Here is a 130229-nt window from a genome sequence, read left to right as displayed (position 1 = left end):
GTGCGTTGTATAAATATCCTATAATGCATCGTATCGCAGATTGTATGTCATTACGAGCACTAGTCACCATGTCTTGAGGTCAGCAATAACGGCATAGACCAAAGCTTGGTGAGCTCGTAATGAGTGAGTTTAGGTTTACGCCGATTTGGCAATAGTCCATCAATAATACGGCGGGTGACACCAGAAATGAGCTTCACACATTGCATTCATGTGGGGAATCGAACCCGGTCTGCACCGTGACGAGCGAACGCTTTAACCACTAGGCTACCCCACCGCCCCTTCATCGGTATTCGTTTATGACTGCCGCATCGTCTCGCAGTGGACAGCTACATTAGCCATGATAAGCATGCGTACGCACGCGCACACATGCGCACACACGCATGTACACTGTACACTGCATCTGTAGTGTATTGCCAAGACCCGTTCACACAAATCGATACTGCCATGCAGTATATACGTAACATGCCTCATCGAACAGCACTAGCTATTACTACAGCAGTCTGTATATCCACTTGATCATAGAATTATGCCTTAATTAAATAGGTGTCCGACTCAAGTCTAGACGGTCTGAGTTCTAGAAAAGAAGGGTTGTTGTGGGCTCCATTTAGATTTGCTTGACAAAATACAATTCTCATAAGATATTGTTTTTTGGGACAAGAGCATATTCATGCCCCCCTACGTAATTGACGGAATTGCGGCAAATTTGAAGGAATTGCATCTCAAATGTAAACAAACGCAGCCCACTCGCGAAACAATTGCAGCGATATCGGTAGTTAAGCGGTAATAACAAAAACACAACGCCCCTATCGGAAGCGTATGCTGGTAATACTTGAAACACGCTCGGCCACCTTCGGAGATTTCTCGGCTCCGTTCCGCGATTTGTCGGTCGTGTCCTGAAACTCACATATCAAAACATGGCGTCACAGGAAGGAGCACACGTCCCGGTGAGTTTTGTTTTTGGTTTCTACTGTTTTCATTTTTATACTTATCCACCTTTCACCACTCCTGTTGAATGCATTTAGGTATGAGGTGTTGTCGGAGCTATAGATTATTTTTTAGGGAAAGATCATCACTGCAAAAGAGCGTCATAAGTCATGTCCCTGGAGGCTTCCTATGTGTGTAGGTAAACACCCTTCAGGGACATGACTTATGCCGTGACTTATGCTTTTGCAGTGATGATCATTTCCTACAAACACTTCATACCTAAACGCATTCAACACGAGTGGTCAAAGGTGGATAATAATAAAAAATGAAACCAAAACCAAAACTCACAGACAATCAAAAACAAAACTCGCTGCAATTATTTCGCGAGTACATATGAGATGCAATTCCTTCGCATTTGCCGTAATTCCGTCAATTACTTGGGGGTTGGGGTTGGGGGCTAATGTTGTTTGCAATAAGACACTATTTACATGGTACAAAAACACATGACATGATTGAATCTTTTTATGGTAAAACATAATCATAACAATGCGAGAAACCATTTAGCAGAATAAACTACATGACCAACCTTTTCCTGTTTGAGGCCCATCATCATGGCAATCTGTCATAGCCAATACACGGAAACACGGTATCCAACAGCCCGAGTGGCGTGTTATCTGTCTGTTGTCACATGACGGGGGTCATAAAAGGCCGTAAATATACGTGGTCACAAAATGGTGAACATTCCGTGTGAGTTAACGTGTTTTATCTCGAGTCTTATCAAACAACACTGGGCTACCGATACAAAGACTTTAACATTAGAATAACGTCACTGACCTTAACCTATCCCTGCTTGTGGGGATTGTTGGCGAGTAAGCACAAAAGCTCATGAACGAATTATTTGTAATTAATATTTTCTCAAACCGACATATGGGTCTGTTCAGTCAGTGTATGTTACGGATTTTTAATACTGATAAAATTGTCTTTTTTGAAAGCTCAGTAACACACGGTACGAACAGACAAATAATATCTCTCTAATTTCACCCGCTTATTGAAAATATAAGTCTTTTCGTGGACTTTGCATACCGCATTCGTAACTCACTCACGTCATTTCAGAACACAAGCCGTGGAAACAGTTCTTTCCCTGGGGGTTACGGGAAGAGGCGAGTGTGCGAATGCCGTTTCTAGTGCTTGAAGAGTTATCTCCCATATATGTACAGGCCATCAAATTCTGAAATGAGCTTAATGGAAGTTAGGTTTGAGAATATTGGTACGGGTACCAAGAAAAAAATCGAGATGTTTGTCGACACAATTTGGCCTAGACACATTTAGATGTCCCTTAGTCTACAAAAGTAAATGTATTAGTATTTTGTAATGATTCACGACTATTTATATATTTTCATTTCCATTTCTCCACGCCCATGTGTTGTGTTAGACTTCAACATAATTTGATGCAACGCAAACATGTTCTATTTGGTATAAATTAAATGGAAAAAGAATTAAAGAACAACTAAACTCTATATTTTTACACTTTTTATCACTGAAAGACTTCTGGTTAGTCATAAACGGAACGCCATGTTTATATATATATACAAAAAAAATTGTGGTTAATTAATACCAAGCGCTAAAAAGCTGCTTCTCTCTCGTCCGCAAACGAAACCACAGACACGGTTACGTAACACTGTGGCCAGAGAACGGGACGTGACGTAACAGAAGGAACGATTTCCAGTTAGTTGTGAATAAAATGTGTAGCAAGCTCGTCATTTTGCTGATTTCTCGACGTCACCAAAGACATGCCGAATTGTTTTGTCGCCGTCAGTTGCTCCTTGGGGTCGGGTGATGGTGTCACTATGCACAGATTACCACCGGACCCCGTAGTTTGTGCTTAAATTGGTTGTTTGTGTGTGCGAAGCGAGCGTTGTAATAGCCTCTGGTATATTCTTAATCGGATGGTTCGCCCCCTACCACGCTTCCAGGATGGAAAATGGAGTTCAAGTTTCATCGAGTTTATAAAATAAAGACTGCTTACTACACATTGCTGATCAAAAGGATTGTGCATGAATATGGTGCTTTCTTCCTTGGACGCGATGCCAATATTATCGTAAATAATATTATATCGACCCCCGCCTCGATTCCAAGAGTGAAATTGTTATGTTATAAGCAATGTCATGTAAAATCCTAATGTCCATCAAGAAAATACATATTTTACTACCAGTGAAAAGTAATTTTGATTTTGTAAGTCGGTGAAAAGAACTTAAATAGCACTTATCTTCAGACAGGGGGCCGCCATTTTTTGAAAATTGTGAAGTCAAGGACTAAAGTCCATTTGAATTAATGTGATTATGGCTTGTTTTCATCAAGTTAGAAAATCGAAACTTTCTACTAGCAGTTAAATATGTATTTGAATCATGACCAAAAGGAGTTTGCATGACACAACCTGTAACATAACATAAGCGAGGTCAGGGTCCAAGTGAAAATACTGCGCGGTAAATTTCTACACTTGCTAAATTTACTGAGATTATGATTTGTTCTCATCAAGTTAGAAAATCAAAACTACTTTTTACTGGTAGTTAAATATGCATTTGAATCATGGTTCGGTTTGTAACGTTCATTCACCAGTATGTAGACACTTGTCAATATACGTCGTTATACTTGGTCTCATAATCCTAATTACTTTATAATCATACTTGTATTGATTATGAAACGTAACAGAAAGAAGCGATCTGCGAATGTATAACAGGAATGTAATATCTAGACAGTTTATAGTTTTCCTATATGAATCATAATTCGCACCCACGCCCTAGTGTATGTCGTCTGCACCATTACACTTAACGACGAAAACAATGATTCTGTTGAAACACTACCTTTTGACAAATCCCCCATTTAAATCCCCATAAAACTAATTAATCAATCAGCCTGTTATCGGTTAATCCTTTGATCGACCCAGACAGAAGAAATGCCAAATGGGAGCCTTTGTCGGGTAATCTAAGTGGCGTTACCACTAATTATACCTGTTATAAATTAATTAACTGAGCATCAAGTGAATAATGGCAAATAACGTGTAGGTTTATATACCATCTAACACGGATTACGACCTAGCGACACCAAGTGATTTTGACAGAATCGTCTGTGAAAACAAGGGTTGTAACTCGAAAACTAGGCAAAGCAGGAGACAAAACTAAGTTATAGTAGATTGTGAGAACATATAGCTTTCATTTTTCTCAACAGCTTTCGCGATTTCAGGTTTGTACAAACCTGTAAACGAAATAGTTCAACCCCTGAAATGTTACAATTGTTACAATTACGTCGCGGAGACGGGCCGCTCTGATTGGTTGAAATTGCGGCTGAGAATTTTGCACTGTTGACAAAAAGGTCGATTTAAGGTAATTAAAGATCAAAATGAGCATTTTTAATGACGGGGTTTCATTTATAACGATGTCAGCTAGTGATTTTGCGTTTGTACCCAATTAGAGTATATGTGACCTTTAAACAAACAAATACAAACCAAGCAAAAATGCAAAGTTCCTTTCTGGTAATGATGTGCAACTAAGATAACTTCATCATCATCCTTTTTATTTCCGTGAGTTTACAAATACATGTAAAGCATCATCTGGCATCATCTGGGTATTTTACAGATATATATCACAATGGAGACTATGGCTTAGAAAGGTACAACTCCAGCAATTATGTATAGATGAGCTAATCATTTCATATTGACAGACATTATGTTGGAAAGGAATTTACACAGATTTCGTAATTGATTTACATTGTGAGTTTCAAAAAGGGCCGACATTTTATAATAGTTAGGATAGTTTATAAAATATTTCTTTAAGTACATATTTCTGGCGGTGGTAAGTTTATTACATTGAAATAAGTACTGGAACTCGTCTCCGATTTGAGAAGGGCATAGTGGACAAAATCGGGGTTTTTTTAGGGAATATTTTCCCAGCGGCATGTTTCAATAGGTAATTTATGGTTGGCAGTTTTAAATTTGATAAAGGTATTACAGTGCTTTGTTTCTAGTTTACGTTCCAGTAAAGAAATATCATAGTGGGATTTCATACATTTATAGATAACAGCTTTGGAGGAAGATCTCATCGGGTTGTTAAACAGTTGTAGCGATTGGTCTGAAATTCTAAGTTGGATGGCATTTTTGAACCAGGAAAATGAGACTATATCTTGAGACTGCCATATATTGGACATGCCAATATTATCTAATGTGGCTTTAATGTACTTAAGCCATTTATAGCCGTGGTTGTATTTTACTGAATTTGTTCATAATATTTGATATAGTGCTGTTAATGTTGAATTACATTTGCCTGACACTATTCTAGACCAGAAACACAACATGCGCAGTTTGATTTTATCAACAAGAGGTGCTCTCCCAGTTTCCCGATACAACATATATGTTGGAGTACTGCGTCTTAGATATATCTAATAAAGTCAGTTGGACCTATTCCTGTCCCTTAGGTTGTTTGTGTTTGAACGAGTGTATTGTTTGAGTGTTAAACATTGATCGCATAGGAATATGAATGAGCTGGTGATCCATATCACATTATGACTAAAGTTCTCTAAACCCTCTAGCACAAATTACAGAAGCAACATCTTTGACGCAGCTCATTACACTGTAAGAGTTATCTCCCTTCAACAATCAGCTTGTCTGTCGATACAAGAAATTCTTGTTTTCTATTCAGAAGGGAATTAATGTTAATTTTGGGGGGTTTCACAATTATTAAAGTTAAACCTGAAAAATGCCATTAATGTTTGCACGATACTCTGGTGGTATTATAAAAGTTAGCTGCAAAGACCAAATAAATTCCAACGGTTTAGTTTGTCTTTTAATCATGATACACTATGCACGTAACGTTACAAACTGGTCATAAACTCCATGTACGTGTTATCAATGGCATCTCTATGAATGTCACATTCTCCAAGGATTGGAAACTCAGGATGTCCACGGTCTGATGGTAATGGCTAGTGTAGGTCTAGACAATGTGTTAATGTAATCAAGGGCCTGGCATTTTAATTAGGAGTGTAGGGGTATATAGGGTTACATTCTATAAACAGAACAACTACATTTCAGCGGTGACTGTTGTGAACAAGCTTATACGTTCAACTCGCAGGCTCCATCAGATCCAAGGAATGGGTTCACAGGATGAATACATTAGACGCTTGTCTGGTGAATGGACAAAAAGTACATTGTATGTTTGATTTTGGGTTTGTTTTTATGTACCTTTGTTTAGTTGTCTTTTCTTGTTTGTTTATTTATTTAGGGGGTGGGGGATTGTTTTTGGTTGTTGTTTTTTTTTGGGGGGGTGTGTTGTTGTTGTTTTTGTTTTTTTTCTTAGCTTTTTGTTTTGTTTTTCTTTGGGGCGGTAATAGGTAGCATTATTTTTTAAATTTGTTGTAGATATTGTTTTGCTTGGGGGTGGTTGATGTTTTCTGTTTCGGCAGTCAACAATACTTCGTATTTGTCGTGGCGTATTGTAAGTATCTCAACTGTGAGTCAATTAAACCATCGGTTGATAGCCTCAACAACGATTCACGCCTTACGCTACGATATGACACAGTTTGGGCCTTGGGGGTGTCGCTGCACAAAGCCATCTCAGTGCTGAGAAAAACGAAACTACTGTAATTCAGACCAACAAGTGTACCGTGCACAAAATAGTAGCCCTATAACCAGAGAATAGCTCTTTGTACCTTGACTCAGCACTTTGCAGGTATTTTAAAACACCGCGCTTCGCATCTGCATCAGTACAGAGTATTTGCAGCGAAACCAGATTTTGAATTCATTTCATTTTATACAGATTCGATCATACCGGGCAGTACACTGATACAGGACAATGCATGTTTCCTACCAAACTCCCCATTCAATACATATGTGAGGAGCCAAGTCCTTGTATCACTCACAGTGATATATAAAAGTGGCATGAAACTCGGTCACTCACTCACTCACTCCTACATATAGACTCTCCCCACAGTTTTAAGACTACTGAAATTCAAGTTGACATCCCCCTTTCTGATAACATATCCCATACACATGGATATATAAATATGAAACTGGCTTGTAGAGATATTCACAATGCGGTACATTACAAGCTCGAAGGGGTCCAAGCTTCGAGCCCTATGCCATGCTGTTCCCCTGATCAGGGCAACACGTGTCTCATCAGGGCAACATAGAATAACACAATAAAAGATCCTAAAATATTATTGATGGTCAGTCATAACCAAAAGAAAACACGTACTATTCTAGAACAGTTAAATGCCTGTCAAATGCCTTTGAAAGATATGTCAAAATAACTTTCCAAGCGCTACTCTATTACTTCGGGATTTTGTCCCCCATAAACAAGGGAGGGTGCTTGGCCTCAATTACCGACAGCTGTCCTCACGCGCGGAGGTCCGTGCAGCACAATAGATCTCCGCTTGAGTGACTCCCAATACGACAATCACATTTGGCACGTGGTTGCCTCTATGTAACAATTGTCTGATTACACAATTCCCCGCGACACGGTATTCCTGACAAAATCCAATTTTCTCTCGTTTACAGTATTGGGAAATAGTTTTTCTGTGTAGAAATCCAGAATGAGTTAATTCTTATTTGCAAATTTCAAAACGTTTCATTTGAAATTATTTTTCAAAATTAAGACGTCATTCCCCTTGACCTTTCTGGCGTTAAGAACGACATATGTACAATAAATGGCGTCCCTCAATTTTCATAACAATCAAGTGGGATATTTAGCGCCATCTGCCGCTCTGAAGCAGGCGAACATTCAAAGTATACGCAACGTACTCGAAATATATTAAATTTAAACCTGCTCCCAAATTAAACAGTAACTTTTCTGTTTTTGGTTGACTTTTAAGCTAACATTTACTTAATGTGTCGGGCATATAATTAGCCCTAGTCGCGTTTTGGGTTTGTTTTCTATGGATATATCTCGATTGGATTAAAATTTACGTAGTTGTTTAAAGTATGCCCAGATCAAATTAACTGCATATTATTAGCAATGTACAAAGAATCTGTGAATCGCAGAGACCTCTTTCCATCTGGCTTTAGATGCGGTGAGATTATTGATTTCACGATTGCAGCCTATGACAGAAAAGGGAAATCCACGCTGTTAAACTTGTGACGTCACATGATATTGCGAGTCACGTGATACACCAATATAGCTCGCCATTTTGGTTTTCTATTATGGCTCATTTGGACGGAATATGAGTCACTTAGAAAGAGTATATCTATTTTATTTCATTGGTTTTAGTCAGTTTTTACTCCACAGATGTTAGTAGAATGTGTAATAAGTCTGTCCAACCGATAAGGGAGCATTCTAGACAAGGTGAGTAATGTATGTTGGTAAGTTTGCGAGGACGACCCTTGTTTCGTTGGCCGCGACCATAGTATCGCTACATATGGCGACGATGTTGGGTCTGTCAAGTTTCCTTCATAAATTTGTGCACCCACCCCGAGGGGGCAAACTTCGTGTTGTAGTGTATAAAATTTTAACCGATAAATTGTTCGCCCTCCATTTCCAAGATGATTCTTTCAACGTAGCACCATTGATTTTTTTCATGAGCTTTGGGTATGTTTTCGCTTGACAACAAAGGCCAGAGAAATAGTGTCATTGTACAATGGGGTTATTTTATGTTGGAAGTACTCTTTGTGTTTTATATTTTCTGTAAGTGATACTGCAGGTAGATTACTGAATAGGTATGATACACAAATACTCTTAGAATCACCTTATGATCCTATTTTGTCCAGATCGTCAGCTGGTGAGACACGACTTGACCTGAACAAAAGAACGTGACATTGTTTGGGGCATGTGTTGAGCGAACGCTGGAAAAGGCCATGTTAGTAACAGCTGATCGAAGTGTCCTCCTCTTTATTAACATTTCAGTGTGCATTAGTAACTTTCATTCCAATCAGATAATTTTATTTGATAAAATCGACACAAAAGTCTTTGTTTACAAACACTGATTGAACAATGTTATGAGTTAGGCATAACAAAGGCATAGGCAACCCCCTTTGTCATAATCAGCTGTTTGGTTGGGTTTTTTTTTTCGCTAGGCCTTATGGTTCATTTCCCTTTCTATGTTATAAAATATTATTTCAGTTATCCAGCTATGCTTACCAAGGTGTAGTGTATATTGAAGTTACAACATGATAAGGCATATATAGTATTATTTTTACAGGTCAATCAGCATACAAAGTATTTTACCTGACACTCCTTACAAACATGAGTTAGTGGCAACCAACCTGAATTGCGAGAGACATGATCAGCTTGTAACCATATTTGTGCAATACTCAGGAAATACTTTAGGCGTTATCAATGAACCATTTTAAAATCTGTTGACCAACTTTACCAAATGTTTTGTGTGCAAAATGTGTTTCGATTAAGTCAACTAATCGTTTCACAAAACGGCCCCTTTTCTAACAAAGTCAATTATATTCCTACACTAATTCAATATGTCTTCACTAAATATGAATGTATGTTATTAATTACTCTAACATATAGCACTTCATATTTTATTGGGGGGAGGTTGGGTAGCCTAGTGGTTGAAGCGTTTGCTTGGCACGTCAAAGACTTGAAGTCGATTTCCAACATTGGTACAATGTTTGAAACTAAAAAGCGGTGTAAAATTGAACTCAATAACTCACTCATATTCATGATTTACATCAGAGAACAAGGAAGATTTATGATTAGCAAAGGGAACTAGAATGATTCACATATCTTTATATGATGTCTTTACAGTTGATTCAAATAATATATTTCCTTGGGTGTCTGTGTTAAAATTTGTAGTTAAGCATTTATTAACACCAATACAGGTTATGAACAACTGAATGGTCAGGATTAACTTTGAGTAAGTCAGTTGTTTTTTTTGGAAACAATTAAGGATCACACGTACTCTAGTGGGGAACAAATATATAAATCATACTTTTACATTGTTGTGATTTAAACCCTGTCATTACAAATACCAGTTTCGACATTTAGTTGTCTTAAAGCAACCTTTTTGACAACAGTGAACAATTCTCTCCTTCAAGCAAAATTTCAGTCAATCAGAACCACGCCTCCATGACATAATATGAGGTATGCCAATCAGGACTGCAGCAGAATTTATGTACATTTATGGGGATAAATTGTCTTGAAATTACACGAAACCGTGACAGTGTGAAAAATGAAAACCTTATGTTTTCACATTGTACTGTTTTTATTATCTTGTAACCTGCTTTGCTTAGCTTCGAAGTTACAACTTTTCATAGACGATTCTGTCAAAATCGCTTGTTATTTCAGTTATTATAAGTCTTTATGCTACAAACTGTCATGCAAAATGGCTTTTGGTCATGCTTCAGATACATTTTTAACTTTGAGTAGGAAGTAGTTTTGATTTTCTAACTGGATGGAAACAAAACATAAATTGATCTAATTGATTCTTGAACTGTCTTTATCCTTCGACCATTCAATGTTTTAAAATCGCGCCACCCGTTTACAAAGCCAGTGTGAGAATAAATGCTATTTATGTTTGTTTTTTATGCGAGTTACAAAATCCAAACTTCTTTCTACTGCTAATACAATATTTATTTGATCAATGGACAATAGGGTTTTGCATGACATAGCTTATGTCAATTTCACTCTTGGAAGTGAGATCGGTGTCAGTACAACACTACTTACAGTATTATTGTCACTTCGACAGCAATCTGTCTTGCTCAGTCCTTTTGCTCATCTATCATTTACTACAACTACTGTGTAGTTTTGATTTTTGAACTCGATGAAAACAAATCTAAATAGCTTTTTGTATCTTGCAAGCGAGGTAGGAGTTGAGCCATCCGATTTAGTATATACTGCAGGCTTCCACAATGCGTGCTATGCACTCACAAACATAACTCATTTATCATGAACTGCGTGGTCTGGTGGAAATCTGTGCATGGTGACACCATCACCCGACCCCTGAGAGCGATTGACACCACCACCATTAACAGCCAACATTCTGGCTCCATATTGTGAAAGTACAATATTGTATTCATGAATAATTATTCATATTCACGACCCAATATTCTTGATACATGTTATATTCGCCATATAGTGCATTCATTGGAACCTTGTTACACACTTTTTCTACAACATAGTGAAAGCCGTCTCTCACATTATGTCGCTTCCGGTTCGCTGCAGTGCTCTGACGACAGAATAACCTGTCTGTGGTTCCATTGGCAGGTGAGAGTGAAGCAGACGTCTTTTTGGCAACTTTTCTTCTCCCAGTATTAATCAAGAAGTTATTTCGAAGAATGATTTTGTTGTTCCACTGAAGACTAACCAGCAGTCATTCATATGTAATATCATACTAAAGACCTGGGTTAGATTCCCGGCATGGGTAAAATGTCTGAAGCCTAGTTCTCGTTTCCGCTGCCATGATGTTGCTGGAATATTGCTAAAGGTGACATAAGACGAAACTCGCATCCTGTAGGGTGTAATAATGATTGTGTTCAGAACATTTTCAAGCATTTGGTTCAGTGAATATTATGTGTCCCTCAGGATATATATATATTTTTTCTACATCCATTCTGAACATTTGTAGCTACTGAATGCCCGTTTCTTACATCACTTAAAGCCCTGATTCATCGTTTGTCTGATTTTAATCCCTCCTGATGACCGACAATCAAAGTTGTTGACTTAGTATGAAAATTACTTGAATGTGCACCCATGCATTCTACATCATAGATGTGGTCTATTAGCGATGCATTAGCTGAAGGATCCCTTGGCTATTGAACTCGTTATGACCCAATGCTGCCCCCTTGTGGGCCTCTAGCTGATGAGCGACATGTGCTAATCAGTGAATTATGTAACGTTACTGCTAGAATTGTTGCATAAAGCTTTTGGGTCAATTCTCAGTCAGTGATACTCTGGGAGATATTTTTCTTTTTGTTAATTTGGCATGCTAGCCACTTTCGGATGGTAGTTGGAAGAGATGGAAGTAAGACTTTCAACATGTATATTGTTATGACGCTTATTTTTTAATGATACCCATGCTGAAAAATATTCTTTTAAATTGAATTTTGTGGGATTGATGACTAAGTTTTACAAACAGCGGCTTATTCAACTAGGTAATGCATATACCTGTTGCACTGTTGCAAGTGCTGATGGGTCTGTGAGATAACAATTGTGAGCAAAAGAATTGAAGAAAGAGTAACCTGTAAGTATGCCGGCCAACCCCATTCTACATACTGCTTTTTTAGGTCCTCAAAATTCAAGTTATCTACCTTGATATATGATAGATGCCTTTCTATTATATTCATGGGCCCTCACAGTGTTCACAAATGGTGTTTCAAAGTAACAGGACATTGGGTCCTGTAAGTTTCAGATGTCTGTCTGACCCACTGAAAATTCACAGGACCTACAGAATAAAATTAAACACACATTTCAGATTTATCATTTCTCATTATTGGCATTGAAATTATTAACATTATATAATGACAAGCATTATAAACATAAATATATAAACACTCTCACATGCCACGAATAAATTCAGACAAAGTCATTGTGATATACTCAGTCAGACACTGGGGCCAGCAGGTTGGGGACTTCTGTCTGACCATTGGCAAATCTGCCAGATTTGTCAGAGGGTCCGACGCTATTCGTGAACACTGCCCTCAGATTTGAACCAGTTACTTTAAAGGTTATCAGAAGGGCCCTTTTATTTCATTGTTAATTTGAAACACAACTTAAAACAAGATGTGTGTGCATATATGATTTTATGCATCCAAAAAGCATATTGTCAATTGCGATGTGTGACAGGCTATGCACATGTCCAAATATTAAACAGTATCTATTTTGGGGTATATTTACCAGTACAGATTCTTCAGGTATACCATGATTGTGTACTTTTGTATTTTACAGTAATCTAAAACAAATATGTTTCTAAAGAATCAGAAAAGAGATTTTTCTGGACAGTGCTTTTGTTTAAAATATAGTAATGTCCTTGTGCTTGTCTGCAGAATGAACTTTAGGGCCTCTAAATTTCAACTGTTTGTTATGGCAAGGGCTTAGTATTGCTTTCAGGTTTAATGTAAAGCAATGTCACCATAAAAATTGAGATTACTTGAGAGAATGTTTAGCAGTAGCAGACTTCTTGCCAGTGGCTAACCTTACCTTCAGAAAAATTAAATGTATTTCAATGAACAATTATTATACATTTCCCATGGACTTAACCTAGATTAATGATCTAAGGATATTGAATATTTGTTTGTGCGTAGTATCAATTGTTTGTGTCATTAGTACTAGTAGAAGATGAAGGTAAGCGTATGATCATGAGCCACAGATGCATGTTTTGTGGCATAGTGATATGGCAATACAGTATTGTATCGCAATACAAGGCCAGCAATACATTGGTTTACAGCACCTCTATAGTGATTAATACACTATAGATTACTTAATTTGTTTGGCTTTTATAAGTCAAAAATGCAGTTGAGCTAAAAATTCAGCTGTTTCAAATTGTGAAACTCAGTTTGAGATTTGAGTAAAAACTTAAGTTTGTTTCAAGAAATCGGGGCCTGATCCTTAAAGCAGTCATAGCATTATGTTTGCAAATGACTATGTGCTATGGATGCTTTGTGGATTAGACCACTGGTCACTTAGTTAATACTTATTAAAGATGCCTCACATCAGTGTGCTAATTGTGTGCCCTGTATGTCATGTTACGGTTTGTCACTATCATGCCTTTGCTTGTGAGTTCCACCGGTGTGGTTAACTGCTTGTGAGTTCCACCGGTGTGGTCAACCATTTTTCCTTTCACAAAGATACACCTGTGAAGGTCCCGGGGTAGAAAAGGCCTTCAGCAACCCATGCTTGCCATAAAAGGCGACTATGCTTGTCGTAAGAGGTGACTAACGGGATCGGGTGGTCAAGCTCGCTGACTTGGCTGGAATATTGCAGCGTAAAAGTACACTCGCTCACTCACTCACTCTCACAAAGATATGCCATTTGTCAGCGGTCATGTATCTAATCACAGAAAATGTATATGAAAATGTTTTCTGTTGGTCTTTGTCTGCAGCAGACATGTTGCCAAAAGTACTGACTTTGCCTTGGCATAATCAATTATTTGCCTTTTTAACCAGTTCCATTTTGTGATCATTTATTTTTTAAAAAAAATATGTGACTTGTGTTTTCTGTTGTCAGGAAAGGTGTTGTTGCCGGAACCAGGAATTGTGTAAGGCAGGCAGTGTTGTCAAGCTACCCACCCTGTCAAATGAGCAGTGCTAGTGTACACTCAGTCTGCTGTTTAGGATCACTGTGATCACGATACAGTTTCCGTGTACTGGTTGTGTAGTTCAAGAAATGAACATGGGCCAGAAAGTATCGGGTGGTATTAAAACTATTTCTAATTCACGAGAACCAACATACAAGGCTATCAACAGAGAGCCAGCATACAATCCAGATTTCCAAAAACCTAGTCGTCTTGACGCGCTTTTGGACATGCCTCCAGCGCCAAGGGACGTGCAACTGTCTCATGCCTGGAATCCAGATGACCGATCTCTAAATATATTCGTAAAGGATGATGATGCCATGACGTTTCATCGGCATCCTGTTGCTCAAAGTACAGACTGTATTCGTGGCCGAGTGGGCTACACTAGAGGACTCCATGTTTGGGAAATTGTGTGGAGTACACGACAAAGAGGGACCCATGCAGTGGTGGGCGTGTCCACGACTGATGGACCATTACACTGTGTGGGATACCAGAGCCTAGTTGGCAGTAGTAAAGAATCATGGGGCTGGGATCTCGGCAGAAATAAACTCTACCATGATATGAAGAACAATCCTGGACTAACATATCCCACACTGTTGAACCCAGATGAGAATTTTGTGGTGCCGGATAGTTTCCTAGTTGTGTTAGATATGGATGAAGGAACTCTTAGTTTTGTTGTAGATGGACAATATCTGGGTGTGGCTTTCAGGGGACTGAAGGGGAAGAAGCTGTACCCCATAGTCAGTGCTGTGTGGGGCCATTGTGAAATTACAATGAGGTACATCGGTGGCCTTGATCGTAAGTATTTCAACATCAGTTTTCTGTATGTGGAAATTACCAGTTTCTGTTTCTATATGGTGCTCTGGTACTAGTTTAGGGGTGGTGGGGTTGACTAGTGGTTTAGACTTTCGCTAATGACACAGAAGAAACATTGGCCTATGAAGATCCAGCTTGGTATAGGTCTTCAGCAACCCATGCTTGCCAGAAGAGGCGACTGTTCTTGTCATAAGATGTGAATATCAGGATCGTGTGGTCAGGCTCACTGTCTTGACACGTCAATGAATACCATTTGCACAGATGGATGCTCATGCTGTTGATCACTGGATTGTCAGTTCCAGACTTGATTATTTACAGATTGCAGCCATAGAGCTGGAATATTGCTGAGGGTGGCGTAAAACTAAACTCTATCTCTCTCTCTCTCATTTAAGGATATATCAAGGTCTGCATAGTTGCAGATAGTCAGTCCCATGTCTTCAAGTTCGACAAGTAACTTCAGTGTTCACGAATGGTGTGCCAAAGCAACAGGACTTTGGGTCCTGTAAGTTTCAGATGTCTGTCTGACCCCCCTGAAAATTCACAGGACCCATTGAACAAAATTAGGCTCATATTTCAGATTTAACATTTCTTGTAAGTGGCATTGACATTATATAATAACAAACATAAGATTTATAAACAGCAAACAAGTGTCACATGCCACAAATAGTAACTTCAGATGAAGTCATGGTGAAATATTCAGTGAGACTGGGACCGTCTGGTTGGTGCCTTTTATCTGACATTTGGCAAAAATGCCGGATTTGTCAGAGGGTCAGACACTTTTCGTGAACACTGAAATTATTTGCCTGTTCACTCTGTTTTAGTGTTAACTAATGTAATGGCTTTGTAGTGGTGACTTGTGTTTCATTGATAAAAGGACACCTTAATAGAAGAAGAGGCTTTAATGCATCAATAATGCATTGTTGTTGCACTGATGTGATTCAGTAATATGTCCATGAATTGGGGAAAATAATACATATCATGTATAATAAAGCATAGTTTTCAGCAGGAGAAGTTTTCTCTGTCATAGTTCGAGACATCCTCGATATCTCCAGGGTATACATTCCGATAAGTCTCCACTATACCCTGGAGGCATTTACGGGTCAGCCCGATAATTTTATTACCTCCCTTTGCTGGTTCCGCATTCTCAAGTAGCCAATCAGCTAGGCCGCTGTTATAACCGAGCTTGCCAGTGTCAACAAAGGCAGCAGTCAGAACTAAGAAGGTTTGGTCGCCGTGCGACTCACAATTTGGGGGAAATCATACAAGACAATTTATAGGTCCGAAACTTTTTGTAAGAACCCCATCTACCTCTTTCGAGAACCTCTGCATGGTTTGTTTGCATGGTTTGTGATTGGTTCGCTCAACTTCCCAGCGTAGACACCTGATTGGATAAAAAGCCAGTCAAGGGAGGTAATAAATTTATCGAGCAGAACCGTAGATGCATCCAGGGTATAGTGGAGACTTTTCGGAACGTATACCCTGGAGATATCGAGGATTAGTTCCAGATAGCTGTTTGAGTAACCAAATAAATTGTTCCCATCTGACTCAAACTCAGGTATTTTGTCACTTTCCATTATTTCTGAAACGATGATAAAGTTTAAATGTGATTTATATTGGATCTGTAATGGAAAGGGATCAGAAAGACTTTAAGTTGCCAAGTTCATGTGTTGAAATAGAACCTCTGAATATACTGGAGTGATTTTTTAGTTAAGATTCAACATTATTTTTTAAGTGCACATAAGATCAAATTTTTTGAGTATTTACAAATATTCAACTGTATTTGTACACAATTGACTTAAAGTTAAGAACTGATTTTGTACATAAAATATTTGCATAGTTTGTGCAGATGCACAGCTTATCTGTACCTCTACCAGGTTTGACTGTCACCTTCAAAGCAGTCCTAGATAATTATATCCAATGTCCTGGTGATGTGTTGTCAGAATGACATGATCTAGGTGGTAAAGGACATATTTATGCTGACTGCAGTTTGAAGCAGGGCTGTTGTTAGGCTGTAAATTTTGTACAGTTGTCACCTCTGTCAGTCCAGATACATGTTTAAAAATTATCCTAACAAATAATCTGTTATCCGACTTAAACCGTTTTTTGTCTTTTTATGTTATGTTTGATTGTTTCAGTCCAAACAAATAATTTCTGTCAATAATTTTTAAAACTGGAGAAATGAAACATCAGGTGACAATACCTATTCGTGTATAGGGGGAATGAAAGACTTCTGCTAGTCATGCTGAGGATCTGGATTTGATTCCCAACATGGATACAATGTGTGAAGCCCATTTCTGATATTGATAGCAGGGCTCCAGATAATGACCGTCTCGACGTATGTACAGATAAAAAATATGCATGATATGGTAGGAAAAAATGAGAAAACACGGCAGATGATGTTCGTCTTAGAATCATTTATGGAGGTGTTTATCTGAAAAAGTATTGCTTTATTGTTTATTGACCTGTTTACACAAGAGTAGCAATGTTGTGGTACATATATGAAATGAAACACAAGATTACTTACACACCATTAAATTCCATTCACTACTGTAACTTTTCCAGTACTCTTATATTGAAAGAATAAGGCATACATACTCCTCATGCTGAAAAATTATCAGGAGCCCTGGATAGAATATTCCTAAAACTGACATAAAACCATACTCGCTCCATTGTCCATTCTGTTTGTGCTGTTGTTGTTTTTTGCAGTATGTGCATGTGCATTTTTACTAAAATTCATGACTAGTTGCTTTAAGAAGCATTATGTTGTAAGGGTGTTTTTGATAAACATTAGTTCACTGATATTTTTCATCAATTCCATCTTAAAATTTCTTATGTTAAGCATAATACAACACAATTATGTTCACACAATATTTATGGAGTGTTATTTTCTATTTCAGCTGAGCCATTGCCTCTTATGGACATATGTCGACGCACCGTTCGACAACAGTTGGGCAAGAACAGATTACATGAAATACACCGACTTCCTCTACCCAATTCCCTTAAGAGTTACTTGCTGTACCAATCATAGCATGGACCGACGCCAGATGCATACACAAGAATAGTTGTGATCCAGGAACCCCTTACTGTTGTCTGCCTTGAAGCAGACCAGTTCTTTTCTCTGTGACAGGGGTGTTGGAGATGGCTTGTTCCACTCTTCCATTGGGGGAGCTTCTGGAATGCAATTTTCACAACACTCCATATCACCACCTTTGACACGCTGGACAATTGAGCCAAATTAGGAACATTATATATTTTTTAAACAATGATGCCGCATGTTCTATGAAATGTGTGATTTTTTTTTTAATGAGTCGTGTGAATGCAGCACTGATAATATGTGATTTTTGAGATTTTTTGTGGGTATGAACTTTGTTTTACAATGATTCCCAATGCTGATAAGTGTTCTGGGACAGACAATTTCACTGAAATATGTCCGTGACAGTTCTAAAAGTTGTTTGTCTCATGCTTTTAGGTAGCAACTGATTTTAATGGCCATACCTCGTATAGCTTTGGCTGCCCAATACTTCATGGAATTATCTTAAAATGGAAAGCTTTTTCTGCTTTTTCTTTTATGGTAACTTGTTGAAGTTTTACAATTTTATTGTAACAGTGGTATTTATAAGCCCACTTTTTGAGATTGAAATGTTTAAGCAGTGTGTAGCTGAGCTCACATCACACTGTCCTTGTTATCAACACCCTTACCATTAGGAAATCAGTGCATATTTGACAATATTTGCTACAACTATTGCACAGATTTTACCAAATTTCATCAAGTTCTAATTACCACATGTTTATTCCCTTTTGTCAGTAAGAGGATGAGAGTGGTGCTCAAGATAGAATTTCCCGAAGAAACCAAATTACACAGTGGTTATGTGACAGTATGGTTCATGACAAGTTTTCTACACATATCAGTATGCAAACTCCAAAGAATGTTGAGATATCCATAGAACATGAATGTAATAGTTATCATGGTAACTGAACATCTGCTATGGTCATGTGAGATTGTAGTAGTAGTTATGGCATCTTCCTAATATTCACCATGGATGCCTCTTTGTCAAGTTTGATAGCTTCCTAAAGATTGCTGCTAAAGCTGTAGAAATGTTTGTGTTCTTTGTGCAAATATCCAGTTTATATCAGTAAATATTTTGTGCTAATGACATAATTCTGATAGTTTCATGTACTCTGAATAGCAGTATTTATGTAAGCGTATGATTAAAGTAAGAGTAAGACTTGGTGCTGCTATTTATAATAACTTGCTGATCATCTGTACTCGTGCAAGTCCATCTTGAGTTACTTCAGCGTAAAATTACATGAAACTGAAATACTATAGGACCAAAGTAATCAAATCTTCTAAATTAAACTATAAATGACAGGCAACTGGAAACAACAGATCAGTCTTTGTTCCCAGTCTCATGTGAAACCAATTATGTAAAACCATTTCCATGGATATGTTAGGAAATGAATATTTCCTGTTCTTCCTTTCTTAATTGTCTACCTGACTTACTTTTTTCTGATCTAATATTTCATAGTAAGATTCCACACCTAACCATAATTGCAATAATTGCCACAAAACTTATTTAATATTTCAGAGTAAAATGTATGTCATTTACTGGCAGAAAAAGAAAATCGTTGGATTTTCAGATGTCCTTGTTGCATTTCATGTGTGGATTAAAGCAGATTTGGAATTGTAATCATGGGTTGTATTCGTGAATCATTACACCTTGTGGTGAAGGACAAATTCCCAGAGGGATGTGTGTTAGTAGGCTAATATGTCATACATAAGCTGGTCGCCTGTTGGCCTGTTATCTAGGGTTAAAAAAAAGTATAGTTCCAAGGAAGTGGGTTTAAGAAGGAATATGAAAAGTCACTCTTTACTGGGTCTTGGTAATTCAGTTCTTGGCCATCAAATTAGGATCATTTGTTAGGAAGGGTAATTAGGATAGATCATTGATCATGAATTGATAATCAAATTGTCAGTTGTGATATATTGACTTATACATGGCACTGAAAGAATATCAGCTTGAATATTGTGACTCATAACCAACACGTGATAAAGATCATGGCCATGTTTCTTCAGCTATCAGTTTATGAATTTTCTTTTCAATCTTGACAAAGAGGCAGTTTAAGTATGCTTGGCCCAGTTTGGGTTTTCCTCCAGTGAATGCTAGTCAAATAAGTGAGGTTTTAGTCAACCAGTGTACGCCAATGGATAAATTAATTTAATTTTTTTACAAATGTGTCGTGTGTGTACATATGATGTTTACATGATGTTCTCACAATGCAGTGATGTTCTGTTGCCTTGTGGGATACTGTGCAATACTATTCATAGTCTAAAATGCCAGCTCCAGGAACAGGCTGCAGGTCATATTTGCTTTCTTCTGGCCAGAGCACAGGATTCTGGGAAGTTTTTTTCTGAGGCAATGGATTTAGGGGAAGGTTTTTCTAAGACAGGGCTTTGAGGGAAATATTGACCATAAGCATTTTCATTTCTACACGTAAGTAAAGTAGTTAGAGGTAGATGGCCTTATAATTCTCTTTCTGATATATGGATGCTTTCAAAAATGGTCAGCTGCATTTACAATCTTTTGAATGATGATTATTTTGACTTTCTTCCCAGAATGTCTTCACAGCTATTTGAAGCAATTGCTACTGCTGGCTTGTAATGCTCAGTACACCTTTGCAAATATATTTGGTTGACTGAGTGCACTGCTGTGCACGTACTCAGGGTCAGAGTGGGCAGGCATGTCTCACCCTGTAACTGGAGCTGACAATTTGGGCTGTGCAGTCTTATCTGTATAGCAACTCTGGTCACTAATCAGTGACAACCTGTAGATATGCGTTATATTTAAAAATTGCTTACTTATTAATATATATCTTTGTTGGTCATTTGATAAGTGTGCTTCTGTAGCAAGTGCTTCAGTTAGATGATGAGAATAGCTGTAGCAAATCTGAAGGTGTATGCCTCATGAGGTGTCATGATGGTCTTGGTTAACGGGTTAACATTACAGTTTCCATAGTAACATTTCAGGGTTTGTTTCTTTTTTCTTTCTTACTTTTTTGGGGGGCACTTTTTTCTTTCTTACCTTTTTTTTTTGGCAAAATCAGGAAATGTGTTTATGACATTTATATAAGAATGGTTACATAAGTCTGTTCGAACATGATTTGTTTTTTATCCTCTTTAATTCACTTCTTTTTGTTAATGTTTGATAATTTAGCTTACTAATTTTGCCCCACTGACAGATTTCACTTGGTCAACAATTCTGTTAAAACTCATTTTCCTGCATTTAGCACAATTTTGTGTCTTGGCAATTTTGTATGAGGAATCTCAAACTAGTTACCCATTGTCCAGTGTTTTTGATTTGTTTTAAAATCAAATACATTTGGTAGGTCAAATTTGAATTCATTTAATGTTTCAAATGTCATTGTTTCTGTTTTGGGTGGGTTATCTTCCACAGTGGTCAGATTGTCACTTGTCATATCAACATGGTCATCCAACAGATTCGCTTTGTATGTTCTGTCCAATACACCCAACCATTTCATTTGTACAACATACACCTTCAGATTTGATAGTTTGTATGTATACTTTCACCATTGGTATATGAAGGCGCTACAATGGGGAGGGAGCCACCTTTACAGTGCTGTTTACTTGATTCATTACTAGGTTCCTTATGAAACCCCTCAATCAGCTATGTAATACTGTAGTGACAACTGCTCATATGTCATGTGATAGAATCAGTCTCAGATGACAGTAATGGCATTTAAATGACATTTTTCAGGCTTTAAATTGTTGAATGTGTCAGTTTTATTTTAAGACCAAACATGGTATTTCATTTTTTAACATTTTGATGAAAATGTTTTTAATTAATCAAAATTCAAGCCTGTCAAGAAACAAAATGCAAAAAATGTTATTAATATTTCTTTTTCAACCAAAATGTTTAGTTTAGGTCTGTGATCTATTTGTGAAAATTTAAAAACTCTTCCAAAGTGACAAATTACACCTGGAACAAATGATTGGAATTATGGGTTCACATAACAGAACATTTTTAAAATTTAGCACCAGAGAAACAGACACCACTTTTGTTGAAGGTATTGACTGAAAAAACATCTAAATTATATTCAGACATTCTAAAAGTCATTTTTGGAAGCATTTTGTGAAGTAAAATAGATAATTAGATATAGTCATTGATTGAATATCTTCCAGGTGCTAAGAACAGTTTCGTGTAATACAGGCATGGCTTGGATTTGATTTTGAAATATCACAGGCTCTCTTAATTTCAGTTCACCATTTTATACTTTTATGTCGGTTATTTTAACCAGCTTTTTTCTATAATAAAATGTTGATACTCAGTGTGAATTTTAGAATCACCATAAGATGGTCTTGTGAACAGTTGGAAGATGATAGCACAAAATGTTTCACACTTCTAAATAATCGATTTCTTCTTGTCAAATCTACTTGAATATTCATTCTAAAAAGTGTTCAAACCAACTCTTGAAAGTTCATAGAATGAACAAAAAAATGGCCATGCCAAAGTGATTAATTAACCATTTGATGACAATTATCCTAGGCTGGACTAGAGTTGTGGTACTGTGTTGTTGAAAGGGTTAAGCTGTGTATAGTGTTGTATTTATTTGCAGCTTGCTGCTATGTAAACTGATTGGGAGAGCGAGCGAACGAACGAGTGAGAGAGTGTTGACGAGTGAGTGTGTCAGTTGGAGAAGGTGTGTTTGAGATGGAAGATGACTCATTTTGTCCCAGCACAGCACAATGTCCAGAGAGGTTTTTACAACCAAGTGTTTGGTACGTCTATAACAGATAACTCAAACTCCTCATAATGTTTACTTAGAAAAGTGATTCTTCCCAGCTCACTATAATCTGTATTATTTAGGTGTATAATATTGAATGAGAACACATCTCCTTATCCTTGTGTATATGTTAATCTGTGGTGGTTACCATATTTGACAGACTACAGGTAGCATTTTTGGTGTGGGAGTGGAGGCAGTCTATCACTTAAAATACTTACGAATTTAGATGTCAGAGTAGATTTAGAACACTTTCTGTTAAAACCATTGCGGAAGAAAAACTATTGTCACCATCCTAAACTATTACATTTTCATCTTGCTACTTTTTTAAATCTTAGGCTTGACTGTAACACAAACAAAATTGGTCTGACAGTGAAAGATTTTACGACTGGAACAAAGTGAGTGTTGTGGCAGGTGCTGTGCTGTGGATACTGTGAATGTGATGCTGAGCAAATTGTACATACATCCCAGCGTCTGTATGTTCGCGTGCATGTACTGCGTCCAGCGTCCCTGTCTATCTGTTGTGGGTCCACAGTTTAGATGTCTACGGTTGTCTCTGTGGCTCGAAGGTATTAATTTTATGTAATAAAACAGTCACGCAAAGCCTTACAAGTTGACTTGGTCTTGTTTTTACATGGTTTGTGATGGAGCTGACTCACTCACTCACTCACTCAGATGAAATGGGAGGGTTGATAAATTTTTTAGTAGATAGTTCTGCTTCTGAAAGAAACTGGGTTTGATGCCCATGGTCACTGTTCAACAAAGCAATCATTACCGTGAGAACTCCACAGACTTACAGGATGATATTGCTACGGTGTGCCATTCTGAAAAGGTGATGTAAATGCTGAGTTGACCATAACTAGTGATCTGTCCTATGATTATCAGAACTCCCATACTCTCACGTTGGCTTTAGATAGCCATACAGCTCACATCAAGACCTGTTGGATATACATGGTATTCACAATATTCTTAGTAGTTGAGGATGGTGAGTAGCCTAGTGGCCAACATACTGAAGGCCCAGGTTTGTTTTCTCTTAGGTATACAGTGTGCGAGGCCCGTTCTGGTGTCCACAGCCACGATATTGGAGGAATATTGCTAAAGGCAACGTAAAACTATACTCCCTCACTGTTATTAGAGACCATTGTCTATCCTGGAATGCCTTTGTGTTCTGCCCCATAGAAGTTGTTCGGGGACAAGATGGTGATAGCATGATTTCAAACTTCATTCTTATTTTGTCCCCAACGTAGCGCCTCCCTGTTGTCAGATAGCTCACAGCTGTATGAATGTCAACATCACAAAATGTGGATCGATTATATTCACATCCAGCCATAAATAATATCCTGTGAATGTTTCACCCAACACTAACATGACTGAACCTTCTTCCTATGGTTCAGCAGTGACTTTGAAAATATGAAGTGGTTCACCGTGATCACCAGGGGCAATGTGGTAGCCTAGAGGTTAAAGCATTTGCTTGTCATGCCGAAGACCCAGTTTCAAATCCCCACATTGGTACATTGTGTGAAGCCCATTTCTGGTGTCCCCTGCCATGATTCTGCAGGAATAGCAGTCGTGTAAAAACATACTCTATCCACAGAAATGGAGCTCAGTATGGTCATTAAAGTTCACTCATGTTCTTGTAGCAAAAGTTCTTGAATGTTCAAAAGTATTTACCCATGGTCTTTAGAGTGTTCAAATTAAAATTGTTTTGAAGATTATTTTCAAAGCATTTCACTTTTGTCACGGTATGTTGGAAAAATATGGAGGTTCAAAATCTGAGGTCAAGATTTAATAGCGAGTTTAGTTTAACGCTGCACTCAGCAATATTCCAGCTATATGGTGGGGGTTTGTAAATAATAGAGTCTGGACCAGACAATCCAGTGACCAACAACATGAGCATCGATCTGCACAATTGGGAACCAACGACCTGTGAAACAAGTCAGTGAGTCTGAACCTCACATCCTGTTAGTCGCCTCTTACGACAAGCATCGGCTGCTGAGGGCCAATGCTACCCCAGGTTCAAATTGTTAACAAAACAGACAGGAACATGTGATTGTTGTACTGGTGTTATTTCAAACAATATAGAGACGTAAAAGCACCTCGGACACAAAGGCTGTCAGATCCATACAGTCAGACGCATTAAAGATAAAATTCATTTCCTGAGCAAACAAATCTGGCAATCTGATGAGAAAGCAAGTAACTAAAGTGTAACACAGATAAGGAATAGGAATGTATAAAATAAAATAAGATAAAATATATTCATTTAAATATGCTATTTACAAATAAGAAATATTTACAATGTGTAAAATCTGATATATAGGACATGAGAAAACTCAATCAAGACAGAGAACAACAATACGTCAAACCTTTGCCTTCTCCAGGACTGCTGAATATTCATCACTCCCCCACCAGGGGAATAGAACCTTTCGTGTATTTATTAAGGAACAGGAAATGTGGACAAATCATTGTTGAGATTTTACTGTTTAATGTTTTGTTTGCTAGTTGTTTAAAAATTTTACTCAGCAAGTATTTCAGCTATGACTACACTCTCAGTTGGCTGAAAATATAAAGGCTATAATTTCAATATATCCTGTATTTGCATATATTTATTCAAAAACTGTGAAGTAAATATTAAAATGAACCAAAATATTAGCACTGGTGTATTAAGTGGTAATGAGTGTGTTTGAGTGGTATTGTAACGTGAGCCCCTGTTATGACAATTAAATCAATATATTATCATCAATATTTTACAATCCATCTGTACAATCATGTGGTGTAATGACAATCAGGGGAATGTTGTTCAGCAACATGACCAGAACTGTTCTAGCAACAAAATCAGACTTACAGCGACACAACCAGAACAGTTCCAGTGACACAACATGCAAGTAAAATTCCTACAACATGATCTGGTCACACACTATAAAATACCCACACTAACAAACTCAACACTGATATATCAATATTAAATATATTCCATCATTAAAACATTATGACATCTACGAATGGCACAAAATGAGTACCATATTCACCATAGTAAGTGACCTTTGTCCCTATCCACAAAGCATTCGTAAAGACCTATCATAACCTCATGTTTTATGATAGGATTAGGAATAGTTTACACATTTTGTGGAGTCCCTGGGTACACAGAAACTTTTCCAAACAAAAGTAAACTTCTTTGAAAGTATCAAATGAAAGTGAACAAACTTAGTTATTCCCTGGAAGTGGCAGATGCAAAATAAATTAGAGTTCCTAATCAGTTCTATACCCTTTTCCTGGGAGTTTCCAAAATAAGAACTGTCAGGTGAAGTTGGTTCAGAGGTGACATAGGAGGCACGTTTTGAAGTAACACACTTACTACAGTGAAGGTGGTAGTTGATTAGAATGGACATGTTTATCACATTAAACATCCTCATAGTCTAATTAACATTAAAATCTTGTATTAAAATATTCAGATTTTTAAAAACCTAGGTTTGTTAAGTGAAACATTACAGTAGACAAAATTGACACATCAGATTCTTGGACAAATACAAAAAAAACCAATAAAACTTGTACACATGTATCATGATTCAGCTGTTTGCTAAAAATAAGTATAGAAACAGAACCTGGAATGCTGACATTTTTCACATGGAAATACGAGGACTGGTCAGAATAGATTCATAATAATGCGTCCGAGTGGTCTCCATATTAAACTGTGACATGGCATCAAATTCAACTTGCACTATAAAAATGTGACTAGTAGAAGCACTCAAACCCATGTGCATGCCTGACTATACAAAGCCACATAAAAATATTCTTGTTTCCCATCACATTTCAAAACATATGGGTCAGGTAGGTGTCCAAAAATCCAAAAATCCTTGACTTCTGTGGAAACTTACAACTGTTTCTTCGATAGAATATCAACACTTAGAAGTGTAAAAATTTCAAAGACATTTTGAAGTCAAAGTTGCATTTTCTTTACTGTAAAAAATCAAACAAACTCTTTGGGCTAGGTCAAATTGCTTGGTTGGGGAGCAATGAGAAAAAAATATAATTTTTACATATGGCCTCAGAGCAATACGCCACTCCTAGACATATATACATATTATTAATTAAATTCACTCCAACAGAAGATGTACACAAAAGAAAAACACCAAGTACTAACTAAATATCACTGTTGTACAAAAGCAGTAAGGTTTTACCAATGTTCTTCAAGCATGTACAAGGCGGAGAAAAACTACATAAACACATGACATTGAATCATAATTCATCAAAATTCATTGTTTTTGAAGCCAGAGAAAAATGAATACCAAAGAGATTTATCTGCTTGTAACCATAGAAACACAACATAGGTTGGCTGCATCTTAATGAAATGTGATATACATGAGAGCTTTAGACATACAAAATGGTATGTCACACAGAATTCTGTTATTTAGCATTGATAATAATGAACAGTATTTAATATTATCACTTACTGTTCATGATTATGCCAGTGTGTGTGTTTAAGAGGACAGAACAACAAATACCATCAGTATTTAACTGGTGTACATTCGTACATCACCTGTGAATACATATAGACACTTTGTGGTGAAGAAATGATGAGTATACTCTTATCCCTTAAGGAATGCAAATTTATAACTCACAGATGTAAATAAAGTCTGTGCATGATTAAAAAACCTTACTGTTGCCTCATACTGAAAGATTGATGGTAAAAGCTATGGAAATATGGCACCTATGTACTTGGCAGGGAGAGACACAAGCTAGATAATCCACAACCAGTGAATGTCACATGCTGAATGAGAAATATGGTGGATATAGAAAGTTCCTCTGGATGATACTGACACCAACCAGAAGATCAGGCCCTATTTCACAAAGCTATAGCAGAGATACAATTGTTGTATTGTGAAGCATGCCCTGCAACCAGCCTTGGCACAGGTTGCATGAGAAATATGGCAGATGTTTTACTCGGACCACAGCACCTATTGACATCTATGGCACATTATATACAAGTAATACTACTGATTCATCTCGGTGGTCAATGCACTTGCTTGAATTCAGTTTGATTCAGTGTTTAATATATTGTATTCACATGTGATGTCTGTAAACAAATGTGAGAAATATTGATGGAGAATAGTACAATAACGTTGGAATACTTATCTCTTAATTCTCACATAGCGGGGGCAAGGACATTTGAGATGTGCTTTTCATTATGTGATGTCATCAATAAACATAATAGTTATGTTTTCAACAACAAATAAAAATTAATTGAAATGTATTTCCGTAGTAAACTCTACCTACACTTGATATTTTCATAAATAAACACAACATTAATCTTCTATTTTCAGCCACAAACACTTATTTGTATTGATACCTTCATCAATAAACTCTTATTAATGTTGATGTTTTCATAAATAACCACCACTTGAAGTTGATGATTTCATAAATAAACAAAACTGTACATTCATGTTTAAAGGCCAGACCAACTTATGTATTTGTTTTACAGATCATCTGCTGTCATTTAGCCATTTTCATAGCAACAGAAACATTTTTCAGGGCACAATAGCGTCCAGTAAGGATTCCTGCAGTATTTATGATTGAAGCAAACAACTTTGTTACACAAATACAAAGAACCTGCATATTATGCACCAAAACAACACAGAAAAAGACACAGTACAGTGAAACATAGGTCAATTCTTATCCTCATATGAGCTGTTTAATATAGTTCCCCCCCAACCCCTCTGCATTTCAATTTCTGGATATACATCTGTACAACAATAATAAAAATTGATCTGGCAGAAAATTGATTTGAAGGATAAATAAATATTAGTGAACCGTATCACATCAAAACATAATAATGGAAGTGGTTCAATCACAAAGATACAAGATGGAAAGCACTGTCCAAAAAATGCCTTCCATGAAAGACACAAAGGCATTCAAATAAGTCACACAACCTGTTGCTAGGCAACCATCTACAGAAACTTTTGTTACCGTGGAAATAAAGGATTCCCACCAGGTCCAGGTATATCAACAACTGTTCTTGAAAGGACAAAAAGAATCAGTGTCAAAATGCCTATGACAACAGTCATTATTCCAAGGGCGATACCAGAAGCTTTGATAGAACTCTTAAACTTGGCTGGTCCAATGGTGGTTAGCAAAGCTCCACATAGCAGTAGGGTGAAGGTGATGGATACTGTGGTGTTGATGAGGACGATGTCTCCAAATTTTGAAAATGGCTGGATTGTGGTTTGTGTGAGAGGTATGGCTGCAATGATGGTGGTGATCGCAGAGCTGATGATGGCGACACCAATATGCCGAAGTGCGAAACTCGTTCTCCATGCCCGCTTCTCAGCATTTTTCTGTCAAAGATAAAAAGGACTTCATCACAAAATGTACGACAAACCCAAATGTGAATGATGTGTAACAATGTATTTTCTATGGAAGGATGACAACATATGGATCAGTAATAATTTCTTTATTACAGTGAGACCGATATGCCAGGGTGGGACCATCTCTTGCTTGATACCGATGAGAACCCACAGCAAAACTCTGGTCTCACTTTAATAAAGAAGTTATTCATCCACATATTGTCATCCTTTCTTACTGCTCCAAATGCTTCTCAAAGACGTTTAACTATTCTCTGTTCAAGGCTTATCAGCTGTGTGAGAAAGAAAACAATACATCCAATGAAGCTTTTCTTCACACAGTACCACAGCAATAAAGCATTCACAGCAATATATCATACTAATATGTTGGCTCTACAACATTCAGGCATTGGCATAACAAAAGAAATTGAAATTCTTCATGACCATATGCACCCACAAGTAGACTGAAACACACACATAATGTCCCTGTATCTGAAGACGCATTCATAAAATTTGATGTATAAAACCTGCTTAAGTCGTGCTCTGGCACATGCTGTTTCACCATCATCCAATCAAATGAAGAACCATCTTGTAGATAACGCATCACATTTACTATAGAGCAGCAAACATACAGAATGTCAGCATAATGTCAGTCAAAGGCAGATAACTCTTTTCATCAAACAAAGGTATTCCCTTTGATAATTATGTTGCGCTTCCTTCCTACTCCTTTGATCTGCTACTATTATCCTTGGGGCAATGGTGTAGCCTAGTGGTTAAAGTGTCTGTTTGTCATGTGAAGACCTGGGTTTGATTCCACACAACGTGTGAAGCTTATTTCTTGTGTCCCCCACCATGATATTGTTGAAACAGTGCTAACAGCGGAATAAAACTTTACTCACTCACTACTAGTAAACTGGCTACTACCAGTGGACTAGTAAAGTGTCTAATACAAGAATCTTCAAATTCTCGACTGCAGGTGTTACAACATTTTGTGTATGTTTTCTGGAGGCCATCTTTATGAATTTTGAAAAAGTTTCAAAATAACCAATTTCCCAAAATCTATGTTTGTTTAATCAAGTTTAAACTTGACTCAGCCTAAATGATAATTTTATCAGAACCTATTTTGTGACTCTTTGTACACTTGTTAGTTCACAAGCTAATAGGATACACCCAATTTTTAACTTTAAGATAAATGATAAATTAAGTTTTACAAAAAATTTAATAGTCAGTTGCCGGAAAGAGTAATCACCATGATGACTTGTTTGACACACAGCAGACATTTCGTAGCAAGTTTAACTCCACACATGGCTGTGGTGTGTGGTCCTGTGCATGGAGCTCAGGCCACAAATCAGTTGAAGTTAAGCAGCATTGAGCTTGGGTGGGTAACTGTGTTTAGCAGCTGGACTCCTGAGAGTTTGCAAGACCTCAGTCCTGCCCCACAAAGAAGCATGTGATACATGTGGTCTCACCTTTGGCAAGTGAGTTTGTTCAAAATTGCTTCTGTTCACCCAGTAGAAAATAAGTACTCGGTGGGATAAGTCATGTGATTATAACCTTCTAGCACCTAACAGGCAGCTTGGGTTATCCAGGGTAATAATACGCCTTACTTTGACTGTCAGCACTATGAGCATTCACCCTGTGAATGGAGTTTGGCTCAATATAAATGCACATATTATTATTATTATTATTGGCTGTGTATTGTTCTAAGGAGCTGTTTCTGGTACCAGACATCTTACGGAGAGCTCTACATCAGGGCTGTGTGGAGTTTCTAACATACGTTCCTATGACCGCATTAACGCTAATTTCATGATCTCCTTCTTACCATTTGTGCTGCCTCTGGTATATGTTTGATAGCAATGATGTACCCTTCTACCAGATGAATGCAGTAGTCGACTGATGAGCCCACTAGTATGGACAGCGAGATCGCTTCCACCGCACCCATCTCCCACCCTGCTAGATAGAAGATAGCTACCACCAGGCAGATCATGGCTGCAACAGAAATCAGATTTACATTATACACTTGTTCAACGTGAGCATTCATACCTACTGCTGTTACTATTTGCTTGCGTATTCAGTGAATTGAACCGTATCCCTTCACAAATTCAGTTGGTTATTCACTAGAATATCACTACAATCAAACAGTTATGATCAAGTGACCTTATTTGGACTTGAATGTTACTTATCTAAGCAAGATATGCTTAATGGAATAAATCTATGACAGTCAACATAATTGTCAACACCTTTATATGTTTAATTTACAGGCATTTTTGGTTTCCTGAGGAAAGCATTATTCCACTCTCTGACCCACCTGTTATTGTGATTACCACGATAAACAGCAGACCAAGGTGTCCAGTAAATATCGCTATGGCAATGATGCATACAAGCATCGACAGTGCTAGGCCATAGATGGCACTACTCACAGCCACGACCTCCATCATCACCTGCAAGAAGTAGCAGACATGGTAGATTTATGCAACACAACACAAACATTATCACATGTATACATTCATGCTTCCTTAGGTCTGAAATACAGTTTCCATACTTACTAATTGCATTGGTCAATGTCTTATACCATGTGAAAAAAGAAGGGAATACTTGATTTACAAGATTCATAAAAAGCAAATGATAAAGCCAAAGAGGAAAGAGATGACAGGATAAATTAAGGAAAAAAGTGACAATTTATTCCATTCCTTTCTCATATGCACTGGCATTGGCTAGAAAGGCTCACAAAAAGGAAAATCCCCAATATTTTTTTAAAGATTATATAAGTTTTTCAGCGACACATGCTTGTCATAAGAGGTGACTGAGTGGTCAGACTTGCTGACTTGGTTGACACATGTCATCGTATCCCAGATGTGTTGATCAATGATTGTTTTAGTGAATATATAATAAGAATGAAGGTACATGTTAAGTTGAAAATTACAAATAAAACGATTGTAAATAAACATTTCCCATCAAAATCATTTCCAAATTTTGGTTCTTTCTCTTTGGAATACCTTCAAACATTGATGAATCATTTGAATTACATGGGTCAAATAATAACAATTTGTCCCTCACTGTGTAAGAGAGGAGTAAGATGAGACACAGCTGTCTGACTGTGCTATCCAAACCAGAGATTTTGGTAACTTGTGGATCTGTGCACAGAGTTCAGGTCACAAATCACCTGAACTTAAGCAATGTCAAGCACGAACAGTCCTTGAATGGGCGACAGTGTTTGACAGCTTCACTCCTGAAAGCTTGACTCCCTACCCCACAACAAAACACATGTGATACAATCAAGTCTCACCTTAGGCAAGTGAGTTTGATAACTGCCAGTGAAGATAATGGATACTCAGATGGATAAAGTCATGTAAACATAACCTTCTAGCACCTAACAGGCAGCTCGGGTTATCCAGGGTAATAATAATCAGTGTGTTAACGTTTTGAGGATGCTTTGTTGCTTGGAGATTAGTGCATTATAAGACTTCTCAATATTATTCATTATTATTCACAAAGCATGCACCAACCTTCTTCCAGAACTCTGATGCCTGGAACATGTCCTTGAGAGGTGAGTCAGGGCTCAACTTTGTCTGCTTGATGTGATCAATGAATGCCTCCCACTTCTGGTACTGCTTGTAGGCCTTGAAGTACGACATGCCCTTGGAAGTTGTCTGTTAGGTGAAGAGAATGGAGTTTAGGACAGAGACATATTACAGTGACATTACCCATAACACTGTAAGGGCAGTATGAAATAACTGTATTTCCATGCATGTTTTAACAATTCTCAAAGCTGATTGGTTCATGAACCAATATGTGCTCATGGTATAAATCAATAATATCACACTTGTGTGGTATTGAAATGAAATTTCTTTTTATCAGGGTCTTGCTACAAGTGGTGATAAGTATCCAATTGTCATGATCACAATCAGTAATCAAAGTGATGTGATATTAACAGTGGTACATTCCTTTAATTATCATGATCCAAATACATTTGAATTGTATGGTACTGAACTTTCATAAATACCCAATGAAGGATATGCAACTAACAATAGTATGTAATCCTCCAGTTGTCAGAATCAATACTTCAAGACTACAAGATCAGGGACGTTCTGTGAATGTTGACATGACCCTTCCATCCTGGAATACTTACAGATTCGAATGCGAAGGCCAGCCAGAGCAGGGTGTTGTTGGGCGTCATTCCTCCAACGGCTTGGATGGGGGCTTGAAACTTGCTGATTGAGGTGGACTTGGGCAGGTCCTTACACTCTGGTACCATTTGTAGCATCATGATGTAGGACTGTGGTATTACTGTCCAGCACAACATTAGTATTAGAGCGCATCGTCATCATCATCATCATCATCATCATCATCATCATCACCATCATCATCATCATCATCATCATCACAGTTTATTATTAATATTGTTGTTGTGAACAGATTAAAATTATTAATACTAATGCAGCTATCATTTATGATAACACTTCATAACATATAAGACTATTACCATATAAGATCATAACATATAGTTACCTGGGGGAAGGCAGTGGGCACTGCCTTTCTTCACAAGCTCTGTGTTGGCTGCTATCAGTTTGCACACTGAACACAGCTCCTTCAAGACAGGGAGGGTCATTGATCTTTGGCTGAACCCTTGGTCAAATGTTGCACGACCCTGCAAGGAAAGATATACTGACTGTAAATTCGGAACTCACATTTCTACTATAATGAATTAGTTGTGTTAAGGTAACAGCTAACATGATTTGGGCTTCACTCATAGTACCAATATGGGGAATTGAACCAGAGTCTTCAGCGTGACTAGCAAACACCTTAACCTCAAGGCTACTCCCACCTCCAGGTCTTCCTTCAAGTCTTCTGTTATACAGTACTAAACATTTCCACACCTAAGTTGGCATGTGTGACACTGTATACTGAACATGTAGATGCTCTGGCTACTGTTTCTTGCCAGTTCTGTCTTGAGTATTAATAAATTTAATTTGTGCAATACAGCATTGACTCACTCACTCTCACACTCTCTCGCCAACCTACACATACATGCCCTATTTACTTATTCACCTGGCAAATCAGTGACAAGACCAAAGCTACTCACTGAACCTCCTATCCATTATTTCACTCTCCCATCTACTAACTCACCCACTCAGTGACAAGACCAAAGCTACTCACTGAACTTCCAATCCACAATCCATCCACTAACACACCCACATTTCAACTCCCCCACCTGTCCACTAACTCACCCATATATCACGAACTCATTCATACATTCTCTCACTCAATTCCCCATCAAGTGACTCAGTGACTGGAACAAAGCTACTCACTCAAACAGCCATTCACTAACTCATCCACTCCCTCAGTGACACGACCAAATGTACTCACTGTGTATTCACTGAGAACATGGCCCTTCTGTACATTGCTTCTGTCCAGCCCTTTAATTCCGAACACCACATACACCTTGGTCCCTGTCCGGATGTTTGGCCTCTCCTTCAGATCATTGCACTTGTTGCCACCGCAAGCATTGAAATTCTCCGACACAGATCCAGGCTTGATCGTCGTTGTTGGGTGGTCTGCAGATACAGTAGCATGAAATAATGACACAGTTACCTACAGTGTCAGTTATGTTGGTACATTGTAACACTGTGTGTTAGTATAAAATGCACCCTGGATGAATGCCCCATTATAGCCTGGTTTTGTGTGTTGATATGACTAGCTATCTACTGACATTATAGTGTCCTTTCATGGTCATCATATCACCAGTACTTCGTCTTCCTTGTTGTGAACTCCTAAACTGGGAATAACTTTCAAAGTTAAATTAAATTAAATTGTCTGTATTGACATTTTAACAGAGGACATATGCCACAGTTACAAAGTGGATCTATACCATAACTTTGAACGTGATTTTTTTATACGATGTTGAATGAAGATCTATGACACGATTTCGAATGTGGATCTGTGCCACAATTTGGAATGTGGATTTTTGCCACAAATTTTAAAGTGAGATAACAATTGCTTTCAACAAGTACTTTTTAACATGGCTCTTCATACCTGTCCCTGAATGGACATGTAGTCTCACTTCAGACAAGTGACTTTATTAACTCGGGGTCTCTTTACCTTTTATTAACTTCACTGGCAGCTATGTCTGCAGAGCACATTCATTGACAAGGGTGATAACCTTAGCGCTTTGTGCAAAGAGCAAATGAGTGTGTGAGATTAGTCTTATGCCATATATGTTGGTCTGTAAATAATTGACACCACCAGTGATCAACAGCATGAGCATTCCACTAGGATACGATGACATGACATGTAAGTCCGACCAACAAATCATAACAGTAGCTGCTTGAGACAAGCACCGACTGCTGAAGATGTAGTTTTATCTACATCTTCATTAGTCAACATGTGAATGATGTTAGTGGAATATAAGTATGCACATTAGGGCAGCATTTGTATTTTGTGTGTTTCTCACCAACACTAATCATTCAAATACTGCTGACTTGAACCTAAAATGTACCGCCTCATCATGTAACAAATTTATCTGTCTATAATCCTTTAATCAGTCGCTACCACAAGTTCAAGGTATGCAAGTAAATGTAATAAGAATTACAATGAGACTGAAGAACATTGTTTAGAAAATACTGTTCTTATTAAGTCTATGTTTTTTCGACCGACTGATCTATGTTCAGAATCTGGTGGCTACGTAAAATACATAAAACATAAATGATGCCCTTATTCATATTGCTAAAACAGCCCACTACACCGCTGATGAAGACACTCACCACTACGAGGATAGTGAGGCTGAAAGTGTGGATGGAAAGCTGGCCTATGTGTAGTAGTTGTCGTTGTTGTAGTTGTAGTTGTTGCAGTTGTAGTTGTTGTAGTAGTTGGTTTAGGTGATGCTGTTGAAGGTTTTATACCTTTAGTTGATGGGGGAAAGATTGGAGCACTTGGTCTAAGTGTTGCATGCCCAGTGGGCATGTCAGCTGTTGGAAGTTTGGGGGGTAGGGCAGGGACTTGGGCTGGGGACCGGGCTGTTGGGTTTACTGCTTTGGATGGCTTTACCTGAAAGATTAAAAGTATATTTTGTTATACCTAACACTCCACAAAGAAACATGAAGAAACAGGAAAATCTGAGACACTGTCCATCATAGAAAAGAGTTTTGCCCTGTGCTGATCCATATTCAACATATAGTCAACTAAAAAACAAATATTCCTAACAAACAATGAGCAGTATATGTCCATACCTGTCAACCCTCACAGATCCTTCATGAGACTCAAAAACTTTATCTCAGTGTCACCCTCATGCATAATTTTTCTAACCTCACACATTATTGAACATGAAACTAGCACCAAATGGCATAAAAATCATCTTTAAATAAACTTAAAACCATTTTTTTCCCTATGACCCCCCAACCAGTGCCAACACTAAGGACCTAACCAGGGCCTGCACCCCTTGAACCACTTCTCACTCACTGGAACTGTCAATGGTTGACAGCTATGTATGTCTCAAATCACTGATCCTGCCTCACCATCTGATTAATTATCATTCTTTCTTAACACAAGCACACATTACTGAGAATCAATTCTACCCTAGATTCCCAGCCTGGTAGTGATTGTTATAATGATAATATGGATGCTAATTAAGATACAATAAATACACTGAACCAAGTTTGGGACCATGAAATATCTTTTGGCAAAATATATTTTCACAGTGAAGACAAAACAATCAGTTGAGTAAAAATATCCCCTCATGATCCCCTATTTTCATGATGATAATGATAAGGGCAAAACCAATGATGGTGAATAAGATCATAAGAAAAGTGATCACAATCAATCATACATTGTAAAGAGCAGAACACTTGTAGCAGCTGAGAGACTCCAGCATACTGAAGTTGGCCTTGAGGTCAAGCAGCTGCTGCAGGTTGGTGTTGGGCCTGAACAGCTGTGGTGGGTGCGTAGCTGGACGCAGCTGGACCATCAGACAAACAGAGCCAATGAGTATCACTGTGAACACTCCTGAAAAGGAACAATAATAGGTGACACAAAGCATTATACCACAAGCATGTGTTGTGTTGGTACTTCAGTCTTGTTTCCCTTGATAGCATGCAAATATGAGACAATTTGATTCAGACAACACCCCAAAGATAAAGAATTGTACATGAGAGATATACAAACAATTATACAAGTGTGTGTCAAGTTGTTTCCACAGGCTTTTTTTATCTTAAAAACCCAACATGCATACATGCTCAGTTTTGAAGATTCAATATAAACATAAATATAAACCTTAGTTTGCACTATTGCCCTCCATTTTATTTTATTTTTTTATGAAAACAAGTTTACACAGCGTAATATTTTTTTTTCTTTCACAAGAAGATGTTTGGGGTGATGTATTTAAGAAAAAATATATACTAATAAAGGTAGGATGTTAGAGATTTTTTACATATACACATATAGAGTCCAGGATATTCTCTGCTATACAGTCCCTGAAGGTTAATACTTTCTCACTGTCCAGTCAATCTGTCCAACTCACCGATGATGACATATCTTCCCTTCAGTATCAGCTTGGCCAGGTACTTTCCAATGAGAAGCTGCAGCGCCTTCCCAATGTATAAGCTGTCACTGGAGTCTGCCGCTGATGCTGCCGACTGGTTGCCGATATTGTAAGGGTCGGGGATCAACATGGGAACATCCCCATCATCGTCAGCTATTGTGTTCACCGGTGCTGTAACACAAACTGGTGTCTTCATATTGTGATCTTGCAGGGTAGAATTGACAGATATCTTTAAAATACTCTTAAAACGATACATTTTCAATATATTGTTGCTTCTATTTTTATTTTCAGTAACAATTATGAAACAAGTTTCATTCTTATTGGTATTGTAAAAGTACAGATTCCAGTAATTTGGGGGTTCAAATTCACCCTTTCACGTAACCAGCAGCTATCTAACACACCCTTCCACCACAAATTCCATTGAAGCAGCATTTTTACAAGTAGACATTACCAGGAGATAATTATATTACCAGTATGTGATGTTCAAATTCACATTGCTTTCCATATACTTGAATATAACTGAATTCTGCTATGGGTAATATGTAATATAATGAACACAACTTAAAACAACTTCTTGTTTATTGCACAGAGTGACTTTTCGGTGTAGATTCTAAACCACTATCAAGCTAAAAGTCAGTGAATAAACTGTCTGTCTTTCAGTCTGTCTGGCTGTATCTGTATGTGTGTGTCTGTCTGTGTGTGTCTGCTTTTCCATCGGTCTATCTGTTTCCCCTTCCATTTGTGTGTCTGCCCATCCATCTGTCTGTTTGTGTCAGCATATATTATAAAGGGAATATGCAAGAAAAATCAACCCTTACTTATTGTGCAAAGAAATTCAGGAACTGTTTTCAAATGGATGTGCATAACATATTCTGGAAATGTTAATCATTTCTTTGAAGCTGATATATGACAATGTATGGTTCCTACCAATAAATATGATAAGCCATTAAACTTCTTTAAAAATTCTTCTAAACTTTCCTTTTGTTATCGTTTGGCTATCTGTTAACAAACAGAAAGCAAGCACACATGCAAAAGAGAGATAACATCTGAATGAAAGACAAACAGTTATCTCACCAATCATAAAACTTACTCTCCACTTTTAATGTATGTAACAAAATGTAAACAATCCGTGTCTAGGAAAGTATAATGTGTCCATGCCTAATCCAATCTGTCTGTGGTTCCATGTGTTCATGGGGACTTCACTGAATGTTGTTGAAACGATGCTGTAACTAAACACACACCTTGAAATATCAGTACCACCCTCTATCTTGTTCTTAAGCAGACCAATAGGTCAACATTTGAAGGCACCTACTTTGGGGTCTACACTGAAATGAATTGTTTGGCCACATGGTTTGGAATAACAAATGGCACTGGGGGATAATTGATAAATAATGATTGTATCATTATGTGACTCATCCATCAAAGTCAACCTATCCATATCCATCAGTGGATACACAAAATGTACACACCTGGGGCAACAGCATTGTCGATATGGAGCATGGGAACATCATCATCCAGACCGGGGTTGAGGACGGTGGTGTTGGGAGCCTGTTGCAGTTGCTGGGCATCAAGGGGGTTGACCACACGTCTTCGTAGTCTACAACTGCATCTGCAATAATAATGACTGGATTTCAATCATTTCTTATGGATCTGATGACTTCTGTACCAAAAACATGGCCACTTGAAGGCTGAGTGTGCTGGTGGTGGTGGAATAGTCTTGTGGATTAAGTGTTCAGTCATCATGCTGAAGACTCAGGTTTGAATCACTATATCAATACAATATGTGAAGTCCATTTCTGGTGTCCACAACATGGTATTGCCATAATATTGCCAAAAGCAACTCTGAACATAACTTGGCTCTGGAGTAGCCTAGTGCTTACAGCATTCACTCATCATGCAGAACACTCAGGTTTGATTCTCCACATGGGTACAATGTGTGCAGCCCATTTCTGGTGTTCCCTGCTGTGATGTTGCTGAAATATTGCTAAAAGCTGAGTAAAACCAAAACTCATTCACTGAGTCAAACATAACTCATTGACTACTTACAGCGTGAAGAAGAGCCTCTCACACTTAGAGAAGCAGATGACCCAGAGATACAGCGCCGGCGGCATGATGAGGATGACAGTGGCCCAGCAGGAACTGACGATCAGAGACATGAACAACCCAAACTCGTACACTGCCGGGATCTGAAACAACACATGAGGAACTGATGATCAGGTACATGAACAGTCCGAACTCGTACACTGCCAGAATCTGAAATAATGCTGATAAATACTGATATTAGATATTAGACAGCTGAGGCAACAAAGACAAAATCTGCCTAGTGTTGAGCTATGTGACCACATCACAAGGGACTCACAGATGATGCAATGTTTGCTGCAAATGCTGCTGCAGTTGTTGCTGATGTGAAGAATGTTGCCTTTCCAGCGGTCTTGACAGTGTACCACATCTGATCAGAGATCACCTTGAAATGACTGGCTTGCCTAAATATGTTGACAAACACAAACACATCGTCGACTCCTGTAACAGAAATGGTGACATACTTACTCACCCACCCAAACATAACCTGCCTGGGGTATTGTGGGGTTAATTCTTTCCTGGAATCTCCACGAGGAGACAATTAAGTGGTACTGGAAACATAGTCTATCCCAAACTCCTTACACGTAAAGGAACAGTGGATATGCCTCAATCCCCAAAGGGAGACAGGCTTCAGTACAAGGGTCGTTTGGGGTCCTGTGGACATATTTTGTTGTGGGAATTCCATTAGGAAGACAAGCATGGGTAAAAAGGGATACTTTCTGGCTGGAATTCTTTGATAAGCCTTAATGGAACTTCAGTGGGGAGACAAGAGTGGCTTACATGAGTCTAGTGTTCTGAAATGCTTCTGTGAACTCTTTAGGGCTGGGACAGGTCACCTGGATATCCAGGACTGTGGGTAATGAGTTGAACCCAGGTGCCTGTCTTGCTACCTGGACAAGTGATGCTCATGTGACTGATCGATTGTTTCATATGGCTTTATTGTCTTTGAACATATAGAAACAATTCAAAGTCACTTTTTTGACATATAACATGGTTAATTATTGAAATTTTAGTCTCCAAGTTGAAGAATATATAGCAATTTATTACAAATTAATATAACTGGTATCCAGGTAGGGTAGAGTAATAGTGGGTGGAATACCCGCGTAGGAAAATTGGACTCGGCTTGGACTCTTACCAATCCCAATGATAACAAATGCTGCAGCTCCGTTGAGGATGCCGAGTGCATCAATGTGGAAGATGCGCCTATAGAAGAAGAGGGCGAGGGGAAAGCTGAGGATGATGCTGAGCATTCCGCAGAACGTGAGCCAGACAGAGAAGGAGGTGAGGATGAACATCAGCAGGATGATGAAACCCAGAGTGAAGTAGGCCATCTTGATGTCGTTCCAGAAAGTCATGTCCACCTCATAGTCGAACAGTTCGTTTCCACCATACAACACCTGGACCTTACTGCAGGTAAAAAATTGTGGATATTAGGACATAAGTAGCATGTGTGTTGGAGGAAATGGATAAAAATGGTTTAGAACTGAGTTTCTATAATGTCTGTGTGGGTTCAAGTTGAAGGAGTGAGGCAGTGTATGAAGAGATGTGAAGGGAGGAAGGGTAGGAGGGGTTTAGTGAGGTAGTGTGGGTTAGGGTTTCATAATCTGTGTATAGAACCAACAATGTGAGGTTAAGGGAGGCAACTCCAGCAATATGTGTTGCTTCAAACCACTGAAAACAATATACTGATAAACAATAAAGCATGTCTTGTTTCACCTTCTACATGTTTACTCTCATTCTTGGCACCTTGATGTATTTGGACATTTTACCTTTGTGAACTAACTGTCCATGACATGAAACAACTGCATGGATGACAAAGCTAAATGTCTTGAACCCCAAAACAGCAACATTCATCTTCCATACAAGCAGTAAATAAACATCATATCTTTGTTGATTTTTTGATAACACGATCCCTAACAACAAAACGAAATAATCACACAATCAAACCATAGGGAACTATTTACATGCATAAAACATCCAGCATATGTTAATTTCATTTGTCATCAGCTCCACAAAATAACATGACCAAGATAGTTTGTAAGGACGGTGGAACGTACAATAAAAAAGTATGGTCTGATATTGATTATCCACACAGACCATACACATTACGACAGCCGCACTGACAGCGTTCCCAAGGGAACACCACACAAACAGCAGTTCAAATATATGGCCGCTCAAGGAAAATTATATTCCCTGTCAAAGACACTTGAGATCAAACGCTAGTCCATATCTGATCTTAGTAATCGCCTCTCATTCAGCTATTTGTATGTCTACCTTGTCAACAGCTTGAGTGATACCTTGCTACTTGTATATTCACACCCCATTGGTTCCCAGCTGACTGTTGAAGCTAGGTCATGAATTACTAAGATGAAACATACCACTTAATACACGAGAGCATCTTGTTTCTTGCATAGAGCGATGTTTCAGTGTAAATTCTTATACCTTTATCAAGATATTTTAAGCTTGATCAAGAATTTAATACTAAATGTTGCTCTATGCAATAAGCAGTAATTTCTCCTCCATAAAGTGGCATGTTTCATTTTTGACTCAGCAACTACTAAAATGCCAATCAAATAGTTAGGGCACTAAGATATGTAGACCAGACTTCAAGATAATTTCCCCTGAAAAGTTTGAAAGATAGTTACAAAATATTGGTCTTTTAAATAAATGACAGGTGCCTGTAAATAATTATATCTGGGTCTGACATTACAGTGATTGACAACATGAGATTGATCTATGATATTGCTACATGCGAACATGTGTCAACAAGGTCAGTGAGCCTCACAACCCGATCCCATCAGTTGCCTCCGTCAACAAGCATGGATTGCAGTGCAAAATGGCATTAAACTGAATGTGGATACATTTTTTATTCCAGCATCTTTTGTCAATATATACTGAAGCACAAGGCCTTGAAACAGGCTTCCCACTAACCAACATCAAACAATACGATTCAAATGCCACTGTTATCTGGTACCATTTGTGCTCAGTGGAACTGTGACGGATATTTCTTCACCACAACAACCCGTTCTTATGAACAAACAGTGTTCTTTAGTCTGTCACACAGTCTCTGAACCACATTATTTTCCAAACTGCCTAGCCCACCCTGCAATGATAAAAGCCCTAAATGAAGCAAGTTTAGATTTCCTCTGGTTCTGAATCTCCCAACTCACTGGGGCTCCTTTTCAAATGAAATTGATTTACTTGCTACAATCAATATTATATATATTCAGAGACCAAGTGTTAGTCCAGGCATTCATGTTTGTGTACACTATTATACAATCCTGAGCACTTATTAGAAAACTATTTGAGTCATAAATGATAAGTCAGAAATATAACAAAATAATTTCCATACATTTGTGATATACAGTCTACTGATGTATAATACGAAAGAAAAATGGATTTTCATGTTTCAAAATAAGAAGTCATTTGCTCAAGTTTTTGTAGTGGTGCAACTTTAAGTACATACTTCCTCGTGGGGACTTCAAAGCCCTAACACTAAGGTCTATATGGGAAGGCATGACATGCCTCAAGAAGGAAAACTGTGAACAACCAAGGAGGTTGACAAGGGAGTGACTGTTTCAGCCAGCCTGACCTCAAAAACACTGATGTCAAAGGTCAAAGTTCAGCAGGTGATCAGCATCCAGCCCCATGACCCTATCGATCAAATGTCAGACATTCTGGACACAACAGGAAGCGCGGTGACACAACATTCAGTCAGGTCATGGCGTGTGTGCTAATATTTTTGGGACCTGCCCTTGTGGCAGCAGATCAATGGGTGTTTTGTAACTAACTGATGCTGGTTCTCTCTCCAGGGAATAGCTCGGTTGAAATTATTGTTGACGTAAACAAATAGTTTCCAGACAAGTACTCATTGTGACACACCTGGATGCAATAGAAAAAGTTTGAGAGACTTCACAATAACCTCAGGCTAATATTTTGGGTAAAAAAGGAAAATACATCTACAAAATGTGAGTTTTAATCCAAATGAATCCAGAACAATGCTTCACTTAGGAGCTGTGGCAATCTAGATTTGTCAACTTATACCAAGATTTCATTTGGGTTTCATAGTTTCTCACATATTTTCTAAGGTCTGGTAGGAGCTGCCTAGTGGTTAGAGAGTCCACTTATCTCGCCAGTGACTAAGGTTCAATTCCCCACATGGGTACAATGTGTGAAGCCCATTTCTGGTGTTCCTCACTGGGATATTAAAGGAATATTGCTAAAGCTGCGTAACCATTCTCACTCACTCACTCATTCACTCACTCACTCACTCACACAGGTAAAGATACACCTAAATGATCTGTCTCTCATGGTATTGTTATGGAGGCTAATTCGGGACAGCCATCGTCAAATATTTCTACCAGCCAAAACCTATGTAGCCAAGCCATGTGAGACTTAATTGTAATTATACTGGACAAAAATTGTTACAGATATTTGTAAATTTTGAAATTATGAATAATTATGTATTTATTCACTGACATATTGATAAAATCTCAGTCATAAAAATGCCAATATCCCTGAATTATTTTGTCCAGTATATTTAACATACACTCTTAATCCTTATCACTACCACTGTGTACACTGCCTTATCAGCTATGCTGTACCACTCTGTCACAATCAATGATTGCTGCTTATGACATTATAATGGCATAATAATTCATACAAAAGTTCATTATTATTGCATGATAGTATTACTAGTATTATAATACATAAACAGATAGAACAGAATATCTAAGCAGATATAAACAGAAGAGCCTCAATACAGCCATAGGAACAGCACACAATGAGTGAGTTTGTAAGGCTTCTCTCTGTTCTTTCCTTCAGTCAGTGAGTGGTTTGGGTTTCTGCAATATTGCAGCAATACCCTGACAGGGGACAACAGAAATGGATGTCACATTGTTGTCATTTGGGAAATTGAACTCAGGTCTTCATCATGATAAACAAACAGTTTAACCACTAGGCTACCCAACAGCTCTTGAGACTTATAGCATTACAGTTAGCTATGGTATTACAGTAATGGCTGGGTGAAAGGGAATACATTGGGGCCGGGGAGTGTAACACAACCCGAAACAATCAGACCACAACGACCAATGGCACCTTTATCATTGTACACAAGCTCATTGAAAGACAACTTAGTCTGTCTCACAGTCCCTGAACTTAACTTTTTCCCTTCCAAATGTCCTTACCATCATGAAGCAAGTTCAAATTTTCTTCAGGATCTCAATGTGACTGAGGCTCTTTTTAAAAAAAGGTGCTAATTGTTTCTATGTAAATTATGAGAGACCTAACGTTAATACAGCATTCATACCTACATTAGCAACAGTCTGACTGTGATATCCTACTTGGAATCAATGGGTAACCAGGATTTTCACTTGGGTGGAAATCTGTAAGGCCAGTGAGTGAGTGAGTGAGTGAGTGGGTGGGTGGGTGGATGAGAGAGAGTGAGTGGGTGGGAGGGAGGGGAGGGAGGGGAAGGGTGGATGGGTGGGTGAGTGAGTGTGTGGGTTGGTGGGTGCATGAATGAGGGAGGGAGGGAGGGAGCAGCCTGGGTGCTTAGAGAACAGACAGTCCAGCAACTGACATTATCATCAATGATCTGCGATACTGAGATACATTAACCATAATTCCATGCTAGTCACCTCTTATGGATCTTCAGAGGGGAAAGTGTTCAGTTGTTTGACATATTTCAGAAAGTGTAATAGGTCTGCCGCCTATCAAATTTCTACTGACATGCCAGCCATTGAGCCATTCATGAGATCTGCTATCTGACCATTGTCACAATCCAGCTGTATGAGGACGATAGTACTGAAAGTTCATTTACATCACAGTGTCCCTGACATAGAAAATTGTCCCTGCCACAGCATGGCTATCTTGTACCACAACCACTCTCTGCTCACCGACAGCCAGCCCACTCCTGATACATCTACATCTACTTAATTGCAGTAACTGATAGTGACGAAAACCTTCTTGGGCATTGTTGAAAAATATTTAAGCCAAGTCAGCTTGACATTATCCAGGTATAAATCACTTTTTCACCATACTCCTTGTATGGACAGAATGAAAAGGTCAAATTATTCCAAACAATATCAATTTTGTTTCAGTACAATTCACTGTATACTTGTTTGTATTGACATAATTCAAAAACACTTGCATTCACCATTTTGTATCAATAATATATGTTTTGTTTTGTCTCAGTACAATTAATGAATGCAATTTCCAATTTGAAAATATTGTATCAATACAATTCAAAGTCTCTTTCATTTTGTAACAGTACAATTCCCAGCAAGCTTCATTAAAGGTCACATGCAACGTAAAACACAACTTTGCAGATTCTGGTACCTTTCGGTATGCACTTACCGAAACAAATCATAAAAAATGCCAATTCAACCTATAAAGTTGAAAAAATCGTGATGAAAAAAAAGCCAGCGAAATCGGAGTTCAAACGTTTCACTAAATTCCCCCCAGCGCTGGGGGGAAAAGTGGTTTCAATAGCTCTGCTGCGCTGCGTCCATAACGCATGCACAGTGAATAGGTTCGCGGAGCTTGAAACAGTATGCATGCCCAGCGTCTGAGGTCGTGAGCAGTAGTCTAATCTCGGTTGTGTACACAAACAAGTACATAATCTACTCGTTACGTAAAACAACTTGTTGATTGTGGTAAGCAGTCTCTGTCACAGAGATAGCTCAGTGTCTGGATTATTCACGCCTATATGTCTGCCTGCACGTCTGCTAAGACAACATGCAATACACAGCTTCAAACAGTGACCATGTGCAATTTGAACTTAACACCTATCAGACTATACGACATAAAGAAAATAAGATGATTTATGACTCGTGCACCCGAGTCTCGTGTCAGCCACATTATGTAACTAGGCACGTGTGATACACATGACATGTATTTATGTCTGTGGGTTGCAAACAAACTACATTCATTTTTTTCGGATGACTGGATCTGACGGAAACTGGTGCAGTCTTGTCAGCTTCAAGTCCTGCTTTGTACTTGGACGAACGACAGTTTCCAGATCACCATCTCTGCTGAGATAATTTTTGATTGGATCGAACGAAAATTCAGAGAACATGTATTTTCCAAACCCAACATCTCTATATACATTCTTCATGGATAACGACTTCTTTTAGTGTATATGATTTTGTTTGACAACAGTATATGAATCCATACTGAAACGACGCATCAAGTACACAAAAAGAAGTTGTTATCCATAAAGAATCTTACTTTCTGGTGACTGGCTATACTTCTAACATGCCCATCAAACAGATCATCTTTCTGTACACACAATGAACCCTCAGCATATCAACAAATGAAACAGCCAATCGGAAGCTGTCGTTACACTTGAGTGCATATCCACCCGCTATGACTGGGTTCGGTCTCCCGAGAGCTTCGTTTCGGGGCAAGTAAGCCCAAGTACAAAATATTGCACTTTTGAATCGCGATTGTATGCTTATAATTTTGTTTATTTGTTTTTTTAAAAGCAGCAATGTATATTATATGTCATGAATAAGTGAAAAATGTGTTTTAATTATGCTTGATTTTTTGGTTGCATGTGACCTTTAAGTATGTTTCATATTGTATCAATACAATATAAAACATGTTAAATGTACAAAATGTGATTTGGGGATATTGCCTCCATTGTAAAAGTATTTAATATAATTGACATACAGAAATGAGTAAATGAGAAACGTGTCATCTCGCAAAACGACAGGTTCAAAATAGGATCTAATAGTTTTCATATCAGGTCACACAAAGACACCTTGTAACCACCGACTTCTTTCTATAACAGCTCCTATATAGCTAGGGGTGTAATAACAGTCTTTTCAACATATTCATATGTATCATAGTGTCACCTGACAAGAAAGGTCACCCTGACCCAGCCTCAGGGCCGTGTATTGACATCAGCTATGGTATATTGTTGTTATAACAACTCAATAAAAATTTGGAGGCATGCAACTTTGTTTACCTGCATAACTCTATTTACCCATACATATTTCATAATCAGCTTATCATTGCTATAACTCTCTGTCTGTAGTCATATGTCAAAAGATAACAACATTTAGGTGATATATGACTTTGATATGTTTCAATTTTTGCATGCAGAAGTATTCTGGTATCCTCAGAGGTTTGAAATTGAGAGAAAAATTAGCATTATTTACCATTACATTTACGTGCAATCCTGAAAACTATGTTTAGTGATGTTCTAAATAAGAAAGGTTATAGGACATCTTATTGTCGTGAGGCATGACATCATTCTGGAATACCATGAGGTGGTGATTCTATCACAGCTGAATTTGTTTTATAAGAAAGAAACTCATTCTCAGTACTCCTATGCTCACTTTTCAGAGTTTTAATAATAAAAAGCAAGCAACTGTATATTGGATGTTCACTTAAGATGATGGCAGTAAAGGAATATTATTGTGTACACTACAGTGTCCATTTCTAAATTGCTTAAATATCAAACATGTTGAGCAAACACCTTAAAGGACCACTAAACTCAATTTTTTGGTACTCTTTTTATCACTGCATATGAAAAGCCATCTGCTTCTCTCTCGCCCGCAAACGAAACCGCAGACAGGTTACGTAACTCTGTCGCCAGAGCCCTACAGTGACGTCATAGAAGGAATGGTTTCCAGATAAATGTATAGAAAATGTGCAGGAAGTTCGTCATTTCGCTGATTTCTCGACGTCACCAAAGACATGCCGAATTGTCGTGTTGCTGTCAGTTGTTCCTTGGGGTCGTGTGATGGTGTCACTATGCACAGATTTCCACCAGACTCCGTAGTTTGTGCATAAATTGGCTGCTAGTGTGTGCGAAGTGAGCTTTGTGGAAGCCTGTGGTATATACTAAATCGGATGGTTCGCCCCCTTCCACGCTTCCAGGATAGAAAATGGTGTTCAAGTTTCATCAAGTTTATAAAATAAAGACTGCTTACTACACATTGCTGACCAAAAGGATTTTGCATGGATATAACGCTTTCTTCCTCGGAAAGAAAGTTGTGGTCGAAGTTACAATATTATTGTAAGTAATATTATATTGACTCCTTATATTGACCGATTCCAAGAGTGAAATTGTTATGTTATAAGCAATGTCATGTAAAATCCTAATGTCCATCAAGAAAATACATATTTTACTACCAGTAGAATACCTGTAAATGAAATAGTTCAACCCCTGAAATGTAGATGAATACTGCACAGACCCTCATTTCTATACCCACTATTACGTCACGGAGACAGGCCGCTCTGATTGGTTGAAATTTTGTTTGCAGCTGAGAATTTTGCACTGTTGACAAAAAGGTTGATTTAAGGTAATTAAAGATCGAAATGAGCATTTTTAATGACGGAGTTTCATTCATAACGATGTCAGCAAGTGATTTTGAGTTTGTACCCTATTAGAGTATATGTGACCTTTAACCACTAATCACACCGGGCTACCACCCCTCACGGTTTCAGATTATTTAGAAGGTCACATTGTGACCAATGCCTTGGATTAGGTGAGCTACAACAGTTCCAGCACAGTGACCTTCTCTCCCTAACTACCAGTGTTATTACTATTGATGTTGAGATATCATTGAACCAAGCCAGATCACTGCCAGCTACTCCCTTGTCAGATGAACAAAGAAAATCACATAATGCCTGCGTCAGTATTCCAGGGCTGTAAAACAACAGGTGCTTGATTGTCCAGAATGAGGTTGTTTCAAATGCTCTGAGCATATGATGGCATTTTTCTGAGCTCAACTGGCAAGTTTCCAACAGGTCTGTGTTTAGCAACATCATATGATATTTGAGGAAAAGAACACACAAGTCATAATGTCAGACTGCTGGGTCACGGTTCAGTTCAGAGACAGTGTATAAATCCACATATCTAATCTATGCCATGTTTAATTTTTAATCGGCATGAATTAAAGAATGAAACAAAAATGGAAACTGAATAGCAGCAACCATGAGTCTGTTTTGACAAATGCAAGTTTTGACAACCACGATCTCCTCACCCTCATTTAGCTGAGCTGTTATACCACATACAGACTGCATTTGATATGATTCTAGGACACATTCAGAAATGGCTGAAACTGGCGGATCGTTAGGGAGGGGGTTAATGATATTTTCAATATGTAGGAGGTTGGACTGAAATTCTGTGGTCATGAAACATTTGATCATTCATGCAAAGTTATTAGGCTTTGTTGTTTTAGAGATGCTGAAACTGTTGTTAGATCGAGGAGCTTCTATACTACAGTCAGAAGAATATTTTGACATAGGTTATACCCCAGTTATCAAGAGAGAGAGTTTACGCCGCATTCAGTATTCCAGCTACATGGCAGCAGTCTGTAAATAATTTGCTTGATAGAGTGATCAACAGCATGAACATCAATTTATGAAAATGGGATCCAACGACATGTGTCAACCAATTCAGCAAGCCTGACCGCCTGATCCCATTAGTCACCTCTTATGACAAGCTTTGGTTGCTGAAGGCCAATTCTAACCCAGATCTTCATGGGTAGTTATCAAGAAAATGATGAAAAAAATGTTGAAAAGCTAATGAAAACAGGACAACCACACAGACAGACAGCACCAGCTCTCTTGACTGAAGGTCTTTTGAGCTCAACATGATGACAGTAAAGGAATATTAACAGGACAAAAGCAATAAATATCAGACAAACAATGACAACTGACGAAGATTTTTAATAAGTTGACTTACTCTGTGGATGCCTTGGACAGTATGTCGATATACGTGATGACGAACTCCTTAAATTTCCTTTCTTGTTCTCCTCGAGTTGATCCAATACAGTAACCTGCAGGAATAATTCATATACACAGAAAAATAATGATGAAAATAATTTATTGCCATAAAAGCCTTCAAAGGTCAGATGCTTTAATTATTTCAATTAGTGATTTGATAAGATTGTTGTTTAACTTTGAAGTGATGCAGGCTTAAGTTCTGATGAGGCAATTCCATGATATACTGCCTTCTTCTGGCCATAGTTATATCGATATTCATTGAACGCCCTGTGATCAGTTTCTGCTGCGTCATGTTGTATTGATCCCAGAATGAGAAATGAGGTTGGTGCAGGATACCACATGTGGAACAGTGGGACAGCAGGCAGGAGAAATGATTATATTCTCTTCACAACTGTAACCTGCTTTGCTAAAAACTAATCTCATGATGGACAACATGTGAATGAGTGTCACCATGACTTTACAACTCACTTTAAAGAAGTATGTTTTGTCTATTTCGTAGAAATAACAAGGGGCTTGATTTATGGGTAAAAGTATATATGTTGAATTCACTTTATTTTCATGAATGGCACTTGAAAATGGTTTGATACGTTATGTCAGTCACTGTCCTGCCATACTTTTTTTAAAGAGATTTCTTATGATTTTGGAAATAATTTCTCCCCTTATTTTGCATTTAAGTGACAATGACTATTAGATAAAAAATATATGCTTTGTTTTCACAAACCAGCACTCAACAATATTCCAACTATATGACATAAGTCTGGAGCAGAAACTCCAGTGATCAACAGCATGAGCATCTGACCACCCAATCACGTCAGCTGCCTCTTATGACAAGAGTCATCAGAAGATGACATATCCCCCCGGCCCCCACATGTCTGAAAGGACAAATAATCTGAGAGTTACTCATTGTGTTTTAGACTAAGTTTGAATTGTTTTCATGGAATTCATGAAAATTTTAAATGCCATATATCTGTAACCAGCAAAGTCACAAGATCTGTCTCATATATTTGCCAAGATCTGTTGAAAGATATGAAATGGTTTTCGAGTTGTGCTCTGGGAACGAAGCCCATCCCTCCATTTTGAGACTAAGTCCGAAACATTTCCATGGAAACCAATAAAATAATACATCACAAAAACCTTTAAAAGCCAAAAGGCACCACTTTGGGGTCTGCCACACATATCTACCAACTTTTACTGACAGATATTAAGAAGTTTTTGAGTTCTGCTCTGGAAATGAAACACACCTCTCACTTTCAGACTAGGTCCAAAACGTTTCCATGGAAACGGAGAAAATAATAAATCACAAGATCCTGTACATAGCAAAAGGCACCACCATAGGTTCCGATTGATATATCTACGAAGTTTTGCAGAAAAATATTGAATGGTTTTTGAGTTCTGCTCCGGAAACGAAGTCCATCCCTCCATTTTGAGATTAAGTCTAAACATTTCCATGGAAACCGAGAAAATAATAAATCACAAATACCTGTAGAGGGCAAAAGGCAACACTCTGGGGTCTGCCACACATATCTGCCAAATTTTACAGACAGATATTAAGAAGTTTTTGAGTTTTGCTCTGGAAACGAAACACACCTCTCACTTTTCAGGACTTGGTCCGAAACTTTCCATTGAAACGAAGAAAATAATACATCACAAGATCCTGTACATAGCAAAAGGCACCACTTCAGCTTCTGACTGATATATCTACCAAGTTTTGCAGAAAAATATTGAACGGCTTTTGAGTTCTGCTCCGGAAACAAAACACACCTCTCACTTTTCGGACTATGTCCGAAATATTTTCCATGGAAATCGAGAACATAATAAATTACACAAACCTGTACATAGCAAAAGGCACCACTTTAGGTGCTGATTCATATATCTACAAAGTTTTGCAGAAAAATATTGAACGTTTTTTGAGTTCTGCTCCGGAAACGAAGTCCACCCCACCATAACACTAACACCAAAATGTTCCACAGAAAAACAAAAAAATATAAATGCCAAAAATCTGTAAATAGCAAAAGGCACAACCATAGGTTGCAATTACTATATCTATCAAGTTTAGTCTAAAAATATTGAACGGTTTTTGAGTTATGCTCCAGACACAAAATGATTATGGACGGCGGGATAACAAGCATGGGCTACTGAAGATCAATTGTAACATGGATCTTCACAGGTCAATTTCCATTGAATAAATGAACAATAATTACCATCAAGTGGAGCTCCAAACACAACCTCTGTCCGTAACAGCTTGCTGTGATGATACGTTCTGTTGATCTTCTCATCCACATAATAATAAAATGTTTCCTGGTTCATAGCTAATTTCAGCGCACTGTCAACTTGATCCAGGTTGTTACCAAGACCATCGTAATGAATACTGCCATGTGTGTCCTTCGTGGGGTAGAAGTACGTCAGCAAAGAATTGAGAGGGGCACAGTTGCTCTGAGCTCTCACAGCAGGATCTATCTGACCAAGTTTGTAATCCTTAAAACAGAAATCTCTGAACTGAGGATGCGCTAAAACCATTTTTTCAACTTTGTGTACAGTCTCTATCCTCTCCTTGGTGAATATATTATGATTGTCATCCCCCTGAGCTAAGAATATCACCTGCATCTTCCAACGAGGATACACCTGGGTTCCAAATATACATCCAGAATGAGCACTCCTTTTGACTCTTGACTTCTCGGCAACTTCATTTACCATTCTGGAGGCAATGGTATCGACTTCGTTTCTTAGTTCTTTAATTGGTTTGTACTGTAACCTTTCCTCAGGTTCAAAACTCTTGAAGTTCATGTTTATATCTCTTGTATCAATATTATGTCTCTCAAGAGCACCAGATAAAATACTGGATGTATCTCTACGGGAACGTCTTGGCATTGACACATTATGCTTCAAGGCAAGAGCAAAAGAATTGTATCTCATATATGCAATATGATTGGGAATGTTGAAAGCCTCTATAGATATGTCAATGACTGGCAATGGAATCATACTGGTAATGCCAATTCCAAGACAAATTCCAGCTGTGGCCACTAGCAAAATCACTGACACAATAACCCCACAAATCCTAGTGTTGAACTTCTGTTTAAATCCAGCTGCGCACCGACACATCATACTGAAATGGCAGCAGAGTTTTGATCGCCAGCCTTGAGAGTCAGAGGTAGCATCTGTGTCATTTTCGGCAATGAATCGTGCCAGTTCGTCAAGACCCATTTCATTGTCCTCGTCATCTGATGTCAAAGCTGCCCATCCTTCACTACGGTCATGACTCCACATGCTAGGCATTGTGGGAATCTGAAAAAATAAACAAAATACTTGAACGATCCTGACTTGTCATAACAATAACATCAGTTGGACAGGCCAGTGCTCACTGTTATATAGCTAGGTACAGTGTGTGGTTACTATTTCTGGTGTCCTTGCTCTGATATTGACGCAGTAGTTGTATAAGGCATAAAACAGTATCCACTCACTCATAATACTGTACCTGTCATGATTCCTTGTAGGAAAGCACACCTGAGTGAGTGTGAGCTTAGTTTTACACCACACCCAGCAATGCTCCAGCTATATGTCAGTGGTCTATAAATAATTAAGTCTGAACCAGACAATGTGATCAACAACATGAGCATCGATCTGCATAAGTAAGATACAATGATGTGTGAAACCCAGTCAGCAAGCCTGACTACCCTATCCCAGCTGGACAAACAAAGCATAGCCGCTGAACAAAACAGATATGAAGAAAAACAGTTCACAATTTCAAGATTATTCAGCATATACTTCCATTTTAAATTTTGGGTAAATATTGCACAATATTTTTGAAAAACGTCCACCAAATTCTAACCGAAGTAAGTCCTCCCAAAGAAAGTCCTTAACTTTTCAGAAGTGTGAGATGTGTTAACACCTTAATCACATGTGATAATAAACAGTACTCCACAGCTAACCACTGTATGTCCTAATGATTCCCACGCAAATGTCAGCAGTAATACATCCTGAGGAAGGAATGACTGAATGCTACATTTCACTACAAAGGACGTCTCATGTTCCTCAACAAGCGCATTCTGCACTCACAAAGCCTGTTTCATCATAGACAACAGTGACACTTTACAGCGGATGTCATTTCCTAACGGTCACTGACCCAGTGAAACACAATGACAGATGACTTCAGACAGGAGGCGGGCGCAACCAGTACATTGTTCCTTCATCTTCCTCATCAGCTCTTTCAAGACAATGAAACATTGATGCTGTCTCACTCATCAATAATTAAATTTAATTCCTTTACAGTCTGCGTGATGATGTGATTTTGACAGACTCAATGAACACTAATGATAGCAGACTTTATTCAAGGTCAGATGTTGATGGAAGTTGCTGTAACTTATTCATATTGTTTGACTGCAATGTGTACCTGCCTGTCGGTGTGATGCTTAATATAGTCTAGAGCAGAGAGCAGACAGTGCTATTGGGTGTTGGGTACTTAGCCTGATCATCTAATCTGTCAAGCTGAGTTGTCTAACTTAGCTGTGTCAGGATATGCTCACATGGTTTGGATATCACAGAAAATAATCAAATGCTGAATAATGATGCAGTTACATGTTGAAAAAGTGAAAAAATAGACCATAAGTGGATTGTTTGTTTTAGGCCATTGTATAGTCATGTTTATGATTTCTCGCACAAGCAGTTTGACAACACAAAGACTTTGTAAATACCACCATGTTGGTATTTAATGAAAACCTCTCTCATTGTAGCCCTGTGGTTAAAGTGTTCCCTCCTCATGCCAAGGGTCCAAGTTCAACTCTCAACAATGCGTACATAATGGATGCTGGAATATTGCAAAAAGATGCCAAAACCATATCATACTTTCACTAAAAGATAGAGTAGAATGCAAGTTCTAATCTTACATTCATCCTTATAATTATTCTTGGTGTGTTTGTCAAATAAAGCAAATAATTAAACTATTCAAACCTGCTCAGTCTAAAAAAACAGCAGGTGAGTCCAACCTACACCCCAATATGACACTTGGTATACCTCTGGTAACATTCCAAACTGACACATTTTTCACCGTGACCTGAAATACTTATTCCAACATGGAAATCCTTTATTTTGAATCAGGAAATCAAACTAATTAAACCAACTCCCCTAGAAATATCATGACTCACAGGAGCTCTGTACAATAGAAGCCATGTAAACACCACACCAGTTACCTATATCAGTTTAATTATCACTGTGTGTCGTATTACATGTGATGTTCCTTCTTTAGTAGTTTTACATGCTAATTGACCAAACTTAGGAAATAGATACACATGGCAGGAGACAATGTGGCTCAGTCCATCATCAGCTAGTTGATTGTTGCGTAATCCCACTTTCAACAGTTCATGTTTTTTTCTAAAGCTCCAGTTAAGCAGTGAGCGAGTGAGCAAGTGAGTGAGTGAGTGAATTTATATAAAAGTTATACTTCTAGACGTTACATACCTGCACAAGGAGAAATTTGAATGAGTTTCTTGTCAGATTCAGCCAATTGTAACAAAACCTTACCTTTATATGACTGAGAGTTGTCACAAACATGATTTCTCATGTTACTAGATCCTTTTCCCAATTCAACACCCTACAAACACTGCAGTCATATCCCTAAGTGTCAAATACACAGTAAGTTGGAAAGCACACAATATATTTCCAAATCATCATCATCATCATCATCATCATCATCATCATCATCATCATCATCATCATCACTACTATTGATGCTGAAACCACTGTAGGCATTTAAAGTAGCCATAATACAACCACTCATTTTGTAATGACCAGTACTTTATCAAGAATGATTTTAATGATAAACCAACACTACAAATGCTTGAAACACTTTGACACTTACCAGCTTACAGACTAAACATCATTGTGTTCATGACAGTTCTGGCATAACTCCTACTTGAAGGTTTAAATAACCCTGGTCCATCTTCACCAGGATTAAACATAATCATTTCATTTCATCACTACAGATGCATTACCCACTGTAGGCATTTCAAGTAGCCAATACAACCACTCATTTTTCAGTTACATTATCATGAATGATTTCAACATTAAGCCAGTATGACCAGTGATCGATACAACATGACACTTACTGACTAAAACTCAGGGTGTTGTAACTAAGTCATAACTCCTTGAAGGTTTAAATAGCACAGGTTGACCAATGCCAGAATTAATCATTATCGTTTCATTTCATCACTAAAGATGCTTTACCCACTGTAGGCATGTCAAATAGCAACAATGAAACCACACTTTTGAACTACTTCATCATGAACAAATGTGTGGAAACCAGGACAACCAATGATTGACACTAAACAAAAATTGACAGTGTGACACTAAACTAAAAATCAGTGTGTTATCGCTAAGGCATAACTCCCCTTTCAGTGTGTAAACAAAACAGATTTAACTACATGGGGATCAATCGTTCATTACCAACCAGTCACATTAATCTTCATACATTCAATGTAACCTGCTATGACTGTGTCCTACTATCAGGACAGAGGAGGTGGTGTGCGGGTATGAACAGGGTGGCTGTACAGTCGTGCAGAAAGTAGGTCATTCTTGGGAGACAAGAAATAGAATCAACAAGCAACAGATTTGACTGTTTTTTTCTCATTACAATCATATGATACTTGTTATATATCTATTTCTCTACACATTTGGATGATGTATGGTTGTGTTGGTTTCATGTGTTAATATGAAACTTAAGGAATTTCTGTTCCAAATCATCATCATCAACATCATACTAATATTGTATAGCGTCAATATCCAGGTCAGCTGCTCAAAGGCACTTTGTTTTTCCCCTCAATCATAATCAACTATAGAGTGATGTCATCATAATGTTTAAACCCTGTTTTAGCTCCAGTAACATTGAAAATGTACATGTATACATCTTAACATGGACATTTTAATAAAACTGATAACTTTCAATCTTTATTATAATGCTTATTCATCTTAATTACACCCCAAAATGTTGAAATGTCAATCAACACACTCTGGATAACGCATACTAGAAAGTGAAATATTTGTGAATTCCATTTGTGATTGTTTACCCAATCCTTATACAAAAATATATCACTTAAAACGTTGCAGGTAATTGATACAATACAGATGAAGTTTTAAAATGATTTACCTGAGAACCTACTCCCCAGTGTAACGATTTACAAAATGGCAGGTGTGATGTTCAGTGACCGCTTAACAGGATATGGCTAACACAACCTGTTTGAGCCCAGACATGCACACAACTTCCTCTTCACTCGGTTATGATGAATACTGTGGTTTACCACCGTCATGAAGTGGTCTCACGTCAACTGCCTGATCTAATTATACACCATGGACTCATACACAGTGGGACATGTCACAGTCACGCTTTAGTCCACATCAATCACAATCATCATATTCTGTTTGGGTTTGCTTGCATACCTCTATTCATATTAACAAAGTACTAGCAACATATCCCTCGTCATACATTACTAACAAAATACTGTCAACATACCCCTTGTCAAACCAGTATAATCAAAATACATGAGCTATCAACTTACCTTTGGATGTCATGCTGGTGAGCTCTCTAACTGACCTATCTAAACATTCACAGTCATCCATGATCTGAATTGCTAACACGGTTTCATCACTGAAACTGAAACCTATTCGACTGATTGGTAATAACCAAGTAATAAAAACATTTATTCAAAAAAAATGTGTGTCAGGATGTAAATTAATTCTTCATGCATTCTACACATGACACTACTGGCTGAGGGATTTCCTCAGTTTGATTGGATTAGCTGTCAGGAAATTTAGGAATTATTATGAATTGCTATTTACACATCAGGGACTAACAGTCTTCACTGAAGTAAAAGATCATGAGTGAGTCAGCAGACCGCAATAATCAAGTCTGGACCAGACAATCCAGTGATCACAGCTGACGCACAGGAGCATCATCGGAATGAGGGAATTAGTGAGGGAGTGACAATCTTATGATCAACATCAGGAGCATCAATTTATGCAGTTTGGATATGATGACATGTGTCTTCCAAATCAGCAAGCTCTAGCAGCCTGACACAGAGACACTGGTAATCATAGAACTCTCAACTGAATGTCTAAGGAGAGCAAGCAGAAAAATTATAAACCGTAAAGCATCTGATTTTTAATGAAAATTTAAAAATTCACTACTTGGGGACTGGAAGAAATTATAATCTGTATAAGATTCAAATTTTTATGTAAATGAAAAATTCACTACTTGGGTGCTGAAAAACCAATAAAACAGGAGAAAACTTGGATCAGAACCCATGACTGCAGATCCCCAGCACACCTTAAGGGCACAACTCTGAAGGAGAATTGCAACATAACAACCAGGTAACCCATAGAGATTTATGGCAACATTGTAGACAGTAACAAGCTTATTATCACTACAGCAGCGGTACATGTTGCTACAGCAGCAATACATGTTGCTACAGCACTGATACATGTTGCTACAGCACTGATACATGTTGCTACAGCACTGATACATGTCACCACAGAGATGACTGGTATTGTCATCAGATAATAAGAAGATGAAACAACCGGTTATTACATGGGCAGAGTCCTATATAACCTGCATGGCTGTACATTGATTGTAAAAATGTTTCCACCTTAGCTGAAAGTGGAAACAATGGGAAATAAATCAATAAACATTCAGTCATACAATGTTGCAAGGACAACACAAGGATAGGTAACCATTAGATACACAGATACACCATAAACCCTTGGCATTTCAATTCAACGTAACACAGAAGCACTGAGACTTTGTTGAGGTTAGGACAGTTCTGAGATGACAGACAACAATTATGGAGGATCTTGCTGAATGTATACTTCATCAAATACTCTACTGGCATATGTTAAGTCAAACAAAATCTTCAGCAGTCCTAAGAGGTTACAAACAAGGCCTAGATTTTCAAAGTTCTCTTGGGAAGATAAACTGACAATCAAAAGAAAGTTGTCAGCAGCTTTGGTGAACTCTAAATTGAAAACAAACACTTGCATCATGTTGATGTTGACAAATATCTATATTTTATCAATGTGTTATCACTCTCGCACAATCTGGAGGCGATGCATTTAAAAAGTCATTATTTACAGTTACTGCTAAACAATGGGGGTACAACAAAAAGTCACTTCCACAAAACCTGTTAAATCAACAGGGTCCACAGCAATGTCTGTGACTGGGGCTTGACAGGCGTCATCAGTACCTTTTGTGACCTCCTGCAAGAATGCACTGTTGGCAATGTCTTTACATAGATGACATCAAACATCTGATGATGTTAGCTGGTATGCTTTGCTATGTATCCTGTAAGGTATTCTCCAGGTCCCAAAGATTGGTTGGCTATTTGGGATGTCTTCTTAGCTCTAAACCATAGGTGCTCTATGCATTCAGGTTGCCATGGTTTAACAAGCTGTGTTTTCTGGTCGTTACAAACCCCATCCCAGATCACGAAACTGCCACCTCCTCTTGAATGAACATCCTGGACACAATTTGAAGTCAGTCTTTCATTTTGGATTCTTCTGTCAGCATGGAACTGAATAAATCTGCCCTCATCGGTGAAGAGAAGATGTCGCCAATCTATCGCTGCCAGCGTAGTACACGTCGGGGCCACTGTAGTCTGGGCAAGCCAATGTTGTGGTGTTGCCACAGATTCCGTCACTGTCAAGAACCGATTGCACAGGTGTAACATGCTCACACATCTGTCTTGCCCATGTCTTGTGACACATGGTCTGCTGCTTCGAGATCTGTCACACGTCCTGCCAGTCTGGTGGTAACGCTGGAACAACTTAGTTACTGCCTGACGAGTACAACCCAAGATTTGTCTCTGGCGTCCCCACCATGGCCATGCTAGTGGCTCTCTCTCTCTCTTCTGTGCTTAAACATTGCATCTCTTTGATGTTTTTTTGATTGATGTGACAGTGTTTGACCATTTTCAATTAATGACATTGATAGTGGTATCTGCATAGAGATTCCATGAAAAATGGAAAAACTTAGTTTTGGTTCAAGCGTCACAGCTTGTGCATAAATGACAGGTGCATGTCCTGGAGTCTTTGGAAATAAACAGGTTGTGTTTGCATGCAGTGTTTCCATAAGCCATTAACATGTCTCTAAATCTTGGGGGATATTCAAAGTTTTCAGTGGTAACATTCTTCTAATTGTCAGTTAAGTTATAAGTTAATGTGTGGCACTTACAACATTCATAGCACTAAGAGAGCTTTGAAAATCTAGGCCCAGGATTGGGTGGTCAGACTACCTGACTTGGTTGTGCAGGTTGATGCTCATGCTGTTGATAACAGGATTGTCTGTTCCAGACTGTATTATTTACAGACCACCGTCATGTAGCTCTAATATTGCTGCGTGCAGCACTAAACAACAAGCCAACCAATAAACTAAACAAAACTACAGACTAAAGACAATGTCAAGAAAAGCATCAGAACTTTGCCACACAAACAATCTGTAATTCATTAATTTTTTAAAAACATTTAATAATAATGAAAACAGTAAACTTTTCTTTTCCTGATAGCAGGGTTTTATAATAGTTACTCGTATTTAACACTCCACCAAAAAAATTTGAGCAATAATATTTCATGGATTCCAACCTAAGGTCTCTTACTAAGTCATTCAATAACAATAATAATAACAGAATAATAGAAAAGAGACTTAATGTCAGGCTATCAGCAGCTGAGCAGGTCAAGGTGACATGCTGAAAGCTGTATAACCAACAACTGAAGCAAGCACAGTGTATCTCACAGTATTTGCATTTGAGGTATCCCACCCTATAATCTAGTGGTTATGTCATGGCTGCATCTCATAGTGTTTACACTGACACAGATGGTACTGCTTATCTCCCACACAAAGAGGCAATAAATGTGTCAGATTGTACTCTATAGGTCCTGCTGCACCTACTGACCCTTGGCTATCTTGACTGACCATCCACTGGGCAGCAGCCATTAAGTGTTTCATTGTGAGAAATAAGTGTTTCATTGTGAGAAATATTCTGAATCTCTTCAAAAGGGTCATTTCTAAATTCAAGTGAGAAGTTTAGAAGTCATGTCAAAATTCTAAAGATGTTTCGAAGAGAAACAGTATATAATTGCTTGACAAAGGTACAAGAATCTGTATCGAAATGTCACACTCATGAAATACAAGATGTTATACTTAAAACTTGTCTATATACAGTAAATACTTACCTTATGATTAATTTGTAAAAATATCAAGTAATTGCTATATTTACTAATATAGTGCCTCGTAGATGCTTCAATGAAAATCTCCTTTGATTTTTATGTATTACTAGAAAAATAATGAGTACTTTTATAGCCCTAAATTTCATACACCAAGTGCATGCTCAAAGTGCATACAAATATATAATTCAGCATTAACTTATCATTCTCATTCTTTTTTCCAACAATATTAGAAAATGATTCATAACAATGTATTCAGTTACCTATCCTTTTTACACAAACTTTAAAGAACAGGTTCAATACCTTTTTGAGATTTTATACATGCATTAAATGCCTTCACATATATCACAAGATGCCACACTAATGCATCATTGAGAACAGGGTAAAATATGATCTAGCATCATTATCACTTGAACTGAAACCAAATTTTATTTTTGTGAGGGTCTATGTGGCACATTTCAGTCATTCTAAACACTTTCAAATGTGTGCCTTATTATCAAGAAAACAGAATGTAAAGAAGTACCCCATCAAACCAGAAAACAAAGACAGTGGAGAGATGACTCAGATCTCAGAACTGCTTGTTTATCATCCAAGTAACCTGTAAATCATTATAATTTATTAACTATTTTATAATAATGAACAATATTATTATTACAATTAATTAATAATAAAAGTATTTACAACATTAATCATAATGAACAACCTTCATAGTTCCTTCTTTAAGTGGCAATTCTAGAAGTTGCAGAGTCAGTTAAGGACAAACTAGATGAATGCATAAGAGTTGCATAACATATGGTCTGTCTCTTAGTAACATAGTCTTAAGTAGGTCACAGTAATATATGCACTGAGGGAAACAAATAAAGGAAAAGAGGAAAATTCAAGTGTTCCTTTACTATTCTCCAGTTTTCATTATCAGCTATGAACAGCACTCTGGTCGGGAAGTCTGAGAACACATAATGGAACACTGCCATGAAGTGGTGTTCTCTCATTTGTTTCCTTCAGTATATTAGGCACAATCTATGTAACTTGTAAGTGACACTTAGGATGTCTGTGTATGTAGAGCTACAACAACCTTCAAGGTCATTCTTGAGTAGCATAACAATGAGTCTCAAGCGTCAAGGAAATAGTCCATTCAGAGTATTTCAAGTGTGAGTGATTTGTTTATACAGAAAAATACCTAAGACTGATGTAGACACTGTTTTCCTGAACACTGATCTTCACTACTGACTTACAGTGTGATTCACTAGAATAACGTAATGCACATGCACTTTAAATCAGTAGCATAATTGCAAAATTGTCATGGACTTCAAAAGTTCAAGTTTCTTTTCGTGTTTTCATTTTTCTCAAATTTAACTAAATATGAGATCCTCAGAAGCTTCTGAAGTAACAAAAACACCTTTGCATGGTAAGAGATATGTGTCAAATACGATTACAACACAAACACTATAGTGGTCTTAATCTGCTGGTTTTCTTCTGTAGCAAGCTATATTTCAATAATATTTGTTAGTATTATATCCTACTTTAGCAGTACAGAGTTGCATACCCAAACATTTTACTTGTTAAATAGCAAAAAGGATTTATTCAAATTGTAACCCAGCTACAGACTTGCTGAGCAATCTCTTGCAATGTTGGGTGCATTGACAGTCAAGTTACCTTGACAACCAATCCAAACAGTCAGTTCCTACTACAAGCAATAGAGAACAAAGACCTAAATCTCTGGTACATACCCCAGAGCATATATTCACATATTTAATCTCTAAATTACCATCACTTCATGGCTCTTGCAAGCTATAATCAGTCTCCTTTAACCTGACCTTCAGAGAAATCAGATTTTGTTAATATTCACAGGTTAGCACAGAATTTATTTTAACTTAACAATATCATAGGAATTACAATAAACTATGGTTCTAAATAGGTAACATGCAATATGTTTACTCTGTTGCAATTATAGTTTATTATAGTTTGTTCAATGCATGTTATATGCATTTCCACTAAAATATACAGCACATGACTCTAGTTAAAAGAGTGAGTGAGTGAGTGAGTGAGTGAGTGAGTGAGTGAGTGAGTGAGTGAGTGAGTGAGTGAGTGAGTGAGGTTTTACTCTGAGTCAGGCAGTGTTGTGGCGGTAACAAAGCAAGGGACACAAGATATGAACTTAAGATATTGTACCCATTTCAGGGTTCAAACCAGTGAATTCTGTAAGGTGAACAGACACTCATTTACATTACATTAACTAGATAATAAGATCAGTGGTTCACTATATGAATATCAGATAAAGATGTTTTCCTTCTTGTTTACGTGATAAAAAAAACCTACTTACTGACCACTTGACAACTTAAATTTAAAAACAAATAACAAAATCCAGATCAAAATATTTTTTGATCAAATTAAATGATTTCCAAGCGCAGTAAAAACATCCCTTGAAGAAAGACATCCTGGTCCAATGAAGCTGGAGACCTGGGCTTGGTGTTAAGGCCTGCAGTCACATCACACCCTCAGGTAGGTAAGTAAGTAACTATAAGATAGGCTTGACAAGCTACAATCAATCACTTGTCACAAATCTACATCTAGGAAGCGAACAAATACACCCAGTCAGGCTTGTGTCCTCAAGCTGCAATCACTGACTATGATAAGTAGAAATGGTGCTTATTGGATTTGCATCTTTATCACGATGATTATCAGTTTTTATATCATTATAACACTGTTTTTCCATCCATCCACTGACTATGAAAGCAGCAGTGACACTTATTAGATTTGCATGTTGAACAAAAAAATCCATAAGTTGATCCTTCCCTGCCATTTCCTACTGTATCAAAATACCATTTTACACTTTCAGCTTTTGAGTTATGAATGATACAGACCTAATTAGCAGATACAGGGTAGATTCAGAACGCCATCTGGAACATGACTTATGACCACATTGAATATATTTTTTTTGCAAAGGCCTTTCAAAATTCAGTTTCATTCATGCTGTCCAAGACCTTTTTGAAGCTGAGATGAATCATATAAAGATCTTAGCCATATACATTGATAAATGCACTAAACCTTTTTAAGAAAGTGTGAGAACAAACTCACTTTTTCAATGTTCTGACACTGACATTTGGAAGAATAATTTCTCATGTACATAATCTATATAGCAGACATTCCAAAAGACAGCAGTGAACTTTAAACAGAAGCAGTCTATGTGAAAAGACATTCACTCACTCATTAGCTATGTGGTGTTACTACATTAATTGTGATAGTGAGACGATTATGTCATAGATGTTAAGAGAAACACCCAACAGCTGCAGAACTTGATACTGCTTTGTGAAACTGGATCCAGCTGATCTTGTCCCTAAAGTGGCTTAGACTCTCTCTCTCTCTCTCTCTCTCTCTCTCTCTCTCTCTCTCTCTCTCTCTCTCTCTCTCTCTCTCTCTCTCTCTCTCTCTCTCTCTCTCTCTCTCTCTCTCTCTCTCTCTCTCTCTCTCTCTCTCTCTCTCTCTCTCTCTCTCTCTCTCTCTCTCTCTGTTAGTGTAGTCATTCATGGCCTAGTTGATCCACTTCACGTCTTTTCATCAAATATTTTTCGGCGACATAACCAACCACGATAAGTATCGCTACCTTTCAACAAATATATCCCTCCAAACTGCTTTGCCGTAATAAACATTAAGGGACATTTTAATATTCATGTCGCGTTATATCTCCATGCGTGAGAAATCAAAACAACCATTATGGAGAACAGCAGTGTTGTAACAGCCCGTATACCCCACCACCATGATATAACAGAAGAGACGTATTCATATAGTACCGTGTCGCCGTGTGCCATATCCACCCGTTACGTGGACAGTATTGGACAAATAACAGTCACCGTGAAATCCTCACAGCTGATCAAAGGACAATGAATCCCAATGAATGGAATCGCTAAATTTAGACACAAAGACCGAAATGCAAAATCAACGAAGGTACTCGCTTAACTAGAAAAACGCTAAACCTCAAAGATTAAAAGTTTTAAAACATAAATACACATAAATACTGCGATAGAGAGATGACTTACTTGATTTTCCTTATCGCACTCTCCGTGGTGGTTTTGCTGAGAGCGAAGCATCTAACAGTAAACACTACTCTGCACTGTCGGCATACGACTGCTTATATATGGGGCGCAAGCTTGGTCCGGTCGTTCCGCTTTAATGCACTTCCCGGGAAGTGAATTTACAATAGGGTCTGTGCTTGTGTCGTGGGGCTAATTGAAACAAAGATAAGAAAAGCCCTCATTTATTTTATGAGTAATTAGCGCTTAAAGGGCTTAATTTAAACAGACAATGTTTGTGATTTAGTCAGTAATTAACACACTCTTTTTCCCGAAATCTTAGCATAAAGAAAACTTATATTAGGATGCAAGAACTGGACCCATATTAGTTCTTGAAATAATACTATAAATGCATAAATTGTAATAAAAATCTGAAATATGAATAGTCGTCTTGCATATAGTTTGTAGTTATTTATATCCCGAAACATGACGTAATGACAACACTGAAATCCTCAAACCACGTGGTTTATAAACCGAAGCTGTTTACATTCTACAAAGAGTGAAAAGTATACGAATCTTGATCTATAAAATTAAATTTAAACAATTCGGAGCGATTTAATATACACAATCAGATACTTCCAGCTGATATCCTACCTTCGACATGGTTGAGTGAAACAAAGTAGTATCTTTCAGACATAATTTATGTTGATTCACCGCGAAACATGCATTATACAGTATGGTTCAAAATTATTGAGAATAGCTAAAGCATTTCATATTATTAAACGAGAACAAATCAGATAAAATTGAATGTATTGTGAAAGTGAACTGACCTTTTCATGTTGTGTAGGTAACAATTTAATATTTTATCAAGTCTCCTTGAGCTTCACGGCACAGTCTAAGACGGGTAGGCATACTTCCTATCAGAGAGGTTAGTGTCTCGTGAGTTATGCTGCCCCAGTATCGGACCATTTCTCTCTTCATGTCTTCAATTTTTGTCAACCCCTTTTGATTCACACATTCCTTCATCATCCCCCAAATGTTCTCAATGGGATTTAAGTCAGGACTATATGCAGGAAATGGTAATGCAGTCACATTTTTCTCCTGAAACCACTGCTTGGCATGTTTTGCGGTGTGTTTAGGATCATTACCTTGCTGCTAAATCCAGTCATTTCCATAAAACACATGTGCACTTGGAAGGAGAAAATTATCTAATATGTTAGTGTAGCGTTGACTTGTCAGATTTCCCTCAAACACACACAGCGGGGTCGTTCCTAATAAGGATATCCCTCCCCATACATGAAACTTTGGGCTGTATTTAGGTCGTCGATACAACGGTGCTGACGCAGACTTTGTCCATATTTTCACATTATTGGGATATACCCATATTGAGCTTTCATCAGTAAAAATCACATTTTCCCAGTCAAAGTTTTCATGTGCCAAACACCACTCAACACGCCTGTCTTTATGTTCTTGTTTCATGAGAGGAGAAGGAATTCCAGTCTTTTTCTCCCATCCAAGATCAATCAAATTTCTTCTAACTGTAGATTTTGATACAACTGTTGATCCCCTTTCTATCATTTCATACCTGATGTTGGTGATGCTTGCCCTCTGCTTTTTAGACGCTAAAATTCCCAGCCGGACGCGATCTGAGAAGTCCAATTTTCTGGGTCTCCCTGCTCCTTTCTGGTGCCCAAAATTCTTTCCCTCTTTAAAATTCTTCCTAATCCTATACACAGTAGAAAGAGGAGTTCCTGTTCTCTCTGCCAATATATTTACATCATCAATTCCTTGATTACACAACTCAAAAATCAACCTTCTTTTATCTTCAGCAGACATTGTTGACAGTGCTGAGGAAAATGACGTCTGCTACAAATTCAGGGGAGGTAACTCTAATTGTACTATACTCAGTAGGCCAAGATGAGTTACCTCCCTTATACCATTACTTAGTTTTAAGTATCAGTGAATCAGTTGAGGTGTTAGGATAGCTCAAAGTAAGAAGAAAAATTCTCAATAATTATGAACCAGACTATACATAGCTGCGTGGTTTTCCGGTACAACCTTCCCACAAAGCATCCAGGTAACGGTTTTGTCGCTGGAAATAGTCTGAGCATACTGACTGGTGCTCAGTTACCTCAGGTTTTCAGTTGTCTTCCTATTTTTAACTGTTACTGCCAAATCCGGCAATTTTATTCTGAATAAAATGAATCTATCTAGAACATCTGGGCACTCATATAGATAAATAAATATGTTAGCATGTATTCTGTATTTTATGTGAGCATGTATTCTGTGTTAATGTGTAATTACAGTGCACAACGCGTTACAGTTCAGCTTTGTGCTTTCATTTACGGTGCTTTTCTGCGCAATGCCCCAACACAGATTCTCAGAGTTCTGTAAAGAGGGCCCTTTATTATAAAGCTGCATTTTAGTATATCTTTATATTTTGTTAAAGGGGGAGATTTTAATGAACTACACATAAGTGAGTGAGTTAATATGACAATATTGCAGCCATATTGTGACGAGCCGGCAGCATGTAAAGTTGGGGTAAGGGGCGATGACTTGCCTGCTGTGTTGGTAGTATCATGCACGTTTGTACAGGCTGTATAGAAATATACCTACCTCTCTGCACGCACGCAAACTAAGCATAAAAGAATCAACTACAACAAAAACAAACTAAAATAATTTTACATAACTATGAATTATCACGGGCGAGTAATAAATAACATTCTTGTTAACATTTTGAAGTTGACCCATTTCAAAACCCTAGTACTTTTGTAAATGGGACAGTGGTCGTTGACCAGTGTGACCAAGTGATCTATTAAACGACAAACCAGGTAAAGCCCACGCTGGGCTACACAAAAAGACAGGCGGAACAGTGGGTTAGGGGGTCACGGCACCCAGATATCAGAAGAATTACTGGAGCGGAGAACTCTCGGATATCTCTTTGTGGGGAAAATGATACGTCATTACTTCACCCTCGACATTTCTTTGGCTTGAACCAAATACGTACTTTAATAAATCGATAAATATCTTTGCTTGAATGCAACCACAGAAATATTGTACACAAGACTGTGTTGTTACTGTCAGATCTTCCTTGACCGATCTTTGACTTTAAAAAAACCCACAAAACAGGTCAGAAGCCTGTAGGCCATATCCACTAAATGTATTCATGATGGTAGAATGTTAGATGAGTATTTATAAAGCTTATCAACCTGTTGCGGAAACAGTACTAGTTGTATGGAGATAGTATCGCGGGTATGATAATGTATATGGAAGTAGTACACAGTAAACTGACCTTATGTGTCTGGGTGTGAGTATTACGAAGGTGGAGTAATAATGCAGCCCGTCATTCATCACAGTCCCTGAACTAGATCATTACATTATTTCCCCTTTAGTCCAGCCTTTCCTGCACCGTTAAGCTCCAAATTAAGCAAGTCTAGATTTCCCCAGGTTCTCAATATTCCAGCATACCGATGCTCCTAGACTGACGCTCTAACGCTTAGTCTCTGAATGTATAATTTTGATCGTAACAAACAAATCTATTTATATTGACATGAAGCCCTGGGCAGAGGGCAAGTTCAGAAAGTGACGGAATTCAGCCTTGCTTCATTTAGGGCTTCAGCATTGCAGGGAGCGATGATCATAAGACGTTTCTGTCTATAAAAAGGTGTCCATCCATAAAAAGTGTTCCCTTTTCCCAATTAAACAATACTAATGATCAAAAATTAATATGCATTCTTGTATAGCAGTGATTTTTATCTTGCATTTGCAATACATTTGTGAAACAGTCTAAGCAAACATATGCTCGGTTTTACTGATACTGACCGAGTCTACATTTACTTAGACTGGTGGTGAAATTCTGATGTTTGTGGGATGTGTCATAGCGAGATGATCGTCAGTGTTTGAACATTTCCTAAATTTTTCCAAAGGTACCCATGGCACTTTGACGCCATGGATGGGTAATCAGTGCCAGATAGGACAATTAAAACGCTTGCCACTAATTAATCCGAGCCTAATTAACAGCAAATTGAAAGCCTGTTTCGGCATGAAATTAAGGGATAAAATAGGTGTAACTGGCAGCTTACTGGATAATCCTTTGCGTTACAATTAAGAATTCAAAAGTCCTAAATGAGCGTTCACCAACAGCCATCTAAACATGGGGTTTACATGCCAAATATAAACCATATATCACACAGAATTGGAAATGGTACAACGTGACTCAGTGATTTTGTTGATTTGACAATCTTAATTTGATGGGACACTTACACATATAGATTACTTGCATATTGTATCACAGACGCTGTCTTTGTAAATGTATCTTTCACGTGGACAATTCTTGTTTGCATGATAGTATATTGGGTCATGAGCAGTCTATGGAAGATGCATGTATGCGACTAAGAGACCAGTCATAATCTATGGCCATCGGAATCATGATAATTTTAGAGTTGGGGAGGGAGAGGGGAGTTGTCGCTCACACTGCAAGTTTTTACATAAAAATAATCATTACTCCCCTATCCATTGATTATGCACGAACCCTTACTTGAAAAAGCCCTGGTTGATCATGGTACACGACCGCCTAGCTCCGTTTGAGTTTAGTTCTACGCCGCACCCAACAATATTCCAGCTATACGGCGGCGGTGCATTAATGATGGAGTCTGGACCAGACAATCCTGCGATCAACATTATGAGTATTGATCTACGCTATTGGGATTCCATAACATATGTCAACCAAGTCAGCGAACATGACCCAATCCTGTTGATAGCCAGTCAAAACGTACCGATGAATTTCAATTTTGACGTCTATGTGAATCAAATAAAGTGAAATTTAGATTGCGAAACCTCATGATTTTTCTTTGCAATTGAACACTTAAATCTCAGAATTTTATTCAGCTTAGGATGAAAGTTCCTTAACATACGATCATCGGTTTAAATCGCTATCATTGGTTTGTATTACAAGGGGCTAAGTGCAGAATATGGAACCGTGAAACAATGCACGTGTGGTACTTGATTAACTTTAACTTAACCCTTCTGTTAACGTCTTCCCTTATAGCCATAACCATGCACTACAACTGTACGTGGCCTTGACTGATATGTGCAAGGTGTATTGTCCTGCTAGAAAAACGAGGTAGATGCCTCTCAAAGTGATTTATATGTATATCTTTTTGTGTTATTGGCGAGGATTCTTATTATCGTAATCATACAACGTGTCGTATTCTTGTTTGTTTGTCTGTCGTTTTTTGTTCTCTTCCCATCTTGAACACTGGTGACAAACTTTTTACAATGCGGAAGAAAGGTATGGAATCCAAGAAGGGACATTAGCTGTCGCGTTAACGTTGTCACCCTAGCAAAAACAGACAAAAGTGTCCTCATTAACCAAAGTGCCACAATATGGTACAAGTTAACACCATGGGGACTGGAGTTTGTCTTGTCAGTTGAAGACACTTGATGGCAGGGCGGTATAACCATTTCGACCTTTGTCATGGACAGGGGATGTCTGAAGAAACATTTACTGCAGAAATCTGCTGTCTGACTGAGTATTACGTTCAAAGACAGCCCGGAAATCTTTGAGATGAACATGCTGTAAATGAAAAACAGTTCCTAAATTATTTTCATAAAATGTAAAAACAATCCAGAGTGTTTGTTCAGTCGGACCTGCAACAATCCAGAATTTCCACTTAAAGACTTGCAGGGACGATATTGTGTGTATTCGTTCCAAGGCTTGTGTGACAGACTCCGGGGTATTATTATGCATGCGTCGTATACGTAGACTCAGAAAGTTTCAGCCACCCCACGTTACTGAAACACTGTCTCAAGGCGATGTTATACCCACTCATCTCGACGTCTCGTCTTTAATAACGGATGATGATATATTGCGTCGCTGTGCTATGACTTCATTTGACGGATCAGCAGTTGGAACTGCTAAAATGCGCACGTGCAAGGTTTTACCACTCGAGTGTTATATCCTTACGAGTAATGTTTAACTTATCTCCTTGGAGCTGAGTTAGAGTGAAAACTAAGATGAGGTCAGACCTAAAGGACTCGCATTAGACGACAGTATGTATCTACTGAAGCATTCCCGTCTACAAAACAGAGTGGTTTCAACTTGCACTCCAAAACATGAACAAGTCACATATTTGCTGATTACGACTTATCCCTGAAAGGAAGTCGATAACAGATCATAGAAAAAACATTCAGCCACCACACAAAACAAGCCAGTCAGTCTTCCTGTTTATTTCAGCACTATTGGAACATGATCAGTGATCTGGGTTGGTCTTCAGCAACTCGTGCTTGTCATACGAGGCGACTCCCGGGATGAGATGGTCAGGTTCACTGACTTGGTTAATGGATGGCATCGTATACCATATAATGGGTTGTTTGGGTCGGAGGGGTAGCCCAGTGGTTAAAGCGTTCGCTCGTCCTGGGTTCGATTCCCCACATGAATGCAATGTGTGAAGGGCATTACTGGTGTCCCCCGCCGTGATTTTGCAGCAAATTTGCGAAAAAGGCGTAAAACCATACTCACTCACACCCAAATGGGTTGAGCAAGACTGACGAACACTTAGTTGAGATACGACCTTACGGGTGTGTTCAGGAGGTAATAAATCGTCTTCAAATCATCTCAGTTAAGAATGCTAAAACGAAGAATTGCGACATTTTCAAACTGCAGTTCTCTGGACTTGGCAAATTTATATACCCCATTGAACCTTATTTGATATACCTATTTCACGGTCCATGTAACAGATCACAGAAAAGATATGAGATCTGGAAGTAAGTATTTGACGCTAACCACACTTTTAGCGGGCCATTTCTGATTTGGCCCAAGGTGTCTACCCCTCCCACTGTCACATCGTGACAGCTGACAGAAGACATAACCAGGAAATCTTCATGTTAGACAAGGAAACGGGAAGCGATCTGCTAACCTTATCATTATTTTATTTAGGTTAAGGTACGTAAGATAATGACGCGTGATGGCTGGGGAAACAATAGCGGACAGTAACAAATTTTATAACATCTGGATTATGGTTTCCTAGCAACGTACATTTTCAGATACTTGTGGAGGATGTCCCCTTCGTGATTTGAAATACCTCAGTCTCAGATTGAAGCATAAATCGACAAACCGTCATAGAAGAAAAATCAGCCAGTTAAGGGGTAGGGCTGGGACGGGTAACCCGGATACCCGGGACGGGTGGGTAATGAGTTGGACACGATCACCCGTCTCAGTACCCGGACCCGTTATGATCATGTGACTGATAGATTAAACAATGTAACATGTTATTTTTTCTTGATTAAAAGATTGCATTGTCCTGAAGATTTAGACGTAATTGTAAACCAAAAGTTACTGTGTTCTGCAATCTGATTGGTTGAAAAACATGATTAAATGGTATTGTAAACCAAAAGTTACTGTGTTCTGTAATCTCATTGGTTGAAAAACATGATCAAATGGTATTAGATTCCCGGAAACTGCAAGACTATTCACCACGTATTGACACGCAAACAATTGTTTTGTTTTGTCATCAACAGTGGTGACGTCATTCAAATCATATTGTGACGAAAAGTTAAAATGACGTCACAAATGAACACCTCCAGATGCTACCATGACAACCAGCTGAAACGGCCAGCTGATGACACTTCACTGCTGTGTCCGTATTCGATGTAAACGAGTGCAGACACTAAAACCCTTTGGTTTACTTTTGTGTTTACAATGTCGATAAACATCATGTGATGTTTATCTCCTAATTTACAGTCACGTGTTTTGAATATAATACATGATAACGACATTGAAAAACTCGGTATTCTAGCCTCCTAGCTGACGAATATATTGCCATTTCTTACAAGATTGATGTCCGAAATTAAGATAACGGGTCGGGTAGGATGATAAAGGGTGGGGTTCCAGTGTAGTAAATTTGGACAAGTTCAAACCCTATAAGGGGGAAGTGGAAAGATATTCAAGCTATCGTGCAGACAGAACCATGACAGGGCCACGAGACGTTAGTGACGTACGTGGAGATTTAGGCGTACGCCAAATTTACGGAATTTCTATCCTTATTTTAGCCCGTGGGCTTAATTTGGATTTAGAGTGACGTCCCTTTCCCTTTAACATTCGCGTTCACATTTTACTCACTCGAGTAAACATTTTCTCCTTACCATTTCGCTGATTAAGGACTTTTACAAAATTCTGATTTTTCTTCATTTTTATCAAAATATTGAATTAACCCCCTGGATGCCGAGTTTTTTTTCAGGCGCACATTTTCATAAGGTTTGAAAAGTGAACGTTGTGCGAGATTTGCGCTCGCGTGGTCCTGGATCTGCGTACGGCTATGAAATTGCACAGACATGTAGAATATTTAATTTCCTATCCGTTGGTATAAATATAATTGCGACTACCTCAGGGGTTTGAGAAATAGACACTGCTAAAAGTTGTTCAAAACTTTTGTGTGTGTTCAAAAACAGTAAATTTCTCAGTTTTTTATCGTACACCAATAAAAGCACTCTGCTACGATTTTTTTAATTTGGCATCTTTACGGAAAGTGTGAGCGAAGAAAATACAGCTTGATATCTGAACGACATAAGTGTATATGAAATGGATGTATGTGCTAATGCATAACGTCCTACTCGCAAAATCAAAAATGACCTGCAATAAATGTCAAAAATCGATTTTCTACTATGACGTCAAACGTCGACAGAGAGGTCATGCACGTATAAAGGTAAGGGGGCATAACTCAGCTATGGTTTACATTAGGTCAATGTAACTCCGATCACATGGAGAGAATTTGCTGTGGATATGGACAGTATATTTTCGTTATGTTTTGTTCACAGTGAACCAAACTATTCCAATACAAATTTTCCCAATGTGAGAGGATACCTTTTGGTAGTTTCACAATTTGTAAGAAAAGATGCAAGTGTACTACATCAAAAAGCAGGCAATAGCGATTTGGATGTCCCTATCCGATACATATTTTAGTTCTTAGATTCCCATATTCTCCTGTTTGTGTATATGTATTTTTATTAATTTTCCATCATTATTAACGGAGTAACAGCCACATATTCAAACGTAATGAAATAACTGAAGATAATGCGACATTTTAGTTGACGTCACGGCATGTTTTGTGCATTTTGTGACGTCGGAAAAAGACTACTCTGGTTGCTGATTATTATATATCTAACCTAATTTCTACTCAATGTGTAAAAGATCTCGGCTTCTGTGTTAGAATTCAACACTTTTTAGCCAAAATATGAAATGAATGGTTTTATCACTGAAATAGTGTCCTGATTATATCAACAATTACACGGTTTTACTACATATCTTATTGTGAGCAACACGCGCACCTGTCTAGCATCAATTTAGCGTAAATGAAAATTTCACAACACCTGAATATTCATTGAGTATTCATTTAGGAAAAAGACTTTTCTTCTCATGATTATGAAATCAATTCCCTTCATAAGTATGCAATGAAAAGTACAAAGAGACCGCTTTTTCAGTAAAGAAGTATTAGAAAATGGACGTAAGGCTTGTCCAAATTAAGACTTGACCTGATTTATATATTTTTAACAATTTTCGTATAAATATTGTTTGAGTTAGACATTCTGCCATCAGATATATTTTAATCGCATTTGAATTGACTTTATTATCGAAAAACAATGATAATGAATCATGAAACGTTTTGACAAACTCGCACCTGGTCAATTAATATTCATAATAGTTTTGTCTATAAAAACGACACAAACCAATACAATGAACAAGACAATTCCTTTAAATAGTAGTATGTGTGCCCCTACATTTGATGAAATGTACAAATCATTTTCATTAATATTATCCGTTTTACTTATAAGTTGGAAGTAAATCGCTGGTTATTAACCTGTTCATATGAAACTGCAATATTTGTCCCAACGTATTGAATATTGCACATGACGGGAACTAAAGCATATGTTGCAGTAATGGCTACGTGTGATCTTCCAACACTTGTGTAGAGGCTTAAAATGTGGTGTAATACACTTACTGAGTCAATTTCCCATGTAAATATTATTCAAACAATCCAAAGCTTTCAAAGAATAAAAACGGATACCTTATATCCACACATGATATGGTGTTGAACATGGATATATGTAGATACTGAAATCAATTTCATGAAAAAATATCTGAACGATGCGCAAAATATACATCACAATACTAAAAGTGCAATCGGAATGGTATGGGCATTGTGTTTACTCTTGTTCAACCGACCTTCACCTCAAAGAAATTGCCTAATATGTGCAACAATGTTGACGTGTGACATCACTACCGATGACCGATTTCTTTCAAAATGGCGGCTTCGCTGAGAAGGGTACACAGGATTTTGCGACGACTTTTTGCTTGATTCAGGGATCTTTTGTATATAAATGTGAGATGTAAGTAATCAGAATTATTCTGACTATCTGTGTATTGTTATATATGTTCTTATCGTTTACATTGTAAATGACGGAAGAAGCCAGAAATGCCGATAAGTACTGTTGTCGTTCTGCGTGATTTTGCGTCAGTCATGGCGTCACGCTGCACTAAAAGTTTGACAGTTTCTTATGAATTACCAAATTATTTCATTGTATCTATTTTCAATTTGCTATTTTTTTGCCACGATACTCTTCCCCTGAATATACTAAGCGTATTGAGCCATTGTAAGCAATGATTAGAGAGCTGGATGTTGGAAAATTTCCGAAAATGCTACGCAGTGTAAAATTGGAATTTTTCTTTGTTTACATTTCAGTCAAGCGCTGTCTTTCGAGCACAGCGTTCGTTTTCAAACAAAGCATATTTCGTTTCGTTTTGTCTAGACAGTTGGTACTGGTGACAAAGACCATTTGTAATTTGATTCTAAGATGCATGGGGAGTTCAGTGATACATTTGTCGTAGCTAACTATGAAGTATACATGATGTAATAGGCTTCTCAATACCGGCCTTCTCGAAACGTGATTTTGTAAACACTATCCAATATGGCGGAAAGCGCACTTCGGCGTTCGTGTAAGTGTATTTTCGAAAACATCCCAACCGATTCTGGGTACATCGGTGACGTTTCAGAATTATCATTCCTGGTTACATGAAAACTTGATATCAGTGATCATTAATATGCTATTTTTGAAATTCATTACTTCCAGTAATTATCCGATTTTCACATTTCAAAACATACTGCTAATAACGCTGTGAATCTCGATTTTGTACAGTTTGAAAAATGGCGACATTTACGATGAAGCCTATTTTGAAAGGCGAGTTTAAGCACTTTAGCTTGGTCTGAGGTAATAGTGGATGGTATCAAGAAACTGGGAATTTTCCGCAGAATTCAAAACTGTGAAGTATTTATATATGCGTGGTATATTTAGAATTTTATTGGACTTCCAAGTGAGGTATGTAGAGGAAGGACATATATGTCCCTGTGGCATCCAGGGGGTTAAGCCCTGGGCTGAAATGTAGTTAAAATGTTTCCTCACTAGAAGAGTGATTTTCCGTATTAAAACCCGTATTAAAACTCATCTATTAGTTAATATGTCAACCATCTCTGGCTGCAAGGTTTAGACAAGCCTCGTTGTTTGTGTTGAACATTGTTATTTTTCAGCAGTGCCCGTTGTAGATTTGTTTTCAAATATTTCGGAGATATTGCAAGTCGCAGGTGGGTTGTTAAAGCAATCAAAAAGAACAATATGCTAAACGCGTATAACGACCATAAGACCAGATATTGCTGAAGCTAGAAAACCAGGCTCATGAAAGTCTTGTCTGTTGCTGTTGTCATACATGTGTTGCAGTGTTCTCCAAAGTTGGGTCACCAACATTTATTCATATTTTCATACATCTTTAAGAGAAAATTTGACAAGAATTATCTCCTTCACAAAACCTTCATCGTATCTTTTACATGGAACTTCTGAAAGAAAGGAGGCGATTATTTTCACCAACAGGGGGATCATTGTCCTACGGTGGATGTTATAACGTGACAATGGTACTTGAAAGGTAAGTCATCACAAGCAAAACACATTTGTAAATCCTCGTCTGATACATATCTAAGCTGGAAACTTTGTCATGATTGTACTCAATGTCTGTCAGCAACACGTCATTGTAGATATCAGTAAGTGAGAGAGCGAGTTTAGTTTTAGGCCGCTTTTAGCAATATTCCAGTAATTTCATACATGGCGAGGGACATCAGGAATGGGCTTCACCTACCACAAGAATGCCGCATTCGTGTACCCGTGGCGTGGAATATTGTTAAAAGCGGCATAAAACTAAACTCACTCATCCACCAAAGTAAAATAAAGAATAGCACATAGCTAAAAGAAAAAAATCACTCACTCATTCACTCCACATATGCAGAAATATCCGCACATTTGTATTTTGACAACATAATGATTTGTACCCTCTGTAGCTTCCAGACAAGCATCTGTACAGACCCGAGTTGGATCACAGTCGTGTTTCATAGCTCTCTACTGTTAACTATTCATGATGATCCGTGGCGCTGATGATATCATGCGGCGCTGCAGGGGGGATATCTGACAGACATGCCTCGACAGTCGATTGTTGAAGTCCCAGATCCATACATGTCTACAAGTCTTTTACCTTGCGCTCAGGCCTCTTTCAGCTTGTCCTCCTCTCCGTGTCTTAAGAAAACTTTATTTTCCACCCTTCCCGATGGCCGGTAGGTTATAGCTCAGAGGTTAAGGCATCCGCTCGTTACGCCGAAGACCTGGGTTCGATTCCCCACGTTGGTACAATGTGTGGAGCACATTTCTGTTGTCTTCTTCCCTGATGTTGCGGGAACTTTGCTAAAAGCGTCGTAAAACTTGACTCCCTCACTAATCTCCGATAACCTAGTGGACAAGCATGCCACATATATATATTGTTTTTCTCAAAACAGATAGGATTTCATCAGTAAAACATTGTGTGTGTGTGTGTGTGTGTGTGTGTGTGTGTGTGTGTGTGTGTGTGTGTGTTTATCCCCATTCATTGTGCTTAACATGACTTGAATAGCCCACTCAAAAACAATACACTGACTCCGAGCCGATCAGTTCTTGATATTCCTCTGTTTGCCGTTTGTAACAACAAACACCAAGTGACATTATTGCAGATGGAACCGCCGCTTTTCTACCTCCTCGAGCAGGTGTCCGATCCCCTTAACTAGGCAGTCAGTGATGAGAACAAACAATCCACCCGACATATGAAGTGTGTTTATACTTGGACATGGTGGACACTCTATACCAAAATGTGGTACTTTATGAGAAGACGCATGGCCAGGCCCTTTGAACATCCCATGCATGGAAGGAATGGCGTAACGTTTTATGGGAAATCGGATACGAGAAGAGTAAACGATATCCGAGGTTGTAAAAGCTTATCCACATTACTTGAAGTTTCACTTCGGAGATTTCTGTTTGCATAAAATTAATGGTCAAGTTAGGATTGGTAGACTTTGCATGATACTACACCATACAGCTTGATTACAGTGCTCATGAAAAGATATTCAGTGAGTAACTGAAAATAAATTGTTTCATGCCGCTCTTAAGCAATATGCCAACAATATCACAGCGTGGGGCACGAGAAATGGCGTGACATGCACATAAAATACCTGGGCTTTTTCTGGACAGATGTATTTATCTCTTCTGTATTCTTGTTGGTAAATACAGAAAACTACGCTTATAGTAAACTCAAAGGAACAAAGGAACCACTAATTTTAGTTCCTTATAGCCGACTAAATAAACAGCAGGTAATGGGGGCGTGGGGGGATGATTCGTCAGTTGATTAAAAGCGCATTTTCCTGTATGAAGTATTGCAGTTTTGTCGTCCTGGGGAACATTTCAATCACATGTAAGTTGTATATCAAATAGGGTTGCGCAACACAACCGGTATGTCGCCTCTGCACAGCATATAGAAAAACGACCAGTTTTATTATTAGCGCGCGAAACATACAGTAAGACTGGGATCCATTCACGAGGTTAACCTTGACTACCATTCTTTTAACATGTTACCTTAGTGACTTACGATCACCTTAGTGCTTTATGAAAGGGGGCCCTGGTCATTTTGTTGCGCAACCCTGCTAGTTTGCCTGACTGAATTTAAAGTTACAGTATGGAAATGAGTGTTTATGACCATGCAAAGAACCGGGATTAGTCCCTTTTTACACGTATCCATGGTGACCTTCTCAGAGCCGAGAACTAATTTCATTAGAGAGACTATTCATCTGTTATTTGGTGAATATACTTCTAGTTGATCTATACGAATAGGGTCATTGGGGGCATTGCATTCATAACTATGAGAGTTAATAAGGACAGTTTTTATGGCGATTTCGTTATCGTAAAAAAGCATTCTTGTTTAGACTTGGACTCTGTAAAGGCCATTGCATTGTTGTTTTCGGACGTCAGTTCGTACAGTTGTATTGTTAAAGGAAAGGTCGATTATCCACCAGTGAATAAAACTCCTCCAGTCACCATGGATATTCAGTGACTCGGGGACAAATGTCAACATCATTGTTAACGCTGAACATTCTAAAGAGGTTAGAGACTACCCTCTCCTCTCGCTGTAGTTAATCTTATCATGACGCCATTAGTAAGTTTCGAGAGGATATTTGACGCCTCGAATTTAGACGTCACAGGTACGTCAACATCCGTTCAACTACATCAACAGGTTTGGTTATGAAAACTATGTTTGATAACTGAAATCAGTATGACACGTATTGTTAATGTTAGCTTAACGCGCTTTTATGCATGCCATGCATGGGTATTTTGTCAAAATGGGTTTTGCTCTGTCATTATTGTATAACTGAATAAAATGTCAACTCATCCTTATGAAACAGGGGTATCTCTAGGACGCTCTATGTAGAAACTGTCGGGATACTTCACGCATAAGTAATCGGTGACAATGAGAATAGTGTCACAGCACGTAGAACGTCATCATCGTCCGCCCAAGATCATCAGAGCGGTAAGGCGTGGCGCACCCGAAATATCACGTGTAACTGTAGGTGATCAACATGGACTAGGTACATGATTATGTGAAGGAACTGAAGCACCACTGAGTTAGTGTAAGGTTAACATCATCTATCAATTATGTCGATTTAGGTTTAAGGTATAAAGATACCCAACCCATTCGCAGACACACACGTGATGCAAAACGAACACTGAGAAGTTCTATTCCAGATTTTCACTGGGTTAATAGGGCAGTGAAAATATGTGGCTTCTGACACTGATAGCAGCTGACGCGCATGAAACACACTATACATTAGCTGTCATCACAAAATCTTAACGAAGCACTTTCGGTGTGACAGACTGTTGTGATGATCTTCCGAAACATGCAGTTGTTGCTTAACACGGCACTAGTTTGTTACTTAGTCATTTGAGGAACAATAATTCAGGTATATGGCGTGTTCTGTAACTAATCGGTTCTGGACCAGACAGTCCAGTGATCAACATCAGGAGCATCGATCTGCGTACCTGGGAACAGATGACATGTCAACCAAGTCAGCGATCCTGATCACCCGATCCCGTTCGTCGCCTCTTACGACAAGCATGCGTTACTAAAGACCCAGTTCGAAACTCAGACAAACGTGGAAACAAATACAGAAAACTGAACACACATTAGCCCTGCCGTTTAAATCCTGACATATAGGAGGGCCTTTTGGCAGCACGACTAATGCTGCATTCGTGTACCCGAAAACTGGAGGTCAAACTCGTCTTCATGGCTCGTGTGTGAAAAGCATACATTATCGCAACGTTTCGCGTCAAGAACCCGTGAGGTATTGGAAATCACTTACTGATCCTGTCTTTTTAAATCTTTGAACGAGCGATTACGCTCTACAATCATTGGAGTCAATATTTTACACTTAACTGATTGTTCCCTGAGATTTTCATCCATCTTGCGCAATGGTCGCCCACTGATGCAGCCAAGGTAATGCATCATGATCCATTGCCTCAAGAAATCCTGTTCGGAATAGTATTGGTGATTCAATTTGCACAAAGAGATTTCCACCGATGGTAAATCGTTAATCCCCAAGGTGTTACTGTTTTCGTAAATTCATACAACACGATCATTGTAGGTGACTTCCTGCTTGACCAGCAGCTGATAATCCCTACCGTGTTTGTTTGATCAGTGCCAATGATCCTGTATCGAATTTCGGGAAGGTGAGTGAGTTTAGTTTTACGCCGGCTTAGCGATAATCCAGCTATATGGCGGCTGTACATCCGCATATTAGTAACTGTCCATTAAATGGAGTGATTGGGTATGATTTTACTTAGCATTTAACAATGTTCCAGCAATATCATGCCGCGGGACTATCATTAAATAGAGGGTGCGCATATTCTTCGGTTTGGCTGGTGGCATATTATAGTATCCAACAGACCAATATCTCATGTCGTGTTCGTTAATCACAGTGTTGTCTGGTCCAAGTTCATACTGACCACTGATATGGAATGTTACTTAACACAATACATTACAAACAAACCAATAAATTGGTCGTAGAAGCTGACTGTTCTATTTTATAATTATACCAGTAATGCTTGCTGGTCTCTACAGCATTCCATGAGTATGTGGCGGAGACTAGTACACACATAACATGCCTGGACTAAACAGTCTTGTGGTTGTTGTTAAGAACAAAAATCCGCGCCGCTTGGTGAATGAGTTCAGTTTTACGCCGCACTCAGCAACATTCCTGCTATATGGCGAGAGTCTGTAAATAATCGGCTCCCACTGGCTCTGCCAAAGCAAAACGTTTAACTTCCATGAGGTCTTTAGTCATTCTCAAAAGAGGGGTGTGGGGGTGGGGATGTGTGTGCACCCCACATACCTGAGCCGCCAATCATCAATATAATTACCGAGCTGAACGGGGGTCTGGTAATACCCAGGTTCCTTACAGGTAATGGGGAGGATGGGGAGCCTAGTGGTTACAACCTTCGGTGTCACGCCGACTCAGGAAAGATTCCCCAGAAGGTCTGGGGCCCATTTCTGGTGTCCCCCGCCGTGATATTGTTGGAATATTGCTAACCTTCACTTTCATCCAGGTTCTCTTTTCCGTTTATAGTTTGACGCAGGCTGGTTATTGCAGCTACCCAGATTTGCACGTGTTGCAGTCGAACAATTATTGACATGCGGGCGCAGCAAGTTTGCTTTGCCTGAGGGTTGTTGTATTAGGGGTAACAGAGTGTGGACAGCATGGTGTAAGTCTGACAACCTTACCGCTAATACCGTCATATGTCTATATTTAGTATGGCAGTAATGTTATCTTAGCGTTAAGACGGCTTGTACAACAGTACCAGGGACAAGGGATGCAGCTTGAACCTGTAACTAGAAATATCTGCTATACTGCTCTAAGATTCTAGAATTTATGCTGAAGCGTTAGTGTCTGCACGGGTACTGCAGATAAGTACCCCACATACGTTTCTGTTGTATTAGATAAATTTGATTGGGTTGCATAAGACACATAAGACACACAAGAGCACACACAGTAACCAATGCTTCCCGGAAATAGGTGTGATTAGTTGAACAGGAATAACTACATCAGTTTTTGTTTGTGACTTGTCCTCCGCCCTCCATTTATGGTACAGGGTACAATTCTGTATTTTGACTTTGTTTAGGGTACATATATGTAGAGAGAATCCTACGTGGGGTAAATATCTGTAAAACCTGTGCCATCAAGAGTTAATGCTCCAGGCATTGTCAACATTGACACAGGACAGTAACACAACAAAGTTCATGAAATGTTTTATGATTATTTACATGGCATGTAAACATGATTTGATTTACAAATGTATCAAATATTTACAGTGTCTGATGCACCTACAGCAAACTTCAGTGACGTTGTATTTACACTGACAGCAGATAGGAGTGAATAATGACATGTTTATAACTTTTTCTTTACACAGTACGAAAATTACACAGTATATATTCCAGTACTGTGTTTAAGCAATGTGTTTAACAAGTCTTATAAAGGCGTCTGCAAAGCAGATTGGCCATGAATTTTCAGATTTTAGTGAGCAGATTGGCTTCAACACTGGATCCTGCATTGCTAAGGGACATAACTATGCACAATCACTTGCAAAAGTAGCAGTGCAATAAGAGACTGGTTTAATGCCAGTCTTACAGCCTAAAAGCTTGAGGTTTGGTTAAAGCACATAATACTGCAGTACTAATCTGTTGACTGGATTGGTTAACCATGACAGATCATAGGTGAGGCCATTGAGTTTGGTGCAGACAAACCTACTAAACAGAATCATCAAAATCTATGATTCAAACTGTGATGACTCCTGCTAAATCCAAGGGACACAACTATATGGGTGTACAATATGGTCCCTTGTGTTCCACAGTGTCAGGAAAATCAGGAAATGGCTTGTAAAATGAACTTGTGTGTACACTCCAATATGTAATGCTGGTTTGGAGCAGATCATGAAACAATCATTTGATGTCATCTGAAGGCACGTTGTTGAATTATTCATTTTACTGTTCCTTGTGCTGCATTAGCTAAATAGGCTCATAAACGTTCTTGAGTCTTCAAGACTCTTATTCTTAAAATTCAAAACAGGCCTTCCATAATGTTCCAACAGATAGGGCATTACATCTATGGTATAAATCTGTCCAAAAACAGAGTCAAACCCAGACTTACAGGCATGTACACTACCTACTGGGCTACCCAAACTCTACAGACACTTTCAATATGCCTTTTACAGCATGCTCTGTGTATTGTCGAGACATGAAAGAAACTGCCAAGTGAATGTTGCTTATTGTTCAACTTCTGTGTAGTTTGAGGTCCACAAGCCAAACTGAGGAGACATCATGGTAACTCTCGTCCTTATTTGTGTTACTCCAAAATGCCATTCAAGGTATGGTGCCTGTTGTTAAGTCTTTGTGTGATTCTTGGTGTGTGACCCCAACTGCTTCCTTAGTGTCCAAACTTGAGGAGGAATCCCGGTCCCTGTGCCGACGCCCCCTTCACAGCGCTGGCCATGTGGAAGCCAAGTGATTCATCATCATCGCCCTGGAACAATAAGTCAAGATCAGTGAGTGATTGTTTGATCAGCACTCTAGAAGTTGGGGACTCAAAAATGACACAACTTTAATACAACTTTCATAAAAATAATTCTTTCTTATTTCATAGAGCGATGTTTCGATGTAGATTCTTACAATGTTATCAACCTAAGAGCAAAAATGACCAGATGACGAGGGGTAATTATATATATACAGTTGAACCCCGTATATCCGGACATTTTGGTTTCAGTCGAAAATTGTCCGGATAGTGAGATGTCCAGTCAACTGGATCAAACAAGCAAAACGCAAAAATTAAGTGAAAGCAAAAAAATGTTCATGTACATCTATCAATAAATCAACAGTCAATTGTAATAACAGTGAATCATCATGATATATAAGTGTACCGATAATACATGGAAGGCGGAACACAGGTTACCAGATTTAGTGTACTTACAGGTAATGCAAAGATTCCAAAAATTTTTGTCAGGGAGGCTTGGCATAGTATGTACATCAAAAGTGCCACTTTGTGACATGCAAGACTTGATTTACAAGAAGCATACCGTAATAACTACCATGATCCACAAATCTAGGTTATTCACAAATTTAGGTTACGGTTCTGTACAATTCTTATGCTGAGAAACACTGAAAGATCTACATTATCAACCTGGTTGTTGAATCAATGTGTACTCAGTTTTCATTCTCAGCATCTCATTCTTAGCAAGCATTATCAGGCATTCATTTGCCATGCCAAAGATCTCACATGTGGACAATCATCGACGAGAATCTCTAGGTATTACATTACGATAAATGTCCACTATATCCTAGATGCATCCACTACTTGGCCTGATAATTTCATTAACTCCATTGCAGTCACAGAGGTTTTTCGCAGTGTGACTCTGATTATGGGAGAAATCACACAGACAAAATGACAGGTCTGAAACTTCAACAAAGTATATGAAAGCGCTCCTTCTACCTCTTTCAGAGAACCTCTGCATCAACTGTGTTGTTAAGTTTAATCGGTAAAATAATTTAATAAGCGAAAGTGAGTTGTGAGTGGTACGTTGAACATCCCAGCGAGACACCTGACTGGATAAAAAGCCAGGCAGACGAGCTAATAAAATCATCAAGCTGACCCACAGAAGCATCCAGGACATAGTGGAGATTTACAGGAATATACATGCATGAGATTATCAAGGATGGTGTACAATGAATGAATCCCATTTCTGGTGTCCCTTGTTGACCTACCAGCAGCTTGGAGTAGGCCTTGCCTCCTGAGGGAGGTTTAGGGGAGCTCTGGTGTTTACGTGGCTGCTCGCTCTTCGCTGGCCAGGTGGGGAACATGGAGGGGTTGACTGGCTGAGGAGACTCCTTGAAGTATTCATGTGCCAGCGCCTCTTCCGCAGTGATGCGTTTTGTTGGATTGTATGTGAGGAACCTGTTAAGGAGAATGATTGAAATATAGGCAAGTCCTGGGATGAACCAATCAAAATGTTATGTTATATTAAAAAATGAACAAAACAAAACCCGTAAAATTTTCACAAAACTTTAAAGCAGTCGTGTTTTCCACTGCTGCTACTAAGGAGATGCCTTAAAATAGCAGATCGTCAACTGTCTGGGGCCGTGAGGTGGCATAGTGTTGGCTCATTACCTTGAAAACCAAGGTTCTATTCCCCACATGGCTACAGCCATTTCCGGTGTTACCCCCCATGATATTGATGGAATATTGCTAAAACCAATGTAAAAACCTAACACATTCACATCTGACCTGTTCATGAGATCAAAGCCAACATCGGTGAAGTAGGAGCCGAATCTGTTGCGGAGGGTGTTGTAGGGGTAGTCTGTGAAGGTGCACTTCTTCATGCCTGGCAACTCCTCAACCCCCGGCCAGATCTTCTTGTTGGGAGTCCCCAGATCCTGGAAAAAACACACCCCAGGTTTCATCTTTAGATTTACTTGGTTTGTTTGTTCACATGTAAAGTTACTATCTACACTTGTCAACCATTGTGAGGTGGGGTGTAATAAATAAGCCTGGACCAGACACTCCTGTGACTGACATCATAAGCAACAATCTACAAAATCATGTACAATGACAATTGTTTGTATCAATGCAATGAACTATCAATGGATTGCAGTTGTTGGGTTTCCAATAGCTATTAACTGATGGCAGGAACGGAAAACTATTAAAATACTGCAAGTACCAGATGTATTCACCTTGAATTTGAGTTATCTGCTCCTGTTACCTCTTCAACAAAGTTGATCTGGGTTTAAAGTTTCTTGTGAGTTATCAAAAGAGACTGAAACTACTTCAGCTTGCTTTTATTTCATACAAACTACACATTCATTTGGGAAATGACTTCAAATGAGAATTCAAAGAGAAAAAAACTAAAACTATTTCGATAGTATTGCAATAGTTGGTTTCAACAGACTATCGCTATCATAACAATATGTAGCCATAGACTAATACTTGTTCCTCTCTCAGTAGTCACCCCTAAATGACAGACACCAACCCTGCTATTAAGCTCTTACAGCTGTAATATAGTGGAGCACAGTGTTACACAAAGAAATCCAGACAAACAAAATACATGAAACTATCACGCAAGGGTATTTCTTAAAAGGGTAATAATGAATTCTGATAGTTCAATGACATGAAAGGGTGCAACACAGTTTGTATCCAGATCTGGTCCTGATATGATACTTATCTTGATGAACAGAAACAACATACAGGCCTTGAACTCATGCGTATCAGAGGAGACAACACATTATAACAGATTCCTTTTGCTTTTAAATGAATTTGAGTCCAAACCAACAACCACTACAACAAAACGTTATGTACAAAATAATAACATCATTTGTCCTTCTCCATCCCATACTTTTGAAGTATTATTTAAAAATAGTTCTGGGTACAAAATTGCTGACCCCTTCTAGTACTTGTGTACGAAATTGTTGACCCCCTTCCTCCCCAGGACAAAATGAGAGAATGCCCCCATCCCCATCCTTACCCCCACCCACCAAATCATCATTAACCCCTCTAGCCATAAATTAGGAATGGTCACCAAAACAATCAAAAACAAAAACAAACCTTTACTGGATACAGGAAGTCCCAATGTCCTGCTACTACAACATTCCATGAAGCATTGTCATGACAATCATACCTTGAATATCCTGTTGAGTTGATCTATCTCAGACTTGCCGGGCCACAGCGCTTTCATTGTGAGGAACTCGGCAAATATACACCCCACGGACCACATGTCAATAGCACAGGTATACAACTGAAACATAAAATAGCTTCATGAATAAATCATCAAATACAGTTGCACAAGCTTGAATAAAACATAGATAGTGAATTGTAAATGCAAATGTTTCAACAGAGAATGATGAAAACATTCATTTCAAACTTTGAGAACAACTTTAAAAGATTCAGTTGTTGTTTTTCAGTGACACAACTCAGAGCAAACTTTCAATCCAAATTTCTTACAAGGTTAATTGAAAATAGACTGCAAAGACACTTGTAGGTGAGTGAGTGAGTGAGAGTGAGTGAGTGAGTGAGTGAGTGAGAGTGAGTGAGTGAGTGAGTGAGTGAGTGAGTGAGTGAGTGAGTGAGTGAGTGAGTGAGTGAGTGAGTGAGTGAGTGAGTTTCAGTTTCACTTTGCTTTCAGCGGTATTCCAGGAATATCAAATTTGCTTCAAATGTTGTACTCAGGTGGGTCTGCGATATGACGAGTGAACACCTTAACCACAAGCCTACACCACCATCCCTCGGAAGTCTTGGAGGGAAGAATCTGATATATGAGATTTATATTAAATACACATTTGACAAATAACAACAATCATTTCTTTGAATCATGTAAAGCTAAAAATATCCCTAAGGCAAGGGAGTGTGGTTAATTATTCTATGTAAACAAATAAATAAAGAAAAGAAACAACTGATGAGTATCAAATTACCTTTGTTCCGAGGAGAAGTTCGGGAGCTCTGTACCACAATGTCACCACAATAGGCGTGTACTGTTTCAGCGGGGAGCCATACTCTCGAGCCAGACCGAAGTCTCCGACCTTCAGGATACCCTTGTGACTGAGGAGGAGGTTAGAGGTCTTCAGGTCGCGATGGAGGATCCAGTTGTCATGGAGATGGGCAACCGCACGAAGGAGTTGCTGCATCAGTGTCTTCACTTCCCCTGGAAACCAACCCCAGAGTTAGTGAGTTACGTGTTATGCTGCACTCAGCAATATCCCAGCTACATGGTGATGGTCTGTAAATAATCAAGTCAGGACCAGACAATCCAGTGATCAACAGCATGAGCATCGATCTGCAGAATTGGGAACCAATGACATGTGTCACCCAAGTCAGCAAGCTTGACCACCCAATCCTGTCTGATGCCTATTAAAACAAACATAGGTTACTGAAGATCAATATTCTCACCCGAACCTTCATGAGTCCAGTTATCTAATGGTCTGTAAACGTAATGTGGCAGGAAAGGCCAAAGTGATCAAATCTCAGGTGCTGTGAGTGAAGAGTGTGTGAGTGAAGCAACGATCACAGGTTTCTAGAGTGTGAGTGAAGCAACGATCACAGGTTTCTAGAGTGTGAGTGAAGCAACGATCACAGGTTTCTAGAGTGTGTGAGTGAAGCAACGATCACAGGTTTCTAGAGTGTGAGTGAAGCAACGATCACAGGTTTCTAGAGTGTGTGAGTGAAGCAACGATCACAGGTTTCTAGAGTGTGAGTGAAGCAACGATCACAGGTTTCTAGAGTGTGTGAGTGAAGCAACGATCACAGGTTTCTAGAGTGTGAGTGAAGCAACGATCACAGGTTTCTAGAGTGTGAGTGAAGCAACGATCACAGGTTTCTAGAGTGTGTGAGTGAAGCAACGATCACAGGTTTCTAGAGTGTGAGTGAAGCAACGATCACAGGTTTCTAGAGTGTGTGAGTGAAGCAACGATCACAGGTTTCTAGAGTGTGTGAGTGAAGCAACGATCACAGGTTTCTAGAGTGTGAGTGAAGCAACGATCACAGGTTTCTAGAGTGTGAGTGAAGCAACGATCACAGGTTTCTAGAGTGTGTGAGTGAAGCAACGATCACAGGTTTCTAGAGTGTGAGTGAAGCAACGATCACAGGTTTCTAGAGTGTGTGAGTGAAGCAACGATCACAGGTTTCTAGAGTGTGTGAGAAGCAACGATCACAGGTTTCTAGAGTGTGAGTGAAGCAACGATCACAGGTTTCTAGAGTGTGAGTGAAGCAACGATCACAGGTTTCTAGAGTGTGTGAGTGAAGCAACGATCACAGGTTTCTAGAGTGTGAGTGAAGCAACGATCACAGGTTTCTAGAGTGTGTGAGTGAAGCAACGATCACAGGTTTCTAGAGTGTGTGAGAAGCAACGATCACAGGTTTCTAGAGTGTGAGTGAAGCAACAATCACAGGTTTCTAGAGTGTGTGAGTGAAGCAACGATCACGGGTTTCTAGAGTGTGAGTGAAGCAACGATCACAGGTTTCTAGAGTGTGTGAGTGAAGCAGTTCAACATGCCAACCATGCCCATAAGACTTGTGTATATGTGTAAATTTGGTCTTGTTGCTACATGCCTGGAATAATGCTGATGTGACGTTACATTTAAACTCAGCCAATCATAGAAAACAATATGGTGTCCACAAGTGGTAATGCTGAGCGAGTTTCAGGGTTTTACGCAGACTTCGAAAAAAGAGAGTCATGCTGACTGACACTATTTATTATGGGGAGTCAAGTAGTATATACAATGACAGTTCTGGACCACTTTCAAGAAAAGTCTCTACAAAGCCTTATTCAGTAAATAAGGCTTTGGTTGGGCCATTAGCTCTTGCTACTATTACCCCTACTACTTAACGTGTGTTGGAGGTAACACTGTGCCGTACGGTACGATCAATAATTCTTCTCTTACAAACCCCCTACCCGGCCCATCCCTCAAGTAGTACAAGTTAGGTTCGTCGGCTTTCATATCCACTTTATCTATGTTGTAAGTTTTGACTGACCATATAGGATCGGTGGCCCGCTTACGGTTATCACCCTCGTGTTCCCCCGGCTGGTATAGATACATTACCCCTACTACTTAACGTGTGTTGGAGGTAACACTGTGCCTATGTCACGTTTACCTCGATGAAACAGTTTAACGTGAACCGCCTATGATCTCTTTGGTGTTCATAATAAAGGCTTGCTGGGCTTTTTGTATCCCCTGTTCTATGTACTTTTTTTTCTCGTCCTCGCTGATAGCAGACTTACGAGACTTGGATCGAATATCTTGTTTCATTCCGTTATATTTTTTGAGTTCAGAGAGGATTGAACGAAACTCCTCTTCTGAGATCTTACTGTCAGAGAGTGCCGTGGAAATACGCTCACTCACTGTGTTGAGCTTTGCTTCAGCCAGAATCCTGATCTCGTCGTGTTTCAATGCCTTACGATGCAGTCTGCGTGATACCAACTTAAGCGCCAACCCTAACACCCCCGCTATCCCAGCTGTTATTTCAAAACCTAGCACTATAGGTGCAGCCACGATGGTGGTTAACAACCCAACACCTGCAGCCCCTAGTCCCATGCTGGTTGCCATAAGGGTAGTGTCAGCCCCGTCCACGATATTGAAAGCTCTATTGTACTTCTTACATAGTGCTTTCCGCGTGTCACGGTCTTGTTCTAGTTGGCGTTTCACATCACATAACTGCCTCAAGCGGAACCCATCTACGGTTTCCAGCGTCTTCGATACTTCATCTACGACTGGGTACAGACCCATCCTATAATATATATTTTGAAAGATATTTTAATTGGGTTTCAGTTAATATTCTATCAATGAATTTGAAGTCTACAAGTTCTAGATTACTCAGGGTAATAGGTGAGAGGCTAATAGACTTTCCTGTTGTAATAAAAACCCCACTGAGGCTTATTAAGTGGTTTATAGGACCCGTGGTATCCTGTTGTATAACAATACGACAATATTTGTTTCTGTGTTCGTCATACCAGTGTATTGACACCCCGGGTAAAATTTGGTGTACTATTGAGGTGTTTTCCTGGTTAAAGAAGACTTCTATGATGAGTGTGTAGGGGGAGAATATTTTATCAAGATGCCACTGGGATAAAAACTTACTGCTAAATGTTAATTTATTTTTTATTCCAGAACTTAACCTATTTTTTCCTTCACGAAGATTTATCGAGGATGTTGCTTTATCCTCAAAAATGAAATCCCCGGGCCAGATACCGTTATTCCTAATCCTAGAGATGGCCCCCCACTCGTCTTTTAATGTGATATAAGGTGAGGCGAGTGTTAAGTTGATCAGCCATTTGGGCTCTTTTAAATCTGATAACGACACCAGTCTGTACACGTTGTCTTTGAAGTGCAGGATATATAAGGCGTCTTCCTCACCAGGTTGATCGAATCCCTCCGTATCTCCTAGGTCGTTAAGCGTAGTGTTGGGACGATGACTGGCCATTGTTATACTATTACGATATAATTTCCAACTGGTTTTTTGATAATAGTTCAGGGGTTAACTTCATACCCATGAAGTGTATGTTGTCAGGCAGGAAGATCTTGGTTAGTGATATCTTGTTTTCCACGATCACGTTGACCCCCTCCATACTGGTGTCGGCTCCAACACCCACCCGCACGTAAACGTTGCAAACTTGATACTGGTGTTGTTTCACCCACCCGAGTTTGATCCCCTTCACGATCTCGACATTATTCCCCGATGGTTCCCCTAGGTAGACTTTGATGATCAGTGTTGAGTTTGCCGGTAGACTCTCTAGTATCTTAACCATGCCTTCGAATTCAGACACCAACTGCAATGTCACGTTTTGTATGGTCAGTTTACTCGATAGCATGTGGGCTGCCATAGTGTTGACTGGGCTGACGACTACGCTACGTCTCTGAGTTGGGACGTAAGCCACGAGCAGGGTTCCATTGTTCACGACTTTATTTAGGTGGTTGTCTTTGTTATCCGTGAACACGTAAGGGGAGACGAGTCTAATATTGAGAAACCAGTCGTTATCAGGTAACAACACCCACTTGTCATCTTCGGTGAAGACGAGCATATATGGCTTGTTTCGGGCGACGGTAGTGCTCTCAACATCGTCTAAGTCGAACAGTTTACCCCCGAACGATGGGTATATTATCCAGTTATCACCGGTGTTGACAAGGGCGTACTTAGTGTTGACTGTTGCTCTTGTGGTATCTACTATATCACTTAGGGTTCCACCGGAGACTTCAACGCGTTTGTAAATGTTGTTTTTCAATTGCAAGGCGTACGATTTACCATCTACTCCGGGAGCGTCGAAACCGCGCGTGTCTCCAAGGTCGGAGATCCCGATATTGACGCATTTTTTCACTCCGGGTCCTTGTGCGCTGGTCATTTTACATGAAGCGTTAAGCTGAGGTATCCTATATTTACAGGATTATGATTTATATCTAACACCGATATTATCAGCTCAGATATATTGCCCTGGGTTAATCTCTTATACTGCCGTGGTGAAAACGACTCGGTTCTACCGTCGTTGTATTTCTCAGTTTTCACCGGCACTGCTCTCAGTATAGTGGAAGGGTGACCTCCTTGAATGTTGTACGTTGTGCTCACCTGACCGAGATGAATGTACAGCTCTCGGTACGGTACTAGGTTGGGTAACTTCGTGCCTGTGACGGTTGTTGTTGGTTTTATCTCGTCAGGAGACATGCCGAGTATCCTCGCTAATGGTCGGCCGAGCCTCAAGGAGGTTCTTCCGTTGTTGATTAACACCACTGTGCCGTTTGAGTCGTTCATCTTGAGTTCGGCTCCCAGGGGTTTGAAGACCTCGTCGTTTAGAGAGCACACGCTGTAGTAGCCGTCAGTTATCTGACTGCGAGTTCCACTGACGAACAGCTTATTGTTGCTGATATTGATGTTAGTCCATTGCGGTAGGTAGGTGATATCGCAGAGTGCGACTTCGAGTTGACCTGATGTGTTATCGATCGCGTGCGTCAGCTAAACGGCCTCACCGCTCGTTATTCCTGGAAGTGTTATGTACATGTTAGAGTATATATGCTCATTATATAATAGTTTTAAAATGTATTCCCCTGGTGTGTTTTACCCTAAACTGGACGTAGATTTCTCCACCATGAAGATCGTGGTTGCTCCTGGGTTGTATTTCAATGCCAAGTTTATAGATATGCCTGATAAGTATAAGCTTTCGGTGACTAACGTCAAGGCAGTCCACGCTTGGTTCAACAACCCTATGCAGTTCTGGCAGAACCAATTCAACTTTGCCGTGTGGTGTGCTACAACGGGGTGTGGTGTGACATTGACCGACACTCGGCGTGGGCCGCTGAGTCAGTCTGTGTTCAAGTTCCACGTGTACTACCAGGTCAGACGTATCCTTAAAGAGATCAGCGCCCCCCTCCCACAGGACAAAGCGTGGGACGCAACAAACAACCCGTACGATAGACGGGCCTACGAACGTATTTGCAACGAATTCGAAATAAACCCGAAGACGGATTGGCGTTTGCCGGGGCTGAACCACGGGTTGGGTATTCCTTACGCTCATGGGCTCTCGCCAAAAGCATTTGACAAACATATACTAATAAAATTTATGCAACGAAAAATGTTTAGTACGGAACGTTTTTCCCATGCATTAGCTGATCTTGTTCCTAAACCTAACAAATCTGGACCAAAACCAGTGAAAGATGCCAGTGATGATTTACTGACACTAGGTATACTTAGGCAGGACTTTGCTTTGTCGAGTAATGAATGGAGGGATGATCGTATGGACTTTAAAAAAGGTGGTGTTGGTTTCACAATCCAGAAAGTGGAGCAGTCAACCGCAGACGGGTGGAAAATGTTCATGCTGGACACGTCGAAAGGGTTTACTCATGCCGGGGTAGTCAGGTTGAACGACTCGATTCGAACGTATGTGTGGGCGCTGTTGGGTGCGCAGTCGATGACGCGTTCCAACATCCTCGGTAAGGGAACTGCTTACGACGCTCAGACACAGTTCGTTGCCAACGTTGAGGATGCTATCAATTCTCCAGTTGATCTCCCGCGGGCCATCGACCGTTACCAAAACGTGTTAGAATACGCCAGATCGAAAGTCAATTATGTGTTCGGCGTGGGGTTGTACATGGCTCCGAGTGATATGCAACTGAGTAAAAAAAGTGGTGGGTTATAACAACAAAATAGTCATAGCCACGAAGGATCAAAAGTTGGGTATCAACCCCGATATTAACACCACCTATATCCCACACATCCCACCACGTGAAACGGGTATAGTTGCGCCGCCCCCGGAGCCTAAAGTTCAACCAACACCACAGGAGGTGGCCCCCCATATTCAGGCCTCCTATCAGCAGCATATTGATAATAAAACAGCCCTAGTGGTTGGTGGGGTAACTTTGGGACTTATTTGGTTAAAGATTTCTTAGCCGCTACGTACACCAGACCCGCCACGGCGACGATGACTGCCCACATGTTTTGACTGAGCCACATGGTAGTTTTAGCCAGAGCGCCCAACAACCACGAGACGATGCTACCCAGGATGCCGGGAAGGGCTTCGGCGGCTTTACCAGCCAGTTTAGCTAGGCCTTCCCCGAGTTTTTTTATCCAGTCTTTAACACCACCACCTGTGGGAGTTCCCCTGCCGCCAGGTGTGGGGGGTGTGGGGGTTCCCCCCACCAGTGACACCACCAGGGTTGATATAATGAAACCCAATGCAGTCAGAATGCTGGCGATGGTGATCCCTTGCTCCCGGAACAATATCCGAATCCTGTTGGCTAAAGTTGTATCCTCGTTCAGTATTCTATCGATTGTTTCCCGAATGCGACTGATCTGGGATCGAAGCTGTTCACGATTCGAGGAAGCGGATTCCAATCGTGTACGTCTCTCGTCTTCTAAATCACGTAGTCGTTCATTGATACGACGCTTCATATCATCGTTTTCAGTTTCATTGAGTTTGGTTTTTTCCTTAGCGATGTGCTCGTCGATTTCGTTCAGTTTCCCCATGTTGTTCACGAGTTCTCCACGCACGCGTTTCACGGCTTCGTCTAAGCCGCGCAGTTCCCTTACCGGAAAGTCAAACCCCGGTAACGGTTTGTCCCAGTAGGTGCTCAACAGTTTTTCTATGCTGTCCGAGGCTTCTGTAGCATGCTGTGGTGTCATTTCATCTCTAGTGGTGAGGTGGGATCTGGTAGCTTGCAGATCTTCAACAACGGCCTTAGGTATTGTACCAACGTAATCATGCATGTTTAGATGTTCACGGATAAATTCGACACCATGGCGTCTGGCTAGAGTTGACAAGGCCAGTGGTTTTTTATTGCGCTTGTTAACGAGGTCAACCTCTGGTTTAGACTTAAGGCGTAGAACACCCTTTGTATCAATAAAAAAATTATCAAGGTATCGACCCTGTGGATCAACGTAGTATTTATCACTTCTTAAACTTTCGTAATAATCATCTACCGTTGTTGCCAAAAGTTCTTGGTTCAATGGTGAACTAGTAAATGAGGTCTCCTGCTCATCAGATGCCTGGGCACTAGCGCCCGGCATCTCCGTCATATCTATGTCTTCATCCATTAGTATTTAAATATATTTTATTTATATATAACAATGTACGGCAGAAAATTAGATCCTTTCAGAAGATTGAGAGAGCCATTAGGCGTCAGAGCCGTGCGACAGTCGGTGAACATCACCAACAATCCCAGCAAGATAGACCAGAATCAAACTCTGCTGGTTAGATTTCCAAACCTTGGTGAGAATGACCTCATTGTACCAGGCACTGTTCGACTGGCGTTCAATATCACGTTGACCTCCGACAACGACAAACGCGAGCTAGTGCGGAACATGGGTAGAGCTATCATCAAGAAAACGACCGTCAAGATCAGCGGTAACGAGGTGCTGAGCATCGACGACAGCGACGTGTTTCACTGCTACGGGGATCTCTGGAAAAGCGAGGGAGAACGAGTCAATGATGTGTACCAGGGTATCAGCAAATCAACCCGGTCGCGTATAGGGTATGCCTTCACGCCAGACCAGCTAGACAAGCTATCGGACGGTGAAAAGGCCATCGCTCGAGCATACGGGAATCGATTCTGCGTGCCGCTCGACTTCGAGTTGCTCACGGGACACGCGCCGTTTTACCAGGCCGCGCTGGGTGATAGGTTAGAATACGAGCTCACGTTTAACGATTATAGTAAAGTAGTGCGTACGCCGAACGGTGATGAGGCCAGTTATACCATAGACAACATCTCTCTGGAGTTCGACATGGTCACTAGCCCGGAGCTGGCCAGGCAGGTTCAAAGCCAGTACTCTGGGAAGATGGCTATCCTGTACGATCGCGTACTGAGGCATAGATCAGTCGTGCGAGATAAGAGCGACACTGTGTGGAATATCAACCTGAACGTGCCGGCGCGATCGATGAAAGGTATCCTGGTCGTCCCCGTGGAGGATTACGAGCCATTCCGGAGGGACAGCGAGAAGTTTTTCAACCCCGAGATTGAAAAGGTGGAAGTGACCATCGAGGGCGTGCCCAACCAGCTGTTCAGTCATGGTATGAGACCACACCAGCAGTGGGATGAGATAAAAAAGCTACCAGTGGGGGATTATATAACAAAGGACCTGGACCTAGGCTCCGTGCAGATCGGTGAATACCTGACCACCAAGTACGCCCTATGGTTGGACATGCGATCCACGGATGATGATAAACTGCACGGTAGCGGGCGCCGTATAGATAACGGCAGCGAAGGGATAACCATCCAGATTACTAAGAAGGCTCAACCCGCTGGTAAGTTGAAATTATATCTGTACGTTATTATGGACGCGCAACTTAATATAGACAATGGGAGATTCGTGCAAGCCATCTACTGAGTGGGGGACACCCCTACACCCCCAACTGCCCACTGACCCACACTGCGCCATAGTGTGCGGGCAGACTGGCTGTGGGAAGACCGTTTTCGTGTTGGATATGTTGGAGGGTTACTACAAGGATGTGTTTGATAACATCGTTATCATGTGCCCTACTCTGAGCATGAATAAAACGTACGCGCGACCTTGGGTGATGACGGACCCGGACGTACACAAAATCGACCCTGGAACACGCCTGCAGGACTGGTTGAAAGCTCTTCACGAGAAATTTAAAGGGGAACCGACGCTGTTCATACTGGACGACTGCAGCGCTAATCGCGAGATAACAAAAAAGAGAGACATGCTATCGTACCTGGCCTTCTCCGGCCGGCATGCAAATCACAGCGTCTGGGTGCTAACGCAGAAGTTCAACTCGGTGTTGAAAGACCTCAGGGAGCAGACGCGATGGGTGGCCTTATTTCACTGCAAGGACAGGGATTCGTTCGAGGAGTGTTTGAGAGAGAACGATGTGATGAGCAAATTAGAACGGGAACGGGTGAAGAAACAGCTCGCTGAAACTAAACACGCTAAGCTCGTGCTAAAGACCGACCAACCAGTAGCATATATAGTATGCTAAGCAAAGCTAAGCAAAGCTAAGCAAAGCTAAGCATAGCTATGATATTTGAAGTGTTTGTTGTATGCAACTTAACTTTCATTTCTCTGTGTTTTGTCTGCATCGGGTATTATATAGTTAAAACTAAATCTTACTTGTTATATTATAAGATGGAGTGTGAGGAATTGCTCGAACAATTGTCTGGGGGTACCCCCACTGGGGGTGTGGGGGATTCCCCCAAGCGAGAGAAACTGGTGGCGTTGGCTGTTGGCGGCAAAGCCAAACATTACTTTGGAGACTACACTCCGGATAAAATTCACAAAATGTCAGCCGAAGAAATCGATAAGCTGTACGCTAGATACGAGTCCCGGCTCGGAGCAGAAATGACAAAGACAATAGGATCGGCTATGACCCAGATATACACCGGTATTGTATCACACTTCCTTCCCATTCCACCAGAGCGCCGACTTTACCTGTGGGAGGACCTCGAGAAAGACCCTTTTATCGAACACGCCGTGAGTTCTATCAGCTGCGGGCTGTACCACAAATATGGTATGTTGTTGGCTCCAGTGACGGCGGCGATTATCACGGCAAAACATTGTCAATTTGAGAGAAAGAATAATAATAATAGTATAGATGGATGCTGCACAGGAAACCCCAGTGGGGGAACTGAGGGAAACCCCTCCCGAGGTGACGGTGGAGACCCCTTCACAGGAACCAGTGAGGGAAGTGACCCCCACAGTAACCAGGCAGAAGAATCCTAAGAGAGTAGCTGCCGGTAAAAAACGGTGGTGTAACCAACATAAAGTGACCAACCCAACCCGACTGTTGTTGGCTGTAGGCGTAACTGCTGCCGTGGTTATAACATGGTTATACGTGGGGGTACCCTCCCACAGTGAGGGAAACTCTGGGGGTGTGGGGGGTACCCCCACGCCGCCGGCAGGCCCCACTGTCGACCCGCATATCATGTTATAATTTTAATATTTTATATCATATACATAATGTCTGATGGGAAAACGTTCGTCAACGACGCATACCACGCCACAGTGGTCGCCAGTCTAGCCGTAGGGTACGCTCGGTTGACTAAAATGGTGCTTAAACAACCAACTATCAAGCTAGATTTCAACCTGCAGGATATGGGTAAGCTCATAATGAACCTTGGTATGGCGATGGCCACAAAAGACATCCTAGTAAAACAAGGGATAATACCTGATAATATAATGAAATAAATATAGGGATGGCCACGATAGCTATGATGGTCGGTGGGGCGTTAGTGAATGCCCTGGCATTTTCCGGGAGTAATTTCCTCTTCTCGAAACTACGAGATGATCACGCAATACAGGAAGAAAGGAAGCGGCACGATCTCGCTACTGAGAAATTACAAAGAGCACAGGCCGAGTACGCTAAAAAACGTCTCCAGAGGATCGATTTTATTAACGAACAACTCCAGCGTGAAAACCATGCCGTTCAAACATTCAACGATGTCGATGAAGCAATGAAAGAATACTACCTACTAACTGGTAAACAATTGGAACCGCTCAATAAACCCACACTCGCTCAGTACTACACACCATCCAAGGGACAAATGAATCGTGAACTGGGCTTCATAGTGTTGGGTATAGCAGCTACTGCGTTGGTTGCGAAGCAATTAAATTAAAATACCTATATAAGTAAACATGAGACCCGCTCCATACCGATGCGAATACATACTTATGGGGAAGACCGAGGCCTGTGGTAGGAAATGCAGGAATCAGGGGTTCTGTTGTTTCCATATGGGAAGTCCTAACTACACGTGTTCTGTGTGTGGTATCGGGGTTAAAGGACACTACTGTCTATGTAAAGCTCACGGAGCGAACGTAGTCAGACATCAACTCATCTACGAGAATAAAAAGGGCTACATAAAAGAACGTAGGCGACTGCTCAAGATAGACTCCAGTGCATGAAACAGCCATTTAAGGGTTACCTCCCTTTACTGTGAACCAATTAGACATTGGTTCTCTTAGGTGTAAACACTATGGCTACTGTACGCAAGCTGAAGCGGGTCGCAAAACAGAGAGGTGTGATCGGGTATTCTCGAATGCGGAAGTCAGCATTGTTGAGATTACTAGGTTTAGAAGCCCCTCCTACGGTAACACAATTAAAAGCTCAAGCAAAACAGCTTGGATACACGGGTTATTCAAACCTGGGGAGAGCCGGGTTAACCGCATTGTTATCACATGCCCCCGTAGCAAAACCTCCCACTGTAAAACAACTGAAAGCCGAGGCACACGATTTGGGTTTAGGCGGGTATTCCCGTATGAGAAAACCACAGCTTGTAGAATTATTACGACAGAATAGAGCTATTGACCTACAGTTCGTGCGCACTGAGCGCGCTGTAGGCAACTATTTGAGAGGTTGGCGCATGCACGTTGATAGAAACATAGACATTACAGATATCAAGCCTCTGATAGCTGATAAGGTCAACCAGGAACTAAATAACCTAGGAAGTATCAAGTTTCAGATCACAGTGAAAATGTCGCTCGATAAGCAGGTTGGGAGTATAACTGAGTATGTTCAGCCTTACTTCCGAGGTCAACAAGAGGTCGCCACACATACAGAGACCATTGATACATCAATCGATACCAGTTTTCAGCAAATACGAGAATACCTAGAACGCTACACACACTTGGGGTCCGGGTGGGCTGTAGATAAAATCGATAATGTCTATCTAGACATAGCTAACTACGTGCCGTTCAGAGGCGGGTCATACCTAGCCTTGCCTCCCTACTATAGGAACAAACATGCCATAGTAAACGTTAAGAATAGAGGAAACGATTGCCTGAGGTTAGCTATCAGGTCAGCCTTATTTCCAGCTGGCACTCATTCAGATAGGCTTTCTAGCTATCCCCAAGACGATGGGCTCAACTGGGATGGTATAGATGAACCCACCCCCATATCCCAGATCACTAAAGTAGAAAAACAGAATAATCTGGCTATAAATGTCTTTGGGCACGAAGGTAACACAACAATAGTACACAGGGTCAGCCCGGTGAAGGATCGCCAAGTTATCAATATATTCATGATCCAACGAGGTGAAAAGTATCACTACACGTGGATAAAACATCTCAGCCGGTTGTTGCACGACCAGTCGAAACACGATGGGGAAAAACACTTTTGTGTACGATGCCTACACGGTTTCAGTCGAGCTGATTTATTAGAATCCCACCGGGATGATTGTCAAGGTGTGGGGCAGACGGCCATACGAGTCGACATGCCTAAGGAAGATAACAAAATCCTAAAATTCAGTAACCACAAGAACCAAATGTCTGTGCCTTATATCATATACGCCGACTTCGAAGCCTTAGTTGTGGGTGGGGATTCCCCCACACCCCCCAGTGGTAGCTTCACCCACAAGACACAAGAGCATAAAGCCTGTTCGTTTGGATACATTGTCGTCCGTTGTGACGGGGAAACGAAAGCTCCGGTAGTATATAGGGGCCCTGACGCGGCTGAAAGGTTTCTAAAGTGTTTGCAGGAGGAAGAAAAAATTATTAGGAATGCATTGTATAGAATCGCTCCCATGCGTATGACCCGAGTCGACAGGCTAGCTCACGCTAGTAGCACTAACTGTCACGTGTGTGACTCACCACTTAACGGTGATTCGGTGAGAGATCACTGCCACATAACTGGTAAGTATAGAGGCGCCGCTCACAGCGCGTGCAACCTCAAGCTTAAAATCAACCCTAAGACAATAAACATCCCCGTTGTCTTTCACAACTTGAGAGGGTACGACTCACACTTGATCATGCAGGCCATCGCGAAAATCGATGGTAATATAACGTGCATCCCCAACAACATGGAGAGATACATCTCCTTCAGCTTAAACGGACTTAGGTTCATTGACTCGTTTCAGTTCCTCCTGTCGTCACTCGACAGTCTGGTCAAGGCCAACAATACCTTCCCTATCACCGATCGATACACAGACGCCGAGACTAGACCCCTGCTTATGAGGAAGGGTGTGTACCCCTATGAGTACATGGATAGTTGGGCCAAGTTCACCGAGACCAGACTACCCCCTATTGACTGCTTTTATAGCAAGCTGAATGAAGCGTCCGTCTCACGAGATGATTACTCGCACGCGAATAACGTATGGAATAAACTGGGTTGTAAGAACCTGGGTGATTATCACGACCTGTACTTGAGGACAGATGTATTGCTGTTAGCCGACGTGTTTGAAACGTTTAGGCGGACGTGTTTCAAGCAGTATAAACTCGACCCCGCATGGTATTACACCAGCCCAGGTCTGTCGTGGGACGCCTTGCTTAAAAAGACCGGAGTTAATTTGGAATTGCTCACAGATTACGACATGCACCTATTCATTGAGAAAGGCTTGCGAGGTGGGATTTCCAAATGATACGCGAAAGCAAATAATCAATACGTGAAAGGTTACGATCCTAACAAGCCAACCAATCACATTCTCTACCTCGACGCAAACAACCTGTACGGCTGGGCCATGAGCCAGTATCTACCTACAGGGGGATTTGAATGGGTACCCCACGTTGATGTTATGGGGGTTGCACCAGATTCGAACAAAGGGTATATCCTCGAGGTTGACTTAGAGTATACCAAGGAATTACACACATCACACAACAGCTACCCCCTGGCCCCCGAACGTATGAGGGTTAACCCAGACTGGATGTCTGAGTACCAACATAACTTGTTAGGTGGGCGTGTGACAGACGTTGAAAAACTCGTTCCTAACTTAATGAATAAGACCAAGTACATCGTTCACTATCGCAACCTACAGCTGTACCTGTCGTTGGGTATGAGGCTGACCAAAATACACAGGGTGCTCATGTTCGACCAGAGCCCATGGATGGAGCCCTACATCAGAATGAACACAGACCTACGAAAAAAAGCCACCAGTGATTTTGAGAAAAATCTCTACAAACTCATGAACAACTCGGTGTTTGGTAAGACTATGGAGAACCTGAGGAAACGCGTGACCGTGAAGCTGGTTCGGTCGAGTGAGGAAGACAAGCTCAGGAGATTGATAGCAAGTCCGGCATTCAACCGTAGTAAGATATTCACAGACAACCTGGTTGCCCTACACATGAAGAAAAGTCACATAAAATTCAACCGGCCTGTTTACGTGGGGATGAGCATCCTCGATTTATCCAAACACCTGATGTACGACTTTTACTACAACGAGCTAAAGAAACAGTACGGTGACAGGTGTGAAGTGCTGTACACTGACACGGATTCCCTGCTGATGGAGATTCGAACCGAGGACGTGTACGAGGACATGAAAAAACACCTCGATTTATACGACACCAGCGACTACCCTAAGACCCATGCCATACACAGTACGGTAAATAAAAAGGTCCTAGGTAAGATGAAGGACGAGTGTGCTGGCACGCCCATAGCCGAGTACATAGGTTTGAGACCTAAGATGTACTCCATACTGAAAGCCGACAATAGTGAGATCCGGAAGGCTAAGGGGGTTAAGAAGTATGTGGTGAAACAACACATCAAACACGCCAGATTCAAGGAAGCCCTGTTCAAGACCCGTACCTTTAGGCATAAAATGAACACACTTAGAAGTGATGGACATAAGATATACGGACTGACTATAAACAAGACGTCCCTGTCGCCTATGGACACGAAACGTTGGATAGCTATTGATGGGATAAACACATACGCGTATGGACATGAAAAAATTCGAGGCTATTTACTACAGCCCGCGTGGGTACTGGAAAGGAGCTAGCGCAGTAGATAAGCTAGCTAAAATAGCGCGAGTACCCCCGGAGGAAGCCAAAGCGTGGCTTGAAAAACAAGCCCTGTGGCAGATCTATTTGCCGGCACCACGCTACGTGCCTAGAAGGAGGTTCGGTATTAACATACCTAATAGCGTTCACCAGGCAGACCTACTGTTCCTGCCCCACGACAAGAGGTACAAGTATGCCTTAACCGTAGTGGACGTAGCCAGTCGTTACAAGGAAGCCGAACCCTTGACCACGAAAGATTCGGTCCAGGTAGCCAGAGGATTCGAACGCATATACAAACGCAGTCCGCTGACGTGGCCAACAGAGCTGCAAGTTGACCCCGGATGGGAGTTCATGGGTGCCGTGTCACAACTGCTAGCCAAACACGATACAAAGGTCAGGCGTGGCACGGCCGGAGCCCATCGCAGCCAAGCCATAGTTGAGAGATTTAATAGGACTTTGGCTGAGCGCTTGTTCGGCCATCAGTATGCTAGGGAGATGGTCACCCCTGGAAAACGATCGACTGAATGGGCCACGAGGTTACCCAAGGTGGTGTCGGCAATCAACCATGAAGTCACCCGTCTCACCGGTAAGAAACCGGCAGACGCTATCAAACTAAAATCAATAGTTGCAGAGTCGGCCGCTCCATTGCGTGGGAAGGAGAAACAGATACCAGATAGGGCCCTAGTGAGGTATCTATACCAGCCGGGGGAACACGAGGGTGATAGCCGTAAGCGGGCCACCGATCCTATATGGTCAGTCAAAACTTACAACATAGATAAAGTGGATATGAAAGCCGACGAACCTAACTTGTACTACTTGAGGGATGGGCCGGGTAGGGGGTTTGTAAGAGAAGAATTATTGATCGCACCGTACGGCACAGTGTTACCTCCAACACACGTTAAGTAGTAGGGGTAATAGTAGCAAGAGCTAAGGGCCCAACCAAAGCCTTATTTAGTAAATAAGGCTTTGTAGAGACTTTTCTTGAAAGTGGTCCAGAACTGTCATTGTATATACTACTAGTCATCATTCAGTATGGGAGTCATGAAAATTTTTGTGTAACATTCATTTCTGTATATCTAAAAGCAAGAGTCATCCAAAGATTTTGTTGTTTTGTGTTGTATTGCCATTTAAATGCTACCGGTAGTTGGTAAATAGTACACTGAACAGTCATGTTTGTAATTTATTTACTGTAACGAGAGTAGTATACAGTTCTCATACAGATATTGAAAGAAATATCTAAATTAATGGAGACCTCAAGAAAACTACCACTGTTTCCTTATCAAATCGATTTTGTTGAACTGATTTCTGGGTGTCAATCACGAAACTTGCGTCAAGCTTGTCTCAAGTGATAATAGTTAGTTGAGAGTAAAAATTATTGCATTAAATACACAGGGATCATGCATCATGTAAAATGGTGGTAAGTTTTTAACTGTTATATCTGCATCTGAGTTTATTGTTTCATCATGTGACAAGAATTAACTACTGGAATTTTCAAACTGCTGTAAAACAGTTAATCAGGACAGATACCAACATACCAGTTAGATGAAATCTGCTGCAGGACTATGTTCATTTACAGATGGCTGTATCACACCATGACCAGATCAGGTGGTGGAAATGAAACAAATCCGTCCGACTCCCTAATTGGTGATCATCAGCAGTCTCCAAAAGGAGTTGTTCAGACAAACTGACAAGGGAGATAACTATGTATGTACTCACCAACAAGGAAAGGTTGTTTCATGGTTTCCATTAGACTTTTCAGGTCGTGCTCGACATAGTCCATAACAATGTAGATCTTGTCCATATTGCTGCCAACAACAATCTCCTGGCAACAAAAACATAGACAATGTCAACATAAGGCGGACCCTATACTTACTCTAATCAAATTTTGACCTACTATGAACTGAAACCCCCACCAAATATAGTTTGCCCAAATCTATCCTTGGCCCGTGAAAATCTGGTTAGAACTGATCTTCAGTAACCCATGCTTGTCGTAAGAGGCAACCAAAGCGCTTGTGGACTTGCTTACCTGGCTGATATGTGTCAACATATTTCAGTTGCACAGAACTATGCTCATGCTATTGCTCATTGGACTGTCTGGTCCAGATTCGATTATTTACTGACCATACAGCTAGAATATTGCCGGGTGTGGCATTAACAATAAACCATCCTGAAACACCCTGGAACAAACCTATAACACCCTCACCTAAAGTGAAACTGCCTGACCTATCCCAGTAAAACATCTTGACCTTCCCTGAACACAATGACCTACCTAGAAACCCCTTGATGTACCCTAGAACCTCTGACATACCTTGACCAATCAAGTAACACTGCTACCTATCCTCAAACACATTAACCCACCCTGAAACCTCTTCACATGCCCTAGAACCTCTGACCTACCTTGAAGCCCTCTTACTTATCCCAGAACATCTAACCTACCCCAGCTTACCCTCTTACACACTGAAAAACCCAGAGCTACCGACCCTGAGCTACTCCGAAGCCCTATGACCTACCTTGAAGCCCCCTGACCTACCCTGAAGCCCCCTGACCTACCCTGAAGTCCCCTGACCTACCCTGAAGTCCCCTGACCTACCCTGAAGTCCCCTGAAGCCCCCTGACCTACCCTGAAGTCCCCTGAAGCCCCCTGACCTACCCTGAAGTCCCCTGACCTACCCTGAAGTCCCCTGACCTACCCTGAAGTCCCCTGACCTACCCTGAAGTCCCCTGACCTACCCTGAAGTCCCCTGACCTACCCTGACAGTGACAATGTTGTAGTGCTGGGCCTTCAGTAATGTGTTGATCTCCCTGAGAGACGTGATTGGGAAACCCTCTTTCTCCTTCTCCATCTTCAGACGCTTCAGAGCTACGATCTCGTTTGTCTTCTTGTCTTTGGCTCTGTACACCACACCATACGTCCCCTCCTCTATTCGGTTCAAGCAGCTGAACTCTTCAACACTACGACAACCCTGAAGCACCACAGTGACATCTTGATTCCACAGAAAATTGCAGGGCCTGAAACCCTAACTGCTTACTGCCCTAAAAATATTTGGCCAGACTGAAACTAGAATTCAATGTCACAACAAAAAATACCTGCTGAGGGAAGCATCTTTTCAGGAAATGGTATCAAGGCCAGACAGACCATATTCCACAGAGCAAACATAGCTCCAATATGAACTCCCATACAAGAACATAGACTTTGGCGAAGAGGTGATTATAATTCCCATCACAGACTTACCAGTGTCATAATACAATAATTATTGAAATCTAAATATTTTAGATATTTACATACTTACCTTACCATACGGCTTATGCATATTACCTCAAGCATCGCTTAGAAGAGATCACATGGGCGATTAGTGAGATCGCGTCACTTCCATTCCTAAACACTCGTCGATACATGAGGTAGCCATTCGGTAGAATGGCGTATCAACGACTGTCTGATCTCTTCTAACCGATGCTTGAGGTAATATGCATAAGCCTTATGGTAAGGTAAGTTAAAAATTTACTCTGCAGAATGTGGCACTGGAGAACACGCACCCCACTTAAGATACTCTGAGATTTGAAAACTTCACAGCATTCAGTACCTGTAATGCTGGGAAATAGGGAGGGAGTTTAATCTCTTGTTCCAGGGGTGAAGGTGGTGGGGAGTCTGCAATGTAGTCCACATTGTTGTTTGCGTTGAGCATGTCAACGCTCTCTGTTTCACTCTCATTCTCTGACTGGTCATCAAACTTGGAGCGCACTTTCTCTGGAATTCAATTTATGAATATTCAGGTGAAGTCATCTTACGTATATATCAACAGCATTTAACTCCTACTGACCTTGAGAGGAGAAAAATTAATTACTAATTGAGAGCTGAACAAGTGAAATTTACGTGGCTTTTAGCAACATTTCAGTAAGAGCTGAACAATGTTGATTTTAATGATGTCAGATGACAAAGTGATGTAGATGTTTATTGATGAGCGCTGTACCATGATGGCCATTGCTAGCGATGCCGTCGCTGACTTTGCTACTGGATGTGCTGCTGCTGTTGTCGCTCTCTGAAACAGTCACAAAAAGTACTAATCAGACTACAGAACACCCGATAACATCCAACATCTTTGAAAGTGAACAAGTTTACTTTTGGTTAGGGTTAGGGTTAGGGTAAGATTTAGGTTTAGGGTTAAGGTTTGTGTGATGTGGTAGGTATCTGGTATTCTGCAGGTGTACCGATACACTTTATACAGGTATATTTTATAAACACACTGTACACAGGCAAATTGTATCAACCCACTGTATACAGGTTGGTTGGTTGCTTGTTTAACGCTGCACTCAGCAATATTCTAGCTATGTGGAGACAACCTGTAAATAATCAAGTCTGGACCAGACAATCAACAGCCTCAGCATCTATCTGCCTAGCTGGGGTACCACGATGTAGTCGAAGTCAGCAAACCTGACCACCTAATCTTGTTAGTCACCTCTTATAACAAGCATGGACTGCTACAGGCCAATTCTAACCTGGATCTTCACTGGTACAATTGGGTACGGCGAGGATGTTATTTAAGGTCCAAGAGGGGGAGAGGTATTTTCAATTTTTCTGCCCAACATACTTAGAGAGTCAATGTTTTTTCTGTCAAACAAATATAAAAACACTGTAATTTTGCACACTTTTCACAATGTGAACAGAAAGCAATTTATAAAAATAAAACAGATAATTTACCTTCACATAAATACTTCAAAATGTTGCTCACCTGAATCCTGTGATTCTGCTGACTCAACATATTCTTCTTCCTCTGACTGTTCTTCTTTTTCTTCTTCCTCCTCTTCTTCTTCCTCCTCCTCCTCATCATCATCAGACATGTATTCCTCATGAGCCTCAATGTGAACCTCTCGGTGATCTTCCTCCTCTTCCTCATCTTCTTCCTCTGGGGTGTGTGGACCCATTATTCGACCTGCAAGACAACAGACAAGTGAACATAGACATGGGATACTCTGCGTGAAAGAGTGAGTGAGTGAGTGAGTGAATGAGTTGGCCTTTACACAACTTTTAGCAATATTTGAACAATATCACAGCTGGGGACACCAGAAATGGGCTTTATGCACTGCACCCATGAGGGAACTGAACCTGGCGAGCACCTTTAGAATACAGCACCACAAACTTTAAAAACACATCACAATACTCTTTTACGGAATTCTTGGTGATTAAGGTATGATAGGGTTGGGGTTAGGGTTAGGGTTAGGGTTAGGGTTAGGGTTAGGGTTAGGGTTAGGGTTAGGTTAGGCTGGTTTCAACAGCTGTGCTGCGCTGCGCTGCGTCCATAACGCATGCGCACTGAATAGGTTCGCGGAGCTTGAAACAGTATGCATGCTCACAGTCTGAGGTTGTGAGCAGAAGTCTAATCTTGGTTGTGTACACAAACGAGTTACTGTAAATAATCTACTTGTTACGTAAATAGACCTTGCTGATTGTGGTAAGCAGTCTCTGTCACAGGGAAAATTCAGTGTCTGGTTTATTCACACCTATATGTCTGCATGCCTGTCTGCTAAAGACAACATGCAATACACAGCTTAACACCTATCAGACTATACGACATAAAGAAAATAAATTGATTTATGACTCGTGCACCCGAGTCCTGTGTCTGCCACATTATGTAATTAGGCAGGTGTGATACACATGACATGTTTTTATGTCTGTGGGTTGCAAACAAAATACATTCATATTTTTCGGATGCTTGGATCTGATGGAAACTGGTGCCAACTCTTGTCAGTTTCAAGTCCTGCTTTGTACTTGGACGAATGACAGATTCCAGCCATGCAGTAGTTTACAATCTCTACTGTCATGATTTTTGATTGGATCGAGAGCAAATTCAGAGAACATCTATTTTCAAAACCTAACATCTCTATATACATTCTACATGGATCAGGCCCCCCTAAGTAATTGAAGGAATTACAGCAAATTTGAAGGAATTGCATCTCAAATGTAAACAAACGCAGCCCACTCGCGAAACAATTGCAGCGATATCGGTAATTTAGCGGTAATAACAGAAATACATCGGCCCTATCGGAAGCAATGTCGGTAATACTGGAAACACGATCGGCCATCTTCGGAGATTTTTCGGTCGCGAGCGGAAACTCACGCAGCAAAACATGGCGTCGTTGGAAGAAGCACCCGTCTCGGTGAGATTTGTTTTTAGTTTCTACTATTACATTTTTATACTTATCCATCTTTGACCACCTGTGTTGAATGCGTTTAGGTATGAGGTGTTGTCGGGACAATAGCTTATGTTTTTAGGAAAAGATTGTCACTGCAGAAGAGTGTCACAAGTCATGCCCCTGGAGATTGTTTACATCTGAACATCGAAGTCGTGCCGATGATTACGAACATCATGAACGTGCGCCATGAAGAAGTTTATGAGCCATAATTTTTCTTGCTACGAAGTGCAACTGACAAATTTAAACACATTTTACAAAAAAAAATGATGTTATATCTGGAGCACGTTCGTAATCATCGGCACGACTTCGATGTTCAGATGTATACAAACTAAAGGGGCATGACTTGTGACGCTCTCCTAGAGTGACTATCTTTTCCTAAAAACATAAGTTATTGCCCAGACAACACCTCATACCTAAACGCATTCAACACGGGTGGTCAAAGATGGATAAGTATAAAAATGTAATAGTAGAAACTAAAAACAAATCTCACTGAGATTCAAATCCCACCCGTTGTTGCACGTTCATGATGTTCGTAATCATCGGCACGACTTCGATGTTCAGATGTAAACAATCTCCAGGGGCATGACTTGTGACACTCTTCTGCAGTGACAATCTTTTCCTAAAAACATAAGCTATTGTCCCGACAACACCTCATACCTAAACGCTTTCAACACGGGTGGTCAAAGATGGATAAGTATGAAAATGTAATAGTAGGAACTAAAAACAAATCTCACCGAGACGGGTGCTTCTTCCAACGACGCCATGTTTTGCTGCGTGAGTTTCCGTTCGCGACTGAAAAATCTCCAAAGATGGCCGATCGTGTTTCCAGTATTACCGACATTGCTTCCGATAGGGCCGATGTGTTTCTGTTATTACCGCTAAATTACCGATATCGCTGCAATTGTTTCGCGAGTGGGCTGCGTTTGTTTACATTTGAGATGCAATTCCTTCAAATTTGCTGTAATTCCTTCAATTACTTAGGGGGGCCTGTGGATAATGACTTCTTTTAGTGTATATGATTTTGTTTGACAACAGTATATGAATCCATACTGAAACAATACATCAAGTACACAAAAAGAAGTTGTTATCCATAAAGAATCTTTCTTTCTTGTGACTGGCTATACTTCTAAAATGCCCATCAAACAGATCATCTTTCTGTACACACAATGAACCCTCAGCATATCAGCAAATGAAACAGCCAATCGGAAGCCGTCGTTACACTTGAGTGCACATCCACCCGCTATGACTGGGTTCAGTTCCCCGAGGGCTTCATTTCGGGGGAAGTAAGGCCAAGTACAAAATATTGCACTTTTGAATCGCGATTGTATGCTTATAATTTTATTTATTTGGTTTTTTTTAAAGCAGCAATGCATATTATATGTCATGAATAAGTGATAAATGTGTTTCAATTATGTTTGATTTTTTGGTTGCATGTGACCTTTAAGCATCAGATAAAAGATAGGGAACAAATATATCCATTGATTGATGAAACTTAACATGCAGCCACCCACCTCGATGTTCACCCTCTTTCCGATGGGATCTTCCTTTGTTTTCTGCATCACGCTGATGGCGACGATCCCGACTGCGGCTGCGGACACGCTCACCATCTGTGCGGACAACCTTTTGTCTCTTTACATGATCTGGGGAAAAAGATCTTAAATCAGCTGAAGTAGTGTTATGAGGAATGAAATGTATCGCAGCAACATCACAATCACTGAGGAGTAGATTAGGTAGCTGACTGCTGTCTAGACAGTCAATTAACAAGTCCACTTGGCAATGAATACACCAATTAATTTCATGTCTGCTTTTTTGACTGTATTCTGTCTCCAAAAGAACAGAATTAACTCTTACATTGCACTAATGGATTTGGTGATCACTTGGCGCTATATCCAGGGAATTGGAACATTTGTTCTTTAAAAGCTTGGCGGTATATGGAGGTTGGTGTTATATCCAGGAAATTATATAGAGAGGAAATCTGTTCTGACAACTGATGGCAGTATAACCAGTTTGGTGGTATATCTAGGGGTGGTATATCCAGGTGTGACTGCAGTTTTCACAAACAATGAGAGCTGTCCAATACATCCCTGTTACTGAGACATTCTGACAGCCCCTGCACACAACCACACACCACTCAGTTCCCATTTGAGGGAATGTTGCTTTACATCACAGTCAGAAAACACCATCATATACTCAGTCAAAAAAGAAACTTCACATTCTTTCTTCAGGGCACTAACAAAGACCAAGGTATTGTAAGATGGTTAAATTGTTATTATTTCATTGCTGAGATGTATGTGATGTACTCGATACACTGACAGTGCCACAATCATTTCCATTAGGCTAAACCACCATTCCAAAACATGGGTACACAGAATGTCAAGTCACAAGAATACAAATTCGAAATTTCTCAGTTCAATATTGTGTATGGCCCCACGCATTCACCACTACCAAACACTGTCTCCTCATCAACTGTCTGATGCTTGTGAACACGTGGTTGGGGATTCTGCACCATTGCTCTCGCAAGGCAGCACCAAGTTCCTGTAAATTCTGAGGTTTGTTCCTAAGACCATGAAGCCTTCTCCCAAGTGCATCCCGAACATGCCCTACTGGATTAAGGTCAAGGGACCTTGATGGCCAGTCCACAACATTGATTCCTGCATTTTGAAGGAAATTTCAACATCGCTGTATGCAGTCGAGCATTATCATGCTGGAACTGTAAACCTGGGCCATGAGCCACCATCAAAGAACGAGTTCAGGAGTAAGCACCTGATCACAGTAAGCAGCAGCTCTGAGGTTTCCACGGATGACCAGAAGTCGGGAACGGTTGTCCCCACAGAATGCACCCCACACCATGCAAAGTCCGCCCCTGAATCTTTCGGCTTCCTGTGCACAATACTGGGCATCCCATTCATGACATGGTCTCCAGACTCTATGCCTGCCATCCGCGAATTTGAGGGTAAACTTGGATTCATCATTAAAGACAACTCGATTCCAGTCTCTTTGGGTCCACCGGCGGCGACAATGGGCCCACAGCAGATGTTGACATTGATGAAACGGTGTCAATATTGGCCCATGATAAGGAAGTTGAGAATGGAGACTGGCAGCTTGCTACCGATTTCGAATGGTCTGTGAGGACAGTCGACCTCTAAACAACTCAGCCCTGGTTCATGCAACTGGCAGAAATCTGTCAGGTAGGTGACGTAGGACGATTTGACGGTCTTCTGCTTGTGACGTCACACGTGGACGACCCAACCTTTCGCCATCAGAAGTGGTGCCAGTTTGTTGTACACAACCTCACAAGTCATACACAGTATGACAGCTGCATCCCATTGCTCTTGCAACGTCAATAACTGATCTTCCTGCTTGCAACACGCCAATGGCACTTTCATGTTGCACATTTGACAATCATGGCATTTAAAGTACCATTAGACCTGTGGTTTAAAAGTGTTTTTTCATTTCTCGAGGCCATTACAAACATGTGCAAATGAAGAAAGCTTTGATCATGAAGCGAAGATCACATGCAAAACAGGATTTGACACTAACAGCATTTGCACAACAAATGGATGAGTTTGATTGGGTTTTGCTAACGTTTTTCTAGAGTCGAAAGATAGGGATCCCATTTCGGATACATAGATGTATCATCAGAGAAAAATTATTCATTTTGTGAAGTTTTTTTTTGACTCATTATATATAGCAACATGACTGAGTGAGTTTTGTTCTATGCTACTTTCAGCAATATCAAGACAGCTGACACCAGAAATGGACTTAACAAAGTGGAGAATGAAACCAGCTTTAACCAACAGGCTATCTCATAGACTCCTACAGCAACAAGAAAGCCTGACATTTGTAAAACAATCATGTCTGGACCAGATGTCCAGTGACTGACAACTGTTAACAATGATCCTTCATGACTTCATCCTGGGGCAGTGGTAACTCCCATACATTAATGCTAAGCACCATGGCAGTTTAGTGTAACAACACACAGGTTGCTCAGTCTGACCACTACATGCATCTGCTCACCTCTTGTGAATGTGTTTGGGTCCATTACAAGAGAGAATCCATTGTGGGTAGAATCAACCTTACAAATATGTGAATCTATGCATCTGACCTGCCACACATTTTTCAGTCTTTTCCATCATGATGTCAAATTCAATAGTTTTCCATTAAATTTTCCCCCTGTTGTCATGGTACGTTTGTGATGATCTTACTCTCTGATCTTGACTGCTGGGCTTGTCTTCTCTCTTCCTCCTTCCTGCGAGCTCTCTCCCTCTCCTCTCGCATTCGTCTAGCTCTCTGCTTCTCTCGTTCAAGCTGTTCAAGTCTCTCTCTGTAAAAAAAGGAATGATCACTGTCAAGTGTTGTCTGCAATATATGTACAGTATTCATTGTGTAACAATGGTCTAAGCATAATAGGGACAGCAGTAAGGGACAATTATTTAGACATATACTAGCCTTAGACAGACAGGACTGGAGAGTACTGCAGGGTTTTGGTCCAAGGGTCCACTCAGCAATATTCCAGCTATGTGGTGTTGTCCATAAAATGTAATTTTCTGAATAAAATTGATATTTTATACTTATCCTGACTCATGCTATTGTGCTTATCTCATCCCTCTATGCGAATGATAGTGGAACACTTGAAATTCCCTTCTTGAAGCGAATATACAATCACACTGACCCATGAATAGTCTCCCTTTATCCCTTGGTGCCCTCATCAGTCACATGACTGGCCATGCTTGTCAGTCTCTCTGACTTTAATATCGACACTTGGAACTGCAGTGAGATCAAACATGTCATATGCATGGTAGTTCGGAGGGCCTGATGTCATGAGTCAAGATATGTATAACAGATCAATTGTGTTCAGAACATAACATCTTTTTCCTTATTTTGACGATTACGCTTACAGAATCTGACAGAATCGGTGGTGGGTCAGGCTGTGGTTGGATTCTCTGGCTGTCTTTACGTGTGTGCAGCATTTCCCCACAAGTGAAACTTCATCCACCTGATGAAGGGGCCAGGAATAGCCCAGAAACATGATGAAAACAATAAAGAAGAAGTTGACATCCATAACATTTTGTTGGATATCACAAGTGAACTGTAACTGCATTATGTCTGTCCTCTTCTTCCAATATGAATCTGTTAACTAGGGGGGTCCACAACATGTCAGATTTCTCTTCTTGTGAAGTGACTGCTGACATATCTTTGTGGAGATATAGATCTATTTGCATCCTGCTAGTGTCTAGTGCAACTTTATGTCAAGATTTTCCCATCAAGACAAGTTGTAACCCTTCTTCACGTACAAGTATTTTCTGTTATAAGTAAAGGGTCATAAGCACTCATGCTAGTCTGACCTAGATGAACACATGAACTCTCAACCATTTACTCCTCAGGGCACTGGTCTCTACAAGTCGAGTGATAAAGGGTGAGATGTTAGATATTTTAGTTCCTTCTTCCAAATAGATATCTATAGCAACTCTTTCTTCATGATGTCCTCTGTGACACTGATTCATGAACAAGAATCTCCTTTACAAGTACAGGGTCATAATCACTCATGCTAGCCTGTTGGAGGTGTGTGCATGGACTCTCAACCATCTTACTCCTCAGAGTGCCTTGGTCTCTACAAGTCACATGATAAAAGTGTGTGTGTAACTCAGCACCTTTGTGGAACCGTTACTTGTTGGGCTACAAGTTGCTCAAACTGGTGAATGCCTCAGACATCCTCCATGACTATGTCCCTGAGGTAAAGGTTGGCTAACACAGTATCTGATCTCCAAGAGCAGCCCTCAGTAATAGTTGTGAGCAAGCAATATCCGTGTAGAGCGAGTGTAGGCACTAGGGCTCTAACTTTGTGTGGATTTGAGGCGCTCAGTATATAGGCTCTCATCTATACTGAGATAGTTTTCCTTGATATTTCCGTAGGTGTCTCAGTAGATAAGGGGATGAATAGGCCTTTGAATTTTGTCTCCTTGTTTCCCATTAAGATATATTTTGAGAGTTCTGACAGGGCACAAAGATAACTTATGTGTACCTTCTGGCACAAGGACTGTAGATAATGCCCTGGTATGGTAATTCGTATTGTCTGTCCTGTTGTCCAAGCAGTTGATATTAGGAGATAAAATCCCATCTCAGTCCCAAATGTGTGATATCATGATGCCCAGAGCATGTATTTCTGATATCCGAGCTGCTGTTGCTAAGGCAAGCAGAAAAAGTGTTTTCTGTGTCAACAAGTAAAAGGATGTCCAGTCTCAGTTCTTGTATGTAATACAACATTTAGATCCCATGCTGGTGCCTTAAACTTTCACTGTGGTTCTCCAACAGTGCAGCACAGTTGACACTTTCACCAGCTTTATCTGTGTTTGCATGGCTATAACTGTACTGAGCTTTGCCAGGTAAGTTGTGGAACCTTTGAGTCCTCGGGTAAATCATAAATGACATTAAACAATTCGCCAGTTGAGGATGTGAGGCTTTCGATGCTGTAAAGCCTTTCCACTTGGCATATGTCTCAAACTGTAGCCATCTGTGATATAGTGTGCAAGTCGATCTGCATAGAACCAAGATTACAGCCTTTGCCACTCTCATGGAATATCCTCGTTTCTCTAAGCAAGCTTTTATACGATCCATATGTTTAGTTGGAATGATGACAAATGGTTTTCCTAGTTCTTAAATGAGTGCTGGAAACCATTCCCTCGCTGTCCAGTAAGACGCAGCCACAGCCAGTTGTAGCATCCTTGTTTGTTTGATTTTTCCAATTATTTTCGGTAGTAAAAATGCAGGCGGGAACACAAGCGGTCAGTCCTTCCCACGAGATGCTTAGGGCATCTGTTGTTCAAACAAAAGCAAATACAAATGTTGCTATCTGTTGAACCTTGTCACAAATAGGTACGTTTGCGGTGATCCGAATGTTTGCCCAGCCAGCCGAAATGCTTCCCAGTGTAACTTTCATTCTTCTGGAGATGGTTGTAGGGGAAACAATAGAATGTCTGCCATGATATTCTTTGCTCCTGGAATGTCGCATCCCTTTCAGTTGAAAAGTCAGCTGTACAGCAGTGTGTGATCTTGTTCATTCTTGTTTCTCTATGTAGAATGCTACTGTGGAGTTGTCTGTATGAACCATCAGTAGTTTATTCCTCAATACACTCGATCATTGCGGTACTGCATTGATTACAGCTTTCAGCAGTGATTGATGTGAAGAAGGCGTTCCTGGCCTGTCCATTTCCCTGCTGCAACAGTGTTGTTTGGGTGAGCTCACCATCCTTCTAGTGGTGCATCTACATATAGATTAGTGTTGCCGTCCTGCACAAACATTCAACCTGTGAGTCCACCGTAACAGGTATAGTTTGAATGTGTCCAGTAGGGCTATCCAATTCAAAGAGTCTTCCCCTTTGGGTCATAGCTTGAGCTGAGGCGCATGGACCAGGAAGACATAGCCACTGTTATAGAGACCATGGACAGAGCAGTGCTTGAGGTATCATGGCTTGACCCCTACTTTGACTTTGTTAATAATCTTCTGGTAGTGTGGTATCGTTCTGTGTACGCCATGCTCATTGCTGCAGGGACTTCTAAGCAGCTGAACATTAATGAAGACAGTCATATAGGTGAGGCAATACAAACAGGTACACGCTTCATGCCATGAAGATTCCTCTAATACTACGTTTCCAAATGCCAACACTGTTGAGGGCAGACTGTCATCAGCATGAAGTCTTTCCACATTGGAAGGGTTGTTTACATCTGCGGACGATTACTGTCACACATGATGTGACATATATTCTGTGCAGGTCCATTGTCCCACGTGACACATTAGATTCCATTATGTGACATCACCGATGTTGCAGCCAAATAATCCTGAGATCCTGTGCAGACAATGATTTCCTGGGCAGCACTCGGTCTTGTTCATAACTGCGCTGTTTGGTTTGTCTTGGAGTTTCACGGGTGGGCATGTGTATAGGTAACTCTACTTCTGTGGAGTAGAAGCGTGCAAAACCTTTCGGCGCTTAATACTGATGTAAGTAGACTGTGCTTCTGGCAGTTGTGTCCGAGTTCTTCGATTTATGAATCTTGACTGAAGATAATGCAGTCGTCATCTTATACCGATGTTATGAAGAAATTCTCATGCTTCCTTAACACTGGTATTGTTTGACTGTAGAAACCTGGTTCAATGAAGCATTGCACAGTAATCTTGTAAAATCCACAAAGGTTACTGCATTGTGTAAGGTTGACATCATCTTCAGGTGACTTCGTCATGATCATGAATTTCTCACCAGATGCTCGGAGATGCAGTGCTGATTCGTCTTCAAAGTAAGTAGATAAGACCAACTCATCTTCTCTTTGGTAGTGGGGTTCTTCCACTTTATAATTAGCTGATATGGTGAATAGGGAATCTGCTGGCAATAAACGGCGGCTTTATTAGAGTCCTTTGGTGGAGATACCTCCTGACATGGATGTAGATCCGAGTCACACAGCTATGACGACCCATATCTCAATCTGTAGTGTGTTGGCAAAAGCATGCGGCAGACCCTTCCTGCTGAAATGCAGCAGGTGCATGAATGATCGTTCACGGAATGCTCTTGATTCATCAACGTTAGCAGATTCATCCATACTTCTTTGTAAAGACACAAATGATGTTGAAGATCTTCTCGAATAAGAGTGTTCGCTTTGTTCCCTTCCTCTGTTCATGAGAGTCCCAGCAAGTATGTGGCGAATCCTTTCTGTTGGAGCACTAAAGGGGCGTAGGTGCACTCTTTAAATCAATGATCGGAAAATCTTCCAAACACTTTCTTGCAACGAATGGTGAAGATCTTCTCAAACCAGCACATTTGTACATGGCACTATCTACATTCGTGAGAGTCCTGGTGAAATATGCAGTGACTCCCTCCTGGAGCATTCCTTCCTGTGACAGTGTTCGCACATGCACATGTACATGCGATAGCAATGATGATACATGTGTGTCAATCCTTCCTGGAATGTGAGTGCATTCCCCCTGCAGATCCTGAGCGTAGGGCTACAGTCATCGGGTGAAGATTCTTTTCCTCTGAAAAACGGCGCTCCATGATATTGATCATCTGCTCCATGACCTGTTCTGTGTAGCATGCTGCAGCTGCAACTAGGCAAATGATATATCCAAGTTGTTGAGGTTACCAACTGAAGATCCTATGCTCTCTATGCCCTATGCCTAACCTAAGTGTGCTTTCCGCCATACTGGATAGTGTTTACAAAATCTCGTTTCGCAAAGGCCGGAATTACTGAATTATCGATACATGTTAACATGATATTACATCTGGTCTTTGCCACCAATACCAACAGTCTTGACAAAATGAAACAAAACATACTGGGGTGAAAACAAAGACTATGCTCGTTTGAAATGTAAACAAACAAAAATTCCAATTTTATAGTGTGTAGCACTTTATAAAAAAAATTCCGACATCCGACCTACTCTTCATTGCTTTGAATGGCTCAATACCTGTGTGCATGGAAAGAGTATCGTAGCAGGAAAGAGGAAATTAAAAGCAGATAGAATTAAAAGATTTGATACTTCGTACGTAATTGTCTAAATTTCCGTGCAGTGTGACACCATAACAGAAGCAAAATCACGCAATACAACAGTAATTATCGGCATATCTGGCATCTACTCGTACAATGAAAATGATGAAAACATACAACAAAACACAGATAGTCAGAGTCAGTCTCATTACTTACACATCATATTCATGCTTAAACGATCTCTGAATCGAGTGAAGAGTCCTCACAAATTCCTGAGTACCCTTGTCAGCGAAGCTGCCATTTTGTAAGAAATCAGTCATCGCTTGTGATGTCATACATCAACATTGTTGTACATATTAGGCCATTTCCTTGAGGTGAAGGTCGGATGGACAAGAGTAAACAAAAAGGTTTCCGATAACACTTTCAGTACTATGATGTATATTTTGCGTATGGTCCAGATATTTTTTCATGAAACTTTTTTCTTTGAAAGTTTTTGACTGATTGAATAAAAGTTACGAAAGACGTTGACATATTGAGAGTAGCAGACCATATTTAAACCTTTACACAAGTGTTAGTAGATCAAACGTAGTCATAATGGCAATATGTACTTTAGTTCCTCTGATGTACCTCGGGACTAATATTGCAGTTTTATGTGAACAGGTTAATGGACAGCGATTACTTCAAACCTTATACGCAAACTGATAATATTAATGGAAACCATTTATACATTTTACCTTGAAATTTTCAAAGGAATTTAGTGAGAGAATTCAATTATTATGACAAGATAACCTGTACCTTCAATTTAAAACATGACATTTGCATTGTTACTGAAACTTTTTCTATTTTGAAATACTTTGGGAATAAAAAACAAGACAAGCAGGTGCCTTTTTGGTCTCTCTGTTGCTATGCAGCAAAGTACATCTTAAACGATGTGCGATATGGACTTAAGGACCCTGTGGTACGACATGGATACGTCTTTGTGAAAAGGTCGTAAAGGAGGTCAGAAGAAGGTCGTAAACAAGGGCTATGACCTCCTAAATCTACGAGGCTTTTGTGAAACGCAGCCCAGATGTCTGCATTGTTAGAAGGCCATCCAGTGAGTGATGCACTGATCTGGTGACAGTTGCTGAAGGTATTGCAGATGTACGCTGAGAAGACTTACTGATGACCAGAACATTGGGAAGAAATAGAGGAGGCTCATCAAACATGTTGACTTAGTCCAGAGGTACAATTTCCTTGTTGAAGGACCTCAACGTTTATCTGAGTGCAACTTCAGTTACGACCTGGAAGTTGAGGACTTTGTTCTCGTCAGCATAGATGACTTCGGCTAAATCCAATAACGACCTCTTGTGGGACTTAGGCGTTACCTCTGCTCTTTCCAGGCTCTGTGTCCAGGTAATGCTCAGTGATTCAATAGAAACATGAGTATCAACAGCTGTAGTTAACAAACACTATCAGCCGATTAACCAGACATATTCTGAGGATGCCTTCTAATTCTGTTCCATGCACATCCATGAACAGCAAATAAACCGTAGCATAAGATGGACAAAACAAAAGTGGATCAGCCGCAAACAACTGGTACCTATAACGGAATTATGAATTAAATAAAATTTCAAGTGATGAAAAACAAGTCCAACAACGTGAAACTTACGTAAATTTATAAAACTTTTTAAGACATAACAATAATAAATACAGACCAAAAGCCGAAAATTGCTGAATTTAAATTTAGGACAGAAATATAAAAGGGTATCTATGCACAGGGAGCCTCAGAGTCAAACTGTTTTGCAGGGTGATGGAGTGACAAGCATTGCCAGTCATGTGACAGATGTGGATGCCAATTGGTACGAAGAGGCTACTCGTGGTTGAGTGTTGTTATACATCCGCTTCAAGAATGAAACTTCAAGGGATTTCAAGTGTTCCACTATCATTTGCACAGAGAGAGGAGATATGCATAATAGCATCAGTCAGGACAAGGAAAAATTAATTAAGTCTGGGCCAGTCTATCCAGTGACTAATGATAATCTATGCAGTGGGGATACAATGACAAGTGTCAACAAAGTCACCGAGTCTGGTCACATGTTAAATGCCTCTTGCAACAAGCATGGGTTTCTGAAGACCAGTTTTAAACTGGATCATCCCTGCTACATCTTATTTTACATCATATGGAGCTGAGACAACAGACAAAAATCATTTACCTTTCATCTTGAGATTCTTGTCTCTTCCTCATTTCACGAGCCTCACGCGATTCCATTTTAATTCGCCTCTCTTTTTCTTTTTCCTTTCTTTCTCTGTCTGCCTCTCTTGCCTTCTGTCGTTCTCGCTCCACTTCCCGTTCCCTCTGCCACTCTCTGTCCATCTCCTTCTGTTCCCGGTGTCGGTCTCGCATCTGAACCAATCTGTGACGGTCTTGTTCTTGCTGCCGGCCTTGGTGACCTCCTTACAATATAATTGGTGGGTGTTATGAACATTTGTTTGTTGTTTAATGCAGCACACAGCAATATTCCAGTTACTTCATGGCAGTCTGTAAATAACTGAATCTGGGCCAGACCACATGATTTTGCATCATGTTGATGAAGATCAATTCTGATCCGGATGTTGCTATGTCATTTATGGACATATTATACCTTTACACCTATTGTTCAAACTTTAGATTTTCAAGTTATATCTTGACACAGCATCACAAGTCAGCCGAACCATTTTCTAACCATTCGAAAATTCACAAAAGCTCTTCAAACAAAGGAGATACAGTTCTGCCTCACAATAACACCCTTGTAATACCATAGTCTCAATTAAATCTCAGGCTGCACAATGGATCCGGTAAAACAAGTTTCCCATCGATCCCATGTTATCACATCATCATAAATAGCATATCAACAAATCTGCTGTTTTGCCCAAGCTAATCATACTGTAGGGATAAACACGCAAACTTCAGATTGCTTCATCTCCATGAAGATGTCTGATGAGGTTCTTGTGAAGAATCATTCAGTACTGATGGTAATGTAAGGAACTCAGGAACAAACAGAAAGTAGACAGACATGTGACAGAAACAGGGTGTTCACCAGCTACATTTAAGTCTTGTTAATTCGACATAAATGAGGCTAAGTTCCATTTATTCAAATTGTTACCAAAAAGAGCGTCGGATAAAGCTGATTGTAGGATAAACGTAGGTTGGATCAATGAGACCTGAATTTATATTCTTCATTGGTTAGTTGCAAGGTTAGTTTTTTCAGTGTGTAATTTTCTGAATAAAATTGATATTTTATACTTATCCTGACTCATGCTTATTATGCTTATCTCGTCCTTTTATTCAAAGATAATGGAACATTTGAAAACTCTTGAAGTTCCCTTCTTTTGACGTGGACGTACAATACGCTCACCAACATGAAGCCTCCCATTTCCTGCCACTTCAGTCAGATGACCAGCCCTGTTTGTCAATCTCTCCATAATTCCACAAGCCCGACATGAGAATTAATGGGAATTCAGACTGCCTGAGAAAGGCAGTTGGAGGAGGCTTGACATCATGAGTCAGGATAAGTATAAAATATCAGTTTTATTCAGAAAATTATATATTTTTTCTTATCCTGATTCATGCTTATTATGCCTACAGAATCCAATGGAAACAGCAGTGGGTCATACCACTCTGGATTCTGACCTCTACCATATATGTATGTCCAGTACCCATTCGTTAATGTTCTTCCAATATCTGTGAGATGGTGGGATCACATCCAGTCAAACTTGTCTGAAGCATTTGTTGACTGGAATGTGATGATATGTACATTAGCTAGTGTCCAGCTAGTGTCTAATGCAACTGTATGTCAAGATTTCCAATCAAGACCAGTCGCTAACCTTCTTCATGTACAAGCATCTTCAGTATGAGTACAGGGTCATAATCACTCATGCCAGTATTTTCGAGAAGTGTGCATGGACTCTCAACCATTCTACTCCTCAGAGCATCATGGTCTCAACAAGTCATGTGATAAAAAGTGAGATTTTCAGGGGTTCAAAAATATGTTGAAAAGCCACTTGCAACAGGGCAAGTGACTTCAAGAAAGTAACTTGATTTTATGACACCATGCTTGATATTAATGTTTACTGACTATTTGTCGAAGACTGATAATTAAATGTAATAGCTTCATTATGAGAAGACATGAAATGAAATCCAGCATTATTTGCAGTTTGAAGCTATGAGTGGAAATTATCTAGTAGTCCACGGACAAGTATGATACCATTATTTGATTGCCCGAAATGAAAACTGACTTGTCATAGGCATACAAGTACAAGTAACTCCTCTACAAGTATAGGGTCATCATCACTCACAATACAAAAGGGGGTGAGTGAAACCCAGCGCCTTGGTGGAACCAGTAGTGTTTGAGGTACAATAAGTGCCCCAAACTGGTGAATATCAGTGACGTCCTTAGTGGTGATGTCATGTAGGCAAACACTGTGGATGATGTCCAAAAGCAGCCCTCCATTATCATTGGGCATAATGATAAATCCTGTGTATCAAGTGGCCCAAGGACTGTCAATAATTCTGCGATGCGGTTTTGTCATACCGGTTGTCCAGGCAGTCGATTTTTGGCAGTAAATCCCACTGCAGCAAATGGTGCGCAATCTCATGATGATCGGCATCAAATCGTGTACAAATGAAGTCCAGGGCATGTATTTCTGCCATCCGTGTTGCCGTTGTTAGGGCAAGTACTGAGTGCCGCCAACAGGTCGATACTGTAGAACCTTTATGCCGTAGGTGACATAAGTAGTCCGCTACTTGAGGAAGTGTGGCTTCCGATGCAGTGAAGCCCTTCCGCTTGGTGTATGTCTCAAAACGCATCCATATATCATTGTATTAGTTAAGCTAAGGTGACTGTCTTCGCTGCTCTGGTGGAAATTCCTCAATGTTTCAAGCTGGCTTTGATATGATCCATACGTGTAGTTGGAATGTTGTCTGATTGCCGGGTGCTTGTTTGGTGTGTGGATGGATGAGTAGGTTCTTCCACTCTGGGAGACACTGCGATGGTTGTCCTAGTTCCTCAATGAATACTGGGAACCATTTGCTCACTGCCCAGTAGGTGTGACCAAAGTCAGTTGGAAAATCATCGTCTATTTTGTCTTTCCGATGACTTTCAGAAATAAGACTGGAGGCAGGGAGGTGTAAATGTTCCTTCCTTCCCTTGAGATGACGAGAGCAACTTTTGTCCATGCAAACGGATCCAGCACTGGAAATACAAATGTTGGCATCTGTTGAACCTGGTGGCAAATAGGTCTATTTGCGGTGATCTGAATGTCTGACTGATGAATCAAAATGACTCCTGATGTTTCCACTTTGTTGGTGATGGTTGTAAAGAACATGATATAGTGTCTGCCATAACGTTGCATGCACCTTGGATGTGGCATGCCTTTATGTAGAGATTCAAGTCATCAACGATGTCAGCATGTGAGATCATGCTGAACCTTGCTTGTTTATGTAGAACACTACTGTGGTGTTGTAGGTGTCCACCATCAGCAGCTTGTTTCTCAATGTTGTTGACTAGTGTCATACTGCATTGATTACAATTTTCATCTCCAGGTGGTTCATATGCAGGGTGCTGTTCGTTGCTCGCCAAAATTATTGCAGCAACCTTGTTGTCCCCAACCTTGTAACGACACATTTACATACAGATGACTGTTGCAGTTCAGCTCTGTCAAATAATTCCCTTTGTAAACATTGTAATGGACATAGTTGCAGTCTTCCCCTCCAGGTCAAATGCTTCGCTGAGGTGAACAGACCGAGAAGACACTGCTACTGTCGTTGTGTATCATCTCAGGCTGTAGATTCACAGCAGTATCCAATGTGTTCAGTGTGTAGACGTTGTTGATGTCTGCGTTGAAAGTAGACTCTCTGAGGGCTGGAGCGTCGTTGTAGATGTAGTAGATGCAGGTCTAATAGATGCTGCATGCGCTGCTCTGATTCCCTGAAGCTCTGTACCACTGGTAGTAGGCATTATGATTCATCGCAAGTGTTTCGTTCGTCAGGAGGGACGATATCATCACTGAAGGAGTTCGAAGAAGAACTGGTCTGTTGTTTCAGTGATAATCTAGTTGGGGGACTAGATTGCTTCAACTTTACTGGTTGTTCGTTGAGATGACATTGATTCTGACGACGACCTCATCTGGGATTAGGACCTAGTCTCCACGCTATCCCGATGGCACCCCCGGGATACGTCTGGTGATTCACTACAAACTTGAATACCAGCAGTACTTAGCACATGACTACCAGACGTAATAAGAATCGAATTGCCAGACGACTTGACAGAGCCTATGTAAAATTTATTTTTAGCACATATTTGAATAGTAAACAAACAAAATCCCTACCAAGTTCACAGTGAACACAGGAAGAACAAAAAACCATGCAAGTAGGACATAATAATACGGATGAGCCGCAGACAGCCATAACCTACACCAGGAGCACGACTTCATCAGTGAAAATGTAATCTCACATGATGAAATATATGTTCAACAACATAAAAAATCTATAAATCTATCACCAATTTCATATTGTAATGATAATTATTACAGACCAAACCCATGCAAAGCTAAACTTTGTGCAAAGAACCGATAAAGAAAAGGATGTTGAATGCCATATAGGGACTCAAGTTGACTCCAACCGTCTCCTCAGGCGATGGAGGAGAGAGTGAGAAACAGGATTGGTCATGTGACCAGTATGGTGAGAAACGGGGAGGCTTCCTGTGGGTACTTACCACTGCTTCAAACGAAGGGAACTTCCAAGGGATTTCAAGTGTTCCACTATCTTTGCATATAGGGACAAGATAAGCATAACAGGCATGAGTCAGGATAAGGAAAATTTATCAATTTTTTTTAGATATATTCCACTTTAGTTGCATAATATTGTTTGATGACTGTAAAGGTGAACACTTACTTTCTCGGTCTCTGTATTCTCTCTCTCGGTCTCTTCTGTCCCTCTCTCGTCGCCTCTCCTCTTTATGTTTATGTTTGCGGGATTTCTCTTTGCGACCTGCATGGGTTTGAGGAGGTTTTATGTCCAGGCCATCCCCGTCTTCTCCCCCACTTCTGTAACCATGGCAATCAGACATGAAATCAACATATCCACACCATCTGATGTGAACATGGTGCGGGTGAGCCACTGTTATATTTAACTACAAGGAACAAGAAGGCAAGAACACTCATGTTCATCCCGCATTTAAGTGCCTGTCGGGAACTATACCTCTTTCAATAACGACGCAAGTTTGATATTACATGCTGTGCAATACAGTTTGGTTTCATACCACGTCTCTACATTAGAATGTGGCATGTAAACTTAATGTTGGGTGAAAACTTAACTTTTAGATTTCATGCCACTTGGGATTTAAATCCATCATCTCCAGATATTCTGATACCCAAATTGATTCAGTCACACAAAGTTTCAAAGTTATGTAACTAGTTACTGGGAAAGTATGGTGACTCAGACTACTGGGTCATCCATTGCAATCAAGAATCATACTTCCTGAGACTGAAAACACAGTAACTAGAGATGTAACAACATACATAAATTTCATGAATCGTTACATATCACAATACCCATATCACAATTTGATATGTATCATGATACCTATTTACGCCTGCATTAATGAGTAAATTTAGTCAAAGAACATGATACACTTGCAAAATATAAACAAACCATTAATATATTTAAACCAATACTTTCAAAACTAAATCAATACAGTTTTGAATGTATCAATAACTGTAGCATCTAAGAAAAAGTATGAGTGCATCTATGTATCACGGCATCTTTAACAGTAACCATAGTAACCATTCAAGCTCAAGATATGCTGAATACTGTGTGTAACTTCCCAGTGTAGCCTTTTCAGTCTTCTTACACATGCCTTTACTGAAGTGGTCCTATCATCTGTGTATTCACTGAATAATCACATAGAAAATGCAATTTCTGCAATTTCTAATTAAAACCCTAAACAACAGAGAAAACCTACAGGCAGTAGGGATATTTTTTTTAAATCACCAGTCAAAGCAAATGCCCAAATGAGATCCCACATTAACTCTTTCTGTTTATATCAACTAAAAATAAGTTCAGTGACTTTAAGTATCATTCTGATTTCAGAAGTATTTTATATATATCAGGGGCAGGGAAAACTGATTTTTATTTTTTCTTATTTCTGAAAAAATGCAACCATCAAATCTGTAAAACGTGCCATAAAATTGGTCTGGCCTAACCAATATGCTTTGATGGCTGCCCGTTAGTAATGATCCAATGAACCAATCATCAATGGTGAGATTTCAACAAAGTCCCAAGTCATATTGAAATAGAAAAGTCACTGTTTAACATGACCACTACATGCGCACTACTTAACATGACCCAAAGACCCGACACAAAAGAGTATAAATATATTTTAATACTCTAAGAAATACCAGTATGTAATGTGCATGGTGTTGTCAGGCAAAACTCAATGTGAAAGGGTTGAAAAAAAGAAAGGTAAGAAAACAGAAAAGGTGCATTTAGTGGAAATTTATCATTTCAAAAAGAGAAAAACTGGAAAATGATTCAGATGTGTAATGGTATGGAAAATGGTAAACACGGTAAAGAAATTTAGATTTTGGAGGACGTAACTACCTGTCTTTGTCCGAGAAGTCTTGATCATCTGGGTCATCGATTACTATTGCCTCCTGGGATTGTGGGGAAAGAGACAGCTGACGTTCATTGTCTGAGGCTCGGTGGTGATCAGGACTCGGTTCCAGCTCACCCTGCTCGTATGAGCTGTCGGCATCATCAGACATCTGTCAACACAAAGTAAGTACCATAGTACAAGTGCAGTATCAGTCTAAGTAAACTTATCCTCAGTACTTTTCGTTACACTCCACCACTGAGTCTAACAAAACCTTATGGGAGGTCGCATCAGGTAACCTTTGAGATTGACCGATCAGAACACAGCTTACCAAATCGCGAAAGTGCACATTCACACATACCTTTTGAACTTTTTATCTCGAAAAGGTTCGTACCCGAATGATTCCGAATGCTAATGAGCGTACCCTTGCTTCCGGGTGATGCAAACAGCGTATGTACAACCATGACAACGGTGAGTAAACAGTCTCTGAAAATGGTGTTTTTGGCAATATTCAAAGATGTTATCTTGCGGAAATATTAGCTAATGGTAACCATGTCAACAGAAACCCCAAAGCATATATACTGCAGGCCAAATAACTGTGTTATATGCAGAATTTTGTTTGTGGGGAGATCTGTGTGATTAGCCTGGATATTTTGAAAGTCCCTCCGATCCCTAAATAGCAGTCGTGGTCCGATTGGTTACATCTATTTAACCGTCTCGCCTTTGATTGGACAGTGATTAGTCGCTCAAAGGTTACCTGACGCGACCTTCTACTAGGTTTTGTTTGACTTAGTAGACTGAGTGCAGTATGTCACTTTAGCCATGAGATGGAAGATTCTACCACCTCAAGGTAGGCTTCCTGTTTCTGGTCCTTTCTGGTCTGAGATACAACTCCATCCTGACTTACACTCTGTGGCTGGCAATATGAGCTTTAATCATTTTTAATGAGAAGTGAAATGAAATCTTAGCATGTTCACCAGGAAACGTGAGCTGCATCCTATATTTCAAATTATATTAGTACAACAGAACTGTAATTCACACATGCATAACAACTGGAAAATGCTTCAATTAGTGCTTCTCGGAGGGAATACCATGAATCTGGACACAACTAGTACACTTTGAATTGAAGTGTCATGTTTACTCTGTACTGGCTAGCAAACAATTATAGTCACATACCAGTTGTCGCCATCAGTATCACATGTGCACAGCTCCAGGCAATTACAATTCCAGTATATTTTTCCCCACAGTATTTGACAACAATAAAGGATAGTAAAAGAAAATTCTTCCCGGTAAGATACATAAGAGAAAATGAAAACTAAAACTATACCCTATAAACATAGTAATGTTATAAACATAGTACAGTGGTAATGTCCTGAGACCTACATGATCACAAGTTCAAGTTCACAAGTCATTAATTGGTTCACACACTATGAATCTTCTGTAAAAGAAACACTCCCAAGTCAAATAGTACCCATCGTCACACAATCAACCATTCGACCATGTAGTGCTAGCCAGTGCAGTGAGAGCCAAAGATGCCAAACTAGGATAATTAGCACTACATTTGTAACTACACCCTTGCCAAGGAGATGTGTAATTTTACTTAAAACATTCCGTGGTATTTGACACAATAATTTTATGTTATATAAAATCCAACATGTTCATTTCTGATTCATCATGTGCTCATCACTACGAATACGATGAGGGGAACCGTCTGCAATCCTAAATTAAACATCTGTGTGACTGGTCATACAATATACGCAGACAACTTACCTTCTTTTGTATGTTTTGAGCAAACTGTCTCAAAAGAGAGTCATTAAAAGGTAGACGTTCGAAGACGTTTTTGTTTTCGACGTGAACCGGAAACGGAAATATTGCTAAGGGACATAACTCACAAAGATGTAAAAATGCTAGAAGCACTCGTACAATCTCATTAATTATCCACACAATCCTCGTTGACTGCTCATGAAATTGCTGAAAAATATCGAAAGAGTAAAATATTTAAATGAATGATTTACGCACACAAATAAACGAGAAAATTAGGGGATCCTTGGAAATAGCGTAATATTTCAAACTTGTAAGAGTTAGAAGTCTTTAAATAGTTGTGTGATAATAATTAACGAACTGGCAATACGACGGGCGGAAGTGGGTGAGCGAGTTAGTTTAGGTTTATGCCGCACTCAGCA

General features: G+C 39.9%; 3 protein-coding genes across 5 annotated transcripts; 1 reads left to right on the top strand and 2 right to left on the bottom strand.

Annotated features, from left to right (window-relative positions):
• The first annotated feature begins 14157 nt into the window (after positions 1-14157).
• Positions 14158-21864, top strand: LOC137267527 (SPRY domain-containing SOCS box protein 1-like). The gene is made up of 2 exons (XM_067802006.1): positions 14158-14946; positions 17862-21864. Exons 1-2 carry the CDS (start codon positions 14241-14243, stop codon positions 17990-17992), a joined length of 837 nt encoding a protein of 278 aa, XP_067658107.1. The 5' UTR covers positions 14158-14240; the 3' UTR covers positions 17993-21864.
• A 2944-nt stretch (positions 21865-24808) lies between these two features.
• On the bottom strand, positions 24809-65780 carry LOC137267522 (protein dispatched homolog 3-like). Of its 2 annotated transcripts, none has more exons than XM_067801999.1 (17): positions 65685-65780; positions 52653-53733; positions 50411-50504; positions 40844-41115; positions 39989-40149; positions 39676-39815; positions 39099-39238; positions 37609-37800; positions 36919-37094; positions 35858-36140; positions 34464-34651; positions 33606-33744; positions 33226-33383; positions 32603-32746; positions 31405-31537; positions 30919-31085; positions 24809-29090 (listed from the first exon to the last, which is right to left on the bottom strand). In XM_067801999.1, exons 1-17 carry the CDS (start codon positions 65733-65735, stop codon positions 28719-28721), a joined length of 3891 nt encoding a protein of 1296 aa, XP_067658100.1. In that variant the 5' UTR covers positions 65736-65780; the 3' UTR covers positions 24809-28718. The 2 variants fall into 2 exon arrangements, with proteins under 2 accessions (XP_067658100.1, XP_067658101.1); XM_067802000.1 differs by lacking the exon at positions 65685-65780 and adding an exon at positions 57587-57731.
• A 17554-nt stretch (positions 65781-83334) lies between these two features.
• Positions 83335-129898, bottom strand: LOC137268041 (cyclin-dependent kinase 11B-like). 2 transcript variants are annotated; one of them, XM_067802543.1, is made up of 16 exons: positions 129817-129898; positions 128055-128218; positions 126348-126499; positions 121630-121870; positions 114169-114287; positions 111475-111603; positions 108502-108702; positions 107743-107811; positions 107356-107519; positions 106525-106737; positions 105491-105596; positions 88552-88781; positions 87762-87878; positions 86375-86523; positions 85855-86044; positions 83335-84619 (listed from the first exon to the last, which is right to left on the bottom strand). In XM_067802543.1, the coding sequence occupies exons 2-16, from the start codon at positions 128216-128218 to the stop codon at positions 84524-84526; spliced, it is 2340 nt and encodes a 779-aa protein (XP_067658644.1). In that variant the 5' UTR covers positions 129817-129898; the 3' UTR covers positions 83335-84523. The 2 variants fall into 2 exon arrangements, with proteins under 2 accessions (XP_067658644.1, XP_067658643.1); XM_067802542.1 differs by having other exon boundaries at positions 129813-129875.
• Between the last annotated feature and the right edge of the window lie 331 nt (positions 129899-130229).

The sequence above is a fragment of the Haliotis asinina genome, chromosome 16, assembly GCF_037392515.1.
Source record: "Haliotis asinina isolate JCU_RB_2024 chromosome 16, JCU_Hal_asi_v2, whole genome shotgun sequence".
In the NCBI taxonomy this organism is placed as follows: Eukaryota; Metazoa; Mollusca; class Gastropoda; order Lepetellida; family Haliotidae; genus Haliotis; species Haliotis asinina.
The sequence above is the reverse complement of the archived record's forward strand: the minus strand, read 5'-3'. Positions and strand labels throughout refer to the sequence as shown.

Excerpts from the sequence above, each read along its gene's own strand:
- LOC137267527 (XM_067802006.1), top strand. The coding sequence starts at position 14,241 with ATGAACATGGGCCAGAAAGTATCGGGTGGTATTAAAACTATTTCTAAT. Across the intron at positions 14,947-17,861 it reads GTACATCGGTGGCCTTGATC|CTGAGCCATTGCCTCTTATG; the intron begins GTAAGTATTTCA and ends TTTCTATTTCAG.
- LOC137267522 (XM_067801999.1), bottom strand. The coding sequence starts at position 65,735 with ATGCTTCGCTCTCAGCAAAACCACCACGGAGAGTGCGATAAGGAAAAT. Across the intron at positions 37,801-39,098 it reads CGACAATGCTGTTGCCCCAG|CACCGGTGAACACAATAGCT; the intron begins GTGTGTACATTT and ends TTTGTGTTACAG. Across the intron at positions 33,745-34,463 it reads ATGTTCTCAGTGAATACACA|GGTCGTGCAACATTTGACCA; the intron begins GTGAGTACATTT and ends CTTTCCTTGCAG.
- LOC137268041 (XM_067802543.1), bottom strand. The coding sequence starts at position 128,218 with ATGTCTGATGATGCCGACAGCTCATACGAGCAGGGTGAGCTGGAACCG. Across the intron at positions 126,500-128,054 it reads GACTTCTCGGACAAAGACAG|AAGTGGGGGAGAAGACGGGG; the intron begins GTAGTTACGTCC and ends CCATGGTTACAG. Across the intron at positions 86,045-86,374 it reads GGCTTTGATCTCATGAACAG|GTTCCTCACATACAATCCAA; the intron begins GTCAGATGTGAA and ends TCTCCTTAACAG.